The following is a 144,179-nucleotide window of genomic DNA, read 5'->3' as shown; positions in this document are numbered from 1 at the left end:
ACAAGGGTAAGTGATATTGCTAGGAAACTTCCCAGTCTAGTCTGGTCATCAGACTACTACCATTACTGTTGTTCCATGTGGGAGGTGACGAAGTCACATTACATAGCCCAAAGGTGATTAAAGGAGATTTTAGGGCCTCAGGATGGCTAGCGAGGGAATCTGGGGCTCAGACGATTTTTTCCGCGCTCCTTCCAGTTAAGGGTGGTGGCATTGTAAGAATCAGACAGGTACAGTCTATTAATACACAGCTCTGTGGCTGGTGCCACCATAATAACTTTGGGGGTTTTTGACAACAGGATGGCCCACACAGCACCAGGTTTACAGGTATTAGATGAGAGCCACCTTTCTCAAAGTGGGAGGAGGGTCTTTGCTCAGGACCTTTCAAGGCTCATAGATAGGGCTTCAAACTAGATGTGAAGGGGAGAAAGGCAACAGCAGTAGAACTACTACAAATATTTTAAGAGAAAAGCCACAATCACAATGCTATCCTCCTCTAACCTCAAGCAGTCAACACAGGAATATGTTCAGAGGCCTTGGCCTGGAGGGAAAGACCGGAACAAGATAGCTAAATGCAAAACTACTTTCCTCTCTTTTCCATTTTTATTCCCTTCTAAAAAGATTCTTAAGTTTCGAGACCCCGTTCTTAGGTGATTGGTTGTGAAAAGTGTTGTACAAAGAAGCCCAGATACCTGTTTCAGAACTAAGACTTTCTTTGAGTAGTTACATGTACATCTAGTCAAAGTCCTTTCATTTCACACAAAGACATGAGGTCAAGTAGGAGGAGAATAAATGGGATTGTGTTCTTTTTCACACTTCTCTCTGTGACTCATTAGAATACAGCTAAGCACTGTGACAGCACCTCACGCTGACAAGTCTCAATATTACAGCACCGCAAGACCAGAAAACTACCTGTTTAGGTTTAATTTTGCTACTACCTTATCCCATAGCCAGCTTGGTTTTGCTACTTTCTGTTATAAAAGCAAGAGCAACTAACATCCCAATGTACATTTTACTGCTGGATTATGGCAGGAGCCTGGAGATGAATAACTATAGTTCTTGCAATATCCCAGTAAATACTGTTGCGAAATACTCACGCAGGCAATTGGACAAGAAAAGCAACAAAAGACTGAAATTCCAGGATGACATTCAAATCCACTCTGCTATTATGTTGCTTATACTAAAACCCATGGCTTTGCTGTTGTTAAGGGTCTTGTCAGCTTTTCCATTATATGTTCTTATTTTCAGGGATTTGTTGGTTACAGAGATTCACTCCAGGCAGAGTGAAAATACTAGGAGAATAAAATTTGGCCAAAGGCAGAGAGTATTGTTTACAGCTGATAAATTCACAGCTGGACCAACTCTCTACTTGAACAAAGTCAAAAATAAAGAGAGAAGTAAGCACGTCTTCTTATAAGATGATATGCTAATAGAAACCTAAAACTTGTCTTTTACAATACCAGAGCCTATTAAGCAATAAAATGCTGGTGAACAATATAAACTCTAGGCAGACCTATTCAACATGGTTATATTGTTTTTACACTCATCCACAACTCAGAGTTACAGGGCAGGAGCAAGTGTACTTTGACATCTACACCCACATAGTAAGACACTGCTTGCACACATAGGTTGGGCTCAGTTACAAACCTGAAAGCAGACTTTGACCACCTCTAAGAAGTTGTTTCCAAGTCTTCCAAAGCAGGTAAAAATTTGGGTGAAATAGGTGGTCCTAAGCTGTACACAGAGATCTAAATACCCACAAGCTTTGGATGCATTCACAGTTCAGTTCACATGATATAACTGATTTGTAGGAAATCAGAAACACCCACAAAGCACCACCTAAAAAAAAGACATATGTTCTAAACATCACCTAGGCATACCTGGAGATAACAATTCTTTACATTTTTAAACTTAATTATTTCATTAAAAGATGTATATTAAACTATTTGATAAAGAAACCTGTATAGTTCGCTTCATTTTTAATGACCATTGAAGAAAAATTCCAAAGAAGATTTAGTTCTTTACTTTTTCGGATAAATTGTTCCAAAAGCTCACCGTTTGATTTACATCTAGAAAATGTGGAAATGTTGATTTACACTATTAACATCTAAATCAAATTTATTCAAAAATTAAAATACTAAAAGACCAAAGAGCTTCAAGAAACTATGCGCATTTTTGAACGCCTTCTTACTGTCACAGAAGTATGTACAAACTTAAAAGTCACAGACATTTAAGCAGCTTACCAAGATTTCTTTACTTTGTTTTATCTGTGGTATTCTCAGCTTGCTAGCTGGGAAAAAGAAGTAACACAGGGCTGGGAGAGGGGATACTTGGATGAGTTTATGTCTGTGCTATTCACTGCCTTTGTGACCCCAGAAAAGGTGCTCTGCTGTCTTTCTACAAAATGGTGTCACAGCACTTCTTTCTGCCTTGAGGTGTCATGAGATGTTCAGAAAAAAACAGGCGACAAATTCACTGTGTTAGAGAAAAGAAACAAGGGTAGCTCCTAACAAGACTTCTGTTTTTCCCTGATCTGCTCTGTGAACTCAGTGATATCAACTCTTGAGGGGATACACAGAACCATTCAAGCTCTTGAAAGTACACATTTTTCCCCAGGTCCTTAGTCTGTAAGCACATTAACAACCATGTGCCCAAAGGTTTTGATTACTGTCTATTTCTGCAATACTTACAAAGACAAGCCATCCCAAAGCTTTTATAGAAAGTGGTAAATCCTCTTGGACAACCGTAGCAGTATTAGAGCAGTATTAGTCATTCTGTTAAATTTGAAACCTAGGTATTTATATACATGATCTTTTCAGCTAACCTCCAAGTTCTAAACCTTATATCTTTGGTTACTGTAGAGATCTGCAAACAGTGGGAGGTCTTGTGTATCATATTAATAGTTTTGGCACAACTGCAGAAGACATTATTGTTGCCTCAGCAAAATTCCTTTATTTTTGAGTCTACTTCACTGAAGAATTCTCAATTATTTTTAAATATTTTCTGGTAGGTCTTTCAAAATATATTTATAGAGATAACATTTTCAGTAGCTCAGAAGCTACAAACCATACAGTCTATTCATTATTGTTTTGTACATTACACTTCACTGGCACCACAATGTCTCTAATGGAAAGGAACCCTGTTACTTATATTGCCACGTGAATTTTAACAGGGTTTTCAGACCACAGAGGTAATCTTCACCAGCTCTGTAAAGGGTCAATTAGGATGAAACAGAAATTACAAAACACACAGGTATCAAAACCAAAAAAAATGCTCCAGTCTCCCAAGATGATCCTCATCAGACAAGCCACCGTGCTACTATTGTCTTCTATTTAATATATAAACTTTATATGTCCATGCTTAGAATAATTAGGAAATATTCTCTATGCTTCTATCTCTTTCCAAGTGAGGAACATTAAACATTTTGATTGCTTGACTGTACCTCATTATGTATATTTTCTTTTGTCAGGGCAAATTCGGAATAAATAATATCAGTAGAATATAAGAACGATGAACAAAAATTCACTCACATAAACTCACAAAATATACCTTGGCTAGGAACTTGGCTGAATAGGAAAGTTTCACCAATAATAACAGTTTTCCTCACAGCTGAACAACTCCTGGTACAAGTGAAGATTTTTTAAATTATGGTTTAAAGCCTCTTTGAGTAGCAAAAAATGAACTTAAAGAACATAATTCTTTTTAAATCCTAGAATAAGCCTCAACATTTGCAGCGGGCTGAGGAGAGGGAAAGACTGCAGAAAGTTGCATTTGAAAGCAAGATAGAAGATATACCACTGATGGTTTAAAAGAAATCATGAGTGTGTTTAAAAAGATGTATTTGAAAGCTTATTTCTGGATACCTACAGGCAAATCGTAGTAGTGAATTTCTTAGGAAAGAATCATAATTTAGATGCAACAGCCCCAGGAGAAGTCCTCTTCCACCAGCTGACAGTAAGAATGTACTGGGCTCATGTTATTATAGCTATCTTAAAGACAAGACCAAAGATGACCTAGCATGCTACACCAAGCAGAGGGAATCTCTTGAAGAAGTGGATATTTGCATGCCCCTTACGATACAAGACTTCTGAAATACTCTGCAAGTGATGCAGGAAAAAACAATCATAAATTCAAAAGTAACTAGGAATATTAGCTAAATTATGAGATAAGTCACTCCAAAGTCCAATCTGAAAACAGAATAATGCATTTGTAAAGAAAATACAGAAATTTCCAAGAATTAACATCTTTAAAAGCGACTGAAAAGTTACAACAGTCACAAGTTCATTTACAGTTTCTGGGATTTTCCAGCCTGTCATGCCACATCTAAATCATTTCAGATGAAAAGGATGACTCAGGGAAGCTACACACAAAATAGACCACTGTCTTGCCTGCATGCATATTCCTGCAAAATCACTCAAACTTTCTCATCAGACTATCCTTCTAAAGCACTTGCTTCTTCAAGACTCAACAATACCTGAAATCTCAACAGAAACTTAAAACCATTCATGAATTAAATTGAGCAATGATTTTATTTTAACTCTAAATGAAATTAAAAGCCACATGACTGAGAGAGCAAAGCAGCCAATTTCAAGGGTAGTCACTTTCCCCTTAGAGCACTTCTAAGTAGTTGCATTGTACTAAAAGCATCTATTAAAAATTGAAGTGCAACACAGGGAACACTTCCAAAATAATTGTGTTACCTTTCTATAGCTGTAATCAGTTAAGAAGCAGTGATGATATTTAGCCAACCTTGCTGAGAAATCAAGACAAAGTTCAAAATATAATGAGCGATACTAAATTCTGAGTTGCATTTAGCACATCATTTGCTTGATAACAGTATTGAGGGCAGTGATTAAAAATACACACAGAGGAGTGCTGGCCTGAATGTTGCACCCCCTGCATCCCTAAACATATTTTTTTTGCTGCAAGAGAGCAACTCTGCATTGTGCTGCAGGTGAGAAGCAGCCATAGAACTGAGATAACCATTTAAAAGGAGGATTACTTCAGTGCTGGGGAGCCCTCCAGTGGGACAGAGTTATTATAGCCATTTCTCTACTGCCTCTGGCTCCAACTTACAGAGAAGTACATTGATATTTGCTGTGCAGATGAATTCCCTGGGGAGTCAGCCTCATCTGGAACACAAAACATGTTGTTCCAAATCACGCGGGGAATTGTCCAGCACATGTAGAAATCAGCATTGAAAAAAATAAACTAAAAGCACCAGTTTAGTTTAAATCTATGAGCCTGTGCATGAGGAGTACAAGCTCTTCAGTTAGAGCATGTCTTTGCATTCATGAGGGGAAAGTTCAAGTCTCTGGTCTACCATGGGGTTAGAAAAGCCATTGTTTGATCTGCCATGGCGTTAGGGCACTTTATGAAGCCTGAGTTGAAGTCCTAAGCCGCAAGAGAGATCTCCACAAGAGATACCAAAAGGCCATATCAGTCAGCTGGCTACACTAGGTAAATTGATACTTCTGGTTTCTCAGTCTGTTCCCACACAACTTTGATTTTGTTTCATACTGACTTTGGGAGAGGTGTCCAATGACAATCTAGGTCAAAGAAATAGAATTTGAGATTGCTCTTATTTAATGTGTTTGGAAGCATGCTATTTTCATAAAATAGTTCATGCAGTAGCATCAAGCCAGCTTTTTTTGTGCTCCATTTCTTCTGTAATTCCACAGATTTTATTTTGACCTCCAAATACTTTCATCACTTCAGAATATAAATCCTTCCACTAGCGTGAATCACACAAATTTCAGCCCTCATGCAGATATCTCTTGACTTCAATGTGAAGTACAAACTTATTCAAGTGGCAACAGAAGTGAACCTTTGTTGTTGCAGTTCAAATTGCAGAGTTTATAAAGTAGAAAAGCAAATGAAATTATTCCTGAATGCTATATTTGTAAAATTCAAAAATTATGAACTAACTAGGCCTGGTTCAATCATTTGCATTTTTTTATAAAGCACTGAAAATGTTGTTAAATTCTAAGAGCAAAGTGGCAGAATATTGGCATTTCCAAAGGAAAAGATTAATTACTAAGGAGTCAAAGGAAATATATGGTTTTGTTCTTCACTTTCATTTTCTTCCATTCAGCAAGAATTAGAGACAATCATATTAAAATATTTCATTAAGTCTTGAATTTTCAAAGGTTAAAAAAAGCTGTCAGTGTTTAAATGTTCACAATAAATGAAAAAAAATAGCGCAATCAGTAAAATTACAGAGGAAGAGAAAAATAGTTTTTCTTTCACTGGTGCCAAACAAAATCTGACTGCTGCAAAATCTATGGTTGCATCATCTGTTGTTTTAATGTTGTGGGTAGAGATTAAGGAAGGGAAATGAGGCGTAGACCTGTTCCATACTTTAAGGACCGACCTGGCATTTTAATATATTTCCTTCCAAAATTCAGCAGCAGATGGTAAAATCATGTCGTATCATGCTCTTGAATGAAATTTTGGCTTTAACATTGTGAGGTCTGTACACAGAGATGTCCTGCCCTTATAAAATGTAATTTCGAGAAGGATATAGTTCACCACACGCTTAAGGTTCAGACTCTCTGCCTGCTGCTAACATCGGAAACAGTCCACACTGAAATATTTCTTGCAATAAGTGGAGAAAATACAGGCCTAATTCAGGTAGGTATTTAAATTTTATGAACTATTTATATGAAAGTAATCATTAAAGTATGAACTTGCTTTGAAAAAATACTTCTAGAAGCTAATCTTATTTTTCAAAAAAATACTGCTCTTCTCATACTCCACATCATTGCGATTTAAATTTTACTGGAAGTGTGCAAAATCATTTTTAAAATGTTTTGCAGGCAGCAAAGAGAAAAACGCATTTTGCTTTTTATTTTTAAAAAAAAAAGAAAATTTCATGTGTGCCACAAAACTCCCACAATGCTCAGTTGAACACAGAGGATGGCAGGCATCTGACAAAGCACAGCATTCTCCTCAGGAAATCTGATCAAGACTGTTAATAGGAGTCAACTCACTTGCACACTGACTGGTTACATCATATGTTGTCTTATACTTCATCAAGTTATTAATATTAAAACATAGTCCTGTTAGTAGGAGCATTTTGGAGATGTTGGCACTTTCACTGCATGAACTGCTCTCTGGAAGTGCTTTAAGGTAGATGAGATGATTCCTAGTCTTGAATATGCCACGCTTCCAACTTTTATTTGCTATACACAGTAATACAATATATGCTACAGTGATTCTGGTGATAATTTAACTCTGGATCAGGGTCAGGCAGGAGCAGGAGAGTGGCTGCAGGGAATCGAGTTCTAGGAGTGCATGAGGCCATGATTAGGGTATAACTCATGTGGAAAGAGCTCAGAGTTGATCTGTACTCTTATTTCTCTCCTGACCTGCTCTGACCCTCCATAGAATAATTTGGACAAAAAGTTCACTTGGAGTCCTGTCACTTCAAAATCAGTAGCAAAACAAGAAAGAAATACATAACCTGAGGGACTGTCAGTTGGTTAAACTGTTTTTGCTCTCCTCACTTAAGTGGAGTGATGTTAAATTACACCAGCTGAGAATCTGCCTTAATGCGTTTCAAAGTCCTTTAAAAAGCATATCAAGCTCACCAAGTAATTTCCTCCAGACTTTTGATATCACCTACCTACTTCTGAATATCTCTTTGAATGAGAATGAGAATAATATATATTCTCTGCTTGGAAAGAGATTGATTCTTCCTAATTTACAAAGATTTCAGTGAACAAAGTAATGATTTCGTCTACTGTGATATCTCCTAAATAAATAGAACAGCACAATCAAGGGTTTTGCCAGCTATTCTGCAGGAAGATATCATCCTTACTAACAATATGTAAATATGCTTAATTAAGGATTAGAAAGCAGATGAAAGCTCAAGTTCATGGCAAGTTTTCAACTCAATGAACTCAAGCACATTTGCATCCTGAGGGACAAACAAACTAATCAGAAGATAGCAAGCCACACACCAAGAAAAACTACTATAAGACAAATACTGATATGCAAACTAGCTTAAAAACAGTAAGAAGCTGTTCTACTAGTACATCCATGGAAAACATATTTTTCTACTGAAGGACAAGGAGGCAAGAGAAAAAGAGAGGATAACAAAAAAATTATCAGCTTAGAAACTTATATAAGCTCGGTCTCAGTGAGAGTAACAAAAAGAATTCTCTCCACGTTATAAAAATACCTTTGAAGTCATTTGAAATTTTTGGAAAAAAAATGGGAAATTGTCTTAGGCTTAGAGATAATGACTGATTTAGGCAAATGAACATACCACAAAGCTTTCTGCAAAACAAAATACAATTTTGTATTTTGTATCTCCTGTAGTGAATGGCATTTTACGGCTTAAAGCACATCTCCCATAAAACAAATGATCAAAGTCAGAAAAAAGATCTCATACAGACTGAAACTTCTTCAAACTGCAAAAGATTCTGGAGAAAAGTAAGAAATGTCACACTCTGTTTCATACCCTCCAGTAATTCCTCAAGATATGGATTAGAAAGACCTCTTGAATCCAGGCCAGCGTCTCCTAATTCAGTCAGTGAGGCTGTTTCACCTTTAGTAAGTGCATTAAAAGCTTACATCTTACTGAAGGTTAGTAACATGTTTCTAGTTTCTAAACTCATTTTACCCATGGGAAAATGGATACATCTTGCTCCTCTTTTACGGTTCTCCTTTAGCTCCTGTTTCCTAGCATTTAGCTAGATATGTTCCTACTTTACAAACCAGATCTTCTCCTGCTAGACTAAACAAGCCTGTTTTATTTTACTTGTTCTGGAAAGATTGGCTCTCCATTGCCTGATCATTCTAGTAGCATTTTCCTGTAGCTTTTGCATTTTAAAATAATTTCAAATCAAGGAAGTTATATGAGAATAAATCTGTAGTAGAAAGAAATAGGATACAGTCTATGGGATGAACTTAATTGTACCTGTGTACCCTAGACTATATTTGTTGCTTCTAAGGGAGAAAACAACAGTGAGTTAATAACTTTGCCTCTCTAGTCTCACAGCTTCCCTTTGTTTCCTCTCAAACTGCTTTATTATTAATTGCAAAGAGCAAACCAAAATAAAATTGGAATGCAGAAACTTTTTTTGTGTCAAGTGAAACCTCTCTGCAACCTCAAGGACATTTTGCCATTAGCAAAGGCTTCATAGAAAACTAAAAATAAATTGATGGACTCAGCTTACAAGATTTTCTTTCTACAGTTTCTGCACACTGCCAAACCACAAAAACTAGGCAAGGGTAGAGCCTAAGGTGTCTTATTTCTTCTCCCCAAAGGTTATGATTGCTTATACTTTAGCTTATGCCTCAAGAATTTACAGTGTAGAGTGATAAATTCATCATTGCATTATTTCTGCCTAGCTTCTTCATTTTTCCAATTATTCTCAGATTTAAATGAAATGTATACCAATTCATGGAATTTTGTGTCATTTGACTGATCCCTGAAGCCTTATAATTTTATATGTTGAACCACATATGTGAAATAGCCTCAAGCATCGCAGTCAAGACTCGAGTCTCCTTATTTCTCATGTCTTTTAGGAGTCTAAACTAAATTTTGCAGAAAAGGCCAGAAAGACCTAAATCAACTCTGTCGCTAACTCGGGTTCCACTGACATTACTTTGCACATTAGTGGCAATGACTAAGGAGAAAGGGACCACTTATATCAATGTAGAGAGCCTTAGTATGCAGCAGGTTACTGCCCTAGACTTAGAAAACTGTTGCACATTTTTTCAGTTAAAGTCGTTTGCTGACTGAAATAGGGGCACTACAGCCTGAGAAGGACAGCCCTCAGTCAGCATAAGCACCCTGGTTATTTCTTGGTATTTCAGAGTTACATACTTGTTTAACTTGAAAGGGACCTCAGGAGGTCATCTGTTCTAACAAAAAGGAGAAGTTTGACATCAGATAAGGTAGCTCAGGGCCTTACCCAGTTAAGTTTAGATTGTTTTCAAGCATCTTCAAGAATTTTTTGAGGCAACTTGTTCCAATATCTGATTGCCTTTACTAAGATTTCTTTGTCTAAGGTCTAATTAGGATTCCCCCTGAGGAAACTTGTGTTCATTGCCCTCATCTGTTACTTGTGTACTATTTAAAAGAGACTGGCTCTCTACAGAAGGAAAAAGCCCTTCTCCCTTAGACAGCTGAAAACATCAGTTTATGCACAGGAAACAGATGGGGAAACAGGTAAATAACACTATTTTAACAGTCATAACACTTCAGAATATTGAAAGATTCTGTTATACAAGAACTAAAAAGGACAGCTTCAACCTATGAATAAAAGGATATCATGGTGATTGATAAGTTAACGTCAGTAAGATTAACCTGCTCAAGAATGAGAAAATATTTTGTTGAGATAGGAAGACCTGTAAAAACGGGTTTTATAAATGTATTTTCTGCTCTAGTCCCGTTACCTTGCTTTCTGTCAACTCTAAAATGATATTTCCAGCACAAGATGTTGAAAACAATGAAAAATATTTAAATGATTCAGTGAACATTGGCATGCACATTATTGAGATAAAACTCATACTCCTCGTTCAGGCAAGCCTTAATGAATTGCAATTTTTTTCTCCTGAAGGAGCAGTGATTGAATATTGATTTAGAAAAGGTAAAGAGATGTGATTAAAAACCAAACTTTAACAAATTACAATGATGTGGAATCTCGTTGATGATGAAATGTAACCAACCTGTATACACTACTCAGCATAGGAAGAAAGAAATTCCACAGTTCTTTGTCTCAGAGGAAGCAAAGTTCAGGTAGAAAAGACATAATGCATTGTAGAAGAGGCAAAATCGATCCTTGGAGTGAGCTACCTGAGCTCTCAGTCTCCAGATGGATTTTATTATGCCTTCTAGTTCATTCTTTAAAACTTCCTTTCATTTCCTTCATTTTTCTTTTGCTCAAATGATGCAGGAAAAACTTATTTTTTAGTCTTTTCAGAATAAGTGTTATTCTAGATCTTCCGCTGAACAAAGAGTAATAAGATTCAGTGTGTGTTTTGTAGGTGGCTTAAATATCACCTCTGTGTCTGTACTTACTGATGGTTGGTTAAATGTACAGAGACTGATAATTGGAAATGACCCTTGGATTATGATGGTAATGTAGTTTTAAGGAAATAGGTACGTTGAGCTAAAGTGACGTATGCAAATCTAAAAAAAAATTAACTTCATTTTCCAATCTGATTTCAGCTCATCTATCTCTTTAATGTCGCCCTATCCCTCAGGATACCTCAGCATTTCAGTAGACATTATTTTTTTGCCATACTGTCCTCATCCCACACTTGACCTTGATCTTAAAACAACATTCTAGATCTAACTCTGCCTTACCAGAATATGCTGCCATCTTAACCCTGCAAAGCTTGCAGAATCCACCAGTAAATCTCTTCAGATTCTGAAACTTAATACCACCTCTGACAGCTAAACTATCACACTGGTTCCTACCCAACCCCAGTCTAGTCAGAGGTCATGGAGCCCCAATCCTAGCATTCTGAGTAGACTAAACTTCCAGGCCACCATGGTCCAACAATGTTCCTACTTTTCACATAATAACTGAGGAGATTAAAGATAATGGACTCTGATATCTTGGATGGAAGACCTTTATTGCTCTTAGCAAGCTCCTTATATACACAATGTTATGTTGCATCTAAAACTTGGCATCATTTGATTGGTTACAAACAACTGTTCACACGTGTAAGTTTATACTACGGTTAGTTGCCACTGTCCATGTGCCTGGATCAAATGCTTACTTGGTTAATTAGCTTTGCATATTTTACATGCTTTTCCCCTAAGTTATCATGATTTCTACTTTTCTAACTTACACCTTCTTCCCATCTTCTGGGCATAGAGCCATAGCTTACTGTTGCTATCTGTTGTTTCCTCTTACTGCACCGTTCATGGTCCTTCAAGGGCATCACAGCCTTTGTTAATATAAAATGTTTCTACAAATAACTACATTTCTCCCTTCCTTCACCCCACAGAGAAAACTCACACCTTCCCCTATTTAAAAAAAAAAGAAAAAATTACATAGAATTCCTCCTTTTGTAGAATCTGAAAAATGTGTAAACGTGTAGGCATATACAAAGGGGAACCCTACATTGCTGTGGAGGAAAAAGGTCTGGAGACTGATCCACAGCTCTGAAGTTGAACAGCACTGTCCCAAACCCACATGCTACACAGTGCTTGTGGAAGAAAAGGTTCACTTCTCTCTTTCTTGAATGCATCCTTCCTCTTATTCCTGCTGCCACGAAACCTCATTCTGTCACGTGCTAGATCTTCTCCTATATACTTTTCCTTCTCCCGTATTCTATAGGTTTGCTTCTGCTACTCACCTTCCTCTGTTGGTTTTTAAATAGTTTGCTTTAATTTGCCCTAATTAGAGCTGAACTAGTGGGCTTTAAATGTTTCACAAATCCATTTGATTCCTTTCTTCTTGATCCTTCCTTGTCTACTTTACTAGGTATCCTTGAACCATCATTCCTCCTTTAGTGCAGCCTTCCTTTCAATGAGTTTAGTCTAAACTTTTATTTAAAGAAAAGTGCAACTTAAAAGAGTTTGGTGATAAGTTCCTGCTCTTACTTAGTGCATGGAGGAAATATATTGAGAGAAAATCCAGTTATGAGTAATGTGACTTTGCACTGGGGCTGGGGGTGCAGAAACATGCAGGAGATCCTCCCATGGAGTCACAAGGTTCAGAAAGGATCCCCTTGCTTTCCAAACTCCCTTTTCAGAGAAGAGTCTAGGTGCAGCTGGATCCAATCCTAGTCCCAGACTTGGCTGATGGTTTATGACTAAAAGATGCAGTGGGTAAGGACAAAGGATAAGGGAGGATTACATGTGTTGCTAGGTCAAGGATTATTCACGCGTGCTAGATTCTCTATATCAATTAGTTAAGATCTCAAAGTGTCATTTTGCTTCTCCACCATACTCACCTTAATCTGGGCATTCTGCTGAGTGCTGCCACTGATATCTACCAACTGCTGCCAGGTGTCAGTTCACTCCAAAATTTGGATTTGATGTTTTGCAAAGAAGATTCTCAGGCATCAGAGTTCACATAACAAATAATTTAATGGAAGGATACAGCAGTATGCTAAACTTCTCAGAGAGGAGCCAACATCAACCAAGGAATCCCCAGACAATTATTTGACCTAGCAGGTTGGACATGCTGGGAAAATATTTAACTGGAAATTCCCAGTGGCCTAGTGCTTCAGAGCAAGTCTTGCTACTCAGGCTAAGACAGCTAAGCAAACAGCATACTAAATCACATGCTGTCATAGAGATGTTGACTTGCAGATGGTTCTGGGGAAGGGCAATCCAGATCTTGAGACAGAAGAGTCAGGAAAACTCATTCACTACTTTCTGGCCATTTTGATTGCATTTTACTCTGCATAAACCAGTTCTATTTCCTCTTAACCACTTCAGTAAGAAAAATTCCAAGACACTGGGTTTTTCCACTTGAACATAGAGAAAGGGTGGAAAAAAAAAAAGAGGAAGGGGAAAAAAAAGAGGAAGGGGAAAAAAAAAGAGAAAGGACATCTCTACCAACTTAATCTTAAGTGAAAATAACTGTAATTTCACAAAATCACAGAATGACACAATGGTTGAGGTTGGATGTGACCTATGGAGGTCAGCTGGTCCACCACCCTTACTCAAGCAAGTAGCTCAGGACCATGCCCAGGCAGCTTCTGAATATCTTCAAGGGTGGAGACACCATAACTTCTTTGGACAACCTGTGCCAGTGATTTATCAGTCACCCTCGCAAGAAAAAAAAGTCTTTCCTGGTGTTCAAAGGGAGTCTCCTGTGCTTCAGTTTGTGCCCGTTGCTTCTTGTGCTGTCACTGGGCACTACTGAGAAGATCCTGGCTCCATCATCTTTGCACCCTTCTCTCAGGTGTTTATATATATTGTAAAGATCCACCCTGAGCCTTCTTTTCTCCAGGCTGAATGATCCCAGCTCTCTCAGTCTCTCCTCATACGTGGGTTGCTCCAGTCTCTCCATCAGCTTCTTGGCCCTTAGCTGGACTCTCTCCAGTATGCCCATGTCTCTCTTGTACTGGGGAGCTCAGCACTCCAGGTGTGGACTCACCAGGGCTCTACAGAGAGGAAGGATAATCTCCCTTCACCTGACAATGTCTTGCCTAATGCAGCTCAGAATATCATCAGCCTTCTTTGTACCAAACACACACTGTTTTTCTTCAAATGAAAAGGCATTTCAAGATCTCCCTTCTCCCTTGACAGCCTCTTTTATTTCGATAATTGTTTTATCTAAAGCTTTCCATCGAGAACTCTGAAACTTTTAAATTGAAAATTAGTTCCTCTGGGCTGATTGCCATCAGTTGTACCTATTTATGTTAGTCAACATAGCCATTCATCTTTCCAAGACTTTAAAGGTTCATACACTCTATTCCATTATCCTAATTCCTTTCTGTCACACCTGTGAGGAACAGACCTATAACAATCTACTCTCCGGTATCACCTCATTCCTACTTAAGATCTGTATATTCTGGGTAATTCAACAAGAAAATGCTTTTCTCTTCAATAGGCTGTTCCAGTCATTACCGTTTGCCCTCGTCTCTCAATTAGAATTTAAAACCTTGACAAACTAGAAAAAAATAAGTAGAAGCACCTACTGCCCCACTGAGAAAAAAATCCAACTCGACAAAAACAACCCCAAAGCACAGACCTCCTAGCTTGCACCCAATCCACTAACTCACAGGTGTGCTCAGTGAAACCGAAGGTCAGATCCAAAGCTGCAAGGGTTAAACAGTAAGGTTTTGCTCAGTCATACCTAAGGGCATTCTTGGGCATCGGATGTTAGTAATGAAAAGACTACATGGGCTTGATCACTATCAATATCAAATGCTCCCGTATCAACTGGACAATCTCTGAAGTAGCTCTGAAGTGGCAATATCATTGATGGACCTGGAATGGGAATACATGATCATGCAATTCTCCTTCCATGCAATGATACTACAGCCTCCTTCTGTGGACAACTGCCAGTACCTAGAGAGAGCTGCAAAGACCTAGTATCTCTTGATGATTCTGCTCCAGAATGAACTTCCAGAAAGAATTTCCAAGATAATGGCTCTGTGAAGCTTCTCTTTTGTTCCAAGGGAAAAAAGCTATATGCCACTCTCCTTACTCTATGAAGGTCTGGGTTTTACTCTCTGCTAGTACTTTCCCAAACTGACCTTGCAAGTTAAAAGCCCCTTTATGTTAGCACATGTGAATCTAACAAGGCTGCACAAGAATAAGAGCATGATTTTTACATATATAAGGAGTTTGCGCATAGCAAAAGAGTGGTGGGGAGGGGGAGAGAGCAAAACAACACACTACTGAAACCATCAAAACTGTATAAATCCAGGTAGTTTCAAACTAGTATAGCTACAGTGACAAAACGCAAAATTACTGCAGTATTTTCATTATTTGATTTTCCTTGCTGTATCTTGCATTGTTATCTACCACAGAAGCAAGAGTGAACAGCTTCACTGTGAGGTGTGTGGTCTAGTCATTTCTGCAGTTGCCTCTGTAGGGAAGAGACAATGTGTGCAAGGAGCTACTTTGGAGGTACGATATGGAACAATTGAGCCATTAATGCATAGGAGTACTACTAGCTTAAAAAGAACACCTTTCTGTAGGTCCCCTCCTGTTCTGAGAACACAGAACTCTCTAAGCATTAGTTGCAATATGCATAGAGCTGCCTGGGGCAAAGGAAAGGAAATCATGTTAAGTCTGTGGTAAGTTAAGCAGCAACGTGTTCAAAATGGCACGTGGGTCACGTTGATTTTCTGTTCTAACTGAAGAACTCTATAATATACTGCATTCCCCAGACTAACAAGTATTGTCATGCGCAGATTTATAAACCCACTGGTTGCTTTGCCTCCAAGATGGTCGTGTTTCTGAACTGAAACCAGATTTTCTGGACTGGTATGAAGAATCCAGGTAAGAAAAAGAGGAGTTGAAACTGAGTCCCAACTCACAGCAGTAGAGCTGCTACAGCCACTTTGCAAAGCAGAAGATTATGCCTAGAGTTGAAAAGACTGTGATGCTAGAGGCACTAATTAAATGTCTGGAAAGTCATAGCAATTTGTGGTAGTCATATTAATACAATCAACTTAGCAAGTTTCCTCTTAGGAATACTCAAACCCACCTGCACAACTTGGTTGTAGTTCTAAAATATATTGAATTCTCTTCCCTTGAATGCAGACAAATAAGGCAAATCAAATAGAAGCTAAAGTTTTCCCCACAATATAAAAAAAAAAAAAATTGAACAGAGAAACAATTTTTAGATGAAAACAAGAGAGACAATGGGAAAAGCAACGCTTTGCTGTTGAACCTCATTCTATTTTTATAAAGCAATACAATTACAGATTAATAGATTCCTTGTGCAATAAAAATGGAAATAGGACAGATATATTTCCTCCTTGCAACCCACTTAACCAGAAACTTCTGCACTGTTCTGCAAGAAGTATCTTCTCTCTGGGGACAGAAAGAATATAGAGAAAGGATTCACACAAATGCGCAGGAAGCATAAGGCCTCCAAATGTAACCCACCTGTGAGTTCCAATGATAAATTGTACCTGGCTGGACAGTCAATATAAACCACACTGCTAGAGCTTCTTCCACCTAGAAATTCACAGAACTATGTTTCAAGAGTTGGAGAACTTCACTTAGTCAGTATCAGGTTACAACAGATTTATCTGTGAATATCCAAGCTCTTCTCCCACAACTTACACACTCTACAGTAAAGCACCTCCGTATGGACACTTTGAGGATTTTTCATTTGTTGTCAGGAATATCTTAAACATTGACTTGCACTCTTTAGTTTTCCCTCCCTGGGCATGGGAAGCAGGGAGGAAGAAGAGATGGCCCTCAGGGTAGCCGTGCAGTCATGCTTTGCAGCCTCATAATTCCAACTGACCTTTGCTAACAAAGTGTTAAATTTGCTTGCTAAATGCAGGTCTGTTAATCAACACCAATCTGCTTATTAATGACAGCAAAGGATACATAATTTCTGTGAAAATAAAAAGTTGAAACCAAAACCAATTAAAAAAAGATGATTAGTGTATGTAAGTGATGTAGTGGGCACCATGGCTATATTTAGATAAATCATAAAGATAGGCTACAAGGATTTAGGAGGAGCTTTCTAATACAGCAACAGACACAAACCTACTAAGGCCACAGTTTAAGCTGTGAGCATCGCTTGTTAAAATACAGAGCAGAGCAATTTAGTGAGCATAGACAGAGGTATAACCTATTGGATTTTTTAATGAAGACAAATATAACTGAAAATGGCAGTAAACCCAGCTGGGTTTTCTCATGGATTTGTACCACCCATTTCAAAGAAGTTTATCTCTAGAAGTCAGATGCTTTTATAGAAAATCAATACAGAAACACAGTGTGGAAGGTAAAAAAAGGAAACTGCAGTTGTCAGACACTTTCCTCTCCATAGTCACAAGTAGTATTTGCTTGAAGTTATCCCTAATGAACAAGTTGTATTCTTAAATTTCTGCACAATCCAGAAACCTTTGATTTATACAATTTTCATTCAGAACTGCAGGGGTTCAGTTTGAAAGACTGCCTGCATATTTCTCAAAAGTAATTACCATAGAATCACAAAATTCTGTCAAGAGGTGCTAAAAATCTAAGTAATCAATGTAAGTACTTTGAAGAACACACACCAGAAACAGAAGCTTAGGTATTCTTAATGTGAATATCACTGAAGCATTAAGATCCAGTTCTTACTGACTCCCAAAAGTCCATTAATTGCCCATCCCTCACAGACGCAAAAGCAAAGCATACTGTGTTGAGGAGGCTGAGGCAAAAACTATGTATTTACCTGAATATAAGTGCTTTCTGCCCAAATAAATGTAATTACTGCTTTCTTTTACTCCTGGAGCTGCTGCCAGATACATCGCGTGTTCCTGAGAAACTGCTGTGGCCCATTGGAGTACTGACCTTGTCTCTGTCACTCATCTTACAGTGTTTCCTCTCCTTTACTGGCATTGTGGTTTGTGCACGTCAGATCGAATCTAAGTTACCTTGCTTGTGTTCAAGGTGTCAGATTGTAATCTGACCAGACTGAAATCCGGTTTTGCAACTTTGGGAAGTCACCTCTTGGAAGCGCACCCAAGTATTTGGTCTGTAATTTTGGCTGTGTCCAAAATAAATGCTGCATTTGATTTTACTCAGAGAGACTTGTCAGCCTCTGAATTGCCACGCAGGTATCAAACATATCAAACAAACTTCTTTGACCATTCAGGTTGGAGAAAACCCAAACACTAGTTGTGTTGGGAGTGGGCCCTGAAAAGTCATCAAGGGCAAAGGGATTTTTCACATTACCCATAGATTCAATAGCATTCCTTATGTAGCATTCAAGTACTCTATAACACAGAATTTTAGGCCTGGATCCCTCAAAGAGACTCCTCAAAGGGATGCAGAACACAAAGGCAAGGAGAAGCCAAAAAACGTGATGCAGGAAATCATTTTGGTTTGGTTTGGATTTTTCAGAGGGCTGTTTGTTTGTTACAGGAAAAATGTTATCCACTTTTTACCACCATAGAAATGTGAGCGTTGAGCTAATCTAACCCAACATGCAGATTCCTTGAGCTTCCTGTCATTCAAGCTGACCTCCCCTAAACTGAAGACTACAAAAGACATTAAAGTATCCTTTCAGAATCAAGCCCTATTTTTTTACTATACAAATAAGAAAATATCTAATTACTTTTTCTGTATATCTTGGACAGACCTAAATTCCTTCTATTTCTAACAGACTTTTAAGCCTAGATTCCTCTAAAATAACTGAGAAAAATGCAAAAAGTGGGCAAAGGCAATGTACAGAAGTGGCACAGCAAATCAAAAATATGCAGAGTACACAGAGAAGAATGACATTTCGGGTCTAGCTGCTCTATATTTACAATTAATTGCTATTAAAAAAAAGTAGCAGCAGCTTCTGGAATTTCTTTCTCAATTCGAAAATGAGTGAAATACAGCTAGCACTCACTCCAACTTGTGGCAAAGTAATTGCAATGGAAAATCGTAACTATTACCAGGTAAAATCCTTATTAATTACAACAGGTTCTGTTGACTGCAGGATTGTTTTCCTGTGTAGAAGAATTTATAAGAGTCATGCTAGGTTAGTACAATCCACAGTATGAAACAGAGTGTGGGTGGGTAAGACAGATAAGAAGGACGATAGCTATTCTTAGACTACTGTTACCATACAGCCAAAAATATGCAGGGTCATGTGTGGGCAAAATTGTCACTGGAACAATGTTGCGTGGATTGCTTGGTTTACACAGTAAGGAAGAAAGAGGGAGAGGTTATGATTTTCCTTTTCAGCCTCTGTATCACAGCGCAGCACTGATACTTATCTTTCTATAAGGCAGAAGCAGCCATACACACCCCTGGGGTAGGGTTTCTTGAAACACTTCCCAGAGCTGGTGAGCCAGCCCGTTTCAAACACTGCCCAACAAGGTCTGCGGAGCAGGTCCTTACACTGCTCGTATGACAGAGCACATGGACACATGGGCATGAATAAAAATCATTCTGCTTTGACTATACCGATAATCATACTGTTTATACTATTGTAATCTGTTTCCATAAGGAAAAGGGAATGACCCTTTAAATCATCCTAAATCTTTGCAACAGAAGAATTTCTACCAGTATAATTAGCTCAGGAAGGAAAAAATTCCAGTTATTATGCAGGGAACACATTTGAATTTATTGTAGGCCCAGGTTTATCTAAGCGAAGATATTTATAATGAACTATGTTCTATTAGTATCTCTTCCTCAAAAAAAGGGTAAGCACTGGTAGGCTCTGAGTTAAGCACTTTTCTGAGAAGGTAAATACTAAATGACAGGCCTTAGGTGAATGAACAATGATCTTATCAACCACACTCAATGAACCACAGCATTATAATTTGATCTTGTTTATTACATATTACTTGGTGTTAGATAAATTGGAAGTACTTTTTGAATTTGCGAAGCACAGCTGAGGTCTTTCCTCTGTGGCTCCTTCAATTAATCACATATAGATGTTGACTTTTATTTAGTATTTTGAATTATTTATCTTCTCAGTATATCATAGCTCATAATAAATGAACACACAGTATAAATCTCCATGCAAAGTAAAGTTTTAAATATGCTAAAAACTTTCACGTTTGGTACATTCAAACAAACAGCTGGAAGAACTGGACCAAAAAAGGCTCAATAAATGTAGACTCTTAAAATTTATTCTCACATAAATCCTCAGGTGATGCTTTAAGTTTGCAATCCATAGACAAATACAGAGAAGAAGACACACTTAAAGTGATGTGATAATCTAATAGAAAATAAAATAGTCTGATTTTCAGATTACTCTTGTGACCAGGCACAGTCTATTCCAAATTTTATGGGAGAAATAGATATATGTTACAGCTCCTGCTAGTAACTGCTAGCAATAAAATATACCAATTGAGAGCAAATCCTGGAGGAAAAGACCATTTATTTTTCATTAAATGTTCGCTTCAAGATGTGCCTACCCTTATGATTTGTACAGTTGCAAGTTTCTTTGGAGGCAGTTAGAAGACCATGCCAGGAGCATCCTGTTCCTCAGGTCCTGCTGCTGGGAACAGACACATTAGACCAGGCTAGTCCCTATTGCCGAGTCAATGCTGGTCAGACTTCGTTAAGCTTGCACCCAAGGCTACCCCTGCTCCTGACATTGTCCAAGATAGTAATTTCTATTCCACACTGGAAACAAAAGTAGCTAGCGAGATATTTTACTCTTAATAGTATCAGACTACTTTGCTTCTGGGTCCTACCGTATCACGTAATGTATGGATTCCCTGCCCTAATTCAAAGCATTCCAAACAGCATATCTAATATAAAAAAAGTTGCTTCATTCTGGTAATACTAACACCATAAAGATTAATGATCACTGATGGGTTAGAAAACTCAGTGAGTAGTCACTTAGGAATTAAGAATATTCCCCTTAGGAGTGTAGCAGGATCAATAGCCCTGATGAAGTGCATCTGCACCAATGCACCAATGGGCAATAAACGAGAGGAACTAGAAGTAATTGTAAGGCAAGAAGACTATGATATAATTGCCATCACAGCAACATGGTGAGACAACTCACATAACTGGAGTGCTGCTATGGCTGGCTATAAACTCTTCAGGCATGATAGGTGAGGAAGGAGAGGTGGTGGGGTAGCCCTCTATGTTAGAGAGTGTTTTGATATCCTAGAGCTTAAGGATGGTAATGATAGGGTTGAGTGCTTATGGATAAAAATCATCATGGTGGGAGTCTGCTATAGACCACCCAGCCAGGAGGAAGAGGCTGACAAGTTATTCTACAAGCAACTCGGAGAAGTCTCACAATCGCTAGCCCTTGTCCTTGTGGGAGACTTCGACTTACCACATGTTTGCCTGAAGTATAAAACAACAGAAGGGAAACAGTCTAGGAGGTTCCTGGAGCGTGTGGAAGACAATTTCCTGACAGAGCTGGTGAATGAACTGACTAGGGAAGGTGCCCCCCTGGACCTGCTGTTTGCAACAGAGAAGTCCTTGTGGGAGATGTGATGGTTGGAGGACACCTGTGGCATAGTGATCATGAGAAGACAAAATTCTCTGTTCTAGGAGAAGTAAGGGGGCTGGAGGGGCAGGGTGTGTGTGTGGGGTGGGTGGGGTGGAGGGTGGTAGAACAGCCAACTTGGACTTCCAGAGGGCAGACTTTGGACTGTTCAGAAGGCTGGTTGATAAAGTTCCATGGGAGACAGTCCTCAGGGCCCAAGGAGCCCAAGAGGGCTGAATGTTCTTTAAGAAGGAAATCCTAGCAGCGCAGGAGCGGACCATCCTCTTTTGCCAGAAAATGAGCCAGTGGGGGAGAAAATGAGATTGTCTGAGCAGAGAGATCTGAGTGGGTCTCAAAAAAAAAAAAAAAAGAGGAAAGTATATGAGCTTTGGAAGAAGGGGCAGGCATCTTGGGAAGACTACATGGATGAAGTGAGATCATGTAGAGATAAAACCAGAAGGGCTAAAGCCCAACTAGAGCTTATATTGGCCAATTGCATGAAAGATAATAAAAAAAATCTTTCTACAAATACATCAACAACAAAAGGAGGGCCGAGGAGAATCTCCATCCTTTACTGTACTCAGGGAGGACATTAGTGACAAAGGATGAGGATACGGCTGAAGTGCTTAATGCCATCTTTGCCTCAGTCTTTAATAGTTAGGTAAGATGTTCTCTGAGTTCTTAGCCTCATCAGCCAGAGGACAGGGAAGGGGAGCCGAACAAAGCTCCCCGGACACATGAAGAAATGGTTAGAGACCTGCTCAGGCAATTAGACACTCATAGGTCTATTGGGCCAGATGGGATCCACCTGAGGGTATTAAGGGAGCTGGTGGAACTGCTTGCTAAACTGCTTTCCATCATCTACCAGCAGTCCTGATTGGCTGGGGAAGTTTCACTCAGCTGAAGCTGGCAGATGGTACATCCATTTACCAGAAGGGGCAGAGGGAGGATCCAGGAAACTACAGACCTGTCAGTCTGACCTCAATGCCAGGGCAGGTCATGGAGCAGGTCATCTTGAGTGCTGTCACACAGCACACACAAGACAATTGGGTGATCAGGTCCTATCAGTGCAGAGTTATGAAAGGCCAGTCCTGCCAAACTAATCTGATTTCCTTCTATGACAAGGTTACCCGCTTAATGGCTGTGGATCTAGTGTACTTGGACTTCAGTAAAGTCTGTGACACAGTATCTCGCATTATTCTACTTGAGAAACTGGCTACCTCTTGCCTGCACAGGAGCACTCTCTGCTGGGTTATAAAACTGGCTGGATGGCCGGACCCAATGAGTGATGGAGTTAAATGCAGTTGGATGCCGGTCACAAGTGGTGTTCCTCAGGACTTAGTCCTGGGTCCAGTGCTGTTCAATATCTTTATCAATGACCTGGATGAAGGGATTGAATGTACCCTGATTAAGATCGTGGAAGACACTAAGTTGGACTTGGGACCAAACAACCCAAAGTGTTACAGGCTTGAGGAAGTGTGGCTGGAAAGCTGCCTGGCAGAGAAGGACCTCAGGATGTTGGTTGACAGCTGACTGAACATGAGCCCAGGTGGCCAAGAAGGCCAATGGCATCTTGGTTTGTATCAGAAACGACGTGGCCAGCAGGACCTGGGAAGTGATTCTTCCCCTGTACTCTGCACTGGTGAGGCTGCATCTTGAATACTGGGTTCAGCTTCGGGCCCTACACTGCAAGAAAGACATTGAAGTCCTGAAGTGTGTCCAGAGAAGAGCCACAAACTGGTGAAGGGGCTGGAGAACAAGTCTTACGAAGAGCAGCTGAGGGAGCTGTGGTTGTTAAGCCTAGAGAAGAGGAGGCTGAGGGGAGACCTTATCACTGCCTACAACTACCTGAAAGGTTGTAGAGAGGTTGGTGTTGGTTTCTTCTCCCAAGTGATAGGTGATAGGACAAGAGGGAATGGCCCAAACTGCACCAGGGGAGGTTCAGATTGGATATTGGGAAAAACTTCTTCACAGGAAGGGTTGTCAAGCACTGGAACAGGATGCCCAGGGAGGTGGTTGAGTCACCATCCCTGGAAGTATTTAGAAGACAGGTAGATGAAGAGCTTAGGGATATGACTTAGTAGTGGACAGGTACTGTTCAACTTGATGATCTCAAAGATCTTTTCCAACCTAGGAATTCTATGATTCATAATAAGCAATCCCTTCTTTACCAGACTCACTTTCCACTGTTTTCACCTGTCTTTATATTCAGGGTGAAGCTTAACACCCAGTCAGGTCAACACCTTGTCAAGAAACTTTAGCAGGTTGATACAGAACTCCAATACTTGCTAGCAGAGCGTGCTTTTGTTCTGTTGAGTGACAGTCATCTGGCATACAAGGAGTATAAGTCAAATTATTTTAGAAACATATTAGTTCAAAATCACAGTTTTAGCATTAGATCAACCAGGCTTAGAGATTGTACAATTCAAGTCACTCTTTCTATTACAGTTATGTCCTTATCCTCCATTTCTTTAAATAATTTTTACAATAGTCTATTTTTAGATCTTCCTAATATTTCACAAGGACATGAAACATTGCAAAATGGAAAAAGCATAGTAATTGTAATTAGAATCATAAATATGGTATGCTGTAATAATAGATACTCCCTGCCACATAGCCTTTCTGCAAATCCCTCTTAAAGTTTTCACTTGCCTTCTGAAGCCCAGATCACCACAGTCTGACAAGCACCCAATTGCCTGAATAATTACCTCTTGTTATTACCAACTAAGCTTTGTCCTACTGATGTTCCTTTATGATCTGTGATGATTAAGGTAATAGATGATGATTCAAGGACCAGAGCAGTCACTGAGTGTTGATACGCTACATTGGTGCGGCAGACCAACACTGGCCTGTAGGCCAGTAACAACAGGATTACCGCAGGGGTCTACCCTGAGATCTGTCCTGTTTAACATCTTTATTGGTGACCTGAAAGAGGCAATGAGAAGGTGGCTCGTAAAATTTGCAATGATACCAAACTGGAGGTGGGCTGGGAGGAGAACAAAGTGATATACTTGAAGACAGGGGCTCTCATCCAGATGGACCTAGACAGGGTGGAGGAATGGGCTGACAGGAATCTCATTAAACAAAGGGCAAATAAAAAAATCCAACACTGGAAAACAAGAAACTCTCACAATACTACAGGCTGGAGAGTGGCTGGAGAGCAGCTTTGTCAAAAAAGACCTGTTGGTCCTGATAGAAAGCAGGCTGAATACGAGCCAGTGGTATGCTCTGGCATCAAGGAAGGCCAATGGTATCCTAGGTTATATCAACAAGAGCATAGACAGTAGATCATAGGAAATGACCATCTTCCTTTACTCAGAACTCATTAGACCCCACCCAGAACATCATATACAGTTTTGGATTTACCAGTACAAAGAAGCCATTGATAAATGTCAAGGACAGGAGCACTTGCCCTTTGAAAGGAGAAGCCAAGGAAACAGGGCTTGTTCAGCCTGGAGGACAAACAGCTGCAGAAGGACCTAGCAGCAGCCTTCCCATAAGGAGATTTATCAAGACAGAGCCAGGCTCTTCACAGTGGTGCATAGCAGAGGGATAAAAGACAACAAGCACACATTGAAATAGGACAGGTTCAGACTGCATGTAAGAAAAGATTTTTTTTCCCCCATGAGGACAGACAGACAAACAAACATTGGAGCACAGAAATGTTATGCATCTGTATCTCTGAATGTTTTAAAGCCCTGACTGGATAAAGCCCTGAGCAATCTCATTTGATCTCATAGCTGACCCTAATTTGAGTAGGAGGTTGGTCTAGACATACACTTCCTGAGGACTCTTCTAAACTGCACTGTTCTGTGATAGTATACAGTTCTTTTCTCTGATTGCTAGAAGAAAGGCATATGAACCAATACATTTAAAGAATTCATCAATTCAATGAAGGCATATACAACTGGAAACTAACTGCACACAATACAAGCATGAAGGACCATGTGAGTCATACAACTCCTGCAGTAGCATGGTACCACACTGCAAATGGTTACTGAACCAATTCACAGAATGTTTTTCTTCCATGCCCTCATTCAGCACAGTTTAGAAACTGCCTACAAGTATCTCAAGAGTCAGATGAGAGCTCTTTAAAGTGAAGGTCAATGGTGACACAAGTACAAGCGTGTATAACTGAATACGTTCAGGCTGCAATTATAAGACTTTTAGCCTTCTGAGGAATTAAATTCTGTAACAACCTGGTAACAGGAGAAATTGGGAATAACAGAGCTAAGTGCTTTCAAGAGCTAAGGAACTTTATCACAGGAAAAAGTTAATCAATGTCCACAAAAACCTAACAAAGTCCTTATATGCAGAGGACTCGGGAGATTCCCATTTGCTTTGCTGAAGAAATAGCTAGATAAGTCTACAGCCTATATGATGATAGTCAAAGTTGCCTTAAAAATGTGACATTAAAATATAAATTAGCACTGATAAGCAGTCTTTGATGAAAGGATCTGAGGCAAAACTACACAGCAGTGTTACTTCTGCCTATTTAGTCCAGAACCAGAATACTTTTCCCCATTTTATGATAATTTTTTTGCCTGGAAAAAAACATCATACCAAACGAAAACCAAGTATCATTATTATTCTGCATTACACTGGCTTTGAATTATAATGTATTACGTTAGCTAAGGAAAAGTCACAAAAATTACTAATGCAGTTTACAGGTTACAAGTCAGAAATGGCCCAACTGAACAGTGCATTCAGACAAACACGATGGGCACATTTTCTTGAGAGACACATTGATCAGCCCACAGGCACTTGTTGCTCGAACAGAACATAATTGTACATAACAAAGAAACTGCATGACTCATCATTCATGAATGCTTTCTCTACAGCAGAAGTGGTACAAATATTGTGGAGGAAGATATCAATGTTTTGGTCAGATGAGGACCTAAGTCCAGTTCTACAGATCGGCTGGGCTTCAGCATATGACCCACAATTCCTCTGTTACAGTTTATATGACCTTCTCTCACTAGAAGAGTGGCCTCCATTAATATCAAGGAAACATCAACATATAGTTATTATTTCTAACCACTAATGAAAAGAAACATCAAAAAGTGTCTGCCACCAGATTAATTGGCCCACTAGAAAATAACAGCATCTCACCTACACCGCAAGTAAACAGTATAAACTTAGCAACCACTCCAAGATAACCATATTAATGCAAAACAGAAAAGCCAAACAAACGGTGCTGACATAGATGACATATTCAAATGATCTTAAATTTGAGATTCTATCTACAGATACTGTGCATTTTACCCAAGAGGTGGCTGCATTTCAAGATGCTAAGTACTCTGCACATGGCAGGCTTTATTTGGCAAAATTGTTACTGTTTGATTATTTAAATAGTTATTTTTCTACCTGTCTTGTTCTTGTTCAAGTATGCACAAATGCACTTTGCAATGTGTTAAAGATACAGCATTCACCCTTAACAGCCATTTAACTACAGTGGCCCCCCTTCTTCCATATTTTCCAAGTATATAGTACAGCTCCTCACACTGAGTTAGAAGGAACTTTTAAACCAATGTCAGTATCTTTACCTCTCTATCAACCTCAGTCTGAGACTCTCAACTGTGTCTGGTTTGTTGTAAAGTGCTACGAGAAAGCCAGAGCGCCAGAGGCAACTAAATCCAGGTTCCTCATGGGGTACAGAGACTGAATGAAGTGCTAGGGTAAGTTGTTATCAAAGTTGACTATTCTATACCAGAATTGTTCAGATCATCAGTATTCTGGAAAAAATGCCAGACTCGACAGTCAAAGAGTGCAAAAAGTTCTTGGCTGGTGTGCATGACATGTTTTAAGATATCACAACTCCAGGGACTCTTTTTTTTCTCTTTCTAAGGATGCACTAGGCATCAGCTTCTTGTTTCAAATTTGGTTACAGTTTCAGTGTTTTATGTACAGCTGTAAGAACATATTCTTTAGTTTTCCTTTTGAAAACGACATTTCAAAGTTATAGCAACCAAGTAAAACTGGCTCAACAAGGCCAAGAGCAAGGTCCTACACCAGGGTCGGGACAACCTGCAGTTTCAATACAGGGTGGGGGATGATATGACTGAGTGTAGCCCTGCAGAGAAGGACTTGGGTGTGCTCATTGATGAGAAGCTTGACATAAGCCGGCAGCGTGCACTCATGCTGGCCCAAAAGGCCAACCGTATCCTGGGCTGCATCAAAAGAAGCGTGGTCAGCAGGTCGAGGGAAGAGACTCTCCCCCTCTACTCTGCTTTCTTGAGATATCACCTGGAGTATTGTGCCCAGTTCTCGAATCCCAAGGATAAGAAACTGCTGGAATGGGTCCAGAGGAGGGTCACAAAGATGATCAGAGGGCTGGAGCACCTCTGCTGTGAGGACAGGCTGAGAGAGTTGGGCTGTTCTGCCTGGATAAGAGAAGGCTCTGGGGAAACCTTGTAATGGCCTTCCAGTACGTGAAGCAGGCACACAAGAAAGCTGGAGAGGGATTTGCTACAAAGGCATGCAGGGATAGGACAAGTGGGGATGGATTTACATTGGAAGGGGGAAAGTTTAGATTAGACATTGGGAAGAAATTCTTCACAATCAGGGTAGTGAAGGCACTGGAACAGGTTGCCCAGGGAAGCTGTGGATGCCCCATCCCTGTAAGTGTTGAAGGCCAGGCTGGTGCCTCGAGCAGCCCCTGGTCTGGTGGGAGGTGTCCCTGCCCACGGCAGGGGGGTTGGAACTGGATGATCTTTAAGGTCCCTTCTAACCCAAACCATTCTATGATTCTATGATTCCATGCTGAATTCCATCGTACACTAAAAACCAGCTATAGCTCCAACTCCTGATTGAAGTAAGCATGATATATCTCAACTTTACCAAGTAAAACATTAAATCAAGTTTTGATATACATTTTAATCCAACCAGCTGGAGAAAAACCACACTTTGTACCTGGCCATGAAGACTATCTGTTATTGGGAGAATTTGATTGTAATATACCCAAATAGACAGATATGGGAAGAGCAGTGAAATGCCAGAGTAGATCACCAGTCTTATTCCACCAAATAAACTGGGATGATATATTTTTTAATTGTCAGGGGTGAGGGAGGGATTTAAATTTTTACATTAAAAAAAATTTCAATTTTGAAAAAAGCTATTTTACTCAATGAAATAGGACACGGAACACTGAGTTTGCGTATGATATTCTATCCCCATACAAAAATAACTTTCATTTGTGGCATGTCAAAATGATAGAGCATCCCTTATGTTTTCTGATTTTTACTTTTATTATTATTGCAAAAATCCAAGTTCATTTGCTAAATAGCTACAGAAGATTAATCAGCACAAAATAGATGGTTAATTGAGACTTAAATCTGTGCACAGTCATGTAAGATTACAGCTGTTTTAGGAGAGACATAGCCATTCATCTAATCACTAACAAAATACACTTGGGAGTTAAGACTACTTTGACTATAAAACAACTATTAAGTGTCATTTATATTCTTTAACCTTTGCAGTTTAGAAGTAGGTAATACAAAAGCAAAGCATTCAATATCCCATGACATACTAAACTGCCTCAAAATGACATTAGTATCTTCTGCACAATACTCACCTATGCATCCATTTTAAGATAGAAATAGATTAGTCAAGTTGCATTAAATCTTACAAGGCACGATAATATCAATGCAAACATATTCCTTAGAAACAGTGGCAGATTTTTTTTTAGACCACCTATAGTGCTCTGTTGCTACTACCCACCTAATCATTTGCCTTCCTACAGTTCCTATTTATTTGAACACATTTAAGATATATTTTTAATAAATACTAGATTCTGGTTTCATTAATACCATCGAATTTCCAGAATATAATTCTGCCCATCAACACTCACGTGTCTTTTTCTGGTCTTTCCATGTTTTGGGAAAATTACATATTGATATAATTTCTATCTTTACTTTTTAAATAACTTGGAATCATTCTCAAAACCCAAAACCAAAACTGTCATTTAAATCCAGAACAGGCCAACACAAGCAATAGATATGAAATGAATATAGTAAAAAGAGAAGAATAGAATTATGAGTCTTTATCATCGTTTTGAAGGATACCACTAATACACAAAACTTTTCATAGGCATATCATGCTATGAGAAGGTCAGAGCCTACATGTCTGAAGTATCTTCCATAGTTTAGCTGCTCTCCTGTAACACGCTGCTCCAAAACATTGCAGAAAAGGAAAAAAAAAAAAAAAGAACAAGAGAACACCACAATAGTTGTATAACAAGTAGAAAGCTAAACTGAGGTAGCTAAATTGTGCCATTAGACATTCTTGAGGCTTACATAGTTCTCAATAAAGTTAGATTGTACTGGAGTTGGATCAAGTCATGTGATGAGAGGACAGCCAAAATAAGATTCTTCTTCAAGAAAGCATCTGTAGACAATCATTTCAAACAATATGTTCCTGTTTATGCACAAAAGCACTGGAGATCTTTTTCTGTATGAAGTCCCCTCCAACCATAAGACTAGAAAAGGACTGTTTACCCTACACTGCCAGATCCTTTCAGCTACCTGGCTAACATTAGATCAACCTTCAACAGCTTGTTTGTCTGTTTGGGAGTTCTCTTGCAAATGTGTCTTCAGTTTTACCTCAAGCTAAATCTTCATCTTCCATTAAGATTTTACTCAATCTAATGTCAAGTTCTTCTGGTGGATAAGATTTGTCCTTCCTGTGACAGCAACCTTTTACCACCCAACGGAAATACATGTTGTTAATACTGCCTTGGAAAGCCATATTGTCAACAAGTTTCATCTGCATAAGGCTCAAGTCATTACAGAGAGATTCTGCAGGGACAGTTCCAGCAGTGTTTCTTGGAAGAGTGACAAGTAATCCTCAAAATGCTTTGTACATTTGTTGCCGAAGACTTAATAAGAAAGCACCTGTTAATGACAAAAGAAAAAGCTATATTAACATACATATATAAAAACATATATGAATATCTATCAGAAGATGTTAGTCCAAGGAAGAATTTTAAATTAAAACATGACAACTTGAATCAGATTTTGATTAAAAAGCCTGAAAACATGTAAGACACAACCAGAATCTTTCCACTTTATGTTTCAAAATGATTTTACATCTCAACAATATAAAGGTGAAAAAAAATTATTCAATTATAGTAATATCAACTTGGCACATAACTTCTACAAGAATCTAAATAACAAATTCTATCTTTTTTTTTTCAATTTCCTATAGGTAAAAAAAAAAATATATAAAAGTCCATGGCAAGGAAACCTAATTAGAACTGCATTCCTAAATTCAAGACATAAATTCTTATAAGCTGTATTCATAGCCCTAGCAAAGGATTGCCATGGACCAAGGATCTACTGGTTCACAGGTCTAGAGCCACAGATTAGCTCACATCCAGCTTGCAAAAGGTAAACAGGTTTGTCTTAGAAACAGCTAGTGAAGAACATTCCAAAATAGAGTCAGAAACCAAGTTAGTAAATAACTATATACGCAATCAGGATCCAGTGCTCCTTATCAGCATTTTTTTTTTAACTACACAGATGTTGCCCAACAAACACGAGAAGCTTGCTTTTGCTGTTGCTTTTGACAAATTAGAAGTTAACTTTTACATCAGTTTCGAAAACCTATCCAGTCATGGTAACTTTTTCTGAACGTGAAAGTTAAATAAATTAATGTTGTTGCTGTATGTGTAAAATTGACTACATTATGACTAGCAAATTATTATATATGTGGTTTTGATGCATTATACAAATGAAGAAAATAATTTATATACATACCTAGTCTATCATTGTGCTGTTTTCAGAGATAGGAATCAATGAGATTGAACATAAGAATTCTTGCTTTTCAGAACAGGTTGATGTAAATAGTTTTAATCTACTCAGTCACTGGTTCTTCAGATCCTAAACAGGCAGGGCTTTTAAAACAAGTTATTTCAGCTGAAACCAAAACACAAAGGAATCATAAACCACACAAAAACAACATGTCTTTTCAAGGAGACTCTCCAGTTGTTTGATTACTCTGGCTTTCCAGTTCCCTCAGCACCAGTGAAAACAGCATTCTCAAATATATTTCCTTTGTCTACTGACATACATGTGGTAATTTCATGTGCCACAACCCATTCAGAGGAATGCTGCACTGCAGTTCTACAGTCTTCAAATTTACATAAGTAGGCTTTATTCTTTACTGTTCACTAAATCAGACTGTAGTTTTCTGAATTTGATGATTTAGTTCACAGCAAGAATGATAGCTCAAAAGAACAGAAAAATTACTTTAATAGCAGAAATTGCTTTGGTACATTGATTGTTCCATAAAAAAAAAAAAAAAAGAACCAAAAAAAAACCAAACGAACCAAAAAAAACCCTCCTTTTTAAAACAGTGCTAGGGCTGCATCACTTTAGGAAGCTGAATAACTGCAATCAGTGGTTGTGGCAATAATTCTCGAAGTAAAGCATCCAACATCCAATGTATTAGATCTACAATTTATTTATTCGCTGGTACAATTTAGCAGAATTGACGGGGATGGTTCAAAGTATTTGGAAAGTGGTTTCTAACTTAAATCGAACATACTTCAAAAATTTGTTGTGTGTCAGTTGATAGTGAAGAAACTCACCACTGTACAGTTCACATTTTAAGGTTCCAAATTTCTTTAGAATTAGTAATGAGTTGCATTATAATTCTCAAGAAGCTGCTTAGGATGCATTAAGGCAGCAAAACATATGGTTCCTTACTATTCTGCAAATATTTGTGTGTCTGGTAAGATTTAAATGCATTTGGACAGTAATCCACATTCTGTACTGCAAATACATTCAACTACATCATCAATATAAAATTTCTTTGCATCCAAATAAACCAGAGCATTGTATGAGCACTCAGAGAAATTCAGTAGAATTAATTGTACAACTTATACCATCAATACATATCTCATGTAAAATTCTGCCTTTACAGAACTACCTCAAAACATATTTCCATCTTAATTAAACAACCAGAATTAAGCTTAGACAGAATTTGTATGGTACACAGATCTTGAGTGCTTCTCAGTTTAAGAAATAGTGAAATTTCAACTATTTGTCATAAACACATAAGATTCAAAGGTACAGCATAGAATGAAAGGTAGTTTGACATAAGATTATTTCAAGTGTCAGTGATAATTGAAACAATTTAATAAAATGAAGCAATAAAAGCAGAGTTTAAAGCTACAAGAAAGTTAGAACCTACTATTCTACAGGTTGCACATGTGTGCATGTATACACATATACACGTTTAAAATACTCTTATGCACCTTTCGGTATTTTTTGTTTAAACTACTTTCCTGTACCTTCTAAAAATGTTTCTATTTCTGTAATATAAATATTTCTAAAAAAGAAAATATTTACCTAAGATTATTTAGAAAATTACTATTGAAACTGAATTTTTTTTTTCTCCCCTTTGACCCTTTAGTCACATATGATGAAAAACATAATAGGCAAATTTGTAATTTGGCCTTCAGCAACTTTGGAAAATGCAGTCAAAATCTATTCAGAATGTCACTGTACAACAATTAGCTGAAAATTTTTAACATGTTTCACTAATGCTAGCTTAAAGGCCCAATCCTGTCTGCTTTTGAGAAAGTATGTTTTACTTTTACTTTACTAGAAACAATATTAGAACCAAAAAAATGATACATTACATTATGTTAACTAACAATGAAGGCTCAGCAAAAAAAATACAAGGCAAAGAATAGAATAGTGCACTGTGGTTTTATTGATGGCAGCATTGACAAGTTGCCTTTTTCATATGTAAAAAGTATTCAGCCTCATATAACTAAGAACTTTAAAAAAGTCTTTTACGGTGTCGGGTCCAAATTCCTTCTGCTCACATGAGCTTTCTTTGTTCCACCCTGTTGCTTGGAAAAAGCCAGAATTTCTTCTGAAAGTCTTCAGCAAGTTGGAGCTGCCAGTGAATTTTCCCCTCACCCCGAGAAGGTTTCTGAGTGAAAAAAAAGTAACAACAAACCAATAGAGAAGCATTAAAACTGTAGGTTCTTTGTGCAACATACACTTCACTGTTATTTCATTTACTTCCTCCAAGAGTAGATATCTGCTTTTCAGCACTTACAGAGATCTAAGTCTTTAAAAGAATAAATCTGAAGGTTGCACTTCAACACAATAAACATGATACACGGAAAGAACGCTTTCTGACAACAACTTCTCACAAAAATGCAGTTTCTCCATTGGTAAGGACTTCAATACAGATTTTATAGCAAGTGTGACAAGGTGTAGATTAATTCTGTCATGGAGTAGCAAAGGAAAACCCAAGAAACAGATAATGACCAAGCACTTGTAAGTTCACACTTTTAGGTTCTTTGAAGCTCCTCCAAGAGCTATGACCCTTCAAAACACTCATTTCTGATTACTTGTTACCCTTCTTTTTTACATTATCATGACATATTACACAGGAGGTGCAAACTCAGTATGTATTTTTATTATTGTTAAATTCTTATATCATTATTCTCTAGGAGTGTCTTATTTCACAGACCTATTAAAGCTAGTATTTGAATCATATCCTGAACAATCTAGAATGGGTTCAAGGGCTCTCAATGTAATGCTCTGATAAAATTCTGAGTTAGTGTTCTCCACTTCACACTGCTCGATATTAATAAACAATTATTTGCATGTCAACTGCAACCACAGCGAGGTACTGATCACTCTATATTTAGAATCACAGAATCACCATAACATGACTACTCTATTACTCTGTCTTCATAATAAACACCAAGTCATGACTTGCTGCAATTCTGAAGCAATTGTTCTTAATACATGAAGTGTAGAACAGTGTGACAAAAAGCTCTTCAGAAGGACAGAATCATAGAATGGGTTGGGTTGGAAGGGGCCTTAAAGGTCATTACTCCAATCCTCCCACAATCACCAAGGATGACTTCAACAAGATCAAGTTGCTCAGGATTTTCAACTGACATTGAAAGTCTCCAGGGATGGGGCATCTACCAACTCTCTGGGCAACCTGTTCCAGTTTTTCACTACCCTCTTCATAAAAAAAAAAATGTTTCCTTCTATCTAGTCTGAATCACCCCTCTTTTAGTTTAAAACCATTACTCCTTGTCCTTCTGATACAAGCTCTACTAAAAAGTCTGTCATCTTTCTTATAAGCCCCCTTAAAGTACTGAAAAGCTGCAATAAGTTCCCTTTGAAGCTCCCTCTTCTCTTTAAAGCAGAGTTAGTATTTGCTGAGAAATTACATTCAGCTTCATGACACATTTTCCAAAATAAATCTTAACTTTGTTTTTTCCTAGATGAGTCCATTGCTACTTGTTGACAATGCTTTTAAGGTTATTTAACTGACGTTATTTATCACCAGATCGTAACCCCCTTCAGAGACGTCTGAAAGAAAACAACACTATTTGAACTATTTTTATGGTAGGTAGCTTTGATACTTAGTCTGCTGTACATTTAAATCAGAATCCTGTTAGAATCTTCAAAGCAAGGTATAAGAAGTCCTGCAAAGAACAACCACCTGTGCTTTAGAAAGGTTGTTCCCTAACTTACCAATAATTCATTCACTCTTCTTGAGATACAGGAGTTACTACCTCTCTATCTGTCTGCCTTCTTCCCGGTCCCAGCTAACCAAAGTCAAATACAGTTTTCCAGATTTATACTGTAAAACTAGAGAAATACTAAAAATATTACCTAAAGACACAAAAAAACCTCCCTGGTTTTGACTGCTCTCTAAACTGAGCACATTTAATTTGACTGATCACACTGACACTCCTCTGAGCCAGCTGAGCTGGTTTAGAACTCAGCTCAGTGCACATGCCAAGACTATTTCTGCATAAATTATTTCATGACACATTTATTAATAGTGATTGATGCACTAAGCTAAAAAAGAAAATTGAATGATATGAGCAAAAATAGAATTGTTAACTTGGTGAGAGTCAGGAATAATTTTTGCTCTTATATTGTCAGTACTCCGTTAAATGAAAAGGGTATTCTAGCATATGATCACGAAAGTAAAATCATATGCTACCACATGTCAGAAACATCAAAATCTGCAGAGATCAGCAGCACCTATTAAGTCAACTGAACATGGAGAATTGGAGCAAGGAAAGGAACTAAAAAAAGCTCAGTAAAAATAAATGGGCTAGTAGAGAAAATCAGATTAAGGAAAAAAACCCCACATTGTAGAGGTTCTGCAAATAGCATGCAACTTCACAAAGCTTTGTTTATTCAGAACAGACTTTTGATCAATGTTTGAAAATTAAGGAATTAGAAGATACACAAGTAAAATTAAAGCAGTACAGCATACTTCATTTGTCTAGCAAAAGAATTGTTTTTTCTGTATTTTCTGAAGATGATACATATCCCTTAATTTCTGCTTAATAAAACGTAGCTGCAAGTATATCCTTCAGATTCAGAGTACATAAAGATTCTTAGGCTTTTACCTCCCCATTCAATGGTGAGCTAACAGATTCAAGATTTTCATATCGCAAATTCTCCTTCCCATGCAAAGCATAACAACAGAAAGAGTATCTATTAGCAAACGGCACATAAAAAGTAGAACATGGGACTGAGGGCAGAGACAGATAATACGGAGTTCAGCAGGGACTGCAGCCACTCATTTCAGAGAAGCCACTGATCCGATGTAGGTGAATGAGAGAAACTTGCTGCTGCTCTCAGGTGACAATGTATCAAGTAAAAGCTTGCTCAGAGGACATAAGTCCGTACATAAAGAAAAGTTAAAAGGGTATTTGCCAAAGCATTTTTGTTGCCTTGCCTCTTCTAACAGGTATATTAAATCTCTTCCTATAGCCACAAAATCCAGAGAAACAGAAATATCCAACTTCTGTCATAAGTACACCAATATTTCTTAAAAAAAATTTAGAAGCAATATGCCAAACATCTTCCACACAGGTGATTGCAACAAGTGCTTTCTAAACTAAAAAGACAAAGCCATAAAACTTCTACTCAAATGATAAAACAATGGTTTAATATCAATAGATCTCTGTAGATTTAGCTATTTCTGCTCTGACCTTGCTTCTTATAAACAGATTACCATTATTAAGCAAAGTAAGTCATACAGATGCTGTTGCTTAATACTTTAAAAGAAAAGGGAGAAACAAGGTTTTTCTAGGAATTTTAAGTTGTCTATTTGTTTGCAAAATGCCGATTGCAATAATTTATTTGTTCAAAATATTCATCACCTGCAACCAAATGCTAAGGGTTCTTTTACAATCAACAACTGGCAAATTTATAGAAAGTTCTCTCACAAACTTCACAAAGATTGAAGAACACTGAAGTATAGGACAATCAGGGTCTACTTTTCTTGAAAGCTAAATCCATAAATGAAACGTCAAGATCATATATTTACCTTTTGTTTCTTATTAATTAATTCCTAGCTCTTGGGGGTTGATAAAATTGTTGAGTAGGTCGTGTGGACCGTCTTGGCTGACCATCACCTCCTCTGCGGAATTCTAGAGTTTGCTCATATGTTTCTTCCTCCTCCTCCTGCAGGTAAATAGCATTGTTTTAAATGGAAGAGTAGGTAAATGCACTATAGATGAGTAGGCATAAGCATACATACATAGAACACACACACACACATACATGTATGAATGAATTCACACACATATAGGAACTACTGTTTCTGTGCTGATAATCACTTAATACAATAAGTGAGATAATGGGAGTGGGTTTTTAAAAGCTAGGAAATCCAACAAAAGCAAGATGGAGAATTTCAAAAGTCAGTCCCCAGGGCAGCAACATAAGTTAACAAATATTTTCAGAAAAAAAGCACAGAAAATAATTTTCCTTGAATATATGAGTCATATAGGCAACAAACTCAAGAAGCAAGATCACTTCAATAATCTGCCAGAGCAAGAGAAATATTAGCTTTCAGAAGTTTAGAAGTGTGTGTAGAATGTAAGGAACAGTATCTGGTAATACACGTAGTAGGAACACAGATCTAAAACGGTAGATAAAAATCTGTGATGCAGTAATAACAAAAAAAAGTCTACAAGTACAGTGGATAGTAACTTAGATGTGAATTTGCTACGTGCAGCAATAATAAATATAGCCTCTGAATAATGAGAGGAGAGGTAATCACATATTTGCAATATTGCATTTACTTCTAGGCATCCCAATACCAGAAAGACATTGACAAATTACATGGAATTCAGAGAAAAAAAAAATAATCAAGGGACTGGAGAATGATTCACAAAGGAAGATTAAAATATCTACATATTTACTTCGTTCAAGAAATACTGAAAGGAAAAATATTGATCTGATGGAATATTTGAAAGTGGTAAGCGTTGGAAAAGAATTTTAGGAGCACTAGAGCTGATAAAGGGAAATAGAAGAAAAAATATGGGCTGGGAAAAAAAAGTTTCTGAACACGAGTATGACTGTTACATGGTAACTTGGGGAAACAGTTATAATTTCATTTCTTTAATATCCTAGCACTACTGTAATAGACACTAGGCCTAGAGGGAACACACTGTAAGAAATCCACTTTGAGGAAGAAGTACTGTACAAAACTCTTAATTCCTTTTCATTCACAACATAGGAACATAAGGTAACACAAACCAAGAACACTGAACGACTCATTAAAATTAGTCAACATCCAGCAAACGTCTTAAGAGTTCACCAATAAAGAGCAAGTCACAGCAGCAAAGATATTTCACTATAAAAGACAGGAAAATATACAGCCTAAGTTTCTTTCTGATGTGAGAAGTCAAGTCTTATTCTCAAAACATCTCTTTCAGAATCAGCATGAATATCAATAAACACGCATTTTTAAAATTACAGTTACAGACAACTGCATTCTTTACAGCAATATCTCCTATTTACAGGGCAAGTCTGTGGTGATAGCTGTACTTCCAGAATAACAGATTAAGCCCTACTGCAGAGAGTCTGCAGTAACTGTAGAAGAAAAGATTTTAACACAACTGAGTACAGCATAATTGATTTACATCTTTTAGTTTCACCATAGCTAAAGGCTGAGAACCATGGAATTCAGGGCAGCCTGATCTAGTGAGATGTGTTCCTGCCCATCACAGTGGGGTTGGAACTAGATGAGCATTAAGGTCCCTTCCAATCCAAACTATTCTATGATTCTAGAAAAATTATTTTTCTGAGTGTACCTATTTTACTTCTTGCAGTACTATCGATTCCCTCATATAAAGAGGTTCAGCGACACTGATTAGCCAAAAGGAAAAAACATAGAAATGCATAAGTCAAAACAAAAAAAAAAAAAACCCAGTTTGCAAAACTGTTAGCCCTAGTACAAAACACCAACTTAGTATGTGAAGTAATCTCCCATCACTGACAATGCAAGCTGTACTAGAATCAAAATACTAAAAGGTAAGGTAGATGCCTGAAGTGGTCTAAATACCTTTAGCTCTTTTAGTATACTCCAAGAAACCTGAGCAGCTGAAAATAGTTCCATGTTATTTGCCAAAAAAGTAAAGAAAGATGCAATTGCAAGGTTTTTTTTAAATTCTTTTCCAAAGCTTCAATCTAACACAAAATAACTCATTCTTCAAGAATATTTGGTGAACTTTCATGTGCTCAAAATCTGGACTTCTCCAACACTGGAAAAGTAAATGGCACACATGCATGAATGAAAATTTAGCAATGCATACTGGTGGTTTCAAGAGACTGTAGCAAATTAGACATGAATTGTTTCCTTGTAACCTTGGCAGGCTTTGCTCAAAAAGAAAAAAGAAAATAGCATACTGCATCGCACCTCAGCTGTAACAGCCAACCTCTTTCTGAGGATAAGGATATCAAAGTAATTTTCTAGAGCAGTAAATCTTCATCAGATCTCCGATTTAATGTTGTTGATCCTCTGAATTCAGTAAAATCAAATTAAAACTAGAATTTGCCTTACGCATTTTTAATTTGGTGGAGTCGCCTTCATGCACAGGACAAAAAGCTTCCTATGCACACATTCCAATTAAGGTGGTTTTACTACAGTACACAAGAGTGAAATGTGAAATCACATTCACTTCCTTGAGGCTCTGAATGAAACAAAAGCAAGGAATGCAACAAACATATGTGCAACAGAACATCTTTTAACTTTTCCCACATTCTTCATTATGCATTCTTCACTATGTGGGGTGGCTCTCCACAGAGAGTTACTGATCGTCTTACTGAAGTTTACCATCTTCACATCAGATGACAGTCCTTTCTTGTGTCTAACCTATTCATACTTGATACTAACTGGATATAACATTTTCCAAAATAAAAATTTCCAAGCCTTATCTTCATTAAAAAATTATTTCTTTTTTTGCAAGTAACTGCATTTCTTTTTTTACGCTCCTTCTTCATCACTGACCCTCAATCCACTACTAATAATAATCTCTCATCCTTTTTTCCTATTGCTGTTTTATTTTATTTTTATCTTAGGGATTTTATTCTAGGATCATCTTTATCTAAATTTACTTTAAAATCTCTTCGGTCTACGTTTTATAAAGCAAAGGCAGACACAAATCTCAGAGCATTTTCATTCTTCTTCTGCTGGCAGTAGAGATTTCATATTAGTACATTACTCCAAAAACTTATATACTTTATTATCTCCGTCCTTCAGTTTATTATTCTCCATCTTTCAGCTTATTATTCATTATTTACTTAATACTTCAGGATTGAGGACTGAGGTTTCTAGCACTTGCACAATGCCTACTGAGAGCTATGTACATTGAGATTAAATGATAACGCTAAGCACAACTACGAAAGATAGCAAAAACTGTCAGATACATAGGAAAAAGCAATGAAAGGTTTACAATGCAAACAATGAATCCCAGAGAGAAATTATTGCAGTAGCAGACAGGAATGACATGAGAGAAAGGATGGAGGATGTCAGCATTGTTTAGGTATTTAACAAAAAAAGATGGTGAACAGGGAAGCATAACTCATTGGGAATTTCAGCTTCTATTCAAAATTTTGCCATAAAAATCTGCTGTTGTTTAATATCTTTGTTCCCTCTCGGAAGACAGACAAGAATAAAACAAGTGTAAAATGGGAATATATGCACACTCAGTGCTTTTGTTTCAGACCGATTTTTCTGAAGCACTTGTACCACACCATACTTTACCAGCTGAGCTTAGTGAATCAGCAAGCAACTTCAGTTCAGTCTCTTGACTACCAGCATGCTTTTACATGAAAAATTGAACAGATTTCATAGCTACAGAATAAAGTTCTAAATCTAGCATTTAAATCCACTCTTAAAATCAACAATATAAGAGCAGAGTAAATTTCTATTTCCTTAAAAGCTTTCTCATTGAATTTCAACTGCAAGATCTCTTTCAGTGCATTCAGAAGAACTATTTAGAAACCTTTTGTTTTTCAAACGCTGTCCTTGTATAACTTCGGAGAACAATGAACAGCTGGGTGACAGCAGAAAGCAGGACAGAAGTTACACATTACAGAAAAGCTTTGTCAAATATTCTGCTCACGTATTTAGCATGGAATTGTAAGTCACTGCTGAGTAGCTCCAATAGTTTGCCACCTACAAGCTAGTTAACTACATCTATTCCTGCTTATCAACTGAAAATTCTCTTCTACTCACTAGGCCCTTCTGCTAAGGCTTTTCAATTATAGCTCTCTACGGGCTCTTACAGAACGAGCATCAAAGATGCCTGTGCAAGGGGGCATGAAGGATCAGCACGGGGCCTGGAACCACGGGATAAAGAAGAAACAGAAGACAAACAAAGCAGAAGACATTTTCCATTTCAGTTAGGTCAAACCACTGTTTACAGTTTAAGCCGTAGTTTTAATTTTATCCACAGACACACAGCACGGAAAACTTGCTGAACTCAGTACAAAGAAAGAGCGTTTGCTTCCACAAAATAAACTTTTCTTTCATTTGCATTTCAACTCCCATTTCCCAGTCCAGATTTAATGCCTCTTTGCACTGCCTACTATGCTGGCAACAGCTGTCTCCCGCTGCTAACACACTAAGTGATCTCATTTTACTGGTTAAGCTCCTTTCTTAGAAGTTGCTTCTTTTGTCTAATCATCCAGCGTTGATCTCCTTGAGTACTTTAATCTTTGAATTTTGCAGTTTCTACTTTACTGTGCTTAAATGAATCAAAAATAGACTGTAAGATTTTCCAGATGTATCAGAAAAGGACACCAAACAGTAAACCCAACCATGCTATGGCCATACTGAAAGATTCACAAGTTTCTTAGAAAAAGCTAAACTTAAATATGTAAATTGAAATATACTATGTATCCTATATTCGTAAGGAAAAATATCACTGCCTGAGGCGTCTATTCTCTTCAACTTCTACTTTGCGTGATACTTAAATTTCTTTTTAGAATCCCATAACAACTAAAAACGAGAACAGGATTTTGTGAAAAACAGTTTTTCCTGATTGTTTTTTGTGGAAAAAAACCCAGTTCTTATTACTTATTACAAGCACAAGTTTAAAATTATGCTATATTAGAGAGGCTTCAGGGCATAATTTCAAAAATCTCTACCAAATGAGGTGTGAAAATGCCAAGTAAAGGACAAATTACTGCCACTGTTGATTTTTCAAGAATCTTAACCACATAATGACTTTGTGACAAGAGCATTTTTGAAGCACCTGTTACAGCATAAGTCAACATATTTGCTTTTGATCAATTTTCTTAGCAAGTTATGCTTCTTACTTAAAATACCAGTTTCTCTCAGAGTAGTCTTTGTGAAACTGCAGATGCTCAGGTATTTTTTTACACAGAACACAACACATCTATAATGGACAGTGCCTATGGCCATACAGATTTCCAAATTAAATTACAAGCAAGAAGGAAAAATGGGAGTCAAAGTTATACTGTTAGACCTGTATAGAGCTGACCCCTCACTGCTGTCAGCTAATTTATATAAAACTCTTAGCCCTATTAATGTGCCTTTAGGGAAGCCAGCGTAGCATTATATTTTTAGAAAAATATCCTTTTAGTATACTCACACATAAGACATTACAGTATAATATGATAAAGTGTTTGTTTTTTTTTTTAAATTAACCTTTCAATATGCCATTTAGGATGTTAATGATGAGATACACAATTACTATTGTTACTTAACTCTTGCCTGGATCTTCTTAAGCGTACCAGCATACTACAATTAAATCTTTTGTAATTAAACAAAGGAATCAACTATGTCACACTCTTAAATTTACAACCTAATTCTGACATGCAGGCTGTAATGCCATAGACAGTTGCACCCATGTAATGTCTTGCTACCGCTGAAAATGTTTTCCTTTCTCTTCTCCTGCACTTTATCATCACTCTTCTTTCCACTTTTTGTTTGTTTCAGATGTATAGCTGCAACTTCTAAATAATGCAGGTTCAAAAAGAAGGATGGTCAGGATCGGGGAGGAAGAATCTTACGCAATGTGCAATTTTTCTGGCTTTATTCAATTGTGTGTGAAACGGATTTTGACATTAGATAAAATTAAAGAAGAACAATTAAAACTACCTCCACAGAGGATAATGACCTATGAGCTGCAATGGGACTTAGACCTTCTTATTGGAGTACGTGCACATTTTTGTGCATGCATGTCAGAGAGTGGTTCCAAAGTTACTATTTAAACACAAAGAGTTTAAACCTACTCAAGATCTCATTTTTATTTTAACCCCCACTATCACATCTGCCCTTCTAATACAGTACAATTTTATAGTACTGTTCATTGGTTCTACATTTTATGGTTTTACTTCTAGTAAACATCATCTGCTCCAATTTTTAAAACTTATAAAGCACAATAGCTTTTACATTTAAAAATAATTGCTATTGTTTGTAAGAAATTTAGAACTTAAAATAGATTGTCCACACTTCTAATTAATTTTAAATTATTCTAAGGGCAAAAAGCAATAAGTTCTAGTAAGAATTGTAACTTTACATGGTGTCTGTGAAACCAAAGTAAGAGAAAGGCAAAGACAATTCAAAATAAAGAATCTGATATTTCTTCATTCTTGAATCATGAATGAAAGGGAAAAAATTCACAAGACATCTGACAGGCGATAAGCATTTTCTAACTCACAAAACGTGAACACTGACATTCAAGCTACATGCATTCTTTCATCCCTCCACGTTGTCTCTGTCTCCGTCTTTCCCCATATATAATTTCTAGGTATCAAGATACATTTTACTGAGGTGACAGCTGAAATAAATACTTTATTTTCTGTATAGGATTAAAAATTTTTTGGTATTTATATAATTCTTAGAAAAGCATATAGAAAATATATAGAACACCACGAATACATCTTTAAATTATTCAAATAAATGCAAAACAAAAATTCTAAAACATAAAGAAAATGTTTACATATGCTTTCTAAAATTTTTCTCTCTTACACTGAAGAAGTACTGTTCTAGTGTTGACTTCTGGCTACAAGCACCAAGTTGGCGAAGTGTATGGGATATTTAATCAGACCAATCAGATATTTAATCAGACCGATATTTAATCAGACCATGTAATGTATGGAAGCAGTTCTAAAACAACCTCCATCATCAAAACAGGAAGTAAATGAAAGGATCACATACAGTGGCAATGTTTGGCCTTATTGCCTAAATGGCTTTTTAAAAAGCAACTGACTTTTATCCTGAACTGAAAAGCATCTGTAAGGTCTGCTCTGAAAAGAAAACATATTCATTTTAAAGTAAATTTTTTTCTATAATTTTTAATTCAATGTAATTTTAAATTTCATCTAATAGTACGTGTCTGAGGAAATTTGACTTTGATCACTGCTCATCTCCACCAGACTACACAGGCCTTCAAAGATACTTTTTACCAACTGCATTGGTACATTGGTATTACTTTCTGTCTGTAAAGGATATACAGGATAAACAATTGTCAAGGATTTATAGACCATACACATTCCCCCATTTGAAAGTCACAATCTCACAAGCATCTAAGACCATGTGGGACATTACAAGCATTACATAATTGGAACAGAAGCCATACATGTGTATAAACATATGTACACTACATATATAGTACTCCATATGTAACTCTCATACTCTGATTTGACTTACATCAAAACCATTATTAGCTTTGGTGAAGTTTTTAGCTTTAGCTTCAATATAGTAAAACACTATAGTATGCTATACAATATAAGACAGCGGTGACAGAAATAGCAATGCCATGGAAACTACTAAACTACTATTTAGTGGAAAATCTTAATGTAACTTTAACTGCCTTTAAAGGGATACAATTGACTTGCTGTATGGTACTGTATAACTTACTAAAACCCTCCTGAGACTTTGAACTGCAACTACACAATTACTGATTGTTGCCATTCTATATATAGCCAGAATAATTCCTACACATTCATACATTTTAACCTACTATACTAGTGTCATCTCTCTCTCTTCTACTCTTTCCCAAATTATGTGAGGTTTTGATGTACTATACAAATAACATAGTACATTCTACTTTCAAGCTTTCAAGCCTTTTATGCAACAGAAAAATACAGTTAATGGTTTCCCTAATGCAGGAGCAGTCACAGAATTACAAAAGTTGAAAAAGACCTCCAAGATCATCAAGTTCAATCGTCAGCCCAACACCACCACGCCTACTAAACCATGTCCTGATGTGTCACATCTACGCGTTTTTTGAACGACTCCAGGGATGGTGAAACCACCAATCCCCTGGGGAGCCTCTTCCAATGCTTGACCAATATTATTTCTCAATATTCAATTTTTCCAAATAGCCAATTCAAAAGGTACTGATAATTCATTAAAACAAACACTGCAATGTCATTTAAAAAAACTCAAACAATACAATAAAAAAACAGTACTTATACACACTATTTGTTTTCCCGATTTACACTTAGAAAAAGGAACTGAACCTCATGAGGTTACGTGTTTGTCCCCACTGAATGAACACAGAAACACATTTACTTGTGGCCCTTGTAAATATGGCACATAACACTAGATGGCATGGAGCTACGCCATAAAATCTGCTGATTTTTCATTTTCAAAATAAAAATTTCAGGATAATTTTTTCCTGAGTAAACTTTTCTTTAGCATCAGAAATAGATTAATGATAATAAATCTTTTCTGTTGACTTTCACCAACAAAACATCAGAAATCAAACAATTTTACATTTGCTTGGTCAGTTTTTGTAAAATTCCACAAAGCATTCTTCAGGGCCAGCAGTTGATCAACTAAAGCGTTAATACACATTAATTTATTATACAAAATTTATATAAATGTCTCAGAAATCCTAAAAAATGTTATACACTATTAACATTTTTACTTAGGTTTATCTCATTTTTCTTCTTCTGAAAATGAAATGTGATAGAAGCAGTTGAGCTTTAAACACAGCTAATTCTTACATAATTCTATTAAGACAATAAACACTTTGAGTTTTGAGTGAAGCACTAAATATCAGTTACCAAATTACAGAAAAATTCTAGGTTCTTTAGCAAAAAAAAAACACATGAGAAACAGAACACAGATGGATGCACAAGGAAAAGAATTACATACTTAAAGCTGAGACCACTAAAGGCAACACAACAGTTAACTTAGACTCAGACTGAAAACAAAGCACTCATTTATTTTCTAAATAGACTACATTCCAATTACATTTCCATAAAACTAGGATAATGTAAGCCTAGGGCATGATTATCCTACAGACATTTTGCTAGCTGATCTGTTCCCCTTAAGGATATCACACAGGTTATTCATACTTGCAGTCATTCCCCATGGCACATATTAAAATAAATGTGCAACTCTTCTTGCGAGATTTCTGCTTGAAACAAACATTCTCTCCTGCAATTTGTCACCATGTTCTTAATACAGAAAGAAGCCATGGATTTTAAAAGTTGCTTAGAAATACATATTTAAGCAATTCACATCACATCCATATCCCCAAAACAAAACAGAAATGCCAACTCCTATTAATAAAAGCTTCTTCAAATTGAGTAATATCAATATCAAACTATAAATATTTAAAGGTTTATTTTTAATAATTTCTAAAAGAAAAGTAGATATACACTGAAGTGAAATTTGCTATATAAATAACATGTAACCAGCAGACACATTGAGTTTTCTCAAATCAGCAAGAAGAATGAACACAATATGAAAGTAGAAAAGTTTTCCACAAAACACATTCATTTAACAACATGAAATCAGTAGTAGTAACCACTATACAGAGTTTTGCCATAAGTAGTAATTTTACTATAAGGAGTAACTGTGTCAGTTTTTGGAAAACAGCAGCAACTTAAGGGTCCATCTCTATCCTTTCCCCCATATATAACACTTACCCCTCTCCCCAAATTTTTTTTTTTTTAATATTTTAATAAATAAATATTCATCCACTTTTCTGGAACGTCAAGTTGAATGAAGACTTCTGGAAAGGTCTAGTTTACAATAGTAATACAGACATAGTCCTAAACACAGAGCCAAAAGGAATACTTGCATAGACTTGGGGAAAAAAAATTCAGCCTTCAGTTTCCTTGCACTAAGTGCACTTGTAATCATAACCGTAAACATCCATGTGGGGTGGGGAAATATTTGCTGTATTGCTGGTCTTATTCTAGTATGTAATCAGAAAATTCTGCCAACAACAAAATTCAGACAGAAAACACTATATGGTAGTATGAGAAATTTTCTAACGCTTTGCTGTGTTGACACAAAACCATTATCAGAGCCAAAACAGGGAAACAATTAGTTTTGGTGACATTTTAAGTGAAATAGAATGCCATGTGCACACAATCACATATGACAAAATATAGCATTCAGATCTCCATTGTGAAACACACATGTATATCCAATAAATAAATGTCTATGTGATATTACTTGTGAATGACCTACACCTCCACCCCCAATTCACCCGCCCCCTCCCCCCAAAAAAGAAAGTAAAGCATGGCAAAAGGTATTTAATAAATATATAGGAAAAAAAAGAAAAATATAACCTAATTCCTAATTCAAGAAAAACAAACCAGAACTGCTTATGAGTGGCGCAGAAATACAGCAATTTAAGAAAGCCTTAAAAATTAAATTGTCCATGAAGCAACTCAAGATATACACATAAAAAAGAGACTATCTTCACTTGAAAGTCAGGGCCTCTACATTACATATATGCTGTATGCTTGTATTTTGAAGTAAAATATGCTGAATTGCACCTATTTTATTATTAATCACTACAAAATAAATAGACCATGGCATCCTTCAAGTTATACAACATGGTCAAAAAATTATGATGGGTAAAACATACTTACAAACATTTGCAACTTTTTAAGCTGCTACAACATAGAACAAAGCTCTAAAATATAATCTTGAACAAATTTTTATGTTTACACATAATAAGTCAAAAAGTTAGGACCAAAGCAAAATAAACCACAAAAACCTTTCCCATGTCTAAGTAAAGGAAAAGCACTACATAATAACCCCACATACACACCAATTTACTCACGTTCACTGCACTTCACTTCCCTTCCTTCCTCGATAGGGAAGGAAGTCCTTTTCCATGTTGGGAGATAACTTTTGCCGAGGTTGGACTGGAACTTGAACTCATATGAGACAGCTCTTTCACTGAGGACTCAATTTCTCCCCTCTCCCTGGACAGCAATGATGAAACTCAATGACTTATGATGCAGTTTTCAATGGCTGGGTCTCACAGCACCCAGCAATGAAGATTGCTGATATAAGCAATATATATAATATACGTGTTAGACATCAAATAGTAGGCAATTATAATCATTCAGCACTCAAGCAAGAAGGTTCATCATCACTGCCCTAGAGTAGAAAGGTACACTGAGGAAGCCCCATCAGGAAATGAACAAACGTTACTGCAATAGCAGAACACTACTGTTTTCATTTTCTCCGATATGACACCTGAACCACAGTGAAAGTCCTATTTGAGCAAATATAATCTAAGCAAAGAACGAAAATGCTCCCAAGGAGATCAGAAACAGATCAACACAAGGAACAAATGGAAAAAAGTTAATAGGATACTATGACGTAACTACACAAAACTTTCCAGTAAAATATTTTCTATGTCCTGAAATGAAATGACATAAGCTCTCAATACTTAGCAAGTATAGGGTAATGAAAGAACAAAAACAAAAATAAAAGGCCACTGATGAATGTACTTCATGAACACAGGAGAATCTGAAACAATCTTTCCGATCAATGAAGTTCTTTTGTGATATCCTCCTGCTTTATAGCACGTCCCAAGTTAGAAAATCCTATGTTGCTTGATGTTTAGTATGTTGGACATAGATAATAAGTACACAAAAATATGGGGAGAAAAAACCCCAAACCCTCTCTCTAAAGCCTTCACATATTTATCACGTTGTCAACCAAGTCTTGCTCTCATTAGAGAAACTGGTATTCTACTTTAGCAAAGAAGTTCTTCCACAAGAGCCTATACATAGTCTTCAAGTAAGAAATCATCACTGTATGCAATTATAATAAATAACAAGGAGGGAGGGAGAAGAACAGTATAATGCCCCAAATATCCTGTTTTAACTGTCACAGTTTTTTTCAATAACAAACTCCATAAAGAATATGTTCTTCATTTGATTTGTAGAGCTGGCAATAATTTGCAACGATATTTCACACTCCGATGAATATGAAATACTCAAGCAGAAAACTCAAACATATTTTGCAATACCTAGTGATACAGACAGAAAACTGAAAGCCATTGTTTTCAGCTTACTGACTATAAATTATCTCCTCTCAACTGAAATTTGCCTTTCAGTTTATTAAAGAGTAAAATGCAGTTCCTTAACTACCTTTAAACGGTAGTTATTTCATTTCAGCTAAGGGCCAGGAACTTTCAAAGGAAGAGTTAACTTACGTTGTGATCATCTGATAATATTCCAACCTGGATACACAAAGCTCAAGTCAGAAAAAAAGTACATAGTTTCTCAGTGGACAATGGTGCTTAAGAGATATTCTTACTAATAGTTTAATCCCAATAAATGCTTTCTGCAACGTCTGTGTCTAAATATTGCCTCTTGAAAGAAGGCTGGGGAAATAAATAAATTACTTTAAGTATTACTATGACAAATCCTGAAGGTTAATTCTGTGTAAATGATGATGCTCTGTAAAAAATGTAATAGAATTTAATGCAATATTTCCAGTAAGTGAAAAAAAAAAAAAAAAAGTCCCTGGTAAAGAAATTCAAAACAAAACAAAACAACAAAAATCCAAACAAAAACAACTCAAAAAAACTTTTAAACTTGGCAAGCCAGAGGCAACCAAAATCGGTGAGATGAGAAATGAAGCACATGCCAACAAAATAACTGCCTAAATCTAAAGTACTCAGCCTTTTGTGGAAACTAAATCCACCCTAGTAACTTTTCAGATTAATAAAAAATTATGCACCACCACTTGGGATGAAGAGTAATCCAAAACACTCAGCCTTCATTTAATTCATTTAGTCAATCAGTAATTACGAATGTAGAATTATTCTAGATATTTCCTAACAGTACAGAAGCCAAAGAACTAAAATCTTGTCTGATGCAACTATACAGAGACACTGTTTCTACAGTAATCTTAGAACTGGTTAAGTAGACTGTACAATTCTCTTTGAAAAGCCTTGTTTTCAGTCAATGAGGACAGAAGCTAGACAGATCCAGCCAAGACACATTTATCTACTGCACCTACTTAAGTATTCCATGAAAAAGACATCCTGCTTGACATACAACATGCTAAGATCACAGTGTGATGCCAAGGCTGACAAGGCTGAAGAAACATTAAAAGAAAATGACACTCGATCCTTCAAGTATTTGTCATAAATCAAGACATTGCAATGAGTTGAAAAGCTCTTTAGAACAGACACGCAAAAGTCTTCTCCAGCTTAAAGAGGCAGCTGTAAGCCTTTACTGTTCAGTGGTTCTCAGTTCTGCTCTTTACAACACTGGAGAGAGACTCAAACATCTTCAGAAAACTCACAGGAGTTTACTTCTTTACTTACCTGAAACAGGACAGCTACAAGAAACTCCTTAATCATAGTTTTAGATAATTCAACATCTGTAGAAGCTCTTGGAGGTCTATGAGGTACGAGACTCAACATGACCATATATGACAAATGCCAGCATGAATTGACTGTAGCCTAAGACCATTTACTGTTCTTTTCCATCAACTCATTCCTTACCAGAAGGAAAGAGTTGATGAAAGCCACCCAGTAGATTTTCAGTCTCCAAAGTACAAAACAGATTATAGAAGAACTAGGATTATACATAATCTAATAGTAATTTTTGCCTTTTTATCTCTTTAGGCAGAAATACAGTGCAAGATACAGGAAGAGGAAATGAAGCTGAACTACAGACTTTATTTAATAATTAGTATTTTTAAATTAATTACTGTATGCAAAAAGCTCATGTGAATTCTAGCTTCTTTTGTGAGCAAGCAGAATAAGGCCATAATATATACAGGTGGGTAAAATAAAATCTTTATTTCCGTCATGCAGTAATAGAAAACAAAAAAAAGTGTAATTGTACTGTAAGTGGCAGAACAAGGCCTATCATGTCACTAAGGAAATGTAGAATACAGAAGTGAAATAAAGGACTTGGCTTTGTGGAAAAATGTCACAAGATAAGCACTTAGGCTACACTTTTACATAATTTACCAAGGAAATAAACAATCATATAAGTTAGAGAATAAAATCAAGACTTAAAGTGTAAAGTATTATCTTGACTTTATTTTTTTTTCCACAGAACAAATTATTGAGTCAGGAAGGCCCTTAATGTTCCATGTTTTTCAGTTGCTAGTATAACCTTACATATTTTACAAGAAAAAACAAGCAGTTCTTATTTCTATAATGGCTTTTCAGTGAATTTGTTCATTACTATTCCAATACCTTCATTAAGTGACCCTGCTACATTGAGGGAAATAAAAGGATACAGCACTGTAGTGTTACATACAAAATACTTAGCAGAATTCTAAAACAGTGGAAACCAAATGTAATTTTATTATTAAAAATATTTATTAATTGCATATCAAGCACATTTTGGAAGCACTAAGAAAAAAAAGTTTTAGTGTTCTTATATATATTTATATGGGTATTGTACGTGACCATTGGAAAAAAAAATCCCTACTAACTTTTTATTTTACCTTAAGTAAAACATAGATTTAACCTCTATACTTCTATCTATCAGAAAGATTAAATGTTAGTTGTCAGAGGGACCAAAATCAAACAAGGACTCTGGGTGATGGACAGTATACCATCAACTATCAAGGAGTCTTAAGATGATCTAGTAATGTTTTTTTTCCATTAAAGTAGAAAGCAAAACGTATTCTGAGAATATCAGGCAGATTCTATCCACAATCAAGAAAAAGCCCAAACAAACTCACTCCCCTCAAAAAACCCCATGACCAAAAGCACGAAACTTTTACTAATCTAGTGCGGTTCACTACTGAAGTCAGCAGGACAAAGGACAGAGTAGAATGTTAACTAACAGGGAGGCAAGAGAAAACACAATTATATTAAACCTACTAACAATGTAAGGAATATATTATAAGGAATATTCATTCATTTACTATTTTTGGTAGTTATAATGGTTGCCAAAAGTAGACAAGAAGCTCAAGTGCTTAAACAATAGGTCATGTCAACAAAATAAGGTCATTGTGATATTTTGGCTGTTTTTTCAAGTGACTAGTTGAGCTACTTTTTTCTTTTTTTCCCTCCACAATTCTAACATATAAATTAAATTTATGCCTTTAAGTCAATTCATTAAATCTTCTTCTCTTAATACCAACAACTCTTTCAAAAGGGAATCTGAAAACCTGGCCATATTAGGACATCAGAACTCCCATACAATATATTTCTACATTAGTAACAAGTCATAAATACCGACAGTTAAGAAAGACTGAGCTATCTGGAATCTACCTAGAAAGACTGAAATAAAACTCAGCATAACACAATAAAACAAGTTCATTGTCACCAATAACATGAACCAGTGAAAGAAAAGTAATTATTGAAGCCAGTTAAAAATCTGCTTTGTTCTCTCGTAAAAAGGAAATATCACAAATTGCCTAAATATTATGACAAAAAAATAAGAATTAAGCAGCACAAGAACTTCATTTTGCCTTTGTGTGCTATCCAAATTTATATGTTAAGATGAACACTGAGACAAAGTAAAGTGTTCAGTTTAGAAGACAAATGTGAATATCAGGACATGATTCCGAGAGAAACACAAGTATCAGAGTATGATTACAATGGGAGATTAAGAACTGCAAATATGTAATGAGGACTAGATTTATCACAGAAACACAAAAAAAATGAGGAGCACAATGTTAATCAACTTTCAAGCTGCAAGGACCTTATAACAACAAGACACTAAAACTACAAAAGGAAACCATAAAAATGTCATTTACTGTTAAGACACTGGTTGCCATTTATTTTATATAAGTGCAATGATCTAAATATTGTTTGAATATGCTATTCACCTAGGCTCCCTTGAGAGAAAAAAGAACCTTGAGAAAGGTAGCTTTCATTTTTGAATAGACGTAAGGGTCCTCGGAAAATCCTAATTTCTCCCCACTAACAACCGAGGAAGCCTCTACGACTAGATCAGGACGCAGTAAGACGTTAGGGCAATATTATTTGAGCGGCAGAATCCCCTCCATACACTGTACCACCATCTTGTGCCAGTTTTAATAAGCTAACTCTGAAATTAAACAAAACAACCTAGGGGAACAAAAAAGCGGTCCATCTCAGTCTTGTGGCTACATGACTGATGGTCCAACATGGGAGAAGAGGGAAGAAGAAGAACATGTGGCAAGAGACAGGCAGAAGAGGCAGGAAGAATGATCACTGCTTCAGGTTGACATGTCACTAATAGATACACTTAGTCTTAACAACAGGCCAAGTTTTTAGAGAGCTAGCTTTCAGGGGGTTAAAGGAAAAAGAAAGCGATTCCTCAATATTGTAATCAGGTCTGACTAAATGGCTGATTATTAACGCAGAAAAAAGGTCAAAAATAAGTACAATCATGCACTGAGAAACTAGCACCTTGCAGCTCAGCTGGTGGGATAAAAAGAAGATGAATTAAAAAAAAAGGTAAATATTCACAGAAATGGCAATGCCCCATCAGCTGCGAAGAGCTTCAGATATCTTTTTAAGCAAAAATGGCCAACTCAGAGGCTATAAGGGCATCTGAGAACTATAGGTAATAACAAGTTAAAAGAGCACTAGTAGGAAACAGTAGTTGACTGTCAGCCTCTGCAAAAGTAGTAACATGGCTATATGACCCAGAGGTAAGAAATTAAAATAAGCACAGTCAATTCATTAATGAATCAATATGAAAATACAAATACTTTTTGTGCAGTAAGAGTAAATAGTAAAGTGTGCACTCCTGATATTTATTTTACAATCAAAATGTATCTCTATTTCCCTGACATTCACAAATAAAATCTTTAGAAATTTTCAGCCTTTATAAGGCTAATAAATTCTAAACCCCATAAACCAGACAGAAGCATTTATGTAACCTCCACCACAATATTTGGCAAGGAAGAAATCACTGAAATGAGCATAAAATCATGATACAAAATTAGGTGATACAGATGTCTATTTTTGGCCATACATACACAGGTACTAAAACAATTTTAAAAGATTGTTACCTAACATTTACAAAACAAAATACGATGTATGTGAAATAAAACAGAAAACTGGGTTCAATATTGTAAGCAACAACTTTTAGAAAGAAAATAACATGAAACTGTTTGGCTGACAGGTTAATTATTAATTTTTCAAACAACACAATTGAAATTTATTATACAGGAAGACTAACAGATGATAATATATTTTAATGAAGTTTCATATAGACAATTAGAAGTTGAAATTTTGTTTATGCATCCACTTAACTATTTTTCTACACATGCAATTAGCGCTCTTTGCATGAGTAGGCATTAATTTCTGAAGAGCTACATATTCGTTACAGACTACAGTTTGTATTTTTCAATACAATTTGTTATCACATACCCATGTGTCTGCATGAACAGGCCTGATGTTGCTGAGAAGCACCTCTTCATAATTTCCATAATCACAGAATTTAACAACTGCGGTTGTCCCAGAAGAATGGAGAGCTTCAATTTCTGCCCGGTAGAACTTTTAAAGAGAAATTTTGAAAGGTCAAAATATTACCTGAAATATCACAAACAGCCTAATATATACCTTTTCATATACATATACACGTGTGCATGTTTGAATAAAATTTGTGGCAAATATTAAACCAAATATATTAAACTTCCACATAATAGACTGCAAGGATGTGGTAAATTGTATTTAGAATACTCCCTGAGAAAATACACAGCTTTTGAAATTAGACTGAATATTTTAAAGACTTGGTTTCATTTCTCTGAAAGCAGAATAACTTATCACTGCCACAAATGCTGTTGTATACACAGAAGTGTCACTCCAAGACTTTTTCCTAGAATACTTACATCAGTAAGTGCCTATCAGCCACATACACTACGTATACTAATATACACCTATTTAAACACATAACAAAATACAAGAAATGACAACTTCCCCTTCAAAAAATCCTAAACACAAAACTTGATTTTCTGACATTTATACTGACATAAATCAGCTTTCTTGAAGATATTCAATCACTTTTATCTTACTGAACACAAAGCAATCACTGCCTCCTAACACTGTTAAGCTCATTACTGTATATTATCAGATTTAAAAATTGTCCTAGATCTGAGCAGCAGCATTTATTATAACAACAAAAAAAATAATAAACCTCAAAAAATCTCTCTAATGCGATGAATACTTTTCAGGTAACAATCTGGGATTATCTCATATCTACTTATTTCGCAAGTTTCATATTTAAAATAATTTCAAAAGCTAATCTCACCAGTAAGGCAAATATGCTTCTAAAAATAGGAAAAAATTCTGTGAAATGCCATTACATTTCATGTTAATATATCCACTCAAGCCACACATTCCTATTTCAAAGTCAACTCACTACATGTTGCTGCTACCAAAAATTTTGCATGCCTTATTATCTATTTCAGTCAAATGAACAAAAAAGAGAAGAAAAATGAAGTTATGCTGCTGAACTAACACTGTCTACTTCCTTTAAAAAAATGGGAAAAAAAAACCCCTAAGTAACATAAAATAAATGACAAAATCAAAACAGAGGATGGTGGGAATAAAACCTGTTCCAAGAACAATGATACTTAAGGTAGTCTTCAGATTATTAGAAAAGATCAGAAACTGAAAGAACTATGCAAGAAGAGTGGCAGAGAACTCCTGAAGAGGTAATAGCAAACCAAAGAAAATAGCCTAAAACTTTTTCAGTAAAGGAGGAGATGATGGAATTGTCTAGCTGTAAGAGAAATCTTGTTAATTAATAGGAAAAACAGCTGAAGATAAAATATTTACTTTTTTAAAATTAGTAGAAAACAATTATCATGCAGCATAACTCATTTGTTCCACAAATTCTTCAGCTAATGGCCTACTAGTGGAGATAAAAAATAAGCCTTTTGCTGTTTCCTTTCTGCGATGACTGAAATGAGAATTTTTTTAAACAGATGCATTCCTGCAGACTCTTGTCTTCTCTTGCACTAGTAAACATGGCACATCGACTTGTTCTAGAAAAAGGCATTACACATCTACAGTTACAGACTATTCCAAATAGCACAGCATCCTCTTTCTTGTTCCTTGGTAAAGAATATGGGCACCTAGATCCATATTCACTCCTTAAAATTTTTGGCACTGAAGTGAAACACTTCAGTTAGGAGCTTAGTGATCCTAAATTCCACCTAAATAAGTGAAACAACCACCTTCAAGATGACTTAGTTTAAGTGCCTAAAGTTTCAAACAATGAATACAAGCAATGGATATCATAATTACAAAAAAAAAAAAAAAGAAGACAAAACAATAAGCTATCCAAGAAGCACACTACACATCTATGAACAAATCCCTGTGTCTGTGTGTCAACATACTAAATCTCCCACATGTATGTAAAAAAAGATTAAAGGTATAATTTGAGGTACTGGTCATTTGGCAAAGGCATACCTTGTTGTCTTCCCAATAAAGAGCAAAACATTCATCGCCCGGTCTCCAATTTTTTCCGTACTCCATATGAATCGATGGTTCTAATATTTTCTCTGGTTTGATGGGCCCAGATCTCCTTTTGGGACCGGTGTTGTAATACAACATTTTATCATCAAAAGATGGGATGGTAGTGGGCCCTGATGATTTGATAGGGCCTACTCGTCTTCCTTTCTGAAAATGTTCAGCATCTCCATTTGGTACAGCATTAAAATTTTCAGTTCTACCAGGATTTTGATAGTCGTTAACAGCAAAATGTTGCTCACTTTTTACCATAAAGGCATCATTACTTATTGTTCGTGCCTTCCTATCACAAAAGTTTTCAGAGTTGTGTATTTGGTTTTCCCTTTTCCCACGTTTCTGGTTATTGTTGTCTGTATTGTCTTGAGCAGCAGAGTTCTCCTTGAATTCTGTGAAAGACACTCCTTTTCCTACTCTGCTTTGCATACCATTATCCCTTTTTTTGAAAGTAATATCACTCGGGTGAGTGGCTATGGGATAACTCAAATCCTTTGGCCTATCATTTCTAGGATAATGTTTGTCACTTTTATTTTTTTCATCTGTCCAGTGTTCCAAAGAGCTGTGCCTTTCAGGACCTCTGTTTCTTGGTAACCCACCACTTTCCAAAGTCTGCCTTGAATTTTGAATATCTCTTTGAAAACGAGGGGGTTTCTCATTCCTTGGTTGTCTCATGTCATTGCGAGAAATGTGTCTTGAATGATTCTCTTTGATGCCATTCTGTTCTGTATTCATAACTTTGTGCTGCACTTGATGTGGTGGCTGAAATTGCAATTTTGGTTCTACAAAGAAAAAGAATATTTCAATTATTAACGTGTTTCACACAAATATATTTCCGAAATAGTGTTTCAGACCCTAACTGATAAAAACAACAGTACCATCTAGAAAAGTATGGAGCATTTCCCTCCTCACTGCAGAAGGGTTGGACTAGATGACCTTTACAGGTCCTTTCCAACTCAAACCATTCTATGATTTACTTCTGTGATACAGAAACGGAATGGTACACAGAAAATTTAGCAGAGACATCTGAAATGCAAGTCCTAGTTGTTGGAAAACATACGCTACTCTGGGCTGTATCAGAACGAAACCATTTACCATTATGAGAAAAGCTAGGCATAAATTTCCAAGACATTACCTATTTTTCCATATGGACATCAATAACTCATTTGAATAACAGCCATCAAAGACAGAAAAATAGAATTACAACATGGAGAGAGGAAAAGGGAGGAAAATGAGGAATACTCTTCATCTGAATTGAAACTTTCTGTAAAATAACTTGCTGACAGCTATTCAGCATAAAAGACAACTGCAAGAAGTAGAGTGATAAAATGAACACAGCTGACAACTGTAGATAAGGGGTATAGTAAAGCCCAGAACTCTGGAGACCCTGATCAATGAGCCATAACAGGAACCACTCAAGCATTATCTTCAAGAGATTCAACCAGAATTCTGACTGATGACAAGAAAAACAATATTATCATGGATCTCATGAGAAAGAACAAATTTGCTACGTGATGCTGGGGAGGAGGGGAACTGTGGGGGATCTGTGAAACTTCTTATGGAATTAGATTCTTTTAGGGAAACATGGAATTTTTAATGGTATGTTTAGATGAAGAGTCAAAGCAGAGGAAAGAACAAGACAAACCCAGGAGGAAAAAGCACGAGAAAATTACAAAGGAATAAGATTAAACAGGACATTAACAAGTAAGCAGGCTCTGCGTCAATACACTTGCTGGGCCAACTCCTGTATGTGATCACTGTGACCTGTCTCATCTCCTTCTTAAATTCTGTTTCTGAAAATCTTCTCTGATTCAGTTCTCTATTGTGTGTGTGAGGGGATGTGCTGGCAAACGTGAGAGAGGATAAGCTGGTAAAGAAAGAGCTGGACAAGAAGGAGCTGCCTGCTGAATACTGGAGAGTCCATGGGTCTGAAGGCCATCTACCAAAGAGACAAGAGGTCTGCGCTCAGATACAGGACAGACCCTACATAAGCAGGCTCGTGTAGCCCTTCTGCAAACTTCAGGTTGCACTAACCAGCAAGTTGGACAAGAGGTGTCTGACTTGGGTATCAGAGGTCAAGGGTCTATGGGACAGGAGAGACCCAAGTGAGCGTGTGCATGTAGGTGGCTGGGTATAAGTTCTGCTAGCAGACTTTGAACCTGACTAGAAGGGAAAGCATTAATCCATTAGAAAAATTCCTGTTTATACGAGTAATTTTGTGTCATGTGGGTGCCTGCAAAGGTGTCATTGTCTTGTCTGTGCCCATCCATGGCAGCTGGCCATGTATGTATTGTGTGCATAAGTTTGAAGGGTGTGAGTGAGCCTGCTGGGACCAAGCACCCAAGCTCCCTGCTGCCTAGTCCTGAATACACTCCTATCGGAAGGAAAAACTAAGAACTTCAGTTTACACGTTATCACTAGAAACAATGAAAGCTGATACCTGACAACAAATATATCAGTTCTCACTATTACTTGCTACAGAGTAAGATTAAAATTTTAGTTTGTTTTTTTTTAAAAGAAATACTTCCAAGTACCATACTATTAATAGCTCACAGAATTTTTATCACTAAAATTTAGTACACTGCTAATAAGAATCTAATTTTATTTTTACATACACATGATATACCATAACTTTTAGAAGTCAAAAAATTTTGCCTAAAATGACTTAAAGTGGGTTTTTTTAAAGAGGCATATGCATACATAAGGCATAGTATGATCATAAGCTTGATTAAAAATACATCTTACTGCAAAACTTATGACTTTGAAACCAATAATATATGCATATGTAAATATATATTACTCAGAGAGAACCAAGTTTCATAAATACTAATTTTCTTTTTAAAATTTAATGGATTACTTCTTAAACCTTGTAACATTTAAATTATTTTTTTAGACAAAATCTTTAGGTTTAAAAAGCACCTCTTTATCTCTCCTCTACAAATGGAACATAAAAACACTGTTCCTCTTCGTTTTATACCTGTAACTTTTCTGTAGATGTCTTCATTACACTGTCACACTTTTGTATAATTCACAGGAAATCTAAAAGATGTTTATCATCTAGAAAGGACAGTCCTTGAGCTTCCACTCTTCCCATTCTCAATCTAAACTCTCATGTCTATTCCTTATGTTAACTACACACGATTGAACTATTTGATGACCTCTGAACGTCACTGTCTTGTATAAAACATTAAAAGAAAGGTGTAGAAAATTCTAAAATATAACATTATAAATCATCTTATTTAATATTTCGCAACACCAAATTCTTTGAACAGTCATTCACATAGGGGAAGTCATTCCAACAGTAAAAGTAGAAATGGACTAAAAATAAGATTGGACATGTTAGTATTTTGCAGATGGGTAGTTTTAGGATTTACTTTGAATTTAAAAGTCTCCTCTGGAGGGCTGTACTTTGACTTTTTTCTAAATGAAGAAACATTTCCTGATGTAAGATGGGTAGTCACCTCAGATAGTAACTAGTATGTACAAGGATTCTCTACAACTGTCCAAAAATATCCCCAAAGCATGCAAAGCAGTAATAGTACTTTACTTAAAGCCTTGAGGAAAAACTGAAACACATACATATTCTTCTATAACTGGAAAAACCTACTGAAATTTCTATTCAGCTACATAGCAAGTAACAAGTAATTTTAGCTATTGTCTAGACATCTTAATGAGAATAACTAGTTTAACTAGACAAAAAATATGGATATAAAATAGATCCCCTAACAACCTATTTCTGTTTAAGTCTGGGTATGCATCCTCATGCTTTTGATAAATACCTCCTCTCCACTAATGCCCTATTTCTTCTGAGGAAAACATGAGTGAAAAGTTAATACGAGACAATTAAAAAAACTCTACCAAAGACAAGTGTTCGCAAACACTCTCAGACAGCCAGAACAACTTTTGTCACTTATCTCCTGCAGACAACACTGGTGGCAGAACACAGAGGAGTAATTGCAGATGAATTAGGTGCGATGCTCAAAATGCAGAGTGAGGGGAGGCAAGAGATTCACATTATCCCGATTATAGAGCATCATTCAAACGACTGCAAGAGTATAGTCTGCAGGTTTAGGATGCATATTTGAAGAAAACTGGTAAATAAGAGAAAGCAGAATGAAAAAAAAAAAAAAGGCTGGGAAAACAAGAGGCTAGAAAAGTTCATTCCACACATTCCACACAGCTAACAAAACTTATGGATAAAATACAGGTCAACGTCCTACAAATAGCTACTCAGAAAGCAAATTTTCTCTGTCTGGCAAAAGAGGTGCAATATTATACAGCAGTTAGAAGCAAAGTATAGAAAATTCAGATTAGAAATGTATAATTTCTTTTTTTTAAAAAAAGTTGATCTTTAATTGCTGAAGGAAGAAATAAACCTTGGAATAGAATTAATTCACCACCTTTAAATCCAAACTGCATGTCTAAATTTGTTTCTTGGTCAAAGCACAAAACTGTTTATTTTGGAGCAAGCTACAGAGACAACAGTCTACAACTTCCTTCATCCTTCTGAAGTGGCTCTATTAACAGACTCTGCAGACACTTTTTGCACAGAGGCTTCATTTTAACAGGAAGAGCATGAAAAGTCCATCCGAAGCACAGCCTGACTCGTGGGATGATTAAAGAGGCTCTTCTGCACAGTCTGCACTGAAAAGGTTCTGGTCTTCTACGTCCTGGGTCAATGCTCTAACCAAAATCACTATCATAGAGTAGGTGGTGAAAAATATAACAAATAAATAAATAAATAAATAAATATTACAAAGTTGATTCTTTCAAAGATGTAGATGTCTGCCAAAGGCCTTTGAGACTTTGGAACCTGAGCAGATGGAAGACCCAGTCTGTTCTCAGTCCCCAAAAACAAATGAGAGAGAAAATATCTGAAACATGCCTAGTCGTCAGCATTTTGTCCATTATTTCTTAATCCTACAGTCAGAGCTCTTAGCACTGCTTTGTTCTCCCTGATAATCCTTGTTTACTTATTTAAGCTGGCAGAGATGGATGAACTTTCCTCATAACAAAAGAAAAATAAGAAGAAGATTAATGGAAAAAACTTTTGTGTTCAGCAGTAGAAATAATCCAAATGCAAGCAAACGCAGCTAGTTGACAGCAGTTTTGTCTACTATTTTTGTTATCTCTAACAGTCAGCAGGTTTTATTCTCCAAACAAAACTAAAATTACTTAATTTCAACACAAATATTTGAATAGATGTCACCAACCATTCATAGTTAAAAATAAATCAATCTGCATTATAAAACCATGGGTTTGTTTTACTTCTTTGCATTTCTTTGTAATTTTAATAGATGCTATATTTTACAATTAAAGAACTAGCAGATTGTGGAGTTGGATATTGAATACTTTTGAGAGCTGTAATTACTTTAAAAAATATTCCTTTAACTTTGAAAAAAAAAGACATTAAAAACTCCTCAAAAGACACCACTTACAGGGCAAAAGACTAACATCTTACTTACTGGCCTCCTAATTTGTACTTCAAGAACATGAAAAAAACCCTATGTATGTGCTATCTTCTCTCTAAAAGGGAATAGAAGTTATCCTAAACAAAATACAATTCATAAATATTTTTTCTACTTAGTCTATAAGTTCTACTACGAAAATGTACCAAATCAAAGATAACAAATTCAAGAACTGTTCTGCAGTTCCTGTTCAGAAACAGAATCAGCTAGCCTGGTTACTACAAATCCAATAGTGAATTTAGAAAATCTCAACAGCACTGAGGTTCCAGGTACAATTAGAAGCACTAAGTAAGAAAACCAACAGAAAAAAAAGCAAATCAAAACAATTCTTTTCAGACACTCTCTCCCCAGATCATATAAGGAATTTTTGAAGAAAATGAAAAAATATTTATCTCGGTTCAGCAAAACAGCCTTTTGTTTTTGCTTCCACATAGACTGTCAGTCACTTAGAAGAAATTACAATCTGTCTGAAGTGTACAGAAGCTTAATGCTTGAGATAAACATAAATATGGCCACCTGGGATGGTGCAGCCACCCCACTCTGCGATGTCAGGATAAGCCATGCATGTCTGGCGAGAAAATTCACACTGTGTCCTTGTCTTTGTTACAAGTACAGGGAGTTGGAATGACTACGCACTCTCCGATGCCACCTGGAACTCTTGCTGCTTAGATCATAGCCCAGTCTGTACGGCACCAGAACTGCAAAATCTGGGAAGTACAGGAATTGTACAGCTGGTAGAAAATACCAGAATTTCCTAACATGAATTGTGGACAGAATGGAATACTAGTGATCTAGGTCAATCATCTCATGATCCTGCAAATCCTAAATGAGCCCCTTGGAGCTCTCCAGGATCACAGCACACTCTCCCTGAAATGGGATGCCTATCACAGTCAATTTTGCAAGGATTCAAAGACCACCCACTAACAAACACTGATGAAGGAGAAGGATGAATTGAGACTTCAAGATCGCTGACGCATACTGACACAGTAAAAGTGGAAAGTGGTCAATTTTGTGCACAGGTTAACTTTAGTGCGCCTGTATATCCATGTGTGTGTGTGTGTGTGTGCTTGCATGTGATTCGATTTAGGAAACCCTGCAGTAAGTGTGAACCTTGACATTCTCAAATCTCTAGGTCGCAGATTTTCCTGCAGCAAATTCTATTGAATCAATTTGTTGAATTGGCTGATGATTAAGTGCTGTTAACAATTACATAATTTAATCTTATTTACCTCAAAACTACTAATAAATACTTGCCTAGCTAGACACCCACAAGTCTATGGGGCCAGATGGGATCCACACAAGAGTATTGAAGGAGCTGGCGGATGTCCTTTCCAAACCCCTTTCCATCACCTTTCAGCGGTCCTGGATGACTGGGGAAGTTCCACTAGATTGGAGGCTGGCTAATGTTGTGCCCATCTACAAGAAGGGTTGCAGGGAGGATCTGGGGACCTACAGGCCTGTCAATCTGACCTCAGTGCCAGGGAAAGTCATGGAACAGGTAATCTTGAGTGCTATCATGAAGCACATGCAAGAGGACCGGGTGATCAGGCCCAGTCAACGCGGGTTTACGAAAGGCAGGTCTTGCCAAACTAACCTGATCGCCTTCTATGACAAAGTGACTTGACTACTGGATGGGGGAAAGGCTGTGGTTGTAGTCTTCTTGGACTTCAGTAAAGCTTCTGACACAGTTTCTCACAGCATTCTGCTTCAGAAACTGTCAGCCTCTGGCCTGGACAGGCGCACACTCTCCTGGGTTGAAAACTAGTTGGATGGCCGGGCCCAGAGAGTGGTGGTCAATGGAGTTAACTCCAGCTGGAGGCCAGTAACAAGTGGGGTTCCTCAGGGCTCGGTATTGGGTCCAGCCCTGTTCAATGTCTTTATCAATGACCTGGATGAAGGCATTGAGTGCACCCTCAGCAAGTTTGCAGATGACACTAAGCTGCGTGCAAGCGTGGATCTGCTGGAGGGTAGGGAGGCTCTGCAAAGGGATCTGAACAGACTGGACCGCTGCGCCGAGTCCAACGGCATGAGGTTCAACAAGGCCAAATGCTGGGTCCTGCACTTGGAGCACAACAACCCTATGCAGTGCTGCAGCCTAGGAGAAGTCTGGCTAGAAAGCTGCTTAGAGGGGAAGGACCTGGGGGTACTGGTTGACAGCCGACTGAACATGAGCCAGCAGTGTGCCCAGGTGGCCAAGAAGGCCAAGGGCATCTTGGCTTGTATCAGAAACGGTGTGACCAGCAGGTCCAGAGAGATTATTCTCCCTCTGTACTCGACAGTGGTGAGACCGCACCTTGACTACTGTATTCAGTTCTGGGCCCCTCACCACAAGAAGGATGTTGAGGCTCTGGAGCGTGTCCAGAGAAGAGCAACGAAGCTGGTGAGGGGGTTGGAGAACAAGTCTTACAAGGAGCGGCTGAGAGAGCTGGGGTTGTTTAGCCTGCAGAAGAGGAGGCTGAGGAGAGACCTTATCGCTCTCTACAACTACCTGAAAGGAGGTTGTGGAGAGGAGGGAGCTGGCCTCTTCTTCCAAGTGACAGAGGACAGGACAAGGGGGGAATGGCCTCAAGCTCCACCAGGGGAGGTTCAGGCTGGGTATCAGAAAAAAATTCTTCATGGAATGAGTCATTGGGCAGTGGAATAGGCTGCCCCAGGCTGAACACGGAGGTGGTTGAGTCGCCTTCCCTGGTGGCGTTTAAGGAACGGGTGGATGAAGTGCTTAGGGACATGGTTTAAGGGAGTGTTAGGAATGGTTGGACTTGATGATCCAGTGGGTCCTTTCCAACCTGGTGATTCTATGATTCTATGAAAGCCATGTAAAAACTTATTCAGGATGGCAGGATCCCAAATCAGGATTCGTGATGCCATTCATGTGATCATAAGCTCCTCATCATACGAGGTAGTGCAGTCGTGAGGGTACACTCATTTATTCCATATCACTATCCCTATAGAAAGGCCATCGCTCTGAATATCTAAGAAACAAACTCAGATTTTGGAGACAATATGGGACAGCAAGGGACCAGAAGTTCTGCAGAACAATCAATGTTGTTTTATACTCAGTGGAGGCCGTACTGTGCTACATATAAATACAGAAAAACCTGCCTACCTGGACTGTTTGGAATACAGTTACTGTGCAGATAAAATCAATGACGAGACCTTAATCTTGGCTATATAAGATTACATATTCGAGTTATTTCTAGCTGTTACAGAATGTGATTCTCATTTCTGACCACTGATTTTCTAATATTAAAACTATGTCTCTACTGCTAACAACTGACAGGATCAAATTAAATGAAAAAGGTGCTTGTACTATATATCCTGGATTCTGCAAATACTTGGTTGCAGAATTCGTGACAAAGGAGTTCACAGTGGCAAGTGTAATCACTGTAGATACATCATCACTCTACAAATACTCTTAACACTCCCGCCATCTCAGTTTGCATGGAACTTTAGACAAATAGTAATTAAGAATTTAAATTACATTATTTTAAACCACAGAGGCATACACTTTCAGAAAAAGATTTTTAAGATGCGTTTAAATTCATAAGACTGCACAGGTTTTCTCAAACTTGGCAAAGAAAAAAAACATTTTCGCAGAGACAAAAAGCTTGCAATTCAGCATATGCCTATTCATTTCTTGAAAAACATTTCAAGTAGACTCTATAAGATAAAAAGAAAAACTGGCATAGAAACAGAGGGATCATCCGACTAGACACATTCAGTAAGGAAAATGAAAACTAGAAAAATGAAACTGAGCAACCACTGCAAAGCCAAATGACTTCCAAACAACAGAAAGTACAGAAGCATGTATTATTACTTCTTCAGAAGGAAAAAGGCAGAAATTTAAAAGAAATAATCAGAACACTTTTCAAAAACACTAACAAGTTGTTTTCTTCAGAAAAGCATGACTCGGGAATAGTACACCAGAGTGCATTTTCATTATTCCAAGAATGCTAAAAAACCCAAACACATTAGCATTAAAAACCTCAAACCCAACCCCCCTGTGTGCTATGTTAGAAAAGATGTCAACCCTTTTGGCAACTGAAGGAGTATAAAGCCTTTACAAAGTTTTACAGATCTATGCTTTTCTTCTTATGACGTATACAGAATCTTTTTATTACTTATTAAATACACTTTGCTTTTGTGTATTATCTTTAAAACACAATATTGAAAATTATAAACTGAAGTATACATACTAATATAACCAATTTTTAACTCACAAAACACAATGCTTTATTACACTACATGTACTAAAACCAAAGGATCATAAAAGACCCCCTAAGCAAACACTAGAAACCAGTAAAATCATTTTAAAAGAGGCAATGAACGAATTTCACAATTCCTGGTAAATTCCTTTACTTACTATAAAAGTGCTGACAACAAGAAAGGCACATATCCCGCAGGGATAGTTTCTGTTATTTTTCCTTTAAATGTCTCAGTCACATATAAAAGACTTATTTAATCTCTCAACATAAGCACAAAACTTATCCAAAGAAAAATCAATCTTTCTAAAGTGAGAGAAAAACACTACCGCTGTTTTCATTTCTGTTCACTGTAAAAATCTAACTCATCTTTGGTAAGCAAAATGAGTTGCCAAAAGATGTATCTCAAGCACACTTCCCTACACATACTTTTGAAAATGCGATTATATTCATTAGCTGAAGAGTTTACAAAGTTGTATCAGCAATGCAGAAAGCTTGTGTATTTTAAAGTTATTTTCTTTAAATATTTTAAATTTCTGACAAATGAAGTGATGATCCATGACCTAAACATTCAATCTACAAGTAGCTGTATTTCATAAAGCCATAAACTTATGGCTACTCACCATAAACAAACTATAAATGGCATACATAAAAATGGAACTCCATTGTAACTTGTTGACAAACTGTCTCAATGAGACCTTGACCCAACTAGAATATAAAACACTATTTAGCTATTTAAAATCACTTATCTTGCAGGCCAAAAAAAAGACACTTGCAATGAAACTCAACCTAGGTACAGCACCAATATAGTTCTTCTGATAGCAAGTGCTATAAGCCATCACATTTATAGGCAACAGCTTTCTTTCATAGTTAAATCTCAGCACATCATAAAAATATTTAGTGAACTCTGAAATGGCTCACAGTGTATCTAATTTTACCATCAGCAGAAAGAAGCAGGTCCACTAACCCCTGAGCCTATCTGTTGAGGCAAGTTTTGTATGACTAAAGGTGTCCTTTTCTTTGCTATTCTTTCCCTGTTTCTGGACAAAGGCATCCTCTGTCCAGCTTTAAGAACCAAATTTCTGACTGCTGTGTTTCCTTCCACCTGAATATCCTGACCCTTATTTGCAATAGGCTGCAAAAATTATTCTAACACATTAATGCAAAATTCTACAATGCTTAAGCAAGAAGCAACTGTAAATGTGCAGCTTCAAAGCTCCAACAGATCTAACAAAAATAATTCTCTAAATATAAATGCTAGTCACTTAATGTAAAGCAGGAAGTCCTAATATTTCTCACAAAAAAATGAGGCTTTGATCCACTGACATAGTCTGCATGGTTTCATGTTTACATTTCTAATTCAATAATGACTCTCAAACATAACTAACCTTAAATTAACACCCTTAACCTAAAAAATCACTGCTATAGCAAAAAAACACCAAACTAATATTTACACACTTTAATACATAAAAGCTACAAATGCAAATAATACATTCAACAAAAGATCTCTCACTCGTCTAACCAGAGTGATGAGGATGTGCTTACTGACACTATAGCCATTCATCCCTTTCCCAAAATAGAAACCTGTTTATTTCATTTTCTACAAACTTGTTTTCCCACTTCTTTCATATTATTCCCCACCCCCCCCTTTTTTTTTTTTTGGTAAGATCCCAAATCTAGTGAAAACATATAATCTAGTGAAAATATACAAAGCAAGAGTCCATTATTGTCTACAAAGACTACTGTGGAACTTAAGTTAAAAAAAATATTACATACAAATGCTATCATTCCTTAAATACACTCATTCCTTAGAAAACTCCAAAATATCAAAGAGTTCCTATAAACCAGTATAAGTTTTTTTTCACCCTTTAAAAAAAGTGTCATTTTATAGGGAGAAAAAATTACAACTCTCCCACAAAACCTTCACGACAAATAATAGAAGTAGATATTTTCATTTCATGTTGGCCACTGAAACATCTCCTAGGCCATAGTCAAAAGAGAAAATGATCTCCATCTATTACTCAGTTTACTGTGAGTTTTACTTTAATATTACAGCTGCCTCTACAGACCTCAGGAGACATGGCACTTCCTCTTTTTTCTGTTAAAGCACCTGTCTGTTAAAGTTGCTAAAGTACTGAGTAATGATTCACACCTAAACAGAAATCTCGGTGCATAGACTACATTCTTGTATGGCTTTTTAAGAAAGGAAAGTAACTAAAAGGATGTTAAAGAAAAATCCCGGATCTTTTGCATTAAATCTGGGAGACTATTTCCATTTCCTCTTTCTAAAACCATGCTTTTACCTCAGTTCTTACAGTTATTAAACAAGAACACCAGAAGAGAAAACAGTTGCTTAATATTTTAGAGCAGCCAAAATTATTCCACCCACACACCCCTCCAGAGAGAGGGAATACAAAAAACAATTAAGCTTACCACAATTACTAAACTCTTAACTGGGCTGCACACAAAACGTGCTGCTTATAAACTGAGGAAGGAAGACTGTGGTTATTATTTTTTTCTTTATTTAGCTCTCAAAAAAATGCAAATACGTGAAAGTTGTGAGAGCCTTCACCAAATTAGATTAACAAACCAGGATTTATATCACCTTATTTCAAAATTACTGACTTTTAGATATCAAAGCCTGAAATAAACACCCTAAGCTCTTCTATAAGAAACCACAGTGTGATTTATTGATATTTTTCAAAGGAGAGGAATAGCTATCATTTGTTTGGTTTTTAAAGCTGGCTGCAGAGGAAGTTCTAGGTACCATCTTTTAGATGACAAAGTCAGGAATAAGAATTCCACCAACACTGTCCAATATTGGTTCCAAACACATTAATTCCAATAACTTACCCTCTACTGTTAGAGTACCCATTTTGGATTCCAAGAAATCGAACAGTGTGCTTGGTGCAGATGGTCTGGCATTTCCTAAGTCTTCTTCATCTTCAGGTCTTGTCCGCCCTCGGCCTTTCCCTTTACCTGTAGGCATCAAAGGTTATTTGTGAGTGAGGAATAAATTGAAAAAAAAAAAAAAAGCATACATACCTTTATATTTGATTTTTAAATGTTTGTGTTTTCTATCTTTAAAAAGTTCTATCATGAACAAAATCAGTACAGATATTTTCCATTCAAGCCTATTCAAACCTCCAACTTCAAAAATTTTGACTGAGTCAAAGTATTTGATTTCAGGTTTACAATTTATTCTAACTTGCACGTAAAAAACATGCAGATATGCTCTTCTATAACTACATCTGTAGCCCATCATACACCAACTTCTTCGCTTGTAAACACTGTTTTAAAGTATTTCTTTTTAAGTTTTACCTCTAGGTGGTGGTCCTTGAATGGGTTTCTGTTTAGTGCTGTTCAGAAGAAAATTTAATGCTGCCTCTAGGCTGTTACTGTTATCCATAAGTGCCTGTCTTGCTGCATCTTTGCTGAAACCCATCTCTGTTATGTGTTTTAGAGCCTTTTCATCAACCTGAAATAAAAGTTACACAAAGAACTAATTATAAGATACAACAGAGACTCTATAAAATCAGCAGATTTAAATTTTTCATTAATTTTCAATTGAAACACTAATTCATACATGATAAATATTTCAGTTTTACATAAAATCTTCACATATGATCTTCTCCTAAGTCCAAATAATCAACTAGTAGAGGATTTTTAAAATATTATTATGATGAAGATTTTTAATTCACTAGTTTTCAGTTCTACTATTACGTGGTTTCAAGAAAAAAATCCCTTAGTCTACCTCTCCCTTTTCTGTACACTGCAATACTATGACAGACTAATATACTCTCTCTGAGAGTAAAAACTAAAAGGAATCTCTCAAAGCAACCCTAGTATAAAAAGTAGCCGTTTGATCCTGTTTGAACCCTTCCATAACTTTTACAGACAATACAAAAACCAGTTATACACTACTTAAAATATGGGAAAAATACAATCGCTAAAGGCTCGGTAGAAGAAAACAAAGAAATACAAACAATTTATTTCCACAAAAATACAGGCTTCTTTATTCTAAAGCATATAGAGCATGACACCAAAAAGGCAAAGCAGAAATCACAAAGCATTAATTACAGAAAATAACTTGCATCTGCATTGTGCTTTAAATCTCTGAAGTGAGAAACTGCCCCTTCCAGCGCTGACAGACCTGCATTCACTGTATGTGAAATGGGACTAGGCTCTTTGCCTTTCCTCATCCCATACCCAACCAACATGATGCCAGTTATCCATCTACTGCAGCAGCTTTAACCAAACCCATTCTTAACTGGAGTCCCATGAACATAATATTTTGTCTCCAGGTTCCAAAATAGCTACATGACTCTCCAGAAGAACTCCAAGTCCATTGGAATATAACCTCTAATGTACATAATCCTTCTTTCTCCCACTGTTTAAAAGAACACAAACTGGATGACCTTTGAGGTCCCTTCCAACACAAACTGTTCTATGATTCTATGATGTACAGTACCTGTACTGTCAGCTATGGATAAAAAAAAAGTCACAATTTGAGACCCAAGGGAATGGCAGTTTCCCAGAAACAAACAGTGTGAGAAAGGAGGTAGTATCTTAAATATCTTTGAATGTCAAAAAAATCTCCCTTCAATACCATTTACAAAAACGTTGCTTTTCCTACACGAAACTGGAAAGACAGACATTGTAGAACATTAATGAAAGAAGATGAATGACATCCACAGTCTACTGTCTGTCTACAAATAAACACGAAAAATTACTCCTTTGTGGCTTCTTTTGTACGTAATGATACAGTGCTTCAAGTGTGTCAGAAGTCCTCTCTCTAGGTCTAACAGGCTCATATTTGTTTCTTCTAAACAGCACCTAGATATGCTAAATGGCATCACACTATAATACTGTTTCATTAAGTTGGAAGTACTGCCATTTTAGAGTGCAATGTAAGAAAAACTTCCTACAGTTCACAGAAAAAAAACAGAAAACAAGATACTTGAAATACTTAATTTAAATTTTGAGGCTTTTCTTGGTTTTGTTGGAGTTTTTGCCTGTCTGTTCAGGTTTTTGAGTCTATTCAGATTGAGGCACAGTTGTTGAGAATGACAAGGTGTAACCACTGGTGCTACACCAGGCAGAAGGATGACTAAATGACCTCTTGAGTTTGTTTCAGCACATGTTTTTAGAATTCTATATTGACATTTCTGAGCACAGTGCTGAAGGCAGCACTGCTGGAGGCTCTCTCCTTCCTGTGAGATGGTGACATACATATATATATACACACACACAAACAAAATTATAACAGGTAGCTACTGTTCCTAAATGTCTTTTCTTCTCATTGTTAAATCTTTGGTAAAAGTAAATACGGTGGAAAATATTCAACACGCGATACTTATAAACAATATTTTAATACTAGTTTACTGAGTTACTGAACTGCTGTGAAGCCTTTTTCAGTCTCCTTTTGTGACTCAAATCAGAGCCATTAATCATTATTGCATACTTGGAAATTCCTCTTCAGAGTTGTTCTTGATAAATACTTCCTCCATCATAAATTTTTAGTCTGGTGAAGTAATCAAAACAGAAACTTCTATGACTGCTTATCTTAAACCCACTTATTGCAATGCAGTGATCACAAAGAACTCTTCTCAGTAAGTATAAAATTATGAAGTACGTTGGAAGGTGATGTTTGCATTAAGGGGCACAGTTCAGATTCTTCAATGGTAACCCACCTTACTCAAAAGGCAACGTTACTTGTAACCATGACATTTTCATGTCACAACAAAAGAATTTCTACTTTTCTATTTTAAATATCAGACTACCACTTAGTTTTCTCAATGTCAAAAAAAATGGTTTGAAACAGATTCTTAAAATATGTATTAAATTAATTCAGAAGAAAAGCTACATTAAAGTTCTATTGATGTGTAGAAATTGAAGGATAAAAGTCTTCCTGTCTAAGATGAAACTAACTGTTAAGGTTATTTACACAAGAAATAAAACTGTACTTTAATGTCACTTACTTCATATAACATGATTTTTCTTTAGTGAGGACTTTGTTTTAAATTTTACTGGGCAAGACTACGCTAATTTTTTCAAATCACATTGACACTCATAACTATCTCAGTAAGGCACAAAAGAACCATAAGTATTCTGAACAGACCTCAAAATAAATTGAAAGGAAAGCCCTTATTCTTCAGGGTCTTCTGTCTTTTTTTGTTACACTTGCTTTTTTCTTTTTTAATAGTACACATTTAAGGTTCCATTTAAGTCTTCCACCTTACCAGTTCTCGATAGACACCTTCATTCTTTCCCTCAGGTTTTGTTATCTTCTCCTTTTGGAACAGTTCCCTGTTTCGATTACCTCCAGCACTCACACTGAGATTACTTCTGCTACTACCACCACCTCCTCCAAATGTCTTGGTCTTTAGATAAGCACAAAAATAACATTTCAGTAAACAGAACATATGAAAATAAGCCTTAATATTTTGCTAGTAGAAAATGTGCAGTAAATTTGATGCAGCTATATTTTTTATGATTATGCTTTGCATAAACAAATAAAGCACTAATTTACACATACAAAAAAAAGACGAATTATTAGGTAGGTATTTTTTTTCCCCTCTGTGCCCAAACGAGGCTGTAAAACAGTTATGCAATTCTAGTTTTTAAGACTTACCAAGCAAATGTGAAAAAATAAACTAAAAGGAAAACCAAGGGAGGACATAAAACCCTGACAGATTAGAACTAAAACTCCTAGCTATTTTTTCAGACTGAACACAGGGAAACTGAAAAAAAGCAAATGAAAATTGATAACTTGTATTTATAACTCAAATCACATTAGCTACATTCTACAAATTGCTTTTTTTAATAGTGGTATCAAATCAAAATCATACCTACATTAAAATATTATGATACATTTATTAGTATTATTAAAATAAGAACATAATCATCAATCCTAAAGGGCTTTCAACTTTCTGATTCATGTTTTTAAAGCTACGTGAGCAGAATTACAAGCAGGCAAAGATCAGAAAGCATTTGTCATTTAAGACACAAATTCTTGAAATAACAAGAAAAGATCAATCACAGTAGGTAAAATGCTGCAACACATGCATTCTAACCTCCTTGCTCTTTGCTACTTCTGCAATAGCAGCTGTTCTCTGCTTTTCAAATTCATCATTGTCTGCAACAGCTTTCACGGTATTTGTAATTTGCAGTGTCTTTCTGCGATCAAGCTCTCTGCTATCCACTTGTACATGAGACGCACATTTCTGAAAACGCAAACAAAAGATTTAATTAACTCTTCAGCCTACTCTCATTTGAAAAAATAAAAAGTATTATTCTATTAGAATAGCACATCATTAGACAAAAAATACGATAAGAAAAATGTACACTTATGACATCTAGATATCTTTGCCAAAAGCACACTCCTCTGGTCTACTAGAAAGGCTAAACAGAATGATTTACATTTTAAGCTTAGTGCATGATGTAGCTAATATGAATCTTGCAAATACCTTTAGCATTTAAGAAGGAGCTATGTTAGTGTCTACGAGATCTGGCCACAAGAATCAATGGCTCTACATATCAAATAAAATTTTAAGTTTCAAACTGAGAGGAAAAATGTTAAATATCCAGGGAACTAACAGGCCTGTCAGACTGACCTCAGTGCCAGGGAAGGTCATGGAACAGGTGATCTTGAGTGCTATCATGAAGCACATGCAAGAGAACCGGGTGATAAGGCCCAGTCAACATGGGTACATGAAAGGTAGGTCTTGCCAAACTAACCTGATCGCCTTCTATGATAAAGTGACTCAACTACTAGATGGGGGAAACGCTGTGGCTCTAGTCTTCTTCGACTTCAGTAAAGCCTTCAACACAGTTTCTCACAGCATTTTGCTTCAGAAACTGTCAGCCTCTGGCCTGGACAGGCGCACAACTCTCCTGGGTTGAAAACTAGTTGGATGGCTGGGCCCAGAGAGTGGTGGTAAATGGAGTTAACTTCAGCTGGAGGCCAGTTACAAGTGGGGTTCCCCAGGGCTCGGTACTGGGTCCAGCCCTGTTCAATGTCTTTATCAATGACCTGGATGAAGGCATTGAGTGCACCCTCAGCAAGTTTGCAGATGACACTAAGCTGCGTGCAAGCGTGGATCTGATGGAGGGTAGGGAGGCTCTGCAAAGGGATCTGAACAGACTGGACTGCTGGACTGAGACCAATGGCATGAGGTTTAACAAGGCCAAATACTGGGTCCTGCGCTTGGGGCACAACAACCCTATGCAGTGCTACAGACTAGGAGAAGTCTGGCTAGAAAGCTGCCTAGAGGAGAAGGACCTGGGGGTACTGGTTGACAGCCGACTGAACATGAGCCAGCAGTGTGCCCAGGTGGCCAAGAAGGGCAATGGCATCTTGGCTTGTATCAGAAATGGCGTGACCAGCAGGTCCAGAGAGGTTATTCTCCCTCTGTACTCGGCACTGGTGAGACCGCACCTTGACTACTGTGTTCAGTTCTGGGCCCCTCACCACAAGAAGGATGTTGAGGCTCTGGAGCGTGTCCAGAGAAGAGCAACGAAGCTGGTGAGGGGGCTGGAGAACAAGTCTTTTGAGGAGCGGCTGGGACAGCTGAGGTTGTTTAGCCTGGAGAAGAGGAGGCTGAGGGGAGACCTTATTGCTCTCTACAACTACCTGAAAGGAGGTTGTGGAGAGGAGGGAGCTGGCCCTTTCTCCCAAGTCACAGGGGACAGGACAAGGGGGAATGGCCTCAAGCTCCACCAGGGGAGGTTCAGGCTTGACATCAGGAAAACATTTTTCACGGAAAGAGTCATTGGGCACTGGAATAAGCTGCCCAGGGAGGTGGTTGAATCACCTTCCCTGGAGGTGTTTAAGGGATGGGTGGACGAGGTGCTGAGGGGCATGGTTTAAGGAGTGTTAGGAATGGTTGGACTCGATGACCCAGTGCGTCCCTTCCAACCTAGTGATTCTATGATTGGCAAAACAAAGTGACGAGGATCAACACATTTTTTTTAAAAAACAGGCATATCTTTTAGATCTAAGTCATCATCATCTAAGGTGTTTCGATAGCCTTTAACTAACTGGAATAGGTCCCCTAGATTCCACGATACAGTTTTTTTTAAGAAATGACAGAGAGAAGTTCACTATACCTGCCCAAAAGGCACAAAAGGGGGAGGGCCACCTTCTGTTCCAATGTTACTCCTATTGTGTTTCGCTAAACTCTGTAAAAGAAACTGTTGATTAATAAATTGCAAACAGAAAACAGGTTCTATGATAAAAAATTGTATTTCAGAAAACATATGAAACCTGTAAGATAAACATTTTAAGCATAAAAAATAATGATATACTTAAAAGTCCTGGGGCACCTGACGAGAAGACTGGATGAGACGCAGGAAGACAAAGAAAGCTATGAAGATTTGCCAAATCATAAAGGCAACACATACAACCAATGCAGAAATCTCAGTTATATACCAAAACCTACACTCACAGAACAAAGCAGCACACCAACAGGCAGCAGATGTTTACATAGTGCCCAGAGGAATTTACTGCCACCAGAGGCTGTGAAGGCACACAGTTTCAGCATGTTTGAAAAGGAAGCGGACCAATTAAGCCTAGAAAATGTAAGGTTCAGGGGAATCACTCTACACAAATACCCGAAGGAAGACTGTAAAGACAATGGAGCCAGGTTCTTTTCAGTGGTGCCCAGTGACAGGACTAAGGACAACGGGCACAAAATGAAACACACGAGGGTCTCTCTGAACATCAGAAAGCACTTCTTTTACTGTGAGGGTGACCGAGCACTGGCACAGGTTGCCCAGAGAGGTTGTGAAGTCTCCACCCTAGGAGATATTCAAAAGCTGCCTAGACATTGTCCTCCACAACTGGCTCTAGGTGATCCTGCCCGAGCAGAGGGGTCGGACCAGATGACTTCTAGAGGTCCTCTCCGATCTCAATTATTCTGTGAAATTCAAGACCCATGAATAAGAAAATAGTGAAAGGATTAGTCAGGATTGTACGCCCTGATAAAACATAACAGAACAATTCTGGATGCCAAAGGCTGTATAAGAGCTTAGGCTCTATGCTCTCCCTAAAAATCATAAAATGAATCATAGAATGGTTTGGGTTGGAAGGGACCTCCTTACAGATCATCTAGTTCCAAGTCCCCTACCATGGGCAGGGACACCTCCAACTAGATCAGGCTGCCCAAGGCCTCACCCAACCTGGTCTTTCAAGGGAGGAGCATCAGCAACTTCCCTGGGCAACCGGTTCCAGTGCCTTACCACCCTCATAATCAAGAATTTCTTCCTAACGTCCCATCTAAATCTTCCCCTCTCCAATTTATAACCATTACCCCGGTCCTATCATTAGACACCTTCGTAAAAAGTCCCTCCTCAGCTTTCTTGTACACCCCCTTCCATTACTGGAAGGCTGTTATAAGGTGTCCCCAGAGCCTTCTCTTCTCCAGGCTGAACAGCCCCAACTATCTCAGTCTGTCATCAAAGCAGAGGCAATCCAGCACCTCTCTTCTTGCCACTGTTGAAAAGAAAATACAGTGCTACTAGGAAATTTCCCCTACAGCCTTATGAAAAGTACAATACATATACTAAATTGATTAGCAGATCTTTGGATCACAAAAATCTTAACAATAAGCATAACAATCACTGATAAGTAATATCTATAGAAGGGAAGTTCTCTAAACTTAGACACAATCAGGTAATCAGTGATCTGGGCCTGAAAACAATGCATTCTCAAAAACTGACATTACTAGTCCCCAACAACAGTAAAAAGATGAATTTGTTAAACATTGCATTAAAATCTGTTCATAGTTGATATACTTTTTTCTCTTTCTTTACAAATTATGACAACAGCAGCAACTTGCAAGAGATGAATGAAATTCACTGGAATTGACATTTGTTTATGTGTTAACTATTTTGCATCAAACAAAGATCTGGTTTCAGAAGTGGAAAATGGAAAAACAGGTCCTTAATGCTGTTAAAATGCATCAAGACCGTATTTCCTGTAACTAATCTGTTTTATCATCTTCATTTGTTATTGTTCCTTCTTTTCCTCTGGGAGAGTCATGCATAATTACATACATCATTTAGCACTTCCCATGAGCGGAGAAAGTTTTAATTACTTAAGGCTATGTATGACATTTAGCTATGTATTTATTACTGTGATGTAAAATTAGTTTAATTCCATCATGTGAGAACCGTAGTATAAGCATGAATATGCTTTAAGCCACTATACTATCAGAGAATTTTTTAAAATAAGCAAGATATTAAGTTGACTAACTGACATCCAAATCAAAACTTTCAGTCCACTCTTTCCAAGTTAACTACTTTTATTCAGAAACCAAAGAACATTTTCTAAATCACTTATGAGTATTAATTCTGTTCAAGGGTGGAAAAAAATTAGAAATCCTTTCCCTCATGCCTTAGAGTAAAAAACGCTGTTCAAGTATTCAATAAATTATTCAATACAAAGCACTTGGAAACACAGAAATCATAAAATTCTTCTGCTTTAGTTTCAATCAGCTCACTACAAGTGCTGCCTTACAAATATAAGCTAGCCAAGGGCTGATCACTGTAGCACACTTGCACTTTCCTGTACCAAGCTCCTTTATTTTTCCAGGATACACGATCAAGGTACTATAAACTCAACACTTACTTTTTTGATTGGATCTAAAGAAATGCAGATGATTGTGGAATGAACTCCAGTACTGAATCAAATTACAATACAAATATTTGTGTGATAGCCTAAAAACTCAAGCATTTGATCACAGTTAATTCCTCACATCCTATACTCAGGAAGAACATGCTTAAGTTTAAGATCGCACTTTTTCTCCTTCTTTCCCAAATCAGAATCAAGGAAACACACACAAGAAAGACTGCTCCAAATTACTGCTCAAACATGCAATATGGCAAATGGCAAAAAAGCACTTAAAAACTGACGGCATATTTACTAACATTTAGCTACACGAGTTTTGCATCATAACAATTTACTGCACAGAACTGTTACCCTGAATGAAAGAACTCTGCCTAATGGTAAATAACTGCCTTGACATTTTCCTCTCACGTCTGCCGAGTAGTGAGAACAACTGCTTTGGAAATGAAATTCCACTTTGCACTGAATAAAAAGCAAATTGGCAACAAGAACAATATTTTTTAACTTACAGTTAAATTTGCTCGTAGCAGAGCAGTAACTACCATTTACAATAAACTTTGTTATTAGTACATTTAGTATACTTCTTTTACCCTTTCCATATTTGAACTGTGACATTAAAAAAATATTTCCTAGCAAATCTCTTAAGAAACAAAAATTTACAAAATATGAGACTGAACTCCTACATATTATATACTATAATCCCCTCACACTTCTTTCTAATAGGAACTTTTAAGTATACATATAAGTACACCCTTTTACCATCAGGTAACCTCAATATTTAGCCTCCCCTTCGCTAAAATAGAGGAATCATTATGTATATGAGAGAACTTCACTTTTAGATAAACTGTAACTTGAGACTATATATTTAAAAAATATAAGGGCCCACCAAACAGTCTCACCAACCATGTTAGCAATATTTGCTTCAGCTTTCACTTGCAGATTTTGATTAACAGCAAAAGTACTCCTCCTTCATAAGAAGGGTAACGGCAATTATCTCGCAGTTACTGATCCTCACTGACTGAAATACCAGTCACCACCTAAACACTGGGAACACTATGAAGCAAAAGTTATTTGTAACTGTATTCTCACCTAAAGAAGTCCATGACACATTACCTTGTATTTTCAAATAGCCTAGAAGAAGAAAGATCACACAGCAACATTCTCATTTGCTCCTTATTTACTTGCTGTCACTTAAACAGTGACACTTAAAAAAATCCCTGAAATTCCTAGGCAAGAACTACGTTATGATAAAATTGAACACTACAAAGACTACTACATTTATTTCACATGAACTATATTTTCAGTGTGCTAATACTGCATTCATACCACATACGCTATATCTGCAGTGCAAGCCTCTCATTACTAAAACCTGATTCCTCCAGAAAGCAATTTCAAACATCATTCTGTATGGAACAAAACAGTAATGCAGCTATGCAACTAGAAGCTGACAAAAAGGTGCATAGGCAATAATTTAAGAGTAGAATTGAAGTTGACTGTGCAAAGTTCTGTACATCTATTTGACCTCACAGCACTAGCTTTTTTAATAAGTATAAAAGAAACATTTAATCGGCTATAAAATAAGCGAAATTAACACTTCTCAGACACTGCAGAGGAGAGAAAAAAACCAAACTTGCTTCAAAACAAGTAATTTGAAACAGTCACACAAATACAAGTTTTCTGTCTTTTTATGCAAACACAGGTCAGCACTTCCTTTAAGCTTCTGTGGCAAGATTAGAGAAGCAGTGGCAATGTCCTTGTTCAAACATTTTTGAGAGCTGACAATTTGCTTATTTGTCAACCATTCTCTTCTGTAAAGCTTTCTGAACAGGACAGAAACATCGAGTTTCTGTTACTGCTATCAAAGTAGCATCTAGCTTCTATAGACTTGTTTGGGCACTATCTGTCTAGCTGTCAGCTTGGATATAGAACTGGAACTACAATTTCCAGTGGTCATGGTTCATCTGTCCAAACTGATTTCTTGTTACTCACAGCTTTTCTGACATGGCCACGTTCATTCCGGGAACCTGATCATGTCCTGTGAGTTGGTCAATGAGAAAAAGAAAATGATACCCAGGCACCTTGCAATTTGCAACCAGAGAATTGAGAGTTATATAGCAAAAAGCAATAGTTATTTATACTTAATCTTACCAGAGTAAATCAGTGAAAACGTAGTTACCTCTCTTTTAAACACACTGCATAAAGCCAACAGAACCGGCTAACAGCAACAGCTGAAAGTAGTAGTCAGCAGCACATCAATGGTTAATTAAATAGTTTGCTTTCTTGTAAACAGAACATCTTCGGAGTTTCTCAATACTGATCTCAAAAACAAACTAATTTTTATAAAGCAACATTTATTTGTTGAAGCTCAGATGGAAGAAACATGAAAACAAACTGTCAAAAATATCACCAATAAAGCTAACCAATTCTATTGACTCTTCTCTTATCAATTAGATGACATTCTTAAGAAGGCATTACTTCTGTGAGCCTTTGTGATGAAATCTGCAATACAGTATTCATACTTACCAAGTTCAGTGCTCACTGTACTTTTTTTCCCCTCAAAAACACAGTCTGATAACGGTTAACTGTAAAAATTCTATAACATTGTGGTACCAAACACACTGTTTAGGAAAGCAACCACCCATTACTGCACTATTTGATTCATATTTTTAGTCCTTGCAGATTACAAAAGGAATCAGTTCCCATGCAAAGAACGCTTCTAATCTCTTCATTTGCAACATTATACAAAAGATTATTTTGGCTGTATCTCTAAAACTACTGCGACAGCAAAGTTCTAAGAGCTTATCATACTGAAGTTCACAGTTAACACATTAAACTCGATGTCACTCAATGCAATATGCATCATGTAAGCAAGCATTTCCAGTGGTGTTACCTCACCCTTTGTAATTCCCACTTTTCTATAAGATGCTCCACTTCACCTCCAAGAACTGCTGTGTTACTGTCATCCAACAGCAAAAATCCATTTCTCACTTGAACAATTCCCGAAAGCTTAATTTTTGTTCCAGGTGGAGTGTTCAGGCTAGAAGCAGAAACAAAGACACATGTTTGAAATGTGGTTATTAATATTCTGCCACCAAAACCATAAAATTCTGCTCTTATTATAATGCTACCATTGTCATATTTAATAATAAAAAATTAGCATTAAACATCTTGGAAATAATCCCTTCAGTATGCACAGTACTTTTTAACAGCTTTATTGGAATACTTCCCATTAATTACACAAAAATGCCATATTGCAAATTAGATTGTAACAGAGATAAATGTTTGCAAATTGTTTGGTTAAAATTCAAGTTAAAAATACCAAACTAAGGATATGATTTGTTTAGACTAACAGAAGATGTCTCAAAGTCAGTCACCCCAGTTCCTTGTCCCAGGATGCATTTATAGTTAATAAACAGGAACTCCAGATGGTTAATCATTTGTTTTAGACATTTAAGTTAGTAGAAAACAACGAGCTGTTGGAAAAGAAGCTTTCTACACATTGCTAACAGCCAGGATTTTGCCAGAATAAATATAAAAATCCATGCATCTTGTAGCACTGCTTCTCTCATTGTCATTTAAAACCATCAGTATGCTCTCCGTAGTCAGCTCCCACAAGAAGGTACATTATCTTCTCTTCATGTGAATCTACAGATGCATAAAAGAATAACACATCTCCAACCCAAAAATGAAAGACATGACAACAAGTACAATCTCAAAATTATGATTTTTTTTTTTTCTTGCAAGAAAGAGGACGCAGTTATAAACTCTCAAATGTGGCATTAACTTTAGCAATATTCATGGATTTTCGTTATTATTCTGATAAAAGTAGAGAACATTAAAAATAGGTAAGAAAGAAACGAGGGTGGTGAGACACTGGAACAGGTAGCCCAGGGAAGTTGTGGATGACCCCTCCCTGGAAGGGTTCAAGGCCAAGCTGGATGGCCTTAGTCTAGCAGGAAGTGTCCCTGACTATGGCAGGGGGGTTGGAACTGGATGATCTTTAAGGTCTCTTCCAACCCAAACCATTCTATGATTCTAAATATGTCAAAAATATTAGTTATACAACATGTGAGAGGGGTGAATAGAAACCCTAGTCGTGAAGAATTTCTAATTTAAGATAAAACTGATTATTTATTTATTTATACAAACAAATGCTGTGTACTGAAACAGGATACTATTCAAGTTTAATAGTCTGACATCAAACTTGAAACAACCACATACAACACATATTAAATTTTCATACAATGTTACTTGCAAAGAACTCACATCATTACTACAGAGTGATGACTTCTTCGATACTTTTGAGTTTTTATTTAAAAACTTTTAAACTATGTCTTGTACTTTAAATATTTTGTGATCTGGAATCCACTTACATAGGATCCTGTTTGCCTTTCTTTTCTGCTGTCTTTATGTTCACGTTGGAATATAATCCAATTTCTACTGGCTCAACCTAAAGTTAAGATAGCATTAAGTGTTCTACCTTTTAAGGCAGTATTAGTTTAAATTGCAAGTTGGCTCCTGCTCAGAAGGAGCAATTTAACAGTAAAAGATAACATTCAAAAATTAAGTGTATATCTATATCTAACTGTTGTAGATAGCAGAGAAAGAAAGATTATTTTTAAAAAATATTTTTAAAAAATTTAAAAAATATTTTTAAAAATATTTTTAAAAATATCAAAGTAATCTGAAGAGCAAAGCACACCGTGACTCCTGAGACTAACCACTAGAGATAATTTTCAACATCTTCACAACCAAACACACAAAAAATTTCCACATTCAACTTTAATTAGCTCTCTTACCCTTCATCTTCAATGCCAGAAATATTTGCTAATTCAATCCAAGTAAAAGTCTTGCCCATAGTAAAGCAGCACTAATTGCATTAGTTCAGGTGTGTCAAGCTTGTGACATTCCTGCTACTGAAGTCAGACAAAAGATCTGCTACTGCTAAAAATTGGGAATTTGGCTCAAATTGGGATTTTGATTCAAAATGCTGAGTGTCATGTCAACTCCAACTCAGCAGATGGCTGCAAAAATCCAGTTTCTTCTATTATGTACTTCAGAAAAAACAGTATTGTAAATTACATTCATATACACGTCTGCATGCTGAATTTAAGGTTCTCTTTTACATACAAAATTTGAGAAAGAAACCTATTTTGTCAAGAAATTTTCTATATATTATTATAAGGATATTTAACTACCAAGCAAAACTTTGAAAAGAAAGTTGTTCACCTTATTTTTGACATACTACTGTATTCTACTGCTGTGCAGCTTGTGTGTCCATCGGTCATCTGTAAACGTAACATTCTGGGAGCAGCCTGAGATTCTTCGTTATCCTTCGGTGCAGCAACATTGCGTATTTTCTGTATTTGCAGAACACATGGCCCTTCCAGCTATATATGCAAAACAGAAAAGACGAAACTGTTACTACCATGAAGGAAACACACTGTAATATCTAGACACAGTACAGATGCTCCCAGGCAAAGGAAAGTGTAATTTGATCAGGCAGCCACGTTCAATTCCTATCACTCACATACTGTACGTTCTAAAACATGATAAAAATGGCTTTTTCAGAGAAACAGTAGGATGTTTCAGGCATCTCTGCAATACCAATTATGGAAAGTAAGTCAATGAAAGAGCTGGATAGAGGGGCAAAAAAAACAGGTCACAAATATTGTCACTTCCCATGCACTATGGAGTCCAGGGAAGATTTCACATGCTATACCTGAAGGTCTCATTGACAGAGTGTTTTAAAAGAAAGCAACAACCAGCTTGGAAGGTTATCTGGCTCTATCAAAAGTATGTTTTAAGTACAACAGCTTTGTAAACCAAAGTAGAAACACAGCTTCTTTACACAGAGGTACAATATAACAACCTCAAGAGACAGCACTATCTGTTGGTTATCTAAAAATGCAGCATATTCTCCTATAGAGACCACAGTTTATATTCAAAAAACAGAACTAAACAAGCAAAACAAACACAACACCACAAAATAAAACCAAACCCAACCCAACCCAACCAACCACACATCATCATATTTAGGTTATGGTTCAGTATACAGTCACCCTGACCCCTGTGAGAAATAAAAATGAATAATCTGTTGCCACTGATCTCTAGCATCTAAGAGGCAGCAGAAAAGATGATGAAGTGCATATTTCACCAGCTTCATCCCTTTGAGAAACAGAATACGTGCCCAGAACGACATAAAATGTGAGCAGATAACTAAGAAGTAAATATATATAAAGAAAGGAAAAATTAATACATAAAACAACAGAGCAGTGAGATTAGATAAATTAGAAGATGAGGAAACATTATTTAGGATGACAATAATAGAGACAGGAAAATATTCTGTAATAGCAACAAGTAACAGTGTCTTTTTAAGGGCTCCTGAAATGGGCATTACGAGCTAAGAAAAGAAAACATTGATCACTATGAAAAGCTCAAGGCCCACAGCTTATGTAAGGCTGCCAAACAGCTATTTCTAAAACGACTATGATTTAGTTCAAACTGACAGCATTACTGCACTCATAGCCTTGTCAAAATCATCTCAGTTGGAAAAAAACAAACAAACAACTAAAAATATGTAGGATAATTTTTTACACATGCAGTTTCAAATGCAGTCATATCAGGAGATCTGATGTAGCAATCACTCTCCCTGGATGGTAAAGCAGAGCACCTCAAGACTGGAGATCTGGGGTTTTTATTATAAAATTGCTGGCAACTGATGTTTTAAGCGTTTACCATCAATCTGTTGGTACTCAGAAAGCATCTCTCTGAGCTCAGAAATGAAATGGTTTCTGAACATTTCTGGAATGGATATCTCCACTGAAATAGAACATAAATACTCAAGAGAAAATCAGTTTTGTCTTAAACATAACATCATCACTAAATTATACATTATAACTTCATAGGAGTCTTTGAATTTTTATTCTATCAAAAATACTTAACATATACTTATGGTGTATAGACATCTAGACAGAAACGGCAAACTTCAGCTTTTTCAAATCCTATGCAAATATGGCCATCTTGTGGTTAATGCTGGTAATACTCATTTTTTTAAACCATACTAAACACAGACATGAGTAAATAAAACATTTTTGTATATTAATGACTGAATAATCACCTATAATTGTCAAATACCCTTGTTGTTTCATATTAGAACTCTATGCCACCTTCCGTGCAAATACTTACTTGTCACACTGATACCACAAATACAAAGTTTTTTTCTATGCAAGATGGAAAATTCTCAAGACAAAGGTAAATAAAACTGATCACAGTCTTGGATGAGAGGAACAACAGTAGCATATAATTTTTATCGTTTCCTGAAGCATTTCTGAACCACAAATGACTACTTTCTACTGAGAGATTATATTAAGAAATCATTCCCATCCCAACTGTACTTGTACATTTGCTGTACAAGCAAATATTTATTCTCCAGTATGAACACCTAGTTCTGCAACATAAAATATTTGCATATACCGCCATTTTAATAGCAGCACTTATTAAGTAGTCAGATTCGCTTTATATTACTCAAATAAAGAGGAAATACAAGTTTGGAAAACAAAGATAATTTGACAGTACAAGCTAAAAACTATAAATACGAGTCATTCTCAAATGGACTTTTTCTGTGCATTCGTTACTTCTTTTCAAAACACAGCAGATTATCATCCTGTAACAAATGGTTTGCGGGTGTTTGTTTTGATTTGTTTTTTTAAAGAATAATATTCCAAAATATATTATCTAAATAAAGACAGTTGATTAAAGTAAAACCAAACTAAATTTACTAGCAGTTCACATGTTAAAGAATCCTGGCTCCTTAACAATACTGACAGAAGTAGGTAAGTCCTTAGGATTTAACAGATACCATTTCTTAACCAAACATCTGTGTTTAAAAAGATCTTTAAGAACCATAGGTTTCTTCTATCCTTCTATCTTCTCTCTAAAGGAAATTGACAAGTTACTCGGTATTAAGAAGCCTCAACTTCATTTCCACTGCATTTAAACAGTCACGACAGCGGAAAAAAGAAATCAAAAAAAACAACCTCTTCTCATCAATCTTACTTTCTTAAAATAAATGCGCCTTGATTTATCACTCTTTTCAACAGCAATGAAATATATTTCCCCAGAATTTTCATATCAGTGATATAAACTGTCAATATTTGTAAGTTAAAGATAACTACTTGAATTGAGAACTTCTACTAGGTTTAAAATAAAGTTACTTCATTTATCTATTCTTATAACTTAAAAAAGACAGGGAGGGCGTATTGAAGGGGCCATCCTTGTACATTCAGGTTTTGAGTATAATACTATTCTGTAGTATATAAAGTGTAACACCATCTAACATAGTTTATCCAGATAACCTATAGTATACAGTCATAGGAAAATTGCATAAAATGTACAGCTGTAATCACATATGCCAGTAACTCAAGCAATACAGCATCAACATGTATCACTACGTATTACAACCACAGAGCTTTGTTGCCCTTGCAAGAATAACTCAGGGGAAAAAAAAAATGAACTTCTGGTACCATGTCAAGATTGAACACGTGAAATGACATTTGAGTGATAATTTAGGTTGCGAGGATTGTTGACAGGTTTGAAGCACTTCTCTCTTTCTGAAATTTTGTGGGCAAACTAAAATGTTCATGTACTTATTCTACAATATACTCAAATACTGGGTTCTTTCCTATGTGAAACAATGACCAACCAGACTAATACAGCATAGAAGGCTGTTTTCAGACAGAAATCACGTAACACTGAGGAAATAAAGTATTGACTTAATAATTGACTAATTAATAAAATTATTGACTACCTTTTCCACTTTTCCACCATTGATGTCACTGGGGAGGAATTTCTTGCCAATGGTTCTTAAATCTGTCTGAAATTAATACAGAAGATAAGAAAATATTAACTTAAAATATCCTGTTTCAAAAAAAATTCAGCATCATAAAATAGAAAAAAGGGTATTCCTTCCATAAAGGCAACAATTTATTAACTATTAAAAAAAATCCCTGTAATTGCACGCGATGAAAAAAATTCAACAAGTAGAAGAATTTACACAAGAAACCCTTTTACTTTTCAAATAATATTCTTGTTTTAAGTACATCTTCAAAGACAATTAAAATTATTTTAATAGATGAAACAAAATGAATGGTTAATTATTAGACAAAACTTTGAGGCTTAAAAGAGGTAAACTTCTTTCTTTGCTCTCCATCTGGCACTCAGAGAAAAGCATTTTTAGCTTGTGTGGTTTTACATGCACAAATCTCTAAAAAAAAGTTGGGATGATTTTTGCAATTATGCCTGGCATAAAAACTTACATCATATTTCCATTAAATACATTTTAACTTGCATATCTTACTACTTCTTTTGGGAATGAGGTAGACGACTTTATGATATTGTTTAGCAACCATGCAATGTGGTCACTGACATCATTAAACTAAAGAGTTCATATGATCAAGGGAACAAATCTCCACAAAAGCACTTTCCTCACCTAACACTGTTTGGACGAGCATATTAGTCAGAGTAATGTGTGACAAAAGGATGCACTGAATGGCTAAAAGCTGCAGCACGTAAAAATAGGAAATGGAATAAAACTATTCAAAACTTTGCACATTAGATTTTTAGTGCATTTATACGTTTTATGAGGAAAAAAATAAAGCACAGCAGTGCAGCCTAAAACACCTATGGTTTCTCAACGCCTTTGCTTGAAATAAGCCTGTTGTTTTAAATAGAACATGCTGACACAGATTACAGTACTGAAGCCGAAAATCCTCCTTTTTATTATGATCATAAAAACTTCCAAAAGAAGGGTTAATTCTAATTACTTCTGGAACTTGTACACCAACTTGCCATCAATATACGCCAATGGACTACTGCTCCAGCATCCTACTCTAGAACTGAGCCACACTCCATCTTAGTATCTAAAACATTGTAAATTAGTGGTTTATTCTCTTTTACAGCGAGAAACATTGGTACCTTGCAAATAGAAAACTAACTGTAGGACTGCTCTTTTATTCTACTAGCTCTGAGTACCTAGAGCGTACAAATGCTCAACCCATTTTCAGTTGCACAAAACAGGCGTAGATGGTGATAAGAAAGCACATTTGCTTTTCAGTCTCAGCTCACCTGAGGGAGCTAATCTGTAATCTGCAGTTATCTATCTCTGAATATCACAACAGGCTTCCATAAACTGTTTCCACATGTTCCATATTCATATAATTGACAAGTCTCCAGCTAGATGCTTTGCAGTCACAGCAGCAGAAAGGGGACACAGCTTTTGCAAACTCTTTGCACCATCTTATACCAAATAGAAACATCTGAAGAACTGAAGGTTTTTATTTTGTACTTATTTAAGCAATTCATATACACACACAAAAAAAGGTCAGCTGACTTCTTGGTTTCTTCTGCTTGAAATGTGGCTCCAACAGAAATGCACAAATGCTTTCTTTGACTAAGATGTGGAATCTAAATTCACTGTTATCCTGTCACTTGAGCCATGCTGCTATTCCCTACTTACCCAACAGGCAACTTAATCTGGGCATCAAAACAACTGAATTATTGACAAAAAATACTGATAGGCAATTCAAACTGGCTTTGCAGTATTCGCATAACATTTCTGGTTTATTTTATTTTTATTATCTATCAAACAAACCAGAAATACAACACATAGATGCATAAATGATCTCATTAGTACTTGTTCTAGCATATAATTACATTCAGGGTGATACTCAGCAAATGGAAGTATTTTGGTTTCATTTATAAAGCAGTAATGCATTCTCAGATACATACTGAGAGAGAGAGAGACATATTACTATGATCTCAAAACCAAATGCTTACCCTCTGCATGCGTTTCATTAATTATTTGCATTTTTGCATTAATATTTTGCTTTATGTCTTTTCAAATTAATTACATGAATTGGTGCATGTATACATGAGTGATTAAACACATGCTTCAAAGTACAAATTAAAGGAGCAGAGGGCATACTTTTTTCAGAGTAATTTCTTAAAGCAAGAGTGGCTGAAACTCAATGATGATAGACAAAGTAGTCCTTTAATGAATCTCAGTTTCATTAAGAAAGAATATGTTTCACTTAAGCATTCTACTACATATTTTTTCCCCTTTGGAATTACATGCAGTTATTACAAGGAAAAAGTTGACATAAATCCACATACAGTGCATACACGCTTTGTACCTTGAGTATGGATGATTGAGGTTTTAGAAGAAGAAAATGTATAATTCTCAAAACTCTCTCTCATGATTTTGATACAATAAATTAAAAATAAGTAACAAATACCCACAATGAGTAGCTGGTTTTTTCCCCTTGTTCCTGAAAGGGAGGTGACTTACTAATATTTACCAACAATGCAAATATTAGAATTCTGAAAAACAGGAAGTCATATGCACACTTTTGTCAAATCCTTATAAGCACTAAGTTTTTTCGCTTCCAAGTTCTTTCTGCATCTTTTATATTTGTGTACATACTTGTTGGCAGGAATAATGACTGCTGACTCAGAGTTCTACAGTAAATGACAAAAACTGTTTGCAGTTACATAAATATGTATACATCACTGAAAAAAATCACCATTAGTTTGAATATGCTTTAAGGAACATCATGCCTAAGTCCAAGTGTTTTATCTGTCCCAGCAAACTAGTATTTTGTACTATAATTTCAAAGTCATGTCAGTACACACCACTTCTGATTTTATTACTGCTTCTACTTTCATGAAAGTAAAAATATTTTCCTACTGCAATTATGATCATTTCTCTCCCCCATGTTTCACAGTGGAATAGGTGTTACTTCCACTGACAACTCACACATGCAAGGAGAGAGACAGATACTCAGTCCTTTATGTAAACAAAACCACAGACAATAGTACACAATTAGCCACACAAACCTACACACGATCCATTAGCATGATTTGTCACAAAAAAAAAAACCTTTCATGTCATAACTTACATTAAGGGCAACTAGGATAATGTCATTAGTATTGACTTTCTCAGAGGAGCTTATGCAAGCTTCGATTCCTTCATCTGAAAGATACCTGTTAAAGAAAAAAAAAATATTAAAGTATCACATGATGTATCTAGCAGGCAAACGTTTTCTGTAGATACAAGTACTATATTTAGTTTGTATCTTATGTGCTAGTGAAGCAATAGGTTTAAAAATACTTGGAAAATTGCTTCATGTAAAGGGTCTCTTTTCACTAAGGTGAGATTGAGTAAGAGATTTCTCCTTCCATAAATACTAGAAGAATTTTAAAAAGCTCTATTTACAAAACAACAACAGACCATAATCTGATTATGTCAAAGACAGTAACACTACCCTCCTGATGCCCAGCTTCTCTCATCCACCTGAAATTATGAGAACCTGGTTTCAAAATCAAAAAGGTCTTTACTTGGTCTAAGTGACATACTTTCACTCATGCACTTGCAAGGAAAAAACCAAATCAAACCAAAATCAATAAACCCCATCTCGCACACAACACAAATTCACATCTATTTCTAAAGAGCAAGACTGTAGGGTTAAGCCCTCAAGGGCTGGGGCACATGACACTGCCATCCTTTGAGATGCTGGAGTGAGTCCAGAGAAAGGCAACAAAGCTGGTGAGAGGCAGTTGAGGGAACTGGCGTTGTTCAGCCTGGAGGAAAAAAGGCTGAGGGGAGACACTGCTCTCTACAACTACAGTGAAAGCAGGTTGTAGTGAGGTGGGTGTTGGTTTCTTCTCCCAAGTGATAAGTGAGGGTTATCACTCCCAAGTGATAACCCCGGCCTCTAGTTGCTCCGGGGTAGGTTCAGATTAGACATCAGGAAAAAATTCTTCACCAAAGGGGTTAACAGACACTGGAACAGGCTGCCCAGCGAGGTGGTAGAGTTACCATCCCTGGAGGTATTTTAAAGATGGGTAAATGAGGTGCTGATAATCTGATTTAGTGCAGGACAGGTATGGTTGGACTCTATGATCTGAAAGATCTTTCTAACCGAGTGATTCTATGATTCTGTCCTATAAAACATATTCTCGCTTGCCTGGGCTACAAGGCAAGTGATAGAAGTCTAAGTGTATCACAGTGTATCAATAGTCAAATATACCGAAAAAGTTTAAATAAGAATAGAAAATTGCCTCCACAATAACATCTGGAAATAGCATTGGTGATGGTACTCCAGGATAAATATCTTCCAATACAATAAATTTGTTCATCTGAAAACTAATGAACTTTTAAATGGATTCAACTAACCAATTCAAAACGGCCAGCCTATTCTAACCTTCAAAAATACTTTAAAAAAAAAGATTAACTTGAGTGGTTGGAAATTGTGACATTTGTTATTCATTTTGCTGAACATTTCCTACTTGAAGCCTTGGGTTTCAGTTTTATGTAGCTGGCAATCTGCCTTCTCTCCACAGCTCTTCATTTTATTTAAATACATCACAGCAATCATTAAATAATTGATATTTCCTAGATACTCAGTCTGAAACTTAGTACTCGCCTAAATAACATTTAAATAACTACCAAGAAATCACCATTCCCAATAGAATAAAAGAATGATTTAAAAGAAAAAGTTGAATATACATTTAGAAATGATAAAAATAAATATCCCTGACTGCATCAAGAAATACTTCTTTTTAAAGACATAACATCTACAGTGGAACATTTAAACAAGGGAAAATATTTGAATGAAAGTACACTTGATAGGCCTTTTGGATTCTAGCCCAGGAAATGTTAACATTACCTCTCCAGCCCTGCCAGTGTTCCCAGATAATTAATGAACCCAGTTGTGTTCTAACATAGACACTTGATGGAATCTAACTGTTCGAGTCAGACACTGATATCCAGCAAGCTCTGAGTGAACAGACCGTCATTGCAGGAAAAAAAAAAAAACACCAACAAAACCAAAACAACCCAATGCATTGAATGGGAAAAAAAATCCATATATAAAAACATAAGAAGAAACAATCTTTTTTTTTTTTTTTTTTTTTTTTTAATAACAGGTAGACACTTAAGAAGAACATAGGGTGGCAAGATTTGGTGGCTTGCACAGGAATGCAGGATTTCCCAGCTGAGAGACTCTGTGCTTGTGTACTATGACCTGTGAAGACTCAGGTAACTGCTATGAATTAGCAGATGCATCTCATTAGCTGGAGTCAGGAGCTAAAGTACACCACCATTCCATTCTACGCCAGAGAAAACCAGAACAGATACATCCTAAAGGCACTATCTCTCAAGGCTTTAACTGTGGATCAATTACACCAACAGACTGCCCAGAAAGAGCAGTATCATAAACTCTACAAGTTTATCTTCTGTCACCTCCAGTATAAAACTGAAGGTAAGTTCAACACCAGTGGTTGGGGGGGAGTATAAGACATACAAGCTGGGTTTCAGACTGTCAGGTAACTTAAGGAAAGATTCCTCCTCCTCTGCTTCTAATGTAAATGAAGTCACTCTCAGACTGTACTGAAGCTAGCAGGACCACAGTTCTCTTGGGATTTTCTTAGTCTAGTATTTAGATGTAAGCACTACCATTTTCCAGCCAGAAAAAAAAAAAAAAAAATTTAGAGAATGAATGAAAAGAATATGACACAGAATTAAATCTTCCCTAGATTGTACAAATTGATTAATTCTGCTATCACAAAATTCACTGCTGAGTCATGCTTTTTTTCCTACTTCAAAGTGAAGTCTCAGTCACAGCTGTCTAAATCCCTTTCTGCTTTAGTCAAAGTTTCCAGTTTATAATTTTCTATATAAAAATTTATATGTAAATTTTCAGTTCAGTTTGTCTCATTACTTTGGAGGTTTATTGAAACAGAAAGATAAAGAGAAACCCACTGGAAAAGATTACTTATTTTTTACTTGTGCTAATATAAGCAGCAGTAGTTAACAGAAACACTGCCCATCTGACTGAAACGTCTGCCATTGTAACAGAGGCACCAAGCAAAAAATGCTATTGGGGACATCGGTTAGCTTGATTTAAGCAAACATCAAAGCCTACCAGCAAAAGATGGATTAACATGGTTATTAAAATAGTCTTCAAAAAACAACAAAAAAAAGTTTAAAAATAAATATATTTATACATAAAAACATACACCTACATCTCTCAAGCAAGTAAAGGAAGTTAAAACAGTTAAAATTAACTTTTCTGTTGACATAATCCTTCCCTCTATAACATACAGATTATCAAGTGCAAAATTCTTTTTCCAGGCTCCAAAGGAAACGGTGTCCCCTATTCTATCTGCCTGTGGTAGCGTGACCCACAGCTAGGCTAGAGGTGAGATGCTTGGATCACTCAGCAGAACTTCCGGCTGACTTGCTGACTTGGAGCAATACCATCGGTGCTTCCCCCAGGCTGTTTGCTGATCCAGTATAAACCAGGCACATGTCAAATCAGGCTTGTTGGGTAAAATTCCCATTGTACAGAGGCAGTCATTCAGGACATTAAGGCACCTTTTTAACATACTCAAAACTGCTGTGACGGGGAAGAAAACTCCCTTATTGCCTGCAGAAGGAAACTGATAATCATTCACCTTGACCAGGCACACTGGGATACACTATCTCTTGTAAAGATGCAGTAGTCCAGCCCACTTAGGCCTCTCTGTGCCCAAGGGCTCCTGTATTTCTGGAGAAGGCTCCTCACAGCCTGAGTGACCATCAGTCACGCACTAACACATGAATATGCCAAATACCTAGATTGTAGCCCAAGTGAGGCGGTCTGATACAACTGGTAAAAGCTGCCAGAAGGACATCTTCCAAGCTGTGGTGAAAAAGAATACTAAAACATCAAAATGAATATTCAAATATCTGACCAAAGTCAATTACCTCAAGTGCTGTTAAGTAAGCGATCTCATGGAAGGCCCTTTGAGATCAGGATCACAGCAGGCTGAGTCCAGCAACCTCCTCTGAGCTGGTACGTCTCTCAGGTACAGCATGTGAATTGGTTTGCTGACACAGCAAATGAAAAGGCCAAGGCAAAGATGACCTCTTGACACTTGATTATTGCCTGTCAAGGACTGCCTATGTGCATGGAATGAGTATTTCACTAATTCCATGACGCAAATCTTAACTCAGGCTAGCCTTTCTACTTGACTCTATCTCTATCCCTCTCTGTCAGTGTGCCTAAATACATATATATATATATATATATATGTGTTTATAACTGCGGCTATTCATACTTCTTTTATGCTTAAATACTAGTATTTCTCTGGGTACCTATATATCTGTGTTTGCATATGTACTTATACAGTGCAGCAAATAGTGAATCTTATAACTTTCAAAGCTGTAATTAAGTTGCTCTTTGGATTACAATAGATTCCATACAATCACCTGGCTAAATATTGAATTGGTTTATAAATCAGTGTTACTAAAAATCTAATCATTTGATTTACCTCATATTGTCAATAAATCCTAAATTACAAATTCATAACCACGTAAAATATATCCATCCACAACTAAATACGGGCATGTGATATGCTGTAGGTAGGACCTTTACAGCACAAGGCCACTCAATCTCTTAGTTCCCTGCATTAGACGAAGGGAAAAAAATCTGACCCTGAATAAAACTAGACAGCAAAAAAACCTCCTCTGGAGTCAAACAGAACAGCCTGGAGCTCTGTGTCTCTGTTATACTTATTTGAGTGCCTCACAACTCCACATTACCCGTTCTGCACGTTTTGTACAATACCATGACCTATCACAACCTTAGATAATGAAAGGTGAACTAAAATGTGATCCTATTACATTAAGCCAACATATTTCCTACTGCCAAGGGGTAGGAAGCAAGTCTAAACCACCCAAGAACCAGACCAGGCTGCTGGAAGCAGCTCAAAAGCTCCTAATCCCCAAGAGGTACTTGGCAGTGCTGTACAAACAGCGTCCTCACCAATTCTTGCTCTCCATACCTCCACCTCAAGCTGTCTCCCTCTTTTCTTTAAAAGGCAAGGAAGCACAGGGAATATAACCTGGCAGAGACATGCTGCTGTCACAATCAACACATTTCCCTTTCTTCTCCCCTTAAACAAATGTTCCAGAATTGCACACTTTTGCTTAAGGTGAAGAAGCAAATAAATAAATAAGTGATAAAACAAATCAGTGAGAAGCGCAGAGTGAGAAGAAGTCCAGCTCCACAAAGCTCTCCAAGAAGTCAAAGGATAGCCAGCAGCTGACCACTGACATCTTCTTACACTGACAGCAATGAGACAAACTGTTTTTTCAACATACAATGCAGATAACACCAGCCTGGAAGATCACTCTGAAAGACTTAAAAGGAGGCAACTGTGCTCCAAGAGGCAGCTTAATTTTTGGCTTCATCCACTAAAATCATAAGCATCCTAAAGATGTGTTTATATTTTTGAGGAAAACAAAACAACCACCTTTGGTTTCCAAAAAAAAAAAAAAAAACCAAACAAAAAAAAACCCCAAAACAACAAACTGTACTCACTAGACTTCTTTCTTGTGCAACATGTTTCAAAACAGTCTCCAATGTTATAAATTGAAGTAGTGCAGACAATTGAATTGATTTCAAAGGAATTATAGCAAGTAATGCTGCATGAGTCACGCAGGGATTTTGTGGCCTTGGAACATTAATACAAATTAAAAAAAAAAAAGAAATAAAATCAGTTTACAACCAAATGGGCACAAAGCTGCCACAGATGGTTGAGATGGTTATTTGTGGAGTGTTCCCTTGGGAGAGGAGACCAGAAGAGAGAGGAAAATAAATATTTCTACTGCAATTCAGCAAGTATAATGTTGAAAAAATCTAAGGGATATGCCTCACCTATTCTTCCTCCCCACCTCAGCTGCACTCATCCGAGACATGTAGCAATACAATCCTCTTAGCAACAGCCTGTCAGAAGAACATCTCCTAGAAAGTACATAGATTCTTACCTCCCCTTCAAATGAAACACTGAAACAAAGCCATCACTAATGAATCAGCATTTTCTATGTGAACCTTTCACATACAAATCCAAATCCGCAATTTTTCTGTCAAAATGTTCTCTGCAACCTTGTATGAAAAAGAGATTTCAGTAATTCTTCCCTTATAATGCACAGTAAAACATATTACATCAGTGAGAGCTGTATTCCCACTGTTCGTTCTTATCAAGTATGGTATCAATTTAATAACTCATTTTTGCATATTACAGGTGTGCACATTCTCCTTTTTGGTATTTCCCATTCGTAAAGTCTATAACTCTACAGTACCAATCTCAACCACCCCTCTACTTATTTTATCTTCTTTACTTCATCTAGAACAGATTACATCTGACGTAGCCTAAATAGGCACGATTTCTGTACTGCTACACTACTACCACCTATGTCTGAAACACTAAAGAAATCAGTGACATTAAAGAGAGATGCATTTCGCTTGTTTGCTACAAACTGCTGGATCAAATACTTGATCTGCAGACAAACACATGTGTACGTGCAAGCACACACACTTTAAAAGGTTTAAAGTAAGAGCTTTATTCTAGAATTAAATCCACCAGGCAAACAACTTCCCTAATAATATTTATTTTTCATAAGCAGCTTGCTTGAGAAGTATGTTTTCTCTACTTGCAATTAACATTGCATGCACAAACACAGATCTTCAGTCTTTTTTCTATCCCATATTACATTTTTCTAGAAATCCTCCTATCATCTCTATAATTATCATTTTATCAAGAAGTAGCTTTCTTGAAGGAAAGTAGTAAGCAAGTGAAATTAATATTAATAAACACGCTCTATAAAACTTACATATTTCAGATTCATAACTTTTCATAGAATCACTGTGACATTAGCAGAACATACAAGCTGTGCTAACAGTATTTCTTGCAATTCAGTGTCAGCAACATAAAAAAATATTGTAAGTTTTACAGTAAATTTTATATAGCTATTTTCAGTGCATGCATGCAAAAATCAGAATGTTCCTTCCACTATTTCGCTATGAAAGCGGATTTATACAATCACGTCACACAAAAAATACGGTTTTAAAGGAAAAAAAGAAAAACTGCAGACAGCTTTCAAATTTCTCCTACTTGGTAACACTGTGAAAGAAGGGAGGACGATTTTACCACTAAAGTGAAGTGCAGCTTCAAAGAATGCACCAGTATAAATCCACCACTGGGTGCCAGTATTGTTCCACAGCAGAAAAAACACATCTCTCATACTCTTTTATAATAAAAACTTAAAGTACCCTTAATAAGGTTTCAAAACGTTCTGCTGAATTTCAGTCGTATAAAGAAATTACACTACAATGTTACAAATTTTATTGAGGGGCTATCATTAAAGCTGTTTTTAAAAAAGCCCAACACATTTTAAAATCTGATTTTCATATTTAGCATAATGTTTTAAAGAAGGCTTCTCCGTATCCTACAATCTACATAGCAATAGTGGGAAGGCAAGTGACACTGCTCTTCCCTTAAACTTCTGAGCTTTTTATTTAAAGAATAATGTAGTACTACACAAACTACTAGACAAAATAAAATGGAACTGAACTGAAGGGTGAAGAAGAATAGGGAAGATTTAGAAAGATTCAAAAGCCCTGCAAAAAACAGGGTCAACTGTTCCTTTATCTACAAAGCAAACATCTGTAAGGAATGAGAAATGTAAATTCAGTGGCTTTCTCGGCAATTTTACTATCAATATTCCCACACACAGAAAAATGAAGTTTTGCCCTAGATCCAACCTTGCTGCATTGCCTTCTGTTGGCTTTTGTTTTCTGCACATTTATGGCAAAACAACCATGCCTACCTTTTTTGCAACCTGTTGTGGTCCGAGTTAAATTATAGTCAGTAACTCTTAACTAAGTTGCTGTAAGTAACTTCATTCTCTGAAAACTAACCGCATGTTTTTTGAGACAGTATTCTTCTCTAGAAGTGGTAACACAAGGCACTGTTATGCAAAAAAGCCAATGCTTAACACTTAACCAAGGCCTGGCCATTGTCCAGCTGGCTGAAGAGGGCTGCACCAGCGAGGACAGGCAAATAGGGTAGGTGACCCTAAACTGACCAACAGAGTATTCTATCCCATATACGTAATACTCGGCATGAAATTGATAGATCATGAGGGTCTAGTCCTCCTTTGTGATGGTAGATGTCCATTGAGGACCTCATCTGGCTGACTGCTCCTGATCCCAGATCCATGCATTCCTGAATCCAGCCCTGGAGCTCAGCCCACTCCTAACTGTGGACCCATTCCCTCATGTCTGCTCTGCAGTACTTGTGGTGACAGACAGTCAAAGGGTGGGGGTGCAATCTCATATATTTGTAAGTATTTTATTACTTTCCAATTATTTTCATTATTATTATAATAATCTCATTAAAGATGTAGTTTTAGTTTGCAAACAACAAGTCTCATTTCTCTCTCCCCTTCCCCTGGGGGTAGCGGAGAAGGGGCTTGGGAGTCCAAATGCACAGTTTTAGCTGCTGAAATTTAGCTGGGCTGGGGCTAAACCACGACACAATCATATTTAAAAACTTACTTCCTATATCTTTTACCTCTTGCTCTTTATCCTGTGCATCTGGTATATCTTCCCCTGTATCTTGTACTTACACCAATGATGACTGCTGTCCAAGTATATTTTTTTTCTCCTATCACTTCTCCAATTTGTTAACATCATTTTGAACTCTGACCCTGCACATTCACAGCTTTGCATTCCTAAGAATCTATATTTTGTGTTTAAGCTTCGTACTTCATTCTTCATCATCTAGGTATTTAATGACAACATCAAATAAAAGATGACCTAGAAGATGCCCTCATGTAGCCTCAGATTTGACAGTGAACAGTCATGTCAGTTTTATAATTGCTGTGTAGGAACTTAATCCAAACTGTTTCCCTATTTTACTCCTTAAAGAGGCAAACCCAGGAAGTTAGAATAACAGAACTTGCTGTACTACATCACTATTCAAAACTCACTAAGTTTTAAGATAAATGATGCTAGCAAAAAAAAACTATTTGCACCAGCCAGAAAGCACATAGGACTACAAAATCCAGGTTGCAAGTAGGTAAGCATTTAGATGAACAGACACCAAGGTACTTCAGCTTATTTTTAAAATATTACTTACATTCCTAAAACTGCTCCGCAACCACTACAACACTTCAGTTGCCTGTGTAGTTAAACTCGCACCCCAGCTACCCAAATTCTCACTCCTAGGAATACACCGCTTCCTTAAGTGCAGTCTCCAACCCAAGTGAAGTTGAAACCCCAGAAAGGACTTACTAAAATATGCATTCCCAAGCTCAAGTTCTCACTTGTTTAGCTGACAAAATTTAAGGCCTAAATCTCTCTCAGATGTCTATGACGCTTGACTTTCAATAAAAAAAACAGCTAGGAAAGCCAAAGTGTTTTTAGAACAAAAAGAAACAGCGTTCATGGTGCTTTTTTTTTAAGCCACACACAAAAACAAATGAAAAAAAAACCAAACCAAAACAAAAACCTGAAAGCATTAGCTTCTTTCTAGATTACTTCTACCTGAAACTTCCAGTAAGAATGGGATAAAGACCAATAACTTAGGAGCATTACAGTCCTAAACATATGCAATATGAAATACTAAAAAAATTATTTAATTTTATAAGCAATACTAGTCTGGTATCTGAATGTGAGGTCCAACGCAAACACCCACTGTGCTGCTTCTTCAGGAACCTGCTCTTCTCACCCAGCCTCTCTGATCTTGCTGCAGTGCCAGTTCCTTCCCTTCTACAAAAAAAGCAGAGAGGTGAGGAGTCAGGACGCAACTGCTCTCTCCATAGCAGCAGTGTTCCCCTCTCCTATAGCAATACAGGATAGAAGAAGAGAGCAGCTTTACACCTGGAGTCAGTAGCTCCCAAGGTGGGACTTGATGGCAAGCAGGTTTCTGCTAGAGGTACCAAGGACAGAAGGCATCCAAGCACTCATTGCAACACTTTTGAGTGTTTCAAAGTCTGTATTTGTGTCATGGATTTTCAACCACATTTCTAAAAGACAAAGACTATTTTTATACAAAAGCTTGGGTAACCAGTGATAGTTTTAGAATTACTCTTTCATTCATTTGACATGCAAACAGAAGTATTAGTCTATTATTAGGTTAGCCTGACAGTTCATCATTCTCTCTTACACCTTCCCAGACCCACATACCACTCTTCTTTTTAATTACTGGCACATGTATTGGGTTTTTCCCCCCTCCAGCCTCCCTGAAATTACTCTGTTCCAAAAATTAAGTTATCAAAAGTAAGTCTTCAGCATACTCTTTATCAAGTTCTTACAGACAGAACATGCATTTTAAGATATTTTAACACTTGCGTTAGTGAGGCGTTCATAGTTGTACCTCCCACAGTGTGATATGTAGTGCAACGTATGCTTTTTGCAAATCTATTTTCTTCTACAAAATTGTTGCTACTGGGAATGTAATCTATTTTTTAAAAACACAAAAAGGTTTAAAACTATATCATACGACTGGCAGCGCATCTTTCACAAGGATTTCACAAGAGAAAAATTAAGAAAAACTTTGTGCTTGAGCCAAACATTAAACTTAATAACACCTTTACAGCCACATTACTCATCTCAAATAACAGAACCATTGAAAGCCTCAAACTCTATGCTTGCTCTCTCCCAAAAGTAATATACTTCACTTACCCAATGCTTCACCTAAACTGCATAAGCAAAAGTAAAAACCAGAATCAACCTTATTTTAAAAATCTCAGTTTACAACAAAAGACCATAAAATAATCACTTGTAAAGCCTTGAACAAAAGTCAGAAATCCTAGAAATTAGTAAATGTCTGTTTGCACAGCTCAGATGGTGCTTCAGCGGCACCATCTACCTCAGTGGTGGTTGATGCCTCCAAGCAGGCAGAGCTGCTGCGGGGAGAGGCTGCACAGACTACAGGAAGCGCCCAGACCTTTCCCCTGGGGCAGGGGCAGAGCTGTCTGCAAAAGGTATGCTCATGTGGAGGAGCTCCTGCAGCAGGTGATTGAGCTGTAGGGGGTGGTGAGAAGGCTGTGTAGCATCAGGGAGGCCGAGAGGGAGTTAGATAGCTGGTTCCAAGCAAAATCCACAGTGGGTGCACAGCCCACAGCCAAACTGTGAAAAAACCCCACTGTCACACATAGAAGGGAGGGGGCACACAATAATGCAGAAGAGTGGAAGCTTGCGAGGACAAGGACAAGTAGGACAAAGAGGCTTCCCCTGAAGCCTGAGATGCCCTTGCAGAACCACTACATCGCTGTGCAGCCTGAAGAGGAAGCACCCATCACATCAGGAGAGATGCTGGAACCAAGGAAGGCAATACTGTCTACTCCCCGGATAAGAACTACCACAGCTAGGAGAAGGTGACAGGTGATAGTAATGGGAGACATTCTGAGAGGTAAAGAGACACCCATCTGCCAATCTGACCCACTCTTCAGTGAGGTGTGCCTCCTACCAGAGGCTTGTATCAGGGATACCATCAGGAAGCTGCTGAGCCTGGTGCATCCCACTGACTACCATTCACTGCTGTTGTTTTACATGGGCACCAGTGATATACCCAGAAGCAGTCTGAGGGGTATCAAGAAGGACTACAGAGCTCTGGGAGCAGCAGTTAGGGACTCTGGAGCACAGGTAGTTTTTTCATGAATCCATCCAGTCAAAAGGATGGGATTTGACAAGGCCAGTCAATTCTGGCAAATCTACTAATGGCTACAGAATTAGGGCCACAGACAGCGGTTGGCTACTTAGACTATGAGACTTGCTTTACGAAACCTAGTCTACAGGGGGCTGATGTCAGAGAAGGGGAAGACCATCTTTGGTCATAGGATTTCCATCAGGATAGGAAGAGCTTTAAACTAAGTTGCCTGAGGAGAGCAACCTCAATCCATGCCACTCCTACCAGTTTGATCATCGTGCCATTAAATAGATGCCCATTAACTGAAGAAGGATCACAGGTCAGCAGAAAAGTCCCTGAAGATAAAAGGAAAGGAATTCCAGCCAGTAAGTCAGCTTCCTTGGCACCCAACATAAGTGCCTTTATGCAAACACACAAAGCATAGGGAATAAACAACAGGAGTTAGATATCATGGAGTTCGGCATCATGGAGACATGTCAAAGAGTTGTGGTCAACAGCTCAATGTCCAAATGGAGACCCGTGATAACTGGCATTCCTTAGGGGTCAGTACTGGGATCAGTGCTTTTTAACATCCTTCGTTGGTGATAGAGATAGTGGGGTTGAGTGTGCCCTCAGCAAGTCAGCCAGTGACACTAAGCTATGTGGTGCAGCCGACACAGTGGAGGGAAGGGATGACATCCAAAAGCTTGAGAGATGCAAACCTCATGAAGTTCAACAAGGCCGAGCACAAGGTCCTGCACCTGAGTTGGGGCAATCCCAAGCACAAATACAGGCTGGGTGGAGAATGGACAGAGAGTAGCCCAGAAGAAAAGGACTTGGGGATGCTGGTGGATAAGAAGCTCAACATGACTCAACAATGTGAGCTTGCAGCCCAGAAAGCCATCTGTTATCCTTGGCTAGATCAAAATACATGTGACCAGCAGGTCGAGGGAAAGGATTCTCTGCTCTGGCTGAAATCCCACCTGGAGTACTGTTTGCAGCTCTGGGGCCTCCAGCATAAAAAGGACATGGACCTGTTGGAGCAAGTCCAGAGGTTAGCCACAAAGATGATCGTAGGGCTGGAGCACCTCTCTTATGAAGAAAGACTAGGAGATTCAGAGTTATTCAGCCTGGAGAAAAGAAGGCTCCAGGAAGACCTTACTGAGGCCCTTCAATACTTAAACAGAGCCTGTAAGAAAGTCAGCATGGGACTTTTTACAAGTGTACATAGTGACAGAACAAATGATAATGGTAATTCGATATAAGGAAGGAATTCTTCACCTTGAGTGTGGTGAGGCACTGGAACGGGGCTCATGGATGCACCATCTCTCAAGGCACCCAGTGCCAGGTTGGCAGAGGTTTGAGCAACCTGATCTAGTGGAAGGTGTCCCTACCTATGACAGGGGGATGGAAGTAGATAATCTTTACAGTCCCTTCCAACCCAAATTATCCTATGATTCTATTATCACACAGTTCTACAAGAGGCTGGTTTTGGGACACCCACTGTTCTTCTCCAAGGAAGCAACTGAGAAAGGGAGAACTGCATGTGGAGAAGCCTCACTTGAATAGGCAAGAAACTACTAAACAGGATACTCTCTGAAAGGGCTGTGCAGCTGTTGAGTTTACTTCCTTATGCTTTCAAAAAGCTCAAATTACATGGCCTTCATTGAATGTTGTAACACTCATCTCTTTTCACTGGCATCTGTAAACAGGGTAAGAAATCACTGAAGGACAGCATAAAAGCTACAGATTAAGTTGTCAGATCTGCATGTGGTAGGTTTTAATAAATTGTACAGCTGTACTTCTAGGGCATTATTTGTGATATACTTTTAAATTGCATTAACAGCACTGTCAGTATATGTAAAGGTAACTACCCTCAAGGTCTGTATAAATAAAAGTAAAGAGACATTTTATTTTCAGCTTTAAAACTATTGCAAAAGCTACTGATAAATACTTTGACAGGCGGTTTACGTTCAAAAATTATCTAACAAAATATACATTTTTCATGCTAAAGATGTCAAAATCTGAAGCACTTGTTAGGAAGTAGGGAATTAAGTAGACTGAAAGGATGAAAGAGAACATAATTTTCCCCAAATAAAAGATTGCAATCACCAGCTGCTTAGCATCAGTCTAGAAGGAACTTTTGCCCGTCTCACCCATGACTGTGTCTCTACTTCTTCAATCCTTCACAAACACAAGAGACACAGAGCATAACTTTCTCTACTGGAAGTAACCAACCAAGTTTCATAACCCAGAGGTAATCATCAATCACATCAAACTGCAGACACAGAAATTACTTACATGCGTAGTGGTGGTGAAATAAGACTAGGGAGTGTCTGAGTCAAACTGAGAACTCTATTCTGCTTCAGTGGCTGCATACTATCTTTTTATGGTGAAGATTAAAAATGTATATAGCTCTTAGTTCACCATGTGGACAGCTATATACAGAATCTTACAGCTAGTGAAAGAAATCGCTATCAAGTTCAAGAAAACAGCCAAAAGCTCAGGAAAAAAATAGATACTAAAGATACTATAAAAAATTATTTTTAATCTGCGAGGAATTATTATTTCATGACAAAATAAACATTTAATGGTTCTGTGACTTCCCAGAGAGTTTTATTTAAAGGCCATTTTTACTGATGGCTTAGGCAAAATGGTAAGGGGGTAGTGAGTTTTATATTTAAAACTGCCAAATTAATAGACATGTTTCAAAGGAAAAGGGAAGTTAATTACACCAACCAACCAAAAACACAGCCAAAAGAAAGACTGATGAAAAATATTATGAAGGATTAATATGATAAAAGCTAATAATAAAGACATTTGAAAGCAGATGCAAAAAAACCTGACAGATGACAAGTCTTTTAAGTGACTGAGATGTGAAAGGATTGATAAAGGAAGAAAAAGGTATAAATAGATAAGCTTGGAGGGGGGTTGATGGTGCCTTTTTTCATTTATTTCTAAACTAAATCTCTACAACAGAGATTTGGAAGCTTTCCAAACCAAACTTATTGTTGAAATATCTAAGCAAGTTTCTTAAACTGCTATTACAGTATGAAAGGTCTTATAATAAATACCGCAATACCAAAAAAAACCATACCGAGAACAGTGAGCATTCACCCCAAAGCTCTGCAAGAGCCAAAATACAAATCTGCTGACATGCTTTAAATCAACATCTCTACCAGAAGAATGGATAACAGGAAAACATCACACAGTATTTCTAAAAGGAGCTATCACATGGAATTCTAGTAGCTACAGTTCATATGAATTTGCTTGTAAGGGTCTATATAACAGAGACTAGACTTAGTAGGCTCGTGAGAACCCTTTGAGCTTCCAAGTGAGGACAGTACAACTGGCAGACAGAAGATGTCCCACCCACAGTTATTAGACTTCTCTCAAAGATGAAGAAAATGAGCAGTGGAGAAAGGGAGCAAAGGGGGTGGTGGGCAGACTGTTGTTGAAATAGCTTTTATTAACATCCTTCACCAAAAGTACTTAAAGATACTGAACTGTTAAGGCACAAGAACAAAGAAGAATCCTGTCTCACATACTGAAACACGGAAGAGTATGAATGCAACAGTCCCTCTTCTACAGGATTAGTTAACAGTGGATATATTCCATTGGACTGCACTGCTTCCCACAAGCACTAAGACAAAGCATTGGATAGCAAGGTGGCAACTGGAGATCATTGAAGATAGTTCTAGAAGACACCAGAATCTAAAGCTTACTACCCTCTGTGACCATAGGATAAAAAGTCAGGTGAATTGCAACATTAATAAACATGAAGCACTGCACAAGGAGAAGAAAACAACCATAATGCAACACGCAGTCCTGAACTCTAACTTAGTTATCATTCACAAACAATATGCAGTCAGGCAGTTATTTTCTCATCAGTACCTCATGGCTCAGTAGCCATCCAAAACACACAGAGAATACTAGGATCTGTTTTCTGAACAACGCAAGACATAACTTCATGAAATAATGCAAAATTAATCAGAATTACTAAGTACCAGTGTTGTTCTACATAACTTCCAGTAATAAAAGCTGAAAATTACAAGTGGTTTAATTTTTAATGCAAGCTTCTACCACAGGTCACATAGTGCAGCACAGAAACAGGTTCCCCAGAGTGGTTGCAGAACATCCATCCTTGGACTTCAAGACACCGTGAGGCAAAGCTACAGCTGACCTGATCTAGAATACTTCTTGAAGCAAAAGCTGTAATTCAGTTCACTTTCATGGATGTCTTCCCATCCTATTTGGAATTGTACCTGTACATTACATTTTAATATGCAAACATATAGGCTTAGTTTTAAATAACCTAAAGTTATGTTGCCTTCAGTTAATGCATTTCACTTGTATTTCCATGTTGGGTTTATATATATACACACATACACACATATATACAAAAAATACCCACAAATTATTTCCATGGGTTTAAATTCAACTGGATTCGTGGTTCAATTTCATAGACATTGTTGTCAGCCCTTTAGGTCAGTGTTTTGTTTGTTTTCTTTCATACACTGGAGCAAAAGGTATTTAGCTTCTATAAACTGAAAGCTGATCCTTTAGAAAGTAAACTTAATTAATATACACAGTTTACATTTAAGTACATAAAAATTTCAAGTGAGTTGCTGATACTGGTAAAGAGAGATAAAGATACAAAATCCCACTGCAGAATACACCTAATACTGTGTGGTAGGTTCACCTTTTTGAGAGTATGAACAATGCTGTAGTTTGTGTTGCTGCCTCAGCATAAGCTCAAGGCACATGCCTTCACATGTTCCAATTCATTTATAATTCAATACCTTAATTTACTAACATTTATAAGACATACAGCAAACAGCTGATATGTATGTGGCCTCTGTGTAACCAATCTGATTACATGACAGATTATAGAGCTCAGCTTTCTATAAAAAAGCCAGACAAGAATTAACCAAGACTAGCTCTGAACATATGCAACACAACTAATGAAGTGGTAATTTACTGTACAGTAACTCTATACGTATTTTCATCAACTAATGACTTGGGAAGGAGTTGGGAATCAATGACAACTGCAATACCGAAACAGATCTGTAAGAAACTATCACACAGATAAATGCAGGCAACTAAGTCTTTGTGTTATCGATATCAACTTAGTTTTTACCCCCAAATCAGGCACAAGTTCTAAGTGTAACATAGCTGCTTCTAAGAATATGAATGCCATTTTGCAATGGATGCTTCGAGATTTTATTTGGCTGGATTTTTTAAGGTCACTTTGTTCAAATCCTGGCAGGAACATAGGAGTTCATTCCAGTCTACTAATATCATCAGTCATCCAGCTTTAGGATTCCACCCCCACTTAGTTGACTAAATGCTAGAAGTCTGCAGTTCACATAGAGCGCCCATAAAATCACCATCTCTGTTGGCTCTCATTGGAAGTCAACACTGAAACTTGACCAAACAAACCCTTCAGTAACAGAAGTCATTCTCTTATTCAAGACAAGCACAAAAGAAAGGCAGGATTAGAATTAGGACATGGAGAAGGATGGTAGTAAGGCTGTCATGTATTTAAGTATTACTTGAGTCATCTGATGACATAAAAATGACATTAAAAAAAGGCTTGATAGGCATAAAATTGCATGAATTTTAAATTATTACCTTGCTGTCAAAATTTTGGGTTGCATCTTCATAAGCATGTATTTGTCAATATGTAGTTCCAGAATCACCCTGGTTATTTCATTTTTTAATCAATTTAGTACTGTTTCCCTTTTCCTCCTGCACTCAAAATTATGTTACTGCCTTCTAAATTCATGTAATTTATAACTATGTTTTCCGTCTTTTAAAATGAAGGTAAATACAGCAATTATAGTGTTTATACTAAATTACTACTGCAAGGTACAAAGTGATGCCGTGATGCTTCTGGCATTCCATTGCATAGAAGAGCCAAGTCTACCATCAGACAACAACTAAGTCTCTGCCAAAACAAAAGGACACATTTGAAAAACTGAAATACAAAGCATGGCAGCAAAGTAAATTCCAGTAATCATATCAAAATTCAGACAAAGGAAAAACAGCACCACCATAAATACAAACTTGAGTTATTCACCATTCCCCCACCCCCAATAAAACAATCATTAAAGTACTTGTCACTACTGAAGCCTGTTAACTGTTTTTAGAAATACTTCCTAATCATCAAAATGAACGGGTTTTTTTCAGTCTTCTGAACCTCAAAGTTCATAATGAGAAAGTAATTGACTTTACCATCAACACTGGATAAAAAGCTTCTGCAAAACCTTATTACGTATTTTGAGGTTTCACCTTATCAATGACAGTTACAAAGGCAAGGATCTCTGCAAATGCTCTCCTTTCCAGCTTGCCTCTCTTTGTTTTGTTCATTTTGTCTTCAAATAGTGGCATTGTAAGTATAGCCATTATTTGTCGACATTTTTAATTAACCCACGACGATGATGTGTTTCCTCATTTATCTAAAATAACTGAAGCCGTAAGATAAGCATATATAACACTTCTAATGGGTGAATGGTTCATTTCTTTCTTTCCCTTCCCTATCTTCTGCCTCCCCATGGATCTTATCAGTTCTTAGTCTCAAACTGAAGGACTGCAGCAAAAAGTAAGCTGATCTCATGTAATAATAAGCAAGAAGGCACGTAAGATACCAGTGCTTTATGACTGAGATATGACAAGACAGCTTACAAATGGACAGTTCATAATATTCTCAGAGAAAAGATCCATGATATAAATACATTTCCTTTGAGGTACACTGTTCTCCTTGTTACTGCAATATAATTACACTCACATATACAGTATTTATGTGCTAGCCTACAAATCATATAGTAATTTATCTACTGGACATTATAGTTATTTTCAATATTGGTCACACATTAAACCTACAAGCAAAATAAATTTACCTGAATATATTTTCTGAAGGTAGGTGCATGAGTAGGTGTAGAAGTCAGGTGTAAATTCCTTGACCGCACCTTTATAGATACTGCTCATGAAGTAGTCTCAAAGACAGCTATAATAGGAGAGTATAGTTTTCAAATACTTCAAGATGTGAATTTCCTAGGCTTCCCTTTCTAAACTAAACACTATCTCTTTTAGCCTTTACCTAAAAGGTCACGCTGCTTTCTAGTTCTCTACTTTAACTTCTTTTTCACTTCCCTCTTCCCCACCCACGCACCTTTCATACTGTACCCAAACTGGACACTAACTCCAGCTAACATCTTACAGCGCTGACCAAAGTGAAAGAACATTTTCAAGTATCTTACAAGCACCATATTTGATCAGTAACCTGAACAGTTACTTTCTAGACCCCATTCAACAGCATGATATATCATATTCTGTATGGTGTATAACAAAATAGAAAAAAAACTCAAATCATTTTTCTGCATAACTGCAGCTTATGAACCCTACAACACGCAGGTGACTAATCCTACCTACACCCACAAAATAATCTGCATTAAATCTATTGAAATAGATTGCCTTTGTTTCCCTTCCATTCCACACCCTTTTCAAAGTTCATTTTAAATTCTAAAAGACTTGCTGCTGATGTGCTTGCAACCCTTCAAGTTTGATATTGTCTCATATTATAAGTAATCTCTCATCTTACAAGCAACTATGCTGTATATTAACTACATTTTCTCTTAAGAATCTAAAAACAAAACCATAAGCTTCATTAAATATATGAGACAGTACTGTTTTTTTCCTTGTCAAAGCCTGTCATGCCTTTCCTAAATTTCTGTTTGTGTTTGCTTGTCATCCTATTATGTTTGTTTATAAAAACAGTGAAAAATTATCAAACTGTTTAAAGAACATGTTAGCTTGACTGTTTTAAGATTTTCATTTTTACCTTAAAAAAAAATATCTAAAGGAGCAGTAACAATAGCTATAGTCCATGTATCTTTTCTACCAGTGTTTTTCTGCTGCCACATTTACAAAAGCGTGAAGTGTGAATCATTCAATTTTATATATAACGAAAAGCAGGCATTTTGGCAGTAGTCTTGTTACCTAACAATAGGCCAACAATTTTACCCTTCTCCTGGATGGAAATGATCCACATGAATAGATAAAAGACATAAAATAAGAAAGGAGGAGTACTTCATTAAGTAAGACCCTACCTTACCTGTTCCTTGTGACACTACTTTATTACAGGAGGAGATAATTCTTTATCTTAGGGAAAGAAAAGCCTATTTATCAACCAAAATTAAATCGAGTTTAGAGAAAGAAAAGAAAAAAAAAAAACCCAAAATGTTTACCAACTTTCCTCTCAAAAAGTCTGTTCTACTCTTCAGATTTTGGAGAACACCTGGTCATTTAAAATTTCCCACTGCGCTAATTGCTAGTGGCTAAACCATTACACTGTATGAAGTGTTAGCATTCAAGTATGCCATCTGAAATTTAACTGATGTTAGCTTACAGTATGCCTTGCAGTGTTTACAGTCCTTGCATGACATCTTGGATCACAGATCACAACATCTTTCACTTAAATGGGACTAGTTACTACTCATGTCATATGTCAGACGAAAGTGAACAGACAAATACTGTAACTTGTTCCTGCACATGACGCTATTTCAGCAATGGACATCTTACTGATACGACATCTTACTGATACTTCCATATTCAATAACTCAGTCATGTAGAATCTTAAAGTGAAAAGAGGATTTACTTTCTACAAGAGTAGTTTCTCATAGACATTGTCTCACAGTGGGGAAGATTCTCAACAACTGCTAGAGGCATTAATTGCGTAGTTTGCATGCAAGTTGTATAATACAGACAGAGTATTCCTATAAATAGGCCAGATTTGTTCCCCAGAGACAGTGCACACTGATTTGAGATGGGTTACAAAGGTTAACTTACGCATGATTTGGCATCAGAACTTGGACGCGGGCTATTCTTATTGCGGGATGGCAGCCAAGTAGTTGCTGGCAGCATCTTAAGAGCAAAATTTTTGCTATGACAAATTCAGGTGGCTGCGCCAGTACAATAGACAAGAATGAATATATCTTTCCCCAGAGGAAAAAAAAAGGAAACTATGCCTATCTGTGGTACTAAAATTCAGGGCAAAGATTATCTGGAACCACTCAGTGGCAGTCCCAATCCTTTCTACAGAGATGTGACATATCGCCATTAAAACAGCAGCTTATGGCCAGTTTAAGCAGCTACAGCTACCTTTAGCTACAGTAGGTAAATCCATTCCCTTCTACCATTTAACAAAATAGTATAGTTTTGCTATAAAATGTCTAAGTTTTTTAAAAACACTTCTGTAATTTTGTTAGGCAATTGAGCATGTTTCCCCAGTCCCAGTCCCTACAAACTCCAGGGAGGCAACTGCCCTTTTTAATGCACCTTTGTCAAGCTTTTTATCAAGACATATGAAACACGCTGGTTCAAACCCACCCTGTTTCAGTCCACTTACTGTTAGCCCAAGCTGTGTTAGATCAAAGGGCTATTCCTAGTCTCATCCTACTAACACAAGAATGGAATAAACTAAAAACAAGTTAGTTTTCAGCATACTGCAACAGCTTTGCATTGCTGGAGATACACACTTGTGTACTGATGTTTATCTCCTTCTGCCAAGCACAAGATAACATCATGCCATGGCAAAACATTTCAGAACACGATTTCCCAATTTTATACAGATGTTTACACATGGCATTCATGAAGGTTTATCAGATTCCTAAAGCCAAGACACACTAGGCAGAAGAGTATGGACCTTCGAGAAGCTCAACAGATAGAGGAAAAACTTGCCACACAAAACAAAGCTGCTGCGCCACAGAAGGAATTCAAACAATTAATATGCAAAACTCCCAGACACCAAGAAAAACCTTTTTCATAGACAAAATAACTCATCTCAAAGTCTCAGGCATGATCCTCAAGAAAAGTGCCACTGTCCCCAACTTTTCCTCCCTCTGTCTACTGGGTACTAAATTCCCTCCTTCCCTCTCCCCTCAAGACCTCTGAGGTATAAAAGTTTAGCTTCTGATCGAGAAAAACTGTCTACAGCAATCTGTGTTTACCTTACAGTTTGCTTATTGTTAAAAACTGAAAGGATTTTGAAACCAAAAGACTGATCACTTCTTCCAAATTCATTACTTCTTTCTATAAGCCTTGTTTCCTCTATCCTTGGCCCAGCAGCTACAGTAACACCACTACTATAGATTACAACAACAAAAAACCACTTGCAAGGAGTCTGCTTGACAGCAACAAGTACCTCGTAGCATTTGCTTTTACACAAATCACCTGTTTTCAAGATTCTCACAGAAGTCCTTCTAAAAGTACCATTATCCTCCTATAACATGTTTCTTGTACAGCAGCTGCAGACTATGAATGATCAGTGAAACAAGTTAACAGCTACTGCAAATAAATTAAGTCAGAGCTCCTTTCTGCTCAGAACTTACACTAGGATGGATCCAAAATCAGTAGAAATTATTAGGTAGCAAAAGGCCCTCACTGTTAATGACAGCCAGGAAGAAAAGTTTTCAGTGACGGTACATAAGAAACAGCCACCTCATCAGGAAGGGCTGTACAGTATACAAACTTGATCCCTCAAAATGCAGAGACTGTCAAACCTTTGGTATTTTTTAGCAAGAAAACATTTTTATTTTTTTTTAAATTTAATTACAGTTGGCTTTTATCTTCACCTGAGCTACTCTGGAATCATCTGGTGCCTATGGACATGTGACCTCTCCTTGGGCGACCTGCAGATCCAGGGTAAGTCAGGCATGTTTGGGCAAAGAATTCCCATTGTGTCCTTATCTTTTGTAAAAATGCAGTGAGTTGGAGCATAAAGGCACTCCCTTAACATACCCAAAACTTTTGTGCTTGGAAAAAGGACCCCTAGTGCCTGAGAGGGGGACTGATGATCAGTCACCTGACAGCCTGGTGCACCCACTACCTGGATCACAGCCTGAACAGGACAATACCAGAACTGTACCATCCAGAAACTTCTGGAAATGTACAACTGGTGGAGAAAGCCAGAATTACCTCATCCAAATTGTAGCCAAAATGGAAAAAATATTGACCACCAATCACCTGCAACCCTAAGTGATACTTAGAGCTTTCTGGAACCACAGTGGGCTGTACCCAGCATCTCCCCCTGAGCTGGGACAGACACCTTTCAGGGTCATCTGTTAGTGAAAGACGAGGACCAAGGTGAGGACAGGCTCCTCAATTTTCAATGCATGGAGAATGACAATGCACTGAATGTAAGTATTGTACTAATCTCAAGCAAAAGGAAATTTTGGCCATAGGTATACTTCTGTGTATTAGGATTCCTGTGTTTGTATGTGTCTGTGTGGGTGATTTGATTTAAGCTTGTAGTATGTATAGTGACAGCCTTGCCATTCTCAAATCGTTAATCAAATCTCTGCATTGATTATAACAAGTCTTGTTTAATCATTTTGAATGACTTGGTTAATTGATGATTAAGCATTATTACAAAATTATATTTCAGTTTTGTGAAAAATTGCTCAAAAATTGCTCTCAAAAACTGCTGCTAAATCAAAGTCTTGTAAAAATTCCATTTGCAACAAACTGGCATAGGCAGCAGAAGCCTCAATCAGGATTTGCAACAAATTGGCACTTTTACAATTAAAATCACTTTTGTTGATACCTTTGATAGTGATTCTTCAAATGATTATAAAAATTGCCTATCCACAGCAGTGTCCCAAGACACTGGGAGCACAAGAGCAGCTTTAAAAAGACCTGAACAACTACATTTCCCAGACTCTATGGCTTCTCTGATATTTTAATACTACTAACTGTAACCTTCAGCTTTACATCCAGTATTCAGTATGAAATCCTATTGATTTCTATACAATTACAGCTGAGATAACTCCAGAGGCTGAAAACTATTACAGAACTGACAAAACCCCACATTTTTCTGATTGTTGCAATCCTGCTTCCACCTGTCACAACCCCAGTTCAGGTAACAACCCCAAGGTTTGGAGTTGCTGTTTTATATTTCCCCATATAGAGATTAAAAGAGGAATTAGTGTCAAAATTTTTGCCTGAATAGAATACAGATGACTTACAATTCCTCAGGATTAATGCATTTAAGGTTTTATAACACGATTCCTAGTATTATTACCATTTTCCGAGGTAATCATAACAACAAAATAGCCTTCCTCCACAAACTTTGATAGTGTAAAGACACTCAGAATATTTACCAGTACAATCATATCTACTTAATTAAAAGTGAAACTTCCACATCTTAGTCTTATACTGTCCACTATAACCACAGGAGAGAAACAAAAAATATCAACATTTAAACAGTGAAGATGAACGCCATACACTAACACAAGTATTAATTTAATTTACAAGTGAATATTCCTATGTATCTGCTACTATATTAGCAATGTAACATCGCTCATGACAACAACTCCCAGCATGGTGAGCTACAAAAAGTTCTGCACTAAGCTGCCATACTTTCAGACAAAACACATAAGAATCGTAACAGGGCATGATGTTGCATGGCTTTTACAAATTAAGAAAGTCTATGTTTGTAAAAAAAAACTTTCTTTCTATAAATAGCTTTAGTTTTAGAGGTCTCCTACTTTAAAAAACAAGTAGGAAAAAGAAATTATTAACCAGCAAATAGTACTGAAGAAATCTTGCACATTTTCCGCAGGGAACTGGAGCACTCAAATGCTGAAGAATATACCAAAAATTAACATATTCGAGGAACAAGGATCTTGATATCTTCATGTGGGCAATTCAAAGACCTCTCTATTAAGGTACCTTGCGGTACTATCAGAGACACTATCAGCTTAGACGCACACCAGACTCCTGCATGTGTGTGTGCCATAGCTGCCAGCCCTTAGTCTCAAGCAGCATCAGACGCTTGCCTATTCAGGTAACGTAACTGAGCCCTCCTGCCTACAGGATTTGGCATGTGGCTCACACGGGCACGCAGCCCTCTTCACTTACAATGGAAAAGCAAAGCCTCTGCCACAGCTGCCATCCATAAAAGAGCAATAACAACATTCCTCTACCTCACAAAAGCACTGAAGGGAAAATTGAATTTGAAGTAGGGAGCATTCAGAGACAAAAAGTGGCTATTTTTTTGAGGAAATTTGGAGTCTTTTTAATCAACAACTAAACATTTGAAGCAATACAGTTATTATACATGGCATTCAGGAATACTGCAAAGATGACACACACAAAACCACACTCCTTACTCTATTACCCTCTCCCTGTCCTCCATGGAAAAGGCACAAGAAAAAGCACATTTATTTTATATACAGTGACTTGTTACATCTGTTGCTATAATTAAAAACATAATTAAAAAGCAAAAACAATTAATATTGTCTACCATGGTAAAAAAAATAAAAATCACTGGACTATATTACACATCCATCTTAACTATGGTTAAACAAGCCAGGAAACAAATACGCCTTTCAAAACAGCTCAGTGAAAAAGAACATTTTATGAACTATCACTGACTTTCTGAACTGGGCCTCCAGAACCAAAAGGTAAAACCAGGATTAACTCGTCAAAACCTCCACAGCCTCAAAGGCACAGAGCAAAGGCCAACTTAGATGTAAACAAAAAAGATATATACATACATAATACAGAATCATTTAGGTTAGAAAAGACCTTTAAGATCATTGAGTCTAACCATAAACCAAACACTGCCAAGTTCACCACTAAAGCACATCCCTAAGCACCAAAGCTACATGTCTTTTATACACCTTCATGGATGGTGACTCAACTACTTCTCTGGGCAGAGTGTTCTGAGGTTTGACATCCCTTTCAGTGAAGTAATATTTCCTAATATCCCATCTAAATCTCCCCTGGCACTACTTGAGGCCATTTATTCTCATTCTATAAGTGGTTAATTGGGAGAAGAGGCTGACACCCACCTCACTATAACCTCCTTTCAGGTAACTGTAGAGAGCAATAAGTTACTCCCCTCAGCCTCGTTTTCTCGAGATTAAAATATTCCAGGTCCCTCGTGTGCTCCTCATAAGACTTGTACTCTACCCCTTTGCCAGCGTCACTGCTCTTCTTTGGACATGCTCCAGCATGTGTGTGTGTGTGTATGTATATATGTGCGCGTATATAAAACTTACACAGCTAGAAAAAGGAAAAAGCAATTTGCAACCAAACTAGCACCACCTGAACAGTTCTGATGAGATTCAGTGACCCTCACTGCAGAGGGTAAACTAGATATTTGAATCTGAACGAGTTGCTCTGCTCCATTTGTAATCACCACAGCAATTTATCTTTCTTATCTTGGACACCTAGCTCAGAAAGAGATGAATGGCCTTCTGGAGGTAATTATTTCTGTAAATTTAACAGAGACTTAAGAGTAACCAGCCTTTTAAATTTTAGACAACTAAATTTGGACAGCGAATTAAACTTGTGTCTCCTGTTGGAGCATAACTCCTAGACCACAGATTCGTGACACCAGGCATGAAGACAAGAGCTATACTTTCCAAAGCACAGGCTAAGTAAGGTTCACTCAATATCTGCATGTAACTGCAAGATAGCCCTTCAGTGTGTCAGAAAACAAGATAAAGCCTCTACAAAGTAGGCAGAATAACAACACTAGGAAAAAGGAAAATCTGTCCTCAGAAGGAACCATTAAAAATGCCACAGATTCACAGAATAGTTTGTGTTGGAAGGGACCTTAAAGATCATCTAGTTCCAACCACCCTGCCATGGGCAGGGACACCCCCCACTAGATCAGGATGCCCAAGGGTAGCCTGATATGAATATACGTAATGTATATGTATATACATAATCAAAATCTTCTGAGAATATGAAGAAATCCCATAGGTTTCTGAATATTGAAGAAAAAGTCCCTTTTAGGATGAGCTACACTTGTGCTGCCGACTCTTTTCTCTAATAGGAAAAGATTCAGATACTATGCAGATCGTCTCATAGAGGACTTGCCAAAGAAGTTAACAAATCATTTCATCATCCTTCACAGATGACTGAATTTGTTGGCTCACAAAAATGATGTAGATTGATCCACATGACTTCAAAGAAACTGATACTTCCAACACTAAGTTACTTTCACACCTACAGCACCAATGGTTGCAAGAGATTCCAGAAGTGTGCAGGAGAAAGTGTTAAGTTAGGCAGATAGAATGACATCCCTGATGATGAAATTGCCATCTCCAAGCACACACAGCATCACAACCCTCTCAGCCACCAGCACAGCTGTAGTCAAATTGCCTGCATAGTCCAGCCTAGAATATTTTACCATCAGAAAGTAAATGACTGCCTCAAAATTAAAGAAACAAACATATAACAAGCAAGTAATGCGCGTAATGGTAATGCCTCTGAACATCTGCTAATGCAGGTGTCACCTGTTTTCAGCTATTGTTTTTTCATTGAAGAAACACCAACCTAGATTTCTAGTTGGTGTAACTCAAATTTACAGCAAGTGGTATGCAGCCATTAACAGTAGCAATAATGCAAAAAAATCTTACCACCTCTGCTCTGTTTCACCCTAGGAGCACCATAAAAAAAAAATCTTCCATCTTGCACTGCCTCTCACAATAATCTCAAGTTGATTCTATAACTGCACATTCACATGTAGACAGAAAATTCAGGAGTATAAAAATAAAGCTCTCAGTAATTCATCCATTGGGATATACAGAAAACCTAGAGGTTGCTTTCAATACCTACGTATTACTATACAAAAAATACATTAAAGACACACTACAGTTTCAAAGACAATACCAGAAGAGAGAAAATACAAATCTTAAAGGTCAAACTAAGGTTTCATAAACAGTCTTTTTATGCGTATTTACACACATCATTTTAAGCATAGGCAAGACCATAATCCACATAATCACTCTTATTTTCAATAGCTGCTATTTTCAGTCTACACTAAATAGAAAATTGCACCACCCTTAAGACTTTTCTTTTGTTATTGTTGTTAGGATATTGTCAGCAAAGAACCTAAGTGAATAACATGAAATAATTAAACCTGCCTTCAAAGGCTTCTGTAAGGTGAAATAACACAACCTTCCTTTCACAATATCGAACTAAGCATAGCTAGCTTTTAGTTTCAAGTGGCAACAAGACAAGCATTAACTTTGAATGCCCTGCTTGAAACCACAAGTTTTGTTGTCTGAGTAGTTAGCATTTTCATATAAATATAGAAGTATGCACTGAATAGCATGCACAACAGTCAAACTCCCCACTTCTGAATAACCTAACTCGAGCCTTCCTCATCACTCCACTTCTGTCCCTAGTTGGAATTCCCATCCTTTCATTTCTCAGATGTCTGTATCAGATGCAAAGCAGTCTTTTCTCAATCACCACCCAAAAATAAAAAGACTATCAACAGTCTAGCAGAAAGACTCAATAATATCAGCAAGGAGGCAGGTAGAGTACTTTGCTAACTATGCTCAGACAATGCAAGCTGGCATTTGGCTTGCCATTTTTCTGCTCTGGCAGTATGCATTTTATTAATGTTATGATGCCGGATATACATGCCACAAAATTTCCTTATGTCCTTAAAAGTTCAGAAATATTTCTTGAATATACCAGAACTCTTTAATTCACACTGAACACAGGAAAAAAATTTATATATAGTCAACTAAGAGATCAAATAGAGGACATTTCCCTTTTCCCCTCTCTGTATTCCACTGACAAGCTGTAAATGCCTACCTAAACCACTCGGTAAGATCTTCTGTCTTCTTGTACACTAAAACTGTGCTTATCTTTTATGGGCAACTATTTATTTTGTCTTCACAGATTTAAGGATCTAGTCAATGTCTGCTCAAAAATAAAATTATGTCCCTCACAAGCCCATTTTCATATTCCTCTCCACAAACATGACTGCTCCCATCTCTCAGACATTACTAATAACCCTTTGAAAGGCCAAAAGTCACTGTCTGCACTTGGCAAGACTATTAACACTTTTTACTATCTTGAAGTTAGGTGAAGTTAATGGTTTGGCAACAGAAAATTTGGCTTTCCTGAAGATTGGTCAACTAGCCACGACAGTGCGATTTCATAAATTTGCTTAGTCCATTTGAATCTGTTCAGAGAATTCTTTTTTTAATCAGACTCTTTTCCTGAATGAGGCATCATTTTGTTCTTCCACAACAAGCACAAATCTTTTACTGTGTGTTTTGCCTAACTTCACATGTTTAATCATAGACCCATACCTGCTCTGAGGCTCGATGGATGGAGATATACAAATTGCTGATCTCCATGCAACCATCTGCAGTCACAAAATTCCATGTGAATTCTCATGTTGCAATAAACTGCATAGCAACACAATCATCACAAAGTGATCTTGATTTGAATAAAACTGACGCATGCTGCTCATAAGCCTCAAAACTTTGCTGTGCCTGAAGTAGCTAAACTCTGGCTCCACCTTCTAGAGGCAACATGACAATATATCATCAAAACTTAGATAATACTAAGTACAAGTATATTCACAGCTTCTCCAGTGTTTACAGGTGAAGTGCAGCAATTTGCAAGCACACCACAAGGTGGGAGGTACTGTACAGGGACTGAGACTTGAGGTGCCCAACTTCAACCCTCAACAGCATTTACACACTGTAGCTTTCCCTTGACCAAAATAAAATAATAATAATAATAAAATCTCTTTACACTGCTTACATCACTAAAACTGCAAGCTTCAGTATGAATAAATATAAAAGACTCAGTCAAATAAAGGTGAAAGAAGTGACATAAGGATGAAGAACTAAGCCGGGGAGTGGGGGTGGTAAGTAAACTTGTCTCTGCTTTCTTTTATTATATCACTTCAACTGAGACCACTCCGTTTTCTGCAGTCTGATATTCTTACAGCAGTATTCAGAAAGCATATCCAGAAGGAACGGAGCAACATGAAGTCTATCTTTATTGTTGTAAACAGGTAACTAGTATGACACCCAAATTTGTCAGATAACCCATTGCTTTTTAAAAATGTTTTTCCTCTCCTTTTCTCCTCCTTTTTTTTTTTTTTTTTTTTTTTTTGTCTTCTTGCTTTAGGGTTATTTGACTGGAGTTAATACGTTACAAATGTAGAAATGTGATGAGGAGACCCACGTTCTTGTTATGTGTTCAGTGTATTGCAGATTAAGTGAAACTTAGAATTAACTGCAATTCTGTCATCCTTCATTAACGGCCAAACCACAACCATACCCGGTTACTTCAGGTTCTACTTTCCTTACAAGTTTCACAGACATCTGAATTCCAGTCTACTTCCATCAAAAGTATTAAAAGTTAAACACCTTAATACACACTTGTTCTTTCTTGATCTCTGCCAGGTAAGGGAGGAGGCGGTAGCAAGCAAAACTAATGTGTCAGGATAAATAGAGAAGTTAAATTCCCAACTTCTGCTTTCTAGTTCCCAGGGAGAGGAGAAGAAGATGACCAACTTACAGCTGGGACAAGTCCTGGTGACTCACCATAGAGTGTGGAAAAAGAAAAGAAAAGTTTGCAAAGCAACCATTAGCGCCATCCTCTTCCTTACTTTGAAGACATTGACTCAAATCAAGACAAGATGCACTGAAACTTCCATTTCTATGAAGAGAATCTCCTTCAAAGATTATTCTCCCTAATGCTTTCCAGAATAATTACCTGGCAATAACTGTATAAGCCCTATAAACTAAGTGGTAAGAGAATGACATCCCTCTCAGTCATTTTTATTTTGAATTAATTCTGATATCCTTTCTGCACCTGTTGAAATTTTATCTATCTCAAGTCTTTCAGGAAATGCTCACAACCAACAAGCTTAGTTTTTCCTTCTAAAAACATGAAGTGATTGAAAACACTTTACCGTAGCTTCACACTTTGCTAGGAAAGAATAACTGCAGTGGATAATTGTACAAAGAAAAACATGGTGCACAAAAATTAGAATTCAAATCATAGCACTGCATGAACATTAGCATCCCTTCACAGTTTCAGTGCTAGGCATCTAAGCCTTTGCCAATTCCTTCTGTTGCTCCAAATGTTAAAATACATAGAGACAAAGGGAAAAAACAAAACCCAAACCCAGAGTGACTCACTATGCCTAAGGGGTAATTTGCCTGAGATGCAGAGGCAACTCTAAAGGAAGTTTGATTATTTATAAAACATGGAATAGAGTCAAAGAAGAAAGACTTTTTCACCACAGTGTATATTACGGATTCACAGACAAAGCACTCTCCTGCAGGAAGCACAATACACAGTTTCAGTCCCCAGAGCCTAAATTGATATCCACTTCACCCACACTGAAACACTCAAGCTACTGACCTAACGAGCATAAGGAACAGACAGATACTTTTGCCAAATTTCCTCTCCCTCCTTTTGTATTCACTACTGAGGAAAGAAAACACACTTCACAGATTACATAAACAATTTCACATGAAGTCTAGGTTCTTCATTTTTGTTTTAAGTGAACAAATCCAAAAGTTTTTTAAATGCAGTTGAATTCAATTACCCTCAGAAAATAATGATTATATATCATGCAGTCTGTCCAGCAGCAACGTCACACCAATGAATTCTAATCACGCAGGCCTCTTTCAGCCAAATTTGACAGAGAAACAGAGGTCTCAAAGACGATGGGTTCCTCCAAGTTTCACAGAAATCAGCTGCTGGGTAGAAGCAAGACATACAAATTAGCAGTTGCATTGTGGAAAAGGGAAACAGAGCTTGGCTCTCATCCATTTTGAGCAGCAGCAATCAACTGTTCAATTGAAATGCTCGCCTAGCTCCAAACCAGCCATAACACATGCTGGTGTTTGCCAAATGGAGAGGGACGTGAGAGGAAGCCAAATGTGTTCAGGGGTAGGACAAACTACATGAAGGAAATGAAGACATGATAGTACGCAGGTGTTAGAGAGCACCATGGGCACTGCAGCAGGCGGTCACAGGAGTCAAAGGGGAAAAGTTTACAATATTGCATTTAGCTTTAGACGTGAGGGCACCAGCCTGAGGATAACCCCACTTTCAGATTTCCATAGCTCTGAAAAGCTTATTTTCAGCTTCTCTTTCATTTCATCAATAGAATCAAATAATCATATGATGCTGTGATTCGAAACCATACTACTTATTTTCTTTAATGTAAGTTATTTAAAGTTTATGTCCTAATATCACAATTAGAAACCAGTGAAATCAAGTGTGTGTCACAACATTTAGGAAGTAATATTAAGCTAAACAGTACAGAGTGAAATATACATATATAGAAAAGATAAAATGCACTCTATGTGATGGAGCCCAAATGGAGATAAGACATCTCAAGAGATGACCACCTCCCAGCTGGGAAGTAGGAACTGGTAACACTTATCTGCCATGCAGTAAAACAGGTACATCATTCTCATAGAGAGAGATGGCATGATAAAGCTAACCTTTTTATTCTGCAAGTGATCAACACTGGAATACACCCGTATCCAGTCACTGAGTCTTTAAGAAGCCAATGCAAGCCAAGCCCTACCTCTGGTAACTGCAAATGACTGTTCACACTTACACTTGCTTTTCTACTTACCCAAACTCACAAGTCCATGAGACTAAAAGGCACCAAAGACCACACATTTGCAATTTTGAAACTTGCATGTAATTTATCATACATCATATTTAGCTTAAAAAGCTGTTAATTAACATTTTGAGGGAGGTAGGGAATTGAACAACACCACATCTGTGCCACATGACATTTTCTCAGTCATTTGGTACTTTCCTCTAGAATGACAGAGATTGAACGATATGTTATCTACAAAGTATTTCCCTTCATCTTCCTCCTTCTCCTTGTCCTCGTCAGATCACTTCCTCTCCTAAACTCTCTCTCTTTCAGGATCCTCCGCCTTCCATCTGCCTTTCTTTACTTGACAGTAACAAAGCAGATCAAACACACAGAACACCTTTCTTTTGAAGATTAACTACACAGAATAGGCTTCTTCATCATAAAAAAAGACTGAAGAAGGGATTTAACATATCTGTATAGTTGAAAGTGACATTAAAAGAGAGAAAAAGTGATTGGTTATTCACTGTCTTTAAATTAGCAAGTAAGAAATTCAGCAAACTTAGTAAAAGCATGCTTCACACAGCATGTAAAGTTGATATTCACTATTCCCTGGTTGCTAAAGTTTTATATAGGTTTGAAAAACAGCTCGACATATCTATGCAGAAGAAATTAATCAAGTCCATTTAATATATTGAAAGGAAATATTCAACTGAGGAAACTACTGAAAAAACAATACTTAAAAGCTGGGGTAACATTTTGAGACATCATCTCTGCATTTCCGTCACACTCTCAAGCTTCTCTGCAGACATCAGTTGTCGGGCTTTATTAGAGAGACAGTACTGGGACAGAAACTTTGATCAACACAGCAAGGGACTGTGCAAGATCGTCCACTGTAGAGATCAAGCAAGGAAAGATGTGCATGGGAAATTATTTAAGTTTCTTGGATCTGTAGCGAAGTTACCTCAAAATACCACTCACACGTAAAATGAAGATATCTTTCATCTTTCACTTCAGGCTCCAGTTCATAAATTTGAGAAATGCAAAGTTTAAATAGCTGCCAAACCAAAAAAGGCATTCTAGTAATGGTTCATGTTAAGTACTTCCTATATATCACATTTTCTACAATCAAATAGTATATTACAGTTTTTTCACTACAGATCAGTATAGCTGGTGTGATCAGTTTAGCATAAGCACATTTAAACTATATTAACTTAACCACTTTATAGTTTGAGAGATGCACAACTTTTCGTTAAGAAAAATGTAACAGAAATAATACTCATTTTCTCTCTTGGGAAGGGAGGGTGCAGGGCATGAAGTACTACTAAAAACTGAACTATGAAAGAAGCACCACTGTATCAGTTCCTTGGCTAAAAGGAGCACCACAGAGCTCAAAGATAAGCCTTAAGCCATACCCCTTGCAAACACTGAGGTTGGGAAGTGGTTGGACAGAAAGCAGCTCTGTGGGTTCATGGTGAAGAACACAAACCAGTGTGTGGTACAGCAGTAAAGACTAACACCATAATGTGCTGCATTAACAATAATGTAGCCAGCAAATCACTTCCCCTTTGGAGCTAGCCCTGCTTTGAGCCAAGGATGGGACTAGATGGTCTCTCCAGAGGGTGTCCAAAATTAACTTATTTTTTTATTTATATTTTGAGAATCTCAAAAAAAGTAAAATTGGGGATCTTGATATGAAGTAATTCCCAAAAATACTTTCTCAAAGTATATAATTTTGTGCATTTTTTCCAGTAAGGATACTTAAAACTTGGCTTATTAAGACTGGAATACTTACAATATTCATACATAAGTAACAAAAGGCTAAATTTTTCAGGAGATAGAGTATAATTTCGATCATTTTTTATCACCTAACTTAGCTTATCAACTGTACTCACGAAGGCGACTATTAATTTCTCAATTCAAGCTCTAAAATCTTGATTTTACTAACACTGAGAAACAGCACTGAACCATAAAACTACAAAATGAAACCTGGAAACATTATTAAAAGGTATTTTGTTATTAAAGGATGAAAACATATCAGTGTCAAAGACCTGGACTACTTCTGCTTCAAGACACTTTGTATTAATTTCATAGAAACATAGAATCATAAAATGGTTTGAGTAGGAAGGGACCTGTAATAGAAGCTTAAAATCCCCGGTGTCTGCTGACTCACAAATCAAGATGCTACACAAATACCTCCAGTAGCACTTGAAATATTTAAAACTAGAATTTTACAACTAACACAAAGTCCCCTAGAGTAGCTGCTTCAGTGAGTACTAACAGAATTGGTTCTAGTGTTTTAGCTAAAAAAAACACATAACTTTTGAAGACACCACACACCCAATCAACAAAAAAAAAAACTTACAACCTGCTCAGAAGAGAATAATGAAAGTAACTACTTACTATCAAAAAAGGTAGTATATGCAATAACAGAAGATGCCAAAAAAAATTTCTTTTATAGTTGTGATCACCAATGCTCTAAATACAGACATACCTATTACTATAACTGCATAATTTTAACTCAGCATAGCAATTTTTTTTAAGAGGGAGAAGTTATTTTCAACCATGCAAAAGTGGACAGTTCCTTTTTATTCCACTTCATGCTAAAATTGGCCATTTCAACAGGTGTTCAGAACTAGATCTATAACACGTTTATTTAAAGAAAACCCAACACTCAAAGTAAGAAAGATACAGGCATGCATACTCATGCAATGTAAAAGAAAACACACTCAAACTAAGACATGTTTATACTTAATTATTTGAGAAAACCTACAGCTACAGAAACTCACGTATTTCTAAAACTGAAAAATACTACTGCCATCTGTTAAAGGGCTTCCAAGAATTATTTCCAAGCTGCAGTTCAACAGCCACACATGAGCTAAAGAAGTCTCATTCAACCACCGATCTACAGGCAAGCACAGGTCTGTGAAAAACACAAAGCTGATCGGTCAAACTACTGCAAAACCAAGTCAGGTATCCGTAAGTGCAGTTTGAATGTGTTTGAACACGCAACCAGGAGCATACTTTTCCAAACTGACAGTAAATTTTATTAAAACGCTTGTAGCTATAGCGGCAAAGTTTTACTAGAGCAAATATTTTTTCCATGTTCATAAGAATTAAAAGACTGGTTTGCACAAGAGAAAACCTGCGCTGCACTTCACTGCTACTGCTATAAACAAAGCATAAAAAAGAAACAAGGTTAGACTCCAAATTATGTTCCCTTTCCTATGGTGTACTTAAACATTCTTTGAAATAACAGCTAAAAATCGAGTGCTCAAGAAGTTCCTTCACTACTAGGCTATATTTTCATATTCTCTTGTTTAATCAATATTTTCAATTTAGTATTCTACTATTGAAGGCTCAGGAAGATGAAGGATCTACATTACGGGCTGTAATGTTTCTGCTATGAATCTAGGCCATTAGATTAACAAAACTCAACATATCGAGCATTAAAAGCACTGCAAATTTTTGTTCCTTCATTTGGTCATTCCACAGGGTTTTTTTCCAGTTTAGCCAATACTTAAAAATTAATTTCTGAAACGTATGCAAGAAAAGTTTCAGGCCAATTTGACAGAGACACCACCAGCCACTTTAAAAATAATAAATTATAAATTGTTACATGCTTTGCTGAGTGACACAAAAATGTTTTGAAATCATTATAAGCTACATATTCAAAAACAACTTTGACTACTACACAAACCTAAACTAGTTTAGCTTAAAATATTAAATATACACACTGAGGCAACCACTTCCTTCTTTTACTCCGATTTTCATAGTTACAAACAACCAAATTTGACATTATATCAAAAAAGATAAAACATTGCAAACAGCACTGCAATGAAAATTCAGAGGAATTTTGCAAGTACTTACCACAAAGCAGAACTCCAAGATGTTTCTTAGACTAGCTGAATGGCAACTCTCAAGTCTAACAATAATTATATGTGTATTACACAAATTTATATATATGTTACATCTGAACTAAGAAACAGAACACCATAAAGGTTTTTAAAGCCAAGAATCAAGATTATGCTCCTCATTAGAAGAGCAACGAAGCTGGTGAGGGGGCTGGAGAACAAGTCTTACAAGGAGTGACTGAGAGAGCTGGATTGTTTAGCCTGGAGAAGAGGAGGCTGAGGGGAGTCCTTATTGTTCTCTACAACTACCTGAAAGGAGGTTGAGGATAGGAGGGAGCTGGCCTCTTCTCCCAAGTGACTGAGGACAGGACAATGGGGAATGGCCTCAAGCTCCGCCAGGGGAGGTTCAGGCTGGATATCAGAAAAAGTTTTTTCACAGAAAGAGTCATCGGGCACTGGAACAGGCTGCCCAGGGAGGTGGTTTAGTCACCTTCCCTGGAGGTATTTAAGGAATGCGTTGATGAAGTGCTTAGGGACATGGTTTAAGGGAGTGTTAGGAATGGTTGGATTCGATGATCCAGTGGGTCCTTTCCAACCTGGTGATTCTATGATTCTATACATTCTATTTGGAAAGTAAAGCAATTAATGGCTCATATTTTTCACATAAAGATTGTTTCAGCATTCCTGAGAAGCTCACTACTTCAACACAAAATATGCGTTACTATTCTGGAACCTCTTTTAGAATTCAACACCTCTGCTTTGTATTTAGAACTGTCTTGGACTCAGGATCACGGTTTATCAAATAGAAAAAGTATGTACTTGAAACCTCCAAGTAAACTTAATTGCCCTGATGCCTTTTAAAGTTTCACCCGCTCCCACTGTATAATGACCCTAACAGTAATTATAGTAACATCAACCAAACTGAAGAGCAAAGTGCCTCCATAATAAATGGCAATTTCTATTTCTATTGTTCTATGAAGTAATACTATGTAACAATATAAACTAGCTGTTGAATGTTGCATTTTCCCCATTCACTATACTGCCCTCAGTACCAGAGGTAAATAAAAGTGATTTCATATCTTCAGAGAATGAGAAAATGATGCTATTAATGCACTTGGTAAAGCTCCTAGATAGCACATACTTTTAGCCCATATTTTAATTGTGTATCCAGACATAAGCATTTAAATATTGAGATAACAACATACTGTATATTGCAACAGTAAAAGAGTGGAACTTCAGCATATTGAAAAAAAAAAGTTAACAACTACTTAATAGGAGAGATTTAGTGACAAGTACACAGACTGCTATCCAGCAGTAATAGCAGTAAAGCACAAATGTCAAACTCTTCCAGATAACACAGTGATAGGCCCCAGATAACCTCACTAACTCAAAAATTTGGCAAGACAAGCTTTCAGTAAGTAGCACTGCTGTAATAGAGTAGACACTAGTTACAGGCCCTGTAGTCAGAAAGCACTGGACAAGAGCTCTTGCCCGCTTTGCTCAAAAAGATTTGCTGCTTCATGATTCACAGCAGGCCACAGCAATTCAGCATATAAAAGTCACAAGAACTGAGAGGACTTTCTTTCTTAATCTAGTGAAATACATTTTTTTTTTTTTCCTCAGATACAAGCAGTCAATACTGTTTCTCACTCATATTTCCCCAGGAAAATGCTGGCAGCCACCTTAAAGCAGTAAAGTGAACACAAACACTCTAAGAATAGGGCCATGCCAAAGACAGAGCCGCCACACCACTGAATGTATCTTGAAGCTGTCTCAACACACACGTCTTTTTCTCCTCTGGCTTTCCTCAACAGCTCTATCTCAGACGTGACGCAGCACTAGAAGCTCCTAGCAGTTCCTAGAGCACTATGAGACAAACAACAGGAAAGAAAAAGCCAGCCTTGACCACGCTCCCCAGAGAGCGCGCTTCGACAAAGATGTGATTTCAGCAGACTTCTCCAAGTAAGTGTTCACTTGCTGTCAGTTAATGCCACCACTCCCGTTTCTAAAACTTATGCTACATTTCTCAAAGTGAAATACTCAAAATGATGCCAGTGTAAGAATGCCCACTGTGCTTCAATTACATACCAGTGTTATAAGATTATTTAGACCAGTAGCTTTCCTTTTCCTTCAATGTACAAAGCAGCTCAAAGGTTGCACAACAGTCCTAAAGCTGTCCAGTCTTCCTGAATTCTGACACCTCACAACTACACATTACAGTAAGTACATAAAATGTGATTAGAAGCATTCACATACTGTTCATCCCCCAGAGAGCTTTTGTCTTCTTTCTGTCAGCTGTAATAGGATTACTGTTATTGGAATTAAATATCATCCTTTTCCTCTAAAGAAGGAGAAAATGTGCTACTCTTGAAAATAAGAATATGCACAGCTTGGAGAATCAGTCTTAAATTTATTTTAATCATATTGTCATGAATCTATGAAAAAATAGCCAATGTATAGGCTATTTAAAATCTAATGTTTCTAAGCATAGTTTTAGTAAGTTAAGCTTCAAACTTCATACTTCTACATACTCATACATGTATTACTTGTGATATGAAAATAGCACCTCACTCCAAAATCACCTCCTACCTCATCAGCTTGCTGCTCAGAGATTATGGGTCTGGGGAGTGTGAGAATGTAGAGACTTAAGAGAGGAAAAAAACCTTGTCTGTCTCATGAGCTTCCTAACGATTTCAGAATGCCAAATCTTTGCAAACGGCTTTCTCCTGAGACCTGGTTCATCTATATCCAAGTTCTATTCCAAAAGCCTCGAACTGCAACCTTCTAGAAGGTACAGGCTTTCTAACTAGTAATTTAAATGTCCAGGAACACAGAAGTTTAGAACATACCTACTTGTAGGTATTTGTAAGAATTGTAAGAATACTGACCATCACGATCACGTAGACCTCTTCAACACACTGATGCTTTGCTCTTTCATTGGGAAGTTAATTTGGGTTTGTTGGAAAAGGCAAATAAACACGCACTCTGTTTATGCAGGGCTCCACCCTGCCCAAGTCTTTTGTTCTCAAATTCCTACCAAAATCACCTTCTTAAACGATCCACTCACAGTATACTTAGAAGTAGAACTTGTGGGAGGGAAGAGGTAAATCAGCCCAAAATGGTCAATCACAATAATGTAACAAGTTTTACTCATTCGCCTTATTTTGGTGATGAAACCAACTAGCTTACCAACAGATAAACTGATAGAAAATATTATCAAGTCCAGCAGACACCTCCATCTCAGAGATAATGTGCACTGTTCAAGACTGTTAGTTGAAGACCATAGGGACAAAAAGAGGCAGTAGGAAGGAAAGTACTATGCTCCCAAGTCAAACACATTACGTGACACTTGTCCTAATAAAGAATCTGCATCTCAAAAAGACAGCAAAGCCAGTGAATTATAAGGCCAAGGATATAACTTCTGAAACAAGACTAAACACATTTGAAACCTCCAAGGACTCTAAAAAGGAGACTAGTTATGGAAAGCCTACAGTCTTGTACAGAACTTATCGATTGGAGAAAATCAACTTGAGGCACACTATAGCAAGAAAAGTAAGGCCACTGAATAAGTGGGTGTTAAAAAAAGGTCTGTGACAATTTAAAGGACTTACAGCTTTAGATGTGTTGCAAGTAGACTAAGCTTTTTTCTTTTCCTCTTTCTTCTTCTTTCCTTTTTTCTTTTTTTGAGTAAAGGGTTCAGAGTAGCAACATCTTCAACCTAAGTTGCAACAATTCTATAAATCAAGGACGTCTTATACTAGTGCTTCAGCTTCCCAGTAGATTATTCAGAGAAACCAGCAGGTGAAGTCCGCGTGACTAAAGATGATGCACAAATCAACCTGAAATCTGGCATAACAAGACGAAAGAAAGCCTCTCCCAGCAACTAGTAAAACTTGGAAGCCGAGTTGCAGTAAGGCAGTGGAAATCACAGCTGAGACTGAGTGCATCAGGGTACTGTCACACTTGCTTTGCCTCTTCTCTCTGTCTTGTTTCCAACAGTCGTCCCCAAATTCTCACTTTCTCTCTTCCCTCACCTCCACTCAAGAGAAGAAAACTCTTTCTTCATCAGAACTACAGTCTGGAGACTGCTAGTTAAAAATAAGAAGATAAATACTGCTTTTACTTATGCAATCTAGGTCTATCTAACACTGTTCCCTTTTTTCAAGGGTGGCCAGAAGCAGATGATTCAGGTAAAGAATGTAAAATACAACAAATATCCAGAAATAGTTGCAGTAATTCCTAGCTCTCAGCCATTTTAGAGCTGGTAGTCCAATTCTATTAAAAAGTTCAGTATTCAGTGCATCTATCTCTACCCAACTTTGTCTAATTACAATTTTAACCCACTTATATTTTTCTGCTCCACAACATCACACGGTAATTTAGTTCTACAATTTAATAACACATTGCTTGTAAAGCTACTTTAGCTATCATCAGGTAGCAGGTTTAATTCACTGGGCGGCCTAATTCTTGTCTTAAGAAAAAATACCTATTCTTGCTTTTTAGTCATCATTACTGCATGATCTATGGATTTTATAGACCTCTTTAACCTCTCCTCTTATTATTCTGTTTTCCTGGCTGAAGATCTTCATTTTCCCAGCATAAAGGATCTTCCACACCGCTCATCCACTTATTCACTGTCTATGAAATCTTTGCTGTGCCAGAGTGATTACATCAACGCACACTGTTAATGATTTGAACTCACCATTAATATACATAATAATCTAACAATTATTTTATTCTTTGTGAACAATACCCAACAACTTCCCAATCACTGCCTTTTTCTGAGTAAGTATCGTTAGTGAATTTAGTGCTCATCAGTTTGTATGTAAAAGCACTAGGCAATGGTATCATAAGAATTTGCTGTAGTTCCTCAAGCAGTTCAGATTTTACCAGTCCTCATAAATCAACAAACTACTACGCTGCCACAACACTAGCATTCTTTAAGACTATTTTTTAACACGGTGAACCCCTAGATCCCAACAGATATCTACTGGTAACATTTTTCTCTCATGAAGTAGTCATTGAATTATCTAGTTTCTCACCTTTCAACCAACTGTACTAATACATAGGATAATCTTTTAACCTTGGAAAATAAGGACTTTGTTGAGATCCTTGATTAAACACTCTTCCCACTTTCCAAGCAGCCCGCTACTACCTTCGGCAAGTGCTCTCTAATTCTACTGTTCCAGCATTCAGTGAGCAATAATATTCAAGAATTTGGTGAATAAAGCTTCTACTTTCACCTGATGTACTGCCTGTAGATTACGTAAACCTACGTCCTTATTTTATCTGTCCTGCTTTGCATCTTTTTAACTATTAATCAGAGCCTTAAACTAGCTTTCTGTAAAAGCTGTGATGAATCCATTTGATACCAGTCGTTACCACCTAGCATCTTCTTAAAAAAAATACTTGAAAAAAATATAGTATCTATTAGTTTTTTTGGCTTGTTTCCTTTAATGGAAACTAAAACACTGGACCTTCTCTGCTCCTCCAGAGTGAAAACGACATAAGGAATTCAGTTTCTAACTAGCCATTACCCATCACCCAGCAAGAACACAAACTGATCAAACCATTCAGTATGGGATACACTCAAACAAACAAACAAAGCAAAAATGCAGCATTTTGGTTTGTACTGGCACTTTGACACTTCACAGAACCAACCAAACTCCACAAACTAACATGCATCACAGAAGGAGTTTCAAGCCCATCAAAACAGGTTCATCTCTCCCATGGCTAAGGTGCATCTTGTATGTGGCCTGGGTTTGCTCCACATGCAAGGACCAATTTCAGCAGAGCTTTCCAAAGACACTTCAATGGAACAGCAAAAGAACATGCAGGAAGAGCACATCCTCTTGAAGAATCCTGGAACTGACTGACGAATTTCTGCTGCGCACTTAGAAAGAGATGTTAGAGTCACCCCTACATTTCCAGAAATGCACCTGCTTTTGCTTTACAGCTTGGATCACAATTAGTCCTACAACAGAACAAGGTTGAACAGACCAATCTTAGAACTAAGTCACCCAGCATGCAGCACATTACTTGTAGAAATAGCTAAAGTTCAGTTTAAAAGTTTGGTATACATCAACCATAGAGTTACCACTTAAGAAGTCTATAAAATCAGAATTACATTGATATAAGGGCTTTCTCAGGGATTACTAAGCAGTATTCTTTTGTTTCCAAACTTCCAAACAACCAGTGCAATTCCAATTCTTCTTAATTTCTGGGAATAACTTTTCATGGTAGGAACATTGTTTACATAATCTCCAAAATATGTGAAGTTTTACAAGATTGTATATTTTTGTTATAGCCTTGCTATTTTTTAAGGCATCACACATTGCAATTAAAAAAATCTCTACTACTTGACAAGGAATGGCGATGGATACTTAGTTGTACTAAAAATTCTTTAGGTATCCCGTTTGCATGTCTTGCATTCCCAGAGTCAGAGATCAATTAATAACCTGACCACAGACTAAACCTGGAGTGGGACATGGCATACTGTTCATTTTTGACAATGCATAGGCATTTTCATGTCATAAATTCACAAGTTCTGCAAAAATGTAGGACACCGAAGAGGTCCTGGCTTGTCACTGAAGAGGTTCTCATAAAATACCACCTCAGAGACTTACAAAAAAAATAAAATAAAATAAAAAAATCTGTTGAAGTGTCCTGCTATTCACTGTTCACATAACAAAGACGTATTCTGTAGTCCTTCTGGATTTCATTTCTAATACAAAAAATGGATTCAGTAACTTGAATTCAATAACTTGATTCCATAACTTCCATTAAGGTCTGTATCTTAATGGGAACACTGGAAAATCGTTTCCAAAATTCATGAAGGTAATTAACAATACAAAAAGGTAATTCTCTCTACCTCTTTTGTTTTCCTCCTAAGCATCCCATAATTAAATAAAAAGTTAACACACAAGTTCTGTTCTAAGAGAGAGTATCTTTTTCACTGCAAAGTAACATAAACAGACTTCATCCCATCTCTAAAGTCAGAACCAATACCTCATTCCAAAGTACAGTGTAGTGCATAACAAAAAAAACTGACTCAAAAACTGCATACTTTTAAAGATAGCTGCAAGAATACCTCTTCACAAAAACTACAATTCTGCATGCAAACTACAGGGGTCTTTCACCCATTTTCATTAAACACCACCACAAAAAAAAAGAAATAATGCTCAGCATTAGCTACCACTGCTCCAGTTACCAGGTAGGGCAACTTCATCCTTCAAAAGGTGATAAAAATATTGGTACACTGAAACAAGCTTAAAAGGCAAACTCTACAAATTTCCAGTCAATTTTACCATGAATCACTCTCTTACAATACCTAGTTGGAAAACATATATATAACTACTATATTACATTAACTACACCACGTTAGTGTTTTACTTGAAAAATAACTTTACTTCTAATTGCAGAAGTTCATATAAAAAAGTGTCTATATGAACTCTTGTTGCCTTCTAAGTTATAAGAAAGTTATTGTAAAAAACGCCAAGTGTTGTTTCTGCAGTTTAAGCAGGGGCAGATTTGAATACATAAACTCAGCTTCATTTCTGTACTAGGAAACATGCTATTCTGACATGTGGTAACAGCAACAGTGGCAACATTATTTAACCACCAGTGTCCTCAAGCATAGTCGAAACATACTACCTTAAATACCACTGAAGGCTTAACTTATACCTGTGTTAAATGACTTAAAGATTTAATAATAATATGATAAAAGTCATAAGCATAAAAGCAAGAGCAAATCAGTTGAAAGCAGGTTACTTGGTTCTTTTAAAGATGCATGAACACTTAACTAAATAAATTTCTGAAGCATTATTACTTTTTCCACTCCACCTCACATTCCTCAAAAGCACACACATTAATCTACCCCTCCTTCACACCACCCTTCCCAGTGCAACCAGGCTGAGGCATAATTCCAGTGGACCTAATAATCAGCCCACTACTTGCTTGACCATTTTTCAGTGCCTGTGTTTGGGTCACACCTTGCAGTATCGCAAGAATAACAAATATTTATAGCCATTCAGTGGTATATGCCCCCAAGGAGAGAGGCAAACAGCGCAGAATAACACATCATTTCAGAGGCACCTCATATTTGTACTGCCAAAACCTGAAAGCCATTTACCAATGGCAGCCATTCAACCAACAAAGTAGTATAACAACTAAGAATTAAAAAATGTGTGATAAAATTTGGCATATGCAACAGAAAGCAAAAAAACAATAAAAATAAAAATTACTTTTATGGAAAACCTTCTCCTTTACATAAAGTATGGAAGAGGAAGGGGGTGAATTTCAAGTTGCAGTCAAAATTTCCATTTAAACAAACTCATGTTATCAAAATTGGCCTAAATACTTATGATTCTTTCAATTCACCAATAGCCAGGACTCACGGGACTGTGTACTTTAGAACTGCTTAGAACAGTGTTTTTGAAACATACCTGCTTATCCAAGAAGCTGACCTAAAGACACTATTTTTCTCAATTTGGTTAGTATTGTCACAAAGTAATGCTGTAAAAGGTAGGTAAACACTATAAAAGGGTATTATCTAACACAGTGTAAACAGTTGGTCAAGAGAGATGCTCATCCCACAGCATTCAGCATCGGTGTAACCTCACTTTGAGTGCTGTATGCACACTTTAAGGATGTGCAGCTACTGGAATGTGCCCAGAGAAGGACAACAAACCCAGTGAGGGGGCGAGAAGGCATGTCCTATGAGAAGTGGATAAGGACTTTGGGCTTGTCAATTTTGGAGAAAAAGAAGCTGAGAGGCAACCTCATTGCTCTCTACAGCTTCATTAGAGGGGAATTGGAGAGGAGGGTGCTGAGCTCTTCTGCCTAGTCTCCTGTGTTAGGATGTGTGGTATAGTTCAAAGCTGTGCCAGGGCAGGATTAGACTAGACATATTGGGAAGCATTTCTTTATCTAGAGGGTGGTCAAACATTTCAATGGGCTTCCTAGAGAGGTGGTCAATGCCCCAAGCCTGTCAGCGTTTAAGTGAGATTTGCACAATGCCCTTAACTTGTTTTAAGTTTTGGTCAGCCCTGAATTGGTAAGGCAGCTGGACTGGATGATCAATGTACGTCCCTTCCAACTGAACTGAGCTATTCCATTCTACTCTACTCTAGTCTACACCATAAGACATCTGTTTTACTCTTTTTACAACCTGGCCATACACAAAATCACAGTCTAGCAGAACCACTAAGTTAAAGGGCAGCATAGAAATATCCCCACACAAAAATAACAATGCTTCTTGTGATTTGAACAGTTTCCCTAAATTACAACCAAAGTAAGTTGCATTGTGTTTTGATAGTTAGCACTGAGTTTTGGTGAAAGATGTGTTAGTAGTTAAGTAAAAAAGACTAAGTGTTGACTAATAAGTTAATTACATTGATCAATTAAAAAAAAAAAAATCAGCTTCCAGTCAACAGTGCCAAAACACCCCTAGGCTAGAAAACGAGACGCAGAGTTTGCACTAGGTATTTAAAAAGCACGAGCACAGTGAAACACAGTGTTCCAAAGCAGACATGGTGTGTCTGACAGGGCTGACTAGGAAATCACAAATAACTGGGTTCAAGCCTCATGTGCATATTTACCCTACTTTAGCTCCACTTTTCCCATCTTATCTTCCTTGCTGAAAGGGAGTAAAGCGTAATTAAAAACAATAAAACTATTGGAAAGCACCAGGCCTCCTAGCATACACTTGTGCTGCCAGCCAGCTGGGACAGGCCTAGGGAAAGGTGGGGAGGTGAACTGGATGCAGGCGGGTGGCAGCACAGCCTTGGCTGGCCCTGCAGTGATACCAAAACTGCCAGCAAATAAACTCTCTAAGACTTGTTTTGGAGCTTTAGAAAGCAAGCACTCTTTACCAGGCCTGGGCAACCTGAGGGAGTGATCTCCATCAATCATGTGCAGTGAAACAAAAGCTGGTTACAGAACATATTTCCCACTTACATGCATATGGATAAATTTTCCCAGAAATCTTATACATATTCTATTACTTTCCAAGGACTAATTTTAATGTTATGATGAACTTCACAACAGTCAAATCTCTTGCTCATTTGGAGCTGGCTCCAGCTCTCTGTCTGGCCTTGCATTCGAGATAGGGAAAGACTGCAAACAGGTAATTATAGAAAGAGACACATCAGCATATATAATATTTAACACAAGACATAACAGTGCCTGGAAAAACACGATTTGAAGTAAACATAGGATCATAGAATTGTTTGGATTGGAAGGGACCTTAAAGATCATCCACCTCCAACCCCCCTGCCATGGGCAGGGACATGACTCACCAGACCAGGATGCTTGAGTTCCCATCCAACCTGGCTTTGAACACTTCCAGGAACGGGGCATCCACAACTTTCTTGGGCAACCTGTGCCAGTGTCTCACCACCCTCATCATGAAGAATTTCTTCCTAATGTCTAATGTAAACCTTTCCCTCTCCAATTCAAAGCCAAAACATGCTATAAGGAAAACATGCTATCAGCGGGGCACTCAGTCTAACTTTCAAAAAAATACAGTTAACTTGAGTGAATTCAACTCTACTTTGGCTTAAAATGAAAATATTCCACTTTTTGCAACAGTAACTACTTTTGGTACCACACGGCCTCCAGGGAGGGTTGGGACCAAAGGGGTCAGGGTGCCTCTCTCCACAGGGTCCAAGTGCAGCTCTCCTCGCCGGGCACAAAGCTGCTCCAGGACCAAGTGCCCGGGGCAGAGCTGCTCCTGCTTCCCGTGGGCACCACGATGGGCTGGGAGCAGGAGCTGGAATGTCCCCTCACCACTGAACGGCTCAGAAACAGAAGAAAACCACATGTACACCCCTCCAACTCCCAACACACACATCCACGGTGCACACACGCTCCTCCAGCCCTCAATGCATGCACACACACTTCTGACCACCGACGTGCACTCCTCCAACCCTCAACCCAGGCACCCAACCTCCGACCCTCGACGCACGTACTTCCAACCCCTGACACATGCACACACTTCCAGCCCTCGACACACACTCCTTTGCTCCTCGACGCACAGACGCGCCTCCGACCCACAACACACACCTCTCCAGCCCTCGACACATGCACCTCCGACCTTCCGGTACCTGAAGGGCTACTAGGAAAGCTGGGGAGGGACTGTACACAAAGGCTTGTAATGACAGGACGAGGGGGAATGCACATAAACTGGAGAGGGGCAGATTTAGACTAGTAATTAGGAAGAATTTCTTCACTATGAGGGTGGTGAGGCACTGGCACAGGTTGCCCAGGGAAGTTGTGGATGCCCCATCCCTGGAGATGTTCAAGGCCAGGCTGGATGGGGCCTTGGGCAGCCTGGTCTAGTGGGATGTCCCTGCCCATGGCAGGGGGGATGGAACTGGATGATCTTTAAGGTCCACTCCAGCGCAAAACACTCCATGATCCCACGGCCCTCGACATACGCCCCCCCGACCCTCGACACCCCGCGCCCGCTCGGAGCCGCCCGGAGCCGCCCTGACCCCGCACGGCCCCCGCCGCCCCGCACTCACCACCCCGCCTCGCACAGCGCCGCCCGCGCCCTGTCGGCCATGGCGGGGCCGCTGTTTCCCCGCGCTCGGGCCGGGCCGCTCTCGGGCGGGGGAGGGAGCGCCGCGGAGGAAGGGGCGGAGGTGGCGGCGCAGGCACAGACGAACAAAACCCGCGACCGGGGAAGAGGGAGGCGGCGGGGGAGGGCGCCCTGGCTGACTGAAGCCGGTGCCGCCATGGCGGAGAAGGGCAGGAGTGAGGGCGAAGAATGACGGGATCGTAGAGGAGTTTGGGTTGGAAGGGACTTTGAAAATCGTCCAGTTCCAACCCTCTGCCATGGATAGGGACACGTCCCATTAAATCAGGCTGCCCAACGCCGTATCCAGCCTGGCCTTGAACTCCTCCAGGGATGGGGCATGCACAGCTCCTCTGGGTAACCTGTGCCAGTGCCTCACCACTCTCATCGTGAAGAAATTCTTCCTTATGTCCAGTCTAAATCTGCTCCCTCCAAGTTAAAGCCATTCCTCCTCATCCTATCACTCCATCTCTTTGTAAATAGTCCCTCTCCAGCTTTCCTGTAGCCCCTTCAGGTACTGGAAGGTCGCTATAAGGTGTCCCCGAAGTCTTCTCTTCTCCAGGCTGAACAACCCCAACTCTCTCAGCCTGTCCTCATACAGAGGTTCTCCAGCCCTCTGATCATCTTTGTAGCCCTCCTCTGGACCCATTCCAACAGCTCCATATCCTTCCAGTACTGGACATAGTATTCTACATGAGGTCTCACGAGAGAGGAATAGAGAGGCAGAATCACCTCCCTCGACCTGCTGGTCACACTTCTTTTGATGCAGCCCAGGATACGGTTCGTCTTCTGGGGTGTGAGCGCACATTGCCAGCTCATGTTGAGCTTCTCATTGACCAGCACCCCCAAGTCCTTCTCTGCAGGGCTGCTCTCAATCACATCATCCCATCTTGTATTGAAACAGGGGATTGCCCTGACCCAGGTGTAGGACCTTGCCCTTAGCCTTGTTGAACCTCAGGAGGTTCTCAGAGGCCCACTTCTCCAGCCTGTCCAGGTCCCTCTGGATGGCATCCTGTTCTTTTGGTGTGACAACTGCACCACTCGGAGGAGGCAGTGGAGGTCAACTGGGGCCTGTGAACCCCTTCAGGCTGAGAGGGACACCATAGGAGCCTTTCAGTAGCTGAAGGGTGTTTTTTAGAAAATATTTAATCTCTAAATAATGCTGTCGCTAATAACATTGTGTAGGAAAAGAGTCTCCTGCAGGCCCTAAAAGCCAGTCTCGGAGATAAGGAGAGATTTTTAACCTTTAGAGTGACAAGGTGTGAAAAGCTGTTCTGTGTTTCTTTAATGTCTTTGGGGTTTGGTTTGGTTTTGTTTGGCTTGGGTTTTTTTTAAATGCTTTGGCCTAAAATGTTGGGCACTGACATGATCATTCAGTTTTGTGATCACAGAATCACAGAATCTTTTACATTAAAAAAGACCTTCAAGGTCATCGAGTCCAACCTTAAAGCTAACACTGCCAGGTCTACCACTAAACCGTGTCCCTAAGCACCATGTATATGCTTCTTTTAAATATTTCCAGGGATAGTGACTCACCCACTTCCCTGGGCAACCTGTTCCGATATTTGACAACCCTTTCAATGAAGTAATATTTCCATTTTTAATGGCAATTATACTTTAAAAGAATGGCATTATTTCATTATTGCTGTTTTAAGTGTCTGGTTACCTCAGGCATCGGTAAGGGATGGGGTGGGAGTGCTGTTCTCCCTTTTCCGCCATGCTCTAGCATGCAGAGAAACTGCCAGAAGATGAGCATGAATGGGTCAGGAGTTAAGAAAATGCTGACCCAAGCCTTAGCACTCAGGGTTTCTGCCGGCAGGTGAGGGCAGCTGCTGCCTTCCAGAGGACACTGATGTTCATATTACTCAGTTGTGTCCAGCTACTTCTGCAAACAAATGATCAGCGCCAAATGATAATTCTTTTCTACTGTACTGAGGTTTATAAACCTAGCTACCCAGTCTGTCTATCTGTAAGATACACTTTTCTTTGGATGTTTCAATTTTTGTGCTGCATCTTTTTTTTTTATCTGCCTGAAAACCTATCTTTGCAATACGGAATGGGAGTCTCTCAGAAGTTTTACACATGGCAAGCTGTGACTTCTGCTGTGCTGGTGGGCATTATTCACAACTTTTTGTTTGTTTGTTTTTTGATCCCCGCCTATAGTCTCTTTCATATCATATAAAACAGATTATAGACTTTAGGTCAAAGATTTTATTACCAGTGCATATGGTATCCTGCATGGCTGCTCTTTTTCAAGAAGCTACACAACTTTTCTAAAGCAAATAATTATAAAAAGCTTGCCACAGGAGAAGGAAATAAAGTCTGTATTGTCTAGATTAATCTTGAGCAATTTCTTATGTTACACATTTAATAACCTTGAAGGTTTTCTGATTTGGAGTCTTAGCAGAAAGAACATTCTCTAGCCCTAAAATAATAAATCTCCACTTAAAATAGAAGACTGACACATGCATTGTCTTCCAACAAAATCTCAAACAATGAGTATCGCACTCAGGGAAGATTTAATCCTTGTGCTGGTCATTAAAAAAAAGAAAATGAGCAGAGGGAGCATTATTAAAAGAGGAAGTGCAACAGCACATTTTTTATACGAGCTCAGAGAGAGCAATCACCAGAGCCATCTATGCAGAGTTCAGTAAACTGAGCCAACCCAGCCAGCCATATAGTTCATGGATCAAATAACCATATCGCTTGTTTGGTATTTCAAAGGCTGCGCAGTCCCATATCATGACAGGACATTGAATGCATATGAGCTTCCAAAGGAATAATGTTGAGGAGAACTAACATAAAAGCCCTGAAATACACCTGCTGTATGTCTGTACCAAAGAAGCTCTTAAATAAGTGCTGAGGAGTACTCTAAAGTTAGGTAGAAAAGCCAAGCTGAAACATTAGTGCCTGAGTCACACCCTGGTTGCACACTTAACTGTAGCAGCTGCTGACATGGAAAAGTACCAGCAGGTAGGTGGAAGTATAGTGCTGGTTCAGATACTTATTATGCAAAAGAAATGGAAATAAAAACATCCTGTGTTTGGAGTCTGACCTGGCTGCACATTAGATTATCAAGAAAAGGTTGTAAACATTACTGTAACTCAAAAAGGACTACCTATAGAGCTAATTAGTAAGGGATGGAGGATGACCTAGGAGAAGATAATGAGAATTACAGACCTTATGCATTACCTCATGTTAGTTTAAGACGTGGAAGCTTTTGCTTACTTAAATCTTCATTCAGATCACCAGGCAATTATACCAGCAATTTACACGAGCATATGGTTAGCTGTTGCACCTCATGACAGAAAACACCATCTATAAAGAAAAAGTAGTACCCAGTACTGTCCTTCTTAAGGGCCTGCAGGCATCTGTTCTAATAAATTCATTATATGCAAGCTGAAATATGTGTATATATGCCTATACACACACATATCCTTTTGTAAATGAAAAGTCTCCATTAGTGCATGTTTCTCTGCTCACAGAGGGCACTGCCCTATCTTTGTTGTTTCTAGCTGCTGTTAGCTGTGCTGCAGTGAGGTAAATAATTAACACCACTGTAAAACAAAAGGTGATACAACGTCTGCCAGGCAGTCAGAAAACCACAAATTGGAGGTATAAGACCCTCTGTACCAAATGTTCATGATAAAACGTTCTTAAAGCAGATCTCCATATCCATCGCCTTTAGAATAAACAGCATTGCTGAAGCAATGAGCATCAGAATACCAGGAGTACAGGGACAGAGCCTGGACTCCGGCAGCCTGCAAGGGGCTCTGTGCCTCCATAGTTTTCTCTGAAAAATGCGTGTTACTCAAGATGAATCAGTGCATCACTGTTCACAAAATTCACATGGACTCCTTCTGTCCAAACCATAATGTAGATTGATATACTTCGCTGAAGTTGAAAGGCTCATTCCAATTTCTCTTTCCAAGTGTCTGTTTCAAAGTGTTAGCCATGGAAAACCGTAAGGTTAAACAACAAGGTCAGTGAGGAACACTGTTAAGTTTCATATATATAGCTTCAGGATAATTTGCAATACAAACCCACTTTTTGTAATATCGTTGAAAGATGTCAATACTACATATAAGACTATGTATAAGGAAGACATTTTTTACAATGAGGGTAGTGAAACACTAGAACACGTTGTCCAGAGAGGTGGTAGATGCTCCATCGCTGGAAACATTCAAGGTCAGGTTGAAAAGGGCTCTGAGCGACCTACCTACTTGAAGAGGTCTCTGCTTATTGCATGAGTGGCTGGATTAGATGGCCTTTAAAGGTCCCTTCCAACCCAAACCATACTATGGTTCTATGATTTTACGATTCTATAAGAAGCCAGGATATGGAGCAGGAAGTTCTGGTCAGGATCAGAGCCAGAGACAGTAGCCAGGGTCAGATACAGTCCAATGATTGGCCAGCATGGCCACCAGGACGAAGCAGGTTTCAGCTCAGCCAGGAAGCCAAGCGTGAGTCCAGGTCAGAATGGAGCAGCAAATGTAGCTGCTACACAGCTCTGATGTAACCCAGACAGGGGCTGGAGGTACAGTCACTTCTTAGAAGTAGTTCCCATGGGAAAGGAGAGGCATCGCCTCACTTTAACCTTCTTCACAACAGCTCTTAGTGGCCACAAAGCTGTCCACAAACCCAACCAACTAAACTCCTTGACTCAGCCAACATCTCCTGGAAAGGGATGTCCTACAGGCCCTGAGAATAAGACAGTTCTGCTTCTGTAATTATGAGCCTATAACCAACATATCCATTTATCCTCTCTTTCTCTCTAAAGAGGGGTTTCACAGTGGTTTAAGCAGAAACAAGCTTAATAGTAACAGCATTTCAAATCATCCAAAAACAGAGCATGAGACAATAGCTTACTCAGGTACATCTTTTACTAAAGATTTCAGCTGCGTCGTCTGTATCGATCTTGTCCTTCAAAGAAAAAATATATAACTAGTACTTTATGTTTTCAGTGCTATACATGAAGCTATTTAAATTGTTATGTATTATGAAATCTTGGACATTATACCACCACCTATAGTCACAAACTGTAGTTGGGGTGGTGTTGCGAGGAGAACTTCCATTAAAACCAAGACGAATATTTTTGTCCAGTTGCTCTAATTGGTTTTTTAATCTAACTGCCCTTTTCTGAAACCCTTTATTTGGGACATGCTCCCACTTTCTCCTGCGAATCACTAACTGCATGACACTGTATGGTGATCTTGAAGGTATAATTCCTGCTGGAATTATGACACTCACAAAGACAGCATCACTGCTGTCAAAAGACAATTACCAAGGCACTATGGTTGTCAGGATAAGGTTGTTTATATATGGCATGATGATGCTATTGCCAGGTCTGTGAGTGGCTGCTTATCAAAACGTGGACAGTTCAGATCTGAAAGTTGGTGTGGATGAACTGCTGCAGTGATCACAAGGGTACAATAGATCACTAAGGGCTGCAGAATGTAATCTCATATAATTCTGATGCTGGCGAGGCCCCTCAAGTGCCAGCAGAAGGGCTTGTGTTTGTTAGTGATTCTGGCATAGCTCAAACTACTGGTCCTCTTGACACTGAATTGGTAACTAGCCAGGGAGCAGAGGATCAGACGGCATATGGCTTTGCAGACTTTCACAGGGCTGCAGTAAACATCCCAGCCCTGAACAGCTGTGCCTCGTCTCTAACAAGATTACTTTTAAGAGACTGATACCTTCTGGTCTGCATGGAAATCTGGAAATAAGCGTGCTGCTGTCAGGGCTATGAGAGCACCAAGAGGCTCTGCAGCCTCTTCCCTCCTCCTTGGGGTCTGTCTGCCTGTGTTCAGTCCAGCTCTGATATGGTGCAGCTGTAGCCTTGGATAAGGGGATAAGGCTGCTGGGGAAAGAGCTGTGTGAGGAGGAGCTATGAGAAGCTTCATAGAGGCTTCCTGCCCTTTGCTCAGGAACTGCATTGAAGATCAGGCCTCTGTCGTTGAGACTTAACTGAGGTATGATTGTCATTCGCCATGTACCTTGCTGATCCTGAACCACTGTTTTGACTTGCTGGCTTGAACCTGAGCCTGCTTCATCACTGCAGATATGTTTAGCAATCCTGCATATTGGCTGACCCTGCTTACAGAATATGTTCTAAGGTATTGTGGGATTGTGTCCACCTGGGTGTGGTCATTATTTTACCTGCTTTGCTGTTGCCCTCAGCTCCTGGCTTCCTCTCCTTCTGGAGCAGCCCTTGCTCGCTGCCTCCTGAGGTATCCTACACTAGAGCTATGAACGTGATCTCTAAAATCAAGAAATTACTGGTTTATTGGCAGTCAGTTAATGTCTGATATCAATAGACATGACATAACTGAACAAAACTTAGTAACAGTGAAGCAATCACTGAAGGCCAGCTGCTATCCATACAGTCACTCAATATACAAGACAGCAACAGTGCCTCACGAATGCCTGGTCCTCTCTGCAGACCTCTGCTTCCCTCATGCTTCTTCTGCCTTTCAAGTTGCGTTTGTCATAGTTTGTCTCGGTGAAATTAAGGTTGATACTAATGGACACTTCTGGGCAGAATTGCTCATAGAGGGCTGCACGGTGAAATCATGGTATATATGTGGAGCAGATGAGTTAGGGAAAGCATTTGGAGGGCCTTCCCATATGTGTTAAAGGCCTTGTGGAATAGGTGTTGTGCAAGAGGATATTTCACACAGTAGGTAGCTGTCAGAGTGACAAAAAATACCTGCAGTGTGGGCATGGATGGAACATATAAGAGCTGCCTGTCCAGCCCCACGGATGTCCCTGATAAAGCTAAGTGTATTTCTCTAGAGTAGCACAGCAACACCTGAAACACTCGAGATGATGGAAGCCCACCAGAGCAATACAGGCATAGACACCATCATCCTACATAGTACACAAACAGAATATGACCTTAACTATAAACATAGATTAGATTGGAGAGCACAGCTGCACAGTGACTACCAATTATGCAGCAATATACATGGCTGTGTAGTAACTGCATATTGGTT

At 37.6% G+C, this 144,179-nt stretch overlaps 1 protein-coding gene across 2 annotated transcripts; it reads right to left on the bottom strand.

Annotated features, from left to right (window-relative positions):
• Positions 1-33,243: 33,243 nt before the first annotated feature.
• On the bottom strand, positions 33,244-137,256 carry TDRD3 (tudor domain containing 3). Of its 2 annotated transcripts, none has more exons than XM_054069587.1 (14): positions 137,129-137,256; positions 89,783-89,867; positions 86,635-86,700; positions 83,055-83,215; positions 80,721-80,862; positions 75,308-75,379; positions 73,273-73,422; positions 72,439-72,579; positions 69,518-69,674; positions 69,050-69,175; positions 56,473-57,308; positions 54,427-54,552; positions 36,882-37,018; positions 33,244-33,488 (listed from the first exon to the last, which is right to left on the bottom strand). In XM_054069587.1, the coding sequence occupies exons 1-13, from the start codon at positions 137,167-137,169 to the stop codon at positions 36,899-36,901; spliced, it is 2,223 nt and encodes a 740-aa protein (XP_053925562.1). In that variant the 5' UTR covers positions 137,170-137,256; the 3' UTR covers positions 33,244-33,488; positions 36,882-36,898. The 2 variants fall into 2 exon arrangements, with proteins under 2 accessions (XP_053925562.1, XP_053925572.1); XM_054069597.1 differs by having other exon boundaries at positions 86,635-86,696; positions 137,129-137,159.
• Between the last annotated feature and the right edge of the window lie 6,923 nt (positions 137,257-144,179).

Source organism: Cuculus canorus, chromosome 1 (genome assembly GCF_017976375.1).
Source record: "Cuculus canorus isolate bCucCan1 chromosome 1, bCucCan1.pri, whole genome shotgun sequence".
Taxonomy (NCBI): Eukaryota; Metazoa; Chordata; class Aves; order Cuculiformes; family Cuculidae; genus Cuculus; species Cuculus canorus.
This window is presented reverse-complemented; position numbering and strand designations above follow the sequence as displayed.

What these genes read in the sequence shown, in the direction of transcription:
- TDRD3 (XM_054069587.1), bottom strand. Translation starts at nt 137,169, where the DNA reads ATGGCCGACAGGGCGCGGGCGGCGCTGTGCGAGGCGGGGTG. An exon ending in AAGGTGTCTATCGAGAACTG is followed by an intron (nt 69,675 to 72,438) that starts GTAAGGTGGAAG and finishes CTTTTATTTCAG; the next exon opens with GTTGATGAAAAGGCTCTAAA. An exon ending in CTGTTCATGCAGACACATGG is followed by an intron (nt 37,019 to 54,426) that starts GTATGTGATAAC and finishes ATTTACCTGCAG; the next exon opens with GAGGAGGAGGAAGAAACATA.